General features: G+C 52.4%; 3 protein-coding genes across 3 annotated transcripts; 2 read left to right on the top strand and 1 right to left on the bottom strand.

Annotated features, from left to right (window-relative positions):
- Positions 1 to 20,087: 20,087 nt before the first annotated feature.
- On the bottom strand, positions 20,088 to 37,944 carry LOC132805503 (RNA-binding protein MEX3B-like). Its single transcript, XM_060820615.1, has 2 exons — positions 36,839 to 37,944; positions 20,088 to 22,538 (listed from the first exon to the last, which is right to left on the bottom strand). Exons 1-2 carry the CDS (start codon positions 37,239 to 37,241, stop codon positions 21,388 to 21,390), a joined length of 1,554 nt encoding a protein of 517 aa, XP_060676598.1. The 5' UTR covers positions 37,242 to 37,944; the 3' UTR covers positions 20,088 to 21,387.
- Positions 37,945 to 65,441: 27,497 nt separating this feature from the next.
- On the top strand, positions 65,442 to 72,729 carry lamtor2 (late endosomal/lysosomal adaptor, MAPK and MTOR activator 2). Its single transcript, XM_060820584.1, has 4 exons — positions 65,442 to 65,551; positions 66,326 to 66,488; positions 69,325 to 69,414; positions 71,626 to 72,729. Exons 1-4 carry the CDS (start codon positions 65,484 to 65,486, stop codon positions 71,680 to 71,682), a joined length of 378 nt encoding a protein of 125 aa, XP_060676567.1. The 5' UTR covers positions 65,442 to 65,483; the 3' UTR covers positions 71,683 to 72,729.
- Positions 72,730 to 98,738: 26,009 nt separating this feature from the next.
- On the top strand, positions 98,739 to 124,662 carry LOC132805482 (ras-related protein Rab-11A-like). Its single transcript, XM_060820583.1, has 5 exons — positions 98,739 to 98,908; positions 115,808 to 116,003; positions 120,178 to 120,371; positions 121,406 to 121,486; positions 124,379 to 124,662. The coding sequence occupies exons 1-5, from the start codon at positions 98,869 to 98,871 to the stop codon at positions 124,513 to 124,515; spliced, it is 648 nt and encodes a 215-aa protein (XP_060676566.1). The 5' UTR covers positions 98,739 to 98,868; the 3' UTR covers positions 124,516 to 124,662.
- Positions 124,663 to 125,615: the final 953 nt, after the last annotated feature.

Below are 125,615 nucleotides of genomic sequence, written 5' to 3'. Positions count from 1 at the left end.
TCCTCGTCTCTCCCCCCCGCCCCCTCACTGCCCTGTGAGCTCCCCCTGTGTAAAGGGGGGGGTGAGGAGTGATGGATACCCAGCAGAGGGGGTTGTTGTTGGGGGGTGGGTGGCCAGGGTCTCTCCATCACCTCCGCACTCCCTTGCGAGGAGACCAGGGTGTGAATGTATGTATCTGCCTCAGACAGGGTTTGGCGCGGACTGTGCCTTTTGTCCATGAGCCGGCTCTACCGGCCCAGAGCCACCCCGCTCACCGGCCCTGGTCCGGAATCTCCCATCTGGCTCCCAGCGGGAGAACAAGGAGAGAGCACAGCAAACCGCTCGATCGTCCTGGACTCTCGCCCCCATCGGCTGCTTCAGCAACCCCTCACAGGCCGCAGGGTTGGAGAAGGGGGGTCACTGAAGTAACGTTTACCCCCATTCCCCTCCCACTCCCGTCTTCTGCTCTGGTCATCACCAACATTTGCATTCTGTCAACACAGTCCAACTATGAACCTTGGAGAAAGCGGCCTTTCGGCTCTTCCTGCGCACATCGTCACCGACTACCCTTGTCCTCTCCCTGCCTAACGCTTCCATCCGAAAGGACCATCCCACGCCCCTCCCCCAACCCCCGCCATGTCTTCTACTCAACCTACCACCGCCAAGTTTCCAAACGGCGCCTACCAGACCCTAACTACTCGCGGCGTGAGAGTTTGTCTCTTCCTTGCGTCCGTCTTCCTCCCTCCGTGCCTCCCTGCTCCCCTCTCTCACGAGCAACATGTCCCTAATCCGCTGTGTCCGGCCCCCCCCCCCGGCTCCCCTGTTTGGAAAACCTCCATCGGTCTCCTCTCCAAGGAGAACAGTCCCATCCCCTCCCGTCTCCTCCCCCCCCAACTGCGAGCTTATTTCTCGCGTTTGGAGAAGATTTGTGGCTTGGATCGAGGTGCTGGAGGTAGGCTTGCTCGCTGAGGTGGAAGGTTCGTTATCAGACGTTGCGTCACCCTACTCGGTCACATCATCAGTGAGCCTCTGGTGAAGCGCTGGTGTTAGTGACCCGCTTTCTATTGGTGTGTTTAGGTTTCCTTGGGTTGGTGTCATTTCCTGTGCTGGTGATGTCATTTCCTGTTCTGGTTCTCCTCGTGCGTGTCTCTGTTTGCCTTGTTCACGAGTATTTCTAGAAGTATGGAATTCCAACCGGAACTCTGCCAACACACACACACACACTGTTTCGGATCCTGTCTATCACCCTCTGAGAATCAGCACAGGAAATGACATCACCAACGCAGGAAATGACATCACCAAACCAAGGAAGCCTAAACAAACGAGTGGAAAGCAGGCCATACCACCAAGTGCTTCACCCAGAGTCTCGGTGATGACGTTACCGAGTAGGGTGATGCAATGTCTGAACAACGAACCTTGCAGCTCAGTGAGCAAACCTACATCCACCTTTTGTCTCTTTTGCTGCCCCCTGTTCCTAATTGCCCCTTGAGTGTTCCTCAGAGGGCAGGTGAGAGCTGACCCCTTCGCGCTGGGTGTGTCTGTGTCTGTGTGTGTCTGTGTCTGGGCTCAGACCGAGTAAGATATCCCGTTTCCCCCCCTTACTGGTAAACTCAAGTCGGGTTTATAATCCCCCCGCCCATGTTGGTTTCACGGTCACTGCACTAAGTGAGGTGGTTCTGTCTCTCTGAAGTGATGGGCTGAAAGGCCTTTTTCCGTGCTGACCATCTCTGAGACTTGCTTCCAATTCCAGGTTCAATCCGTTTGGATTGCAGTCCCACCAGGGGTCAGCAGTGGGAATGGAACCTGAGTACTGCGCACACCCTCCCCCCTCCCCCCTCCACCCCCTCCAAACCTTTAGTCTCTGGGTGGCTAGTCTGGTTACAATCTCCTCCGACTGGCCCAGCACAGTGTGAGAATGGCTTTATTAAAAAGTCAATAAATATTATTTCTGATATTTGTCGGTGTGAAAGACGTCTGAGTTCTCTCACTCACTGCAAGCAGTGTTTCTGACCCAGTGGCTAATGGGGGAAGGTCATGTGACTCTTTCCACACTCGCCCACACACGTGTGTGTGCCCCTCTGCACACCAAGTGTGTGTGCCACACAGAGACAGACAGACAGACCCTCACACCCTCTCTCTCTCTCACTCACACACACACACACACACACACACACCCCCTCTCGCCCACACACACACCCCCTCTCGCCCACACACACACCCCCTCTCGCCCACACACACACCCCCTCTCGCCCACACACACACCCCCTCTCGCCCCCACACCCCCCTCAGCACTTGCCAAACAAAGAGATCTTGGAGTGCAGGTTCATAGCTCCTTGAATGTGGAGTTCGCAGGTGGATAGGATAGTGAAGAAGGTGTTTGGTATGCTTTCCTTTATTAGTCAGAGTATTGAGTACAGGCGCTGGGAGGTCAGGTTGCGGCTGTTCAGGACATTGGTTAGGCCACTGTTGGAATATTGCGTGCAATTCTGGTCTCCTTCCTATCGGAAAGATATTGTGAAACTTGAAAGGGTTCAGAAAAGATTTACAAGGATGTTGACAGGGTTGGAGGGTCTGAGCTACAGGGAGAGGCTGAACAGGGTGGGACTGTTTTCCCTGGAGCGTCGGAGGCTGAGGGGTGACCTTATAGAGGTTTACAAAATCATGAGGAGGCATGGATAGGGTAAATAGACAAAGTCTTTTCCCTGGGGTGGGGGGAGTCCAGAACTAGAGGGGAATGGGTTTAGGGTGAGAGGGGAAAGGGACCTGAGGGATGACTTCTTCACACAGAGGGTGGTACGTGTGTGGAATGAGCTGCCAGAGGAAGTGGTGGAGGCTGGGACAATGACAGCATTTAAAAGGTCCTGTAGTGTCCAGGGATGTGCAGGTTAGGGTGGAAAGGCCGTGCTAAATTGCCCCGTAATGTCCAGCATCCATGAATAGGAAGCTTTGAGAGGGATATGGACCAAGTGCTGGAAAACGGGACTACATTGATTTGGGGTCAGCACGGATGAGTCGGGCCGAAGGCTCTGTTTTGATGCTGTCCGAGTCTCTGATTTAAAAGTGGGTTATGCATGCAGTAACCGGCTGTGCCACCAGAGGGTGGCAGCGCTCCACGCCAGAAGCAGCTGGCCAGTGCCTTGCCCAGACCCATCCTGCTGTAGCTCCCTTCCTGTCCCTAATTGCCCCTGGACGAGTTGGTGAGCCGCTGCACAGACCCACTGCGGCCTGTGCAGTGTGGAGACCCCCACCGCTACCACCCAAACATAAGAAAACCCCAGTGCTGTTCAAATCCCTCCACACGGGAGATGGCCCTTCAGCCTCTTGGTGCCTATGCTGGCCCAGTGGAAGGGATGGACGCTGTGTTGAGAAATCTGAACCCTCACTGACGGGGGTGGGGCTCTCTGCATCCCACTCCGATGGGACTGCCCCCCTGCCCCCCCTCAGCACCATTTGGCTGCCAGTTATCAAATTTTCAGAGGACAGTTTTCAAGTGTTTGACCCCCACTTTCTCCCCAAGTCTTGTCAGGTGAGGCATGTGATACCTACTCAGCTTGTATTAATACCCGATACCTCGTGGATTTGCAAGCCTACCCTTTGGAGAATCTGCCAATCTACCTCGGTGGTTAGCAAAACGCTCTGCCTCAGGGACCAGTGAGCAATCCCAGCCTTGGGGCGACTGTGCGCGTTCCCCCTCCCTCTGTCTGCGTGGGTTTCCTCCGGGTGCTCTGGTTTCCTCCCACAGTCACAAAGATGTGCAGGTTAGGGTGGATTGGCCATGCTAAATAGTCCCATAGTGCCCAGGGATGTGCAGGTTAGGGTGGATTGGCCATGCTAAATTGTCCCATAGTGCCCAGGGATGTGCAGGTTAGGGTGGATTGGTCATGCTAAATAGTCCCATAGTGCCCAGGGATGTGCAGGTTAGGGTGGATTGGTCATGCTAAATTGTCCCATAGTGCCCAGGGATGTGCAGGTTGGGGTAGATTGTGGGGGGGGGAGGGCCGGCGGTGGTGGAGGGTGGTGCGAATACGATGGGCTGAATGGCTTGTCCCTGTAGTGATTCTGTGAATAACCTCCACGGTGATTTGTGATTTTGATGAGTTGGTAGAATCTGTGGGGCTGGAACCTAATGTAAAGCATGAAATGGGCAGAAGGCGCGATTTGTTGTGGATGTAGTGTAAGTAACTAATTACAGTGATATGGGATGGTCATGTGTAGCTAGAAGTAGCAGAAAACCTTGCAAAGAGCAGTTCATGTCCCTTGCTTTTGAGGATCACGGTTTAAAGGTCTTTTATACTGAACATTCAATTTCTCCCCTTCACACTCTGACTCTGCTCGGGGTGACGCAATAGAGGAGCAACAGGACTAAGAAATACTGATGTGACCTCAGAGAAACGACACACATTTCAACGCAATTACTCCAAACCAGAGTTTGGGATGTGTAGCTCCCTGCTCCCATTCCCCCCTGTGACAGAGACAGCAGTATTATTCATCTGCACTGGAGGATGGGTTATTATACAGTGTGGGCAGTGGGGAAAGGATGTTAGAAGGTGAGGGGGAGAGTGGGATTAGACTGGGTGGGATATTAAGGGGAGTGACGGGGGAGAGTGGAATTAGACTGGCTGGGATATTGAAGGGATAAGGGAGTGAGGTGCGGAGAGCGGGATTAGACTAGGTAGGATATTAAAGGGAGTGAGGGGAAGAGTGGGGTTAGACTGGGTGTGTTATTAAAGGGATTGTGGGGGTGAGTGGGATTAGACTGGGGGGTTATTAAAGGGAGCTGGGTGTGAGGCGGGGAGAGTGGTACTAGATTGGGTGGGATATTAAAGGGAGGTGGGGAGAGTGGTTTTTAGACTTCCGGGGATATTAAAGGGAGCGGTGGGAAGTCTAAAAACCACTCTCCCCACCTCCCTTTAATATCCCACCCAATCTAGTACCACTCTCCCCGCCTCACACCCAGCTCCCTTTAATAACCCCCCCAGTCTAATCCCACTCTCCCCCACAATCCCTTTAATAACCCCCCCAGTCTAATCCCACTCACCCCCACAATCCCTTTAATAACCCCCCCAGTCTAATCCCACTCTCCCCCACAATCCCTTTAATAACCCACCCAGTCTAATCCCACTCACCCCCACAATCCCTTTAATAACCCCCCCAGTCTAATCCCACTCTCCCCCACAATCCCTTTAATAACCCCCCCAGTCTAATCCCACTCACCCCCACAATCCCTTTAATAACCCACCCAGTCTAATCCCACTCACCCCCACAATCCCTTTAATATCCTACCCAGTCTAATCCCACTCTCCCCCTCACTTCCCACTCCCTGTAATATCTCACTGAGTCTAATCCCACTCTCCCGGGGATATTAAAGGGAGCGGTGGGGAGAGTGGGATTAGACTGGGTGGGATATTAAAGGGAGTGGGGAGTTGGGGGGAGAGTGGGATTAGACTGGGTAGGATATTAAAGGGAGTTAAGGGTATGAGTGGGATTAGACTGGGGGGGGTGGTAAAGTGTGTGGGGATGGGGAGTGGGATCTTCACTGCTGTCACCTTTAGGAGCATGTATTTACAACGTGGTATCATTCGAGAGCTGTGTTCAAGACGAGAAGACTCGGCAGACAGAAACCATCCAAATCCTTCTTCATATTGTACACTTTTAAGTAGATGGGGGAAAAAATAACTGTATCTGTCAACTTCACAATTCCCTTTGGGAGTACGTGGTGTTAAGTAAAATCTGAGGAAGTCAAGTAAGAGTTTAATTGCTGTCTTGATCATGTCGTTATTTCAACAAATATATTAAGAAGGGCGGTTTTCTTTATGGGGGCATACGGGTGGGGAGTGAAGGGTGTGGAGTTTCCCATGTGCTCAGCCATCTGTTTGGCTCTTCAGCGCTTGTAACGAATTAAGAGGATGTGTCGAAGGAGGACCACATCAGTCCAGGACCACCAGGTGGAGGAGGGAGACTGGAGTGCGTTGCCATTGCCCTCAGTAACCTGTGGGACGGGGAGGGGGTGCAGGGTGACAGATGTCCTCTGTACATGTCCCCAGTGTGTGCTTTGTCTGCTGGCCCCCTTTGATTATGCACTCCTGGGGCCTGCGTCAGCCAGCTCCCCTTCAGGTTTCGCAAATGGCCACACCACCACGGTCGCCCTGAATGCTTACCCCTTCCGTACGGCCTGCCAATGAAACACCAGCAGCTTACAGCGTGAGGTAAGATTCTCTCCCCCTGTGTCTGCGTGGGTTTCCTCCAGGTGTTCCAGTTTCCTCCCACAGTCCAAAGATGTGCAGGTTAGGGTGGATTGGACATGTTAAATTGCCCCATAGTACCCAGAGATCTGCAGGTTAGGGTGGATTGGACAATTTAGCATGGCCAATCCACCCTAACCTGCACATCCCTGGGCACTACGGGACAATTTAGCATGGCCAATCCACCCTAACCTGCACATCCCTGGGCACTATGGGATAATTTAGCATGGCCAATCCACCCTAACCTGTACATCCCTGGGCACTACGGGACAATTTAGCATGGCCAATCCACCCTAACCTGTACATCCCTGGGCACTACGGGACAATTTAGCATGGCCAATCCACCCTAACCTGCACATCCCTGGGCACTACGGGATAATTTAGCATGGCCAATCCACCCTAACCTGTACATCCCTGGGCACTACGGGACAATTTAGCATGGCCAATCCACCCTAACCTGTACATCCCTGGGCACTACGGGACAATTTAGCATGGCCAATCCACCCTAACCTGTACATCCCTGGGCACTACGGGACAATTTAGCATGGCCAATCCACCCTAACCTGTACATTCCTGGACACTATGGGACAATTTTGCATGGCCAATCCACCCTAACCTGCACATCCCTGGGCACTATGGGACAATTTTGCATGGCCAACCCACCCTAACCTGCACATCCCTGGGCACTATGGGACAATTTTGCATGGCCAACCCACCCTAACCTGTACATTCCTGGACACTACGGGACAATTTAGCATGGCCAATCCACCCTAACCTGTACATTCCTGGACACTATGGGACAATTTTGCATGGCCAATCCACCCTAACCTGTACATTCCTGGGCACTACGGGACAATTTAGCATGGCCAATCCACCCTAACCTGTACATCCCTGGGCACTACGGGACAATTTAGCATGGCCAATCCACCCTAACCTGTACATTCCTGGACACTATGGGACAATTTTGCATGGCCAATCCACCCTAACCTGCACATCCCTGGGCACTATGGGACAATTTTGCATGGCCAATCCACCATAACCTGCACATCCCTGGGCACTACGGGACAATTTAGCATGGCCAATCCACCCTAACCTGTACATCCCTGGGCACTACGGGACAATTTAGCATGGCCAATCCACCCTAACCTGTACATTCCTGGACACTATGGGACAATTTTGCATGGCCAATCCACCCTAACCTGCACATCCCTGGGCACTATGGGACAATTTTGCATGGCCAATCCACCCTAACCTGCACATCCCTGGGCACTACGGGACAATTTAGCATGGCCAACCCACCCTAACCTGTACATTCCTGGACACTATGGGACAATTTTGCATGGCCAATCCACCCTAACCTGCACATCCCTGGGCACTATGGGACAATTTTGCATGGCCAATCCACCATAACCTGCACATCCCTGGGCACTATGGGACAATTTTGCATGGCCAATCCACCCTAACCTGCACATCCCTGGGCACTATGGGACAATTTAGCATGGCCAATCCACCCTAACCTGGACATCCCTGGGCACTATGGGATAATTTAGCCAATCCATCCTAATCTACACGTCTTTGATTGTGGGAGGAAACCGGATCATCCGGAGGAAACCCACCCAGACACCCGGGGGGTGGGGGGGAGTGGGGGTGGGGAATATGCAAACTCCACACAGACAGTCGCCCTGAGGCTGAAATTGAACCCTTGTCCCTGACGCCGTGTGGATGTGGCACTTGCCAATGTGCTGCCTCTCTTATCTCCAGCAAATACAAGAACCGCCTGCCTTAGACTTTTCTCAATCCAACCCAATCCTTCTCGCTACTGACCTGATAAATAAATAAATAAAGTCCCAGTTGTCCCAGAGGACTGCTGTCTTTTACCATACAGAGATGACTGTGGTGGTGCAGGGTTAACCTGGGGATTGCTGGGCGAGAGGAGAGGGACCACCCTCAATCCCAACACATTCACGTCCTTCTGTAAGTACGGAGACCCGTCCTACATGCATCACTCTCGAATGGGTCTCACCGGATCTGAACCCTCACTCCCCCCAGTTTCCTTTCACAATAAACCCTGACATTCCTACTCGTTTTCCTGATTGCTGACTTGCCTCTCAACCTGAGCGCACACCTCCTTCGAGATAGCCACCCCACTTCCCCCATGATCGGCCAACCCTCCAGTGGACACCTCCCATCCACTGGGCCCCCTCTCATCCCCAGAAAGGAGCTGGGGCTCGGGTCACCCCAGGGTGCAGGTCAGAGTCCCCCTTGTCCTCACCTCCCGCCTCACCGGTCCCTGCATCCGACGCGTCGTCCTTACGCCAACTCCAACGAGAACCCACCACCAAGATCGTCTCTCCCTCCCTCCCCCCACCCTCCTCAAGGACCGTTCCCTTCGACAGTCCTTGGGTTGGTGCCTATCTCCCCACGGACCCTTCCCCCCCCACCCAAAACCCCCAGTACCTTCCCCAGCACCCGGAAAACCTGCCAGACCCCAAGCAATCCTTCCAGGTCAGAGAGATTCAGCAGCGGGTCCTCCAACCCGGTTTACTGCATCAGATGCTCCCAAGGTGGTCTTCTCTATCTGGGGAGACCGAACGTAAATTTAGGGGACAGCTCGCTGAGTATGTCAGCCAGGCCTGCAGGACCCAACCCTGATCTCCCAGTCACCGCCCCCCCCCCCCCACCCCCATTTTATTCCCCTTCCCCCTCCCTTTCCAACGTGACCATCCTCTATCACCGCAATGAACCACACGGCGAGTTGGAGGAGCAACACTTCACCTTGTACCTGGGCAGCCGACAGGACCCAACACCTGAGTTCTCCAATCCCAAAGAACCGCCCTCCCCATTCCTCCCCCCCCTCCCCAATTCCCAGCCCCTCCCCCTCCCTTCCACCCAACGGAATCCATTCCTCCCATTGACCAACCAGGTGGGATCCCTCTGCCCATCCCCACTTCACCACCCCAACCCCCTGCAGCTCCCTCCCTACATCTACATCCACCCGCCCAACACTCCCCACAGAGTCCTGAAGAAGGGTTACACCCGAAACGTTGACTTTTCCACCTCCTGATGCTGCCTGTGTTTTTCCAGCCTCCTCCGGTCTACCCCAGCATCAGTGGTTTTATCGAGGGGCTAGAACGGCCACACAAGTGAGACAGATCATTGTGGCGATGAGTTTGGGGGGGTGGTGGTGGTGGGTGCAGATTATTGACAGAGAAACCCACGTGCTTAGGGAGCCCCTTCGATGTAGCGACCCACCAGAAGCGACCCACAAATCATCCCGTCGGGCCCCCTGTCACCGCATCGAACGCACTCCCCAGTGAAACATGACAGCCCCGGCAGTTCAGAGCCTGTTTTGGAAAGCTGCACACCGGCTCCCTGGGAGTTTCCCTTCCTGCTCAGTTCCAGCCGTTACCTCATGGTCCAAGAATAGAGGCTGATGTCACAGCTGCCTTTTGTCACAGCCCTGGGTAATGAGGGCTGGCCCACAGCCATATACACACACTCACACACACTCACACACACCCCACACACACACACACACACACACACACTCACACACACACACTCACACACACACACACACCCTACACACACACCCCACACACACACCCCACACCCCACACACACACCCCACACACACACCCCACACACACACCCCCCCCCCACACACACACACACACACACACCACACACCCCACACACACACACACACACACACACCACACACACACACACACACACACCCTACACACACACCCCACACACACCCCACACACTCACACCCCACACACACACCCCACACCCCACACACACACACACCCACACACACACCCCACACCCCACACCCCACACACACACCCCACACACACACCCCACACACACACCCCACACACACACCCCACACCCCACACACACACCCCACACACACACACCCCAAACACACACCCCACACACACACACACTCACACACACACACACACACACCCACACACACCCACACACACCCTACACACACACCCTACACACACACCCCACACACACCCTACACACACACACCCCACACACACACCCACACACACACACACACACACCCCCTACACACACACACCCCACACACACACACCCCACACACACACACACACTCACGCACACACCTCACACACACACACCCCACACACACACACTCACACACCACACACACCCCACACACACACACACACCCACACGCACACACAAACACACACCTCACACACACACCCCACACACACACCTCACACACACCTCACACACACACACCCCACACACACACCCCCCCCCACACACACCCCCCCCACACACACACCCCACACTCACACACACACACCCCACACATACACACACACACACACACCCACATACACTCCCCACTCCCCCACACCCACACTCCCCACCCACCCCCACAACCACACTCCCCACACACCCCAACCCCTCACACCCACAAACACTCCCCCACTCCTCCACACCCACACCCACACTCCCCACCCACCCCAATCCCCCCACACCCACATACACACTCCGCAACCCCTCAACCCCCCCACACACCCACACCCACTCTCCCCACCCCCCCAACCTCCCCACACCCACACTCCCCACCCCCAACCTCCCCCACACCCACACCCACTCTCACCACCCCCCCCAACCTCCCCCACACCCACACCCACACTCCCCACCCCCCCAACCATCCCCACACCCACATCCACACTCCCCACCCCCCCAACCACACCCACACCCACACTCCCCACCCCCAACCACAACCACACCCACACTCCCCACCCCACAACCTCCCCCACACCCACACCCACATCCACACTCCCCACCCCCCCAAACAAACCCACACCCACACTCCCCACCACCCAACCCACCTCCACACCCACACCCACACTCCCCACCCCCCAACCATACCCACACCCACACTCCCACCCCCCCCCCAACCACCCCACACCCATATCCACACTCCCCACCCCCCAACCATCCCCACACCCACATCCACACACCCCACCCCCCCCCAACCACAACCACACCCACACCCACACTCCCCACCCCCCAACCACACCCACACCCACATTCCCCACCCCCCAACCCCCCACACACCCACACTCCCCACCCCCCAACCTCCCCCACACTCACATTCACACTCCCCACCCCCCAACCACCCCACACACCCACACCCACACTCCCCACCCCCCAACCCACCCCCATACCCACAACCACTCTCCCCACCCCCCCCAACCTCCCCACACCCACACTCCCCACCCCCCCAACCACACCCACACCCGCACTCCCCACCCCCAACCACACCCACACCCACACTCCCCACCCCCCAACCTCCGGCACACCCACACCCACATCCACACTCCCCACCCCCCCACACCCACATCCACACTCCCCACCCCCCAACCATCCCCACACCCACATCCACACTCCCCACCCCCCCAACCTCCCCACACCCACATCCACACCTCCCCACCCCCCAACCTCCCCACACCCACATCCACACTCCCCACCCCCCAACCATCCCCACACCCACATCCGCACTCCCCACCCCCCCAACCATCCCCACACCCCCAACCATCCCCACACCCACATCCACACTCCCCACCCCCCCCAACAACACCCACACCCACACTCCCCACACCCCCAACCATCCCCACACCCACATCCACACTCCCCACCCCCCCCAACAACACCCACACCCACACTCCCCACCCCCCCAACCATCCCCACACCCACATCCACACTCCCCACCCCCCACCCTCCCCACACCCACATCCACACTCCCCACCCCCCCAACCACCCCCACACACCCACATCCACACTCCCCACCCCCCCAACCACCCCCACACACCCACATCCACACTCCCCACCCCCCAACCACCCCCACACACCCACATCCACACTCCCCACCCCCCAACCATACCCACACCCACACTCCCCACCCCCCAACCTCCCCACACCCACATCCACACTCCCCACCCCCCAACCATCCCCACACCCACATCCACACTCCCCACCCCCCCACACCCACACCCACACCTCCCCACCCCCCCAACCTCCCCACACCCACATCCACACTCCCCACCCCCCCAACCTCCCCACACCCACACCCACACCTCCCCACCCCCCAACCTCCCCACACCCACATCCACACTCCCCACCCCCCAACCATCCCCACACCCACATCCGCACTCCCCACCCCCCCAACCATCCCCACACCCCCAACCATCCCCACACCCACATCCACACTCCCCACCCCCCCCAACAACACCCACACCCACACTCCCCACCCCCCAACCTCCCTGACACCCACACCCACACTCCCCACCACCCAACCCACCCCCACACCCACATCCACACTCCCCACCCCCCCAACCATCCCCACACCCACACTCCCCCCCACCCCCCAACCTCCCCACACCCACACCCCCCACCCCCCCAACCTCCCCACACCCACACCCCCCAACCTCCCCCACACCCACACCCCCCAACCTCCCCCACACCCACACCCCCAACCTCCCCCACACCCACACTCCCCATCCCCCCAACCTCCCCCACACCCACACTCCCCATCCCCCCACCCACACCCACACCCACACTCCCCACCCCCAACCACAACCACACCCACACTCCCCACCCCTCCAACCTCCCCCACACCCACACTCCCCACCCTCCCAACCACCCCCACACCCACACTCCCCACCCTCCCAACCACCCCCACACCCACACTCCCCACCCACAACCTCCCCCACACTCACACCCACACCCACACTCCCCACCCCCCAACCTCCCTCACACCCACACACACACTCCCCACCCCCCAACACCCCCCACACATGCACACTCCCCACCCCCCAACCCCCCTCACACACGCACACTCCCCACCCACCAACCTCCCTCACACCCACACACACTCCCCACCCACCCAACATCCCCACCTCCCCCACACCCACACATACACACTCCCCACCCCCCAACCTCCCTCACACACACACACTCCCCACCCCCCCAACTCACCCCCACACCCACATACTCTCCACCCACCCAACACCCCCCCACCTCCCTCACACCCACACACACACTGCCCAACCCCCCAACAGCCATACACACACTCCCCACCCCCAACACCCACACTCCCCAACCCCCAACACCCCCCACACCCTCCCCACTCCTCCACACACACACACACTCCACATACCCCCAACTTCCCCCACACCCACACTCCCCACCCACCCAATCCCCCCCACACCCACACTCCCCAACCCCCAAACACACACACTCCCCACCCCCCTAACACACACACATGCACACACATCCCTGGGCACTAGGGGACAATTTAGCATGGCCAATTCACCCTAACCTGTACATCTTTGGACTGTGGGAGGAAACCGGAGCACCCGGAGGAAACCCACGCAGACACGGGGAGAATGTGCAAACTCAGCCTGAGGCTGGAATTGAACCTGGCTCCCTGGCGCCGTGAGGCAGTGGTGCCAACGAGACAGAAAACTCAAGTCATGAGCGGCCCAGGGTGATGATGCCGTCGCTCCCCAATCCTCACCCCCTCCCCCAATACCCACCACGTATGCCCAGGGGTCCTCTACTGGAGAGCGGAGGGAGACCGTGAAAGAGGTGGCAGTCAGGAACAATGAGCCTCTCTATGACTCACTTGACATGGCCAGGATCCTGGGAACAGACCCACAAGATGGCCCTCTGACCTGCACCTCCTCCCCCCCCCAATCTCAACCCCCACAGATCAAGAACTGCACTTACCCCCTGAGCGGCTCTCTTCTGTCCCCCACCCCATCTCCCTCTGACTGCTACCACGGCTCGGAGGGGTGCGATTCCAATGTCCCGTCTTCCCCCAGACCCCCTCGTTGCAGTGGGAGTATCTCACGCTCTGGAGGAGCCGAGTGTTAGGACAAGACTCCTCTGTCCACAGAGTCGGCCTGGACTGTGAATAACCATGCCATCTCCTCCATCCACACCACCCCCACTATCGTCCACCGTTGCCATTTGGACCTGCTTCTGCAAACTCCCATCAAACTGTACGGAAGAGACACATTCTGCCGTGTATCAGTGGGTTGGACAAAGGATGATGACCTGGAAGTCTCCAGCCCCTCACAAGTTGATGCAGAGCTCACCTTTCTGAGGATATTCACCTGAAGGACACGTGTGTGTCTGTGTGCGTGGGTAATGCACTCTGCTGGCTGGTGAACCCACTGGAAGCTGCACACACAGACACACACACTCATACACAGGGAGACACACACTGCCACACACACACACGTAGACATATGGGCGCACGCGCGCGCACACATACACAGGGAGACACACACTCCCACACACAGACATGCGCAAAGACACACGATCACACATGGACACACACAGACACGAGTGCACACACGGACACACACTCCAACACACACAGGGACACGCACACACAAAGACACATGATCATACACACAGGGACACGGGTGCGCGCGCACACACACACATTCATACACAGGGAGACACATATGGACAGACATAGGGACACACTCGCATACACGGAGATGTGCACACAAAAACACACGGTCACAAACACAGACACATGGGCCTACACACACACAGGGACACACAGACATATGGGCCCACACACACACACATATTCATACAAAGGGGCACACACGGACACACATAGGGACATGCGTACACAAAAACACAATCACAAACACAGGGACACAGACACACAGGCGCGCACACTCCCACACACAGAGACACAAACACACACGCACACACACACACACACCAACCAGTCAGTCAGCAAGTTTCCTGCTGCCTAGCTTGTAATGTGCTTCACTGTGTTAAATATACGGGCCCAAGGAGTCAGACACAATAACAGACACGGGATAGCAACATGTACATGCAATAGTTAAAATACTTTATCATAAATGCTTATTTGGTCATTATAAACTTTTTTTTGTGTGTTTTTGTTTTACATTCAGTAATATAAAAAAAATCACAATCACATCATTGATTTAATATTTCTAATCTCCTTCGAACAGTCTTTTACCATTTTATTGTCATTTTATTTTGTTCTTAAAACAGTCACTGCACAAAACTGACATCAGCAGGTCCTACCTACCCTACTGAGATTTCTCATCTACAAAGTCACTAAGATGCTACAGATACATTAGTCAGTACAGAGTCCGCAGGAACTGGTCTGGGTGAGATGGTTTCTTTTGAAAGAGAGAGAGTGAGAGTGAGAAAGAGAGAGAGAGTGTGTGTGTGTGTGTGGTACGGGACTGGAGTGGGGAACAATGGACAAAGGTGGGGTGGGCAGAGAGAGAATGCCCACTTGGCATTGCCAGTATCTGAGGGTGGGTAACGTCAGTGGTCAACTGGGGTGGGGAGGGGGAGGGAGAGAGGAGGGGTGGGGGGGGGGGGGAGTAGAGAGAGAGGAGAAAGAGAGGGGAGAGAGAGAGAGAGAAGGGGGAGGGGGGAGAGAGAGAGGGTGAGAGAGAGGGGGGAGAGAGACAGAGAGGGGGAGAGAGAGAGAGAAAGAGAGAGGGGGGGAGAGAGAGAGAGAGGGGGAGAGAGAGAGGAGAAAGAGAGTGGAGAGAGAGAGAGGAGGGGAGGGAGAGAGAGAGAAGGGGGAGGGGGAGAGAGAGAGTGGGGGAGAGAGAGAGAAGGAAGGGAGACCATCCCTTGAGCCTGGAGAGATGGATTGGGAGGTAGGAGGGATTGGGCTGGGAGGGGGGGGAGGGAGGTGAAGGGATGGAAGGGGAGGGGGAAGCAGGAGTTAAACCGGGAGCTGACCAGGGATTCTGCCCCCCCCCCAACTCTCCCCACCAGCCCTGACGAATACAGTAACACGGTTCACCTCTCCCTGCCTCACATGGAGGACACGCTGAATTTTTACAACAAGGGCACAGAGGGGCACGATCCCTTCTGCTCAAGGGTTGCTCGCATTTAAAACCAAACAGACAAAAAAAACCGAGGAAATAAGAGCCGAGCTTGGCTGGAGGATGGTGGGTGGGATTGGGGGGGGGGGGGGGGGGGGGGGGAAGAGTTGAGGATCTAGGCTACAGACAGCACAGTGGGGGCCGGGACTTTTGTCCCCAACCTCCTGACGCCCGTCTGCGATCTGTGCAGGATCGATATTCTACCCCACCCCTCACCACTCCGGGCCTGTTCGGACATACTGCCGGATCCACCTGGTGCCCGGAGGTCAGGGATATTAGTAGCGCGCGCGCGTGACGTCCCTGGGACAATCGTGACAGGCTGGGGGTGGGGGCGCTACCACTGGTGGTGGGATACCAAAACCAAACATGACTGGGCCTCGGTTCAAGCTGAGATGGAGGATAAAGGCCTCAGATTCTTTGATGGTGGAGGTGGGGGGGGTGGGGAACAGGTCTAACTCTAAAGGTGACCCCCTCCCCCACCCTTCTCTCTCTCCTGGGATACCTCCTCCCCCCCCACACACACACATATAGCAACAGGTCAGGGGCTGGGCGTGGTGGGGGAGAGGGCAGAAGCAGGAGTGTAGGTGGGTATCCTCCATATTGAGGGGCACTGGAGGAAATGGGGGGGTGGGGAGGGGGTGTTTGGGGGGGGGGGGGGAGAATCAGACCGCAAAAACCCCAGGAAGGAAGCGGACGTTTCCTTCAGAGGAAACTGCACCCATCGGCGTTCCAAACAGGTGCCACCACCCCCCGCCAACCCCTTCTGTCTCCCCCTCACCCCGGGGTGAACCAAGCACGGCCCCTCCACTCTGAATTAAATTACACGGTCCCCGATCTCCGTGAGGACACCCTCCCCACCCCGGGGGGCTCATTGGGAGGGGAATTTTAACTTCCAAATCTCCACCATGACCTCATACCCCATAGAGGAGGGAGGTCTGGGGGGGGTCAGTGAAAGTTGGGGTTTCCTGGGCAGATCATCGATGCCTACAGCTCGTCCTCCCCCCTCACTGCACGACACCCCCTTCCCCTCACTCCTAAACGACAGGGTGGGGGCGTTGTACAAGACAGCGCAGCCGCCAATCCAAAGGCTCTCTCAACCAAGTATTTCCCCCTCTACTCTTGAGCCCTGGTGTCACACCCCGAAGTGAAATCTCTAACACCCACACCCTTTTGACTTTATTTCCCCAAATAATCATTGTCCCCCCCAACGCTCACAGCTGCCCCCACATCCAGAACCGAAAAGGTGATGAGCAGGTACTTACAGAGTTAAGTTCTTTTCTTAAAATAAAGAAAACACATAGGGATAGGGACATGGGTCTGGGAAGGATGGTGGAGGGTACTATGTCTGTCTTCGCTCATGTACGGGGCACGTTGCAAGGGCAGGTGAGGGGCACCGGGGTCAGTTTATTGTCTGCCCGCACCACCCCATCTGTTTACCTCCCCCCTTCCCCAACGCCAAGTGTACCACCTCGGAGGAATCTCACAGCGAAAATAACACAAAAAAATCGTTTTCTTAAAAAAAAACAAAACAGAATTCACGACTGCATCACCATCCACAGTAAAAAATAAACCCATCGGAACTTAATTACTCCATTTTGTACGTAAAATGTGTTTAAACAGTCACAAAAATAAAACTCTCAATCTTTGCAAATATCAGCATTTTGAACTTTTTTTTGATATCGCTTGGTTTAAAAATAAAATATACTATTTTTGTGTTTTTTTTTAATTCTGTTAAAACTTTGCTCCATAAAGTATTTTTAATGAAATAATTCGCCTACAAATATGATATATTTAACATATGATATTAAAATATTCACCAACTAGAAACAAAACCATTCTGTCAACATAATTATGGTTTATTACTAATTTGCCTGTCAGCAGATTATTATATTTATTTGTTGAGTTAGTTACCCTTAATTGGTTTGTTTAGAAGTTTGTATAAAATGTCCTACATTTCAGAATACAAAATATATTGGGAAACATACAAATAAAACAGTCTTTGTAAAGTACAAAGCCCCCTGTAGGTTTGATACTGCCAACAACACGGCCCCAGTAACAGAACAGGCTATTGCGTTCAGAAATAGCCAGCCAAATCCCACTGCTCAATGTGACAGAGAGAGGGGAAGACGAGCAACACAAGGTGGGTGAGAGAGAGAGAGAGGAGGGGATAAGAGAACGGAGTGGGACAGGAAGGGGGAGCAAGACGGTGAAGGGGTGCAAGATGAGAAGAGAGAGAGAGAGAGAGGGGGAGAGAGAGAGAGAGAGGGAGAGAGAGAGAGAGAGAGAGAGAGAGTGTGTGAGTGAGTGAGAGTGAGAGAGAGAGAGAGAGAGAGCGAGAGATAGAGATAGATAGAGAGAGACAGAGAGAGCGGGAGAGAGAAAGAGAGCAGGAGAGAAAGAGAGAGCGAGAGAGAGAGAGAGAGAGAGAGGAAGGAGCCAGAGAGACAGGGGTGAGATTGGGGAGGGGGAAGAGAGAGGAGAGAAAGATAACACATGAAAGTGTGCAAAGGACAGAGGGACAGACGAGGTAAGAAGGAGAGACTGAGAGTGAAGTAGAGAAAGGATCTGTGTGGGGGGGGGGGAAGAAATGAGATGAAGCAAGGTAAATAGGGAGGACAGAGAGATAGACAGAAGTCTGGCAGGGGGCAGAGAGAGACGTGGGGAGAGAAATAGATGAGCAATGGGAGAAAAGGGGGAAGAGAGTGAAGGAGGAAAAGAGATAGAGGAGAGAAATAGAGGAAAAAATGACTGAAGGAGGGCAAGGACTGGAGAAGCGAAGGCTGCAGATGGTTTATAACCAGCTCCAGACAGACCCTGATCACAGTGAGGGGCTGCAGCTCGGTAACACTGGGTTTGAGAAGCAGAGGATCCAGCCTCCAGGCAGCACAGTCATGTTTCAGTCTGCCCTCGGCATGTTACTCCATCGGCCGGTAATGATAAACACTGGCTCCTCCCGGACTACCCCAGCCAAACCACATCTGGGCTGACAGGTCACATATTACTGCCACTGCCACCAGAGAGATCCAGCTGTGAGCTGCTGAGAGTGAGGGGAGAGGCCGGGGAGGGTCTGCAGAGGAAACAGGGACCCCAGGCCTGACTCAATTACCCTTGACAATCCCACGGTGGTTCAAATTCAGGGGAGATGGTCGCTGGGCAGTTTGGGGGCTGAAAAGGGATTGTGTACTAAAATCTCTCAAAGAGCTCATCAAACATGGCAGTGCCCAGGGAGCCCTGCACTGGCAGAGAGTCAGTGCCCAGGGAGCCCTGCACTGGCAGAGGGTCAGTGCCCAGGGAGCCCTGCACTGGCAGAGGGTCAGTGCCCAGGGAGCCCTGCACTGCCAGAGGGCCAGTGCCCAGGGAGCCCTGCACTGGCAGAGGGTCAGTGCCCAGGGAACGCCGCACTGGCAGAGGGTCAGTGCCCAGGGAGCCCTGCACTGGCAGAGGGTCAGCGCCCAGGGAACGCCACACTTGCAGAGGGTCAGTGCCCAGGGAGCCCTGCACTGGCAGAGGGTCAGTGCCCAGGGAACGCCGCACTGGCAGAAGGTCAGCGCCCAGGGAGCCCTGCACTGGCAGAGGGTCAGTGCCTAGGGAGCCCTGCACTGCCAGAGGGCCAGTGCCCAGGGAGCCCTGCACTGCCAGAGGGTCAGTGCCCAGGGAATGCCGCACTGGCAGAGGGTCAGTGCCCAGGGAGCCCTGCACTGGCAGAGGGTCAGCGCCCAGGGAACGCCACACTTGCAGAGGGTCAGTGCCCAGGGAGCCCTGCACTGCCAGAGGGTCAGTGCCGCACTGGTGGAGGGTGAGTGCTGAGAGAGCGCTGCACTGGCAGAGCCAGAGCTCACGGTGCCCCCTGCAATCAGTAGTGGCGCTGGCAAAACAGTTTGGGCCACCCCTGGACCACGAGAGGTGCTACATCAATGCAGACTTCAATCGCTATAAATCCAGCTACATTCCCCCTGGAGAGATGCACGGGGTGGGGGGAGAGAGAGAAAGGCAGGCAGAGAGAGAGGGAGAGAATGGAGGAGTGGGGAAGAGAGGAAGAGGTTGTAGGGAGGTGAGAAGAATGAGAGAGAGAGAGAGAGAGACAGACAGACAGAGAGAGAGAGAGACAGAGAGAGAGAGAGAGAGACAGACAGAGAGAGAAAGACAGGCAGAGAAAGATGGAGAGAGAATCAGCTAGGAAAGAAGGGAAGGCTGTCTAAGAGAGAAAGGCAGGCAGAGAGAGTGAATGAAAAAGGCTGATCAAAAACGAAACACAGAATGGGAGAAAGGCAGAGAACGAGTGAAGGGAGAGCAGAGGGTAAGAATGTTGGTAAGGGAAGGGACTCTCTGCCTGGCAGCAGTATCAAACACTGGGAGAACAGTTTCGAAACGTACTTGTTAAATCTCATCCATCAGACTTTGACAGGACACAACATCTCATCACCGCATCTGCCTGTACATCCACTATCCAACAAGAACTAAACAGGGAAGAGAATTCAGCAGGGGCTCAGAGTCCTGGAAGTATCCGTCTGGTCACTGCAGCAGTAGCCAGCGAACAGCTCATCCCCTACGCCCCCCTCGGCGAGACACCGGTGCGAGAGGTAACAGAGTGCCAACAGTTCGCTGGCTGTTTCAGAATCGGGAAGGAGTCACAAGTGTTCTCTGCTGTTGGGGGAGGTGGGGTGGCGGCGTCGGTGTGGGGGTGGGGAAGGCAGCTGGATCCACGCAACCCCCTCACCCCCAGGTCAAATGTTCAAAAGTCGCCGCCCGACATCTGATTGGGGGGGAAGAGAGGGGGCCGGGGAGGCCCGTGATTCCGTCAGAGTCTCAGACAGAAAATCCAAACGGAAACCGTTTCCCCACCCACCACCCCCTCAAAAAAACCCAAAAACACGCCCGGGGCGTGAGAAAGTAGTTGGCCATTTTCTGTCGTTGCCGCCATCTGCTGGGGTTGGGGGGTGGGAGCTGGGGGGGTGCCTGAGAAACCGTGTTTGGGATCCCAGTAGGGTGGGGAGGGGTAAAGGAGGGGACGTGAGGGAGAGACGGGGATAAATCCTCCAGCAGACAGTGCGATCCTGGTGGGAGGGGGTAAACGAGGGGGCGTGAGGGAGAGACGGGGGTAAATCCTCCAGCAGACAGTGCGATCCCCCTTGCCCGTCCTGTGCCCTTCCCCGGGAGGTGGGGGCGGGAGGGTTCTGGCACGGGATGGGTGATCAGGAGAAGATGCGGATGGCCTGGGTGACGGAGCTGAGACATGCTGGGCAGTGGGGGTTGCTGCGTTGGCAGATGCGGTTGGCGCATTCCATGCAGAAGAGGTTGTGCCCACAGGGCACCAGGGCAGCCGTCACCTCGCTCTCGAAGCAGACCTGGCACTCCCGCCCCCCGGCCCCCTGGCGGGGGGAGTGGTGGGGTGGTGCCGCCGCCGAAGCCGCGGGGGAGGGAGGAGGGGGGCTGTCGGCTCCGCCGCTGGGAGGCTGGGGGGCAGGAGGGGTCGGGTGGGTGGCGCCGGGCAGGCCGCTCCCCCGCAAGGGATCACTGTGCGCCCGGCGGGCCAGCGGGTGGCAGACTTCGGGTGAGAGGCGGGGCAGGGCGACGGTTCCGCTGGCCCGGCGCTGGGCGGGGGGCTCCCAGAGGTGGGCGTCGGAGGGGCCCTCCCGCCCCTCGGCGCCGAAATAGGCCTCCCCGTAGGCGGCGCCGTTGGCGTAGCAGGCGTGGTGCTGGTGGTGGTGCTGATGGTGATGCGCGTCCGACGGCTTGCCGTAGTAGGGGTCCGGGCCGTTGCCGCGGAAACAGGCCAGGGGCTTGCGGCCGGCGGATAGCGCCAACTTGGCCCAGGGCCGGGGGGCCCGCCCGCCGCTGCCGCCACCGAATCCGGCCTCCGTCCCGTTGCAGTGGAAATCGTTCTCGTCGCCAAACTCCAGCATGCCGCCTGTCCGGACGGCGATGTGGGCCTCGATCTCCTCCCGGGCCCGGTCCACGTTGGCCGGCATTCCGGTCACCTCGAAGACCGGCTCCTTGTCCCGGCTCGGCGTCACGATGTAGGTGTGGGTCTGCTGCTGGATGCGTTTGATGGTGGCCCCCTTGGGCCCCACCACCAGCCCCACCACCCGGTACGGCACCCGCACTTGGATGGTGGTCTGGCCAGGCAGGTTGGGGGGCACCGGCACCGCCCCGGGCGCGGCCGGGCCGTCCTTGTTGCGGGAGGCGCGGATCAGGGAGAAGTGCTCAGCGGCGGAGATGATCTCCCGGCGCGCCATGGCCACGTCTTCGCGCCGGCCGGTCACCACGAAGACGGGCTCCTCGCCGCGCACTGGCGTCTTGATGTAGGTGTTGGTCTTGGCTCGTAGCGCTTTGATCTTGCAGCCTGCGGGCGTGGACAGAGAGAGAGAGAGAGAGCCGTAGGAATGGAGAGTACACACAGAGGCCATTCGGCCCATCTACAGCTTTGCTGAACTGAACTAGTCCCATTCACCCACGCACCCTTCGACAAGAATGGGGCGAGGTGGGGGGGAACAAGCTAAGAGTCCCTACAGTGTGGATACAGGTCTTTTGCCCATAACCAACACACCCAGGATCAGACTCCCACCCAATAACCATAACCTGGCATTTACCACATCCACTCCACACATCTCTGGGCGCTACGTGACAATTTAGCATGGCCAATTTCCCTAACCTGCACATCCCTGGGCACTATGGGACAATTTAGCATGGCCAATCCACCCTAACCTGCACATCCCTGGGCACTATGGGACAATTTAGCATGGCCAATCCACCCTAACCTGCACATCCCTGGGAACTATGGGACAATTTAGCATGGCCAATCCACCCGAACCTACACATCCCTGGGAACTACGGGACAATTTAGCATGGCCAATCCACCCTAACCTGCACATCTCTGGGAACTAAGGGACAATTTAGCATGGCCAATCCACCCTAACCTGCACATCCCTGGGCACTATGGGTAATTTAGCATGGCCAATCCATCCTAACCTGCACATCTCTGGGAACTATGGGTAATTTAGCATGGCCAATCCATCCTAACCTGCACATCTCTGGGAACTATGGGACAATTTAGCATGGCCAATCCACCCTAACCTGCACATCCCTGGGCACTATGGGTAATTTAACATGGCCAATCCACCCTAATCTGCATGCTTTCAGAGTGAGAGAGGAAAGTGGAGCACCTGGAGGAAACCCACACAGACACAGGGAGAATGCACAAACCCCACACAGTCACCTGAGGGGGGGAATCATGAAAATCGACAGCATGAAAGGGAACAGGGGGAGCGACAAACCTCTAATCGCACTTCAGGACACAGACACAAGAATGCCCAATCTCGGAAGCACGACAGATTACACCTCGTAAGAAACAGGGCTCTGATTCACCGGGTCAAACTAGAGCAGGGGTAGGCTGTTCGGTCCATCGAGCCTAGCCCACCACTCAATAAGATCACAGTTACGTCCGACTAGAATTGTAGAACTTTACAGGACAGTAGGAGGCCATTGTGCCAGTGACCAGCTCCTGACAGAGTTACCCAGCTCACCCCGCTCTCCAGCACACTTTTCCGCAGCGCTCCAACATCATCACAAATTTGCAATTCCACCCCCTCCCGCTCCCCCCTCCGATAATCTTTCAGCGAGAATGCCTTAAAAATTGGTTGAGGCACTGTTTCCGCCACTCTCACAAGGAGAGAGGTCCCGAAAGATCATGCCAGCCAGATAAAAACCTGCCTGATCTCGCTCCTTAACAGAGCGATCCCTTGCTTTTTAAGCTGGTGACTGGGCCAGGGAAGTGCTGTCCGGTGAACTGAAAAGGCGGAAGGCTGGGACTTGCGGGAGAGAGGGTTGGAACACTGGAACGCCAGCTGGGCCACGTGGAGAGAGCGGGGCGCAGTCCTGGAGTCTGTTATTTTCAGAGAGATGGGGGCAGTGGGAGATTCACCAGGATGCTGCCCTGTGGACCCGCGTCACAGAGGTACACAGCACTCAAACGGGCCCTTCCACCCAACTAGTCTCTGATGCCCAGCCATCCTAAACTAAACTAGTCCCACATGCCTGTGTTCGGCCCATATTCCACTAAACCTGTCCTCCCCACCTTACCTAGATGAGAATGGTGCTGGAAAAGCACAGCAGGTCAGGCAGCAGCCGAGGAGCAGGAGAATCGACGTTTCGGGCAGGAGCCCTTCATCAGACCATTCCTGATGAAGGGCTTCTGCCCGAAACGTCGATTCTCTTGCTCCTCGGCTGCTGCCTGACCTGCTGTGCTTTTCCAGCACCACTCTGATCTCGACACCGATCTCCAGCACCTGCAGCCCCTCACTTTCGCCTCCCTGTCTACCTGTCCAAATGCTGTAATTGTACCAGTCTCCACTACAACCTCTGGCAACCCAGCCGGCAGCCTTTGTGTGGAGCTGCAGGAGATGGGGGAAAGATACTAAACAAGTATTTTGCATCTTTGTTCACTGTGGAAGACTTGGAAGATAAAGAGTGTAGGGAAATAGATGATGACATCGTGAAAAACGGCCATGTAACAGATGAGGAAGTGCTTGAAACGCACAAAGGTGAATAAATCCCCAGGACCTGATCAGGCGTACCCTAGAACTCTGTGGGAAGCTAAGGAAGTGATTGCCTCTTGCTGAGATATTTTTACATTAGTTCGGCGCAGCATCGAAGACCGAAGAGTCTGTCCTGCGCTGTATCGTTCTATGTTCACCCCAGGGATGCGCCAACTTGTCCCATTTACCAGCACTTGGCCCATATCCCTCCAAACCCCTTCCTATTCACGTCCCCATCCAGCTGTCATTGTACCAGCCTCCACCACTGGCAACTCATTCCATACCCGTACCACCCTCTGTGTGATAAAGTTGCCCCTCTCTTTCCCCTCTCACCCTAAACCTATGCCCCTCTAGTTCTGGACTCCCCCACCCCAGGGAAAAGACCTTGACTATTCACCCTATCCATGCCCCCTCATGATTTCGTAAAGCTCTGTAAGGCCCCCCCTCAGCCTCCAACGCTCCAGGGAAAACAGCCCCAGAGTATCCAGTCTCTTCTGAGTCAAAGCTGGAGAGCTGGAGCGATGGAGAGTGACAAGCTGGGGCTTCTCTCTCTCAGAGCAGAGCAGAGGGAAATCGTGAGGGGAGATGGGAAGGAACTTTCCCCCCTTCCAAGTGCAGGGAGTGCAGATTGAAGGGAAGGGGAGGTGAGGGTAGACTGTCGCCCAGAGGGTGTTCGGGACTCTGGAACTTGCTGGCCCTGACGGTGGGAGAGGCAGAAAGCCCACCTCTCGTCACATGGCAGGGGAGGATTCAGACAGGCGATGCCTCGTGCTGGGAAATGGGGCCAGACCGTTATAACATAGAACAGGACAACACAGTACAGACCCTTCGGCCCATAATGCTGTGCCAAGCATTTAGCTTAATCTAACATCAACCTGACCTGCAGACCCCTCAATCTACAGGCGCCCATGTGCTTTTCCAGCAGTCACTTAAATGTCCCCAATGTTTCCGAGTCTGCTGACAGTGCATTCCATGCACCCACCACACTCTGTGTAACAGATCTACCCCAATACCTTCCTCCAGTCACCTTCAAACCATGACCCCTCCATGACAGCCACTTCTGCCCTGGGGAAGGGTCTCTGTCTATCTGCACCTCTCACTCCCTCGCATACTGATGTTTGTGTCAAACGTACTGACCAATCCTGACAAATCTGTAATAACTGCAAAGAGCACGGGTCCCAGAACAGATCCCTGCAGGACACCACTGTTCCAGGGCGGGAACACTTTCCATCCACTACCAGTCGCTTTCGGCCAGCCAATTCCGTATCCAGCCGGCCAGATTTCCCTCTATCCCACCCCCCCTAACTTTCTGAATGAGCCTGCCATAGGGAACCGTAAGTGGCTGTCCTTGATCAGTATGGAGGTGTGGGCCGAAGGGCTTCCCTCCGGGTCGTACAACTGTCCGCAGCAACACAGCCAGCCCTGCTGGAGCAGGGATGGGAGATCCGAGGGGGCAGGATTTGAGGAGGGAGAGTACCCCCAGGGTTGGGGCAGCGGAGTGACACTGAGCAAGTGCCCCGCTCCCGATAGCCATCAGTAACAGGACAGGACGAGCCGCCTCAGCCTCTGAACGGTTCTGCCAATGTCACAGGATCGGTGGACAGAGAGTCTGTCGAATGTGGTCTTTTAGTCATCTGGTACGTCACCTTCCCCAAAAATACAGCCACAAATCCTCTGCAACAATCTGGAACTGGGCGGGTCCAGTGGTTAGCCCCGCTGCCTCACGGTGCCAGGGACCCAGGTTCGATTCCAGCCTCAGGGCAACTGTCTGGGTGGAGTTTGCACGTTCTCCCCGTGTCTGCATGGGTTTCCTCCGGGTGCTACGGTTTCCTCCCACACAGTCCAAAGATGTGCAGGATAGGGCGGATTGGCCATGGGAAATGCAGGATTACAGGGAGAGGGAGGGGCAGGGTGCTACGACAGGGATGAAAGACAAGGAATGATCCTAATGGGTGTTTATGTCCCGAATGCAGCAGTGCTCTCAGTCGGGATTTTGACACCTAACAAGCTGCAGTCTCCAGGGTCCTGAACGGAATGGAAATACGCAGCAGCCTGGCTCAATGCAGACGTCTGCACTCACTCCCCAGGGATTACCCCCATTCCCTAGGGATTACCCCACCCCCCCCAGCCATCACCCCCGCTCCCCAGAGAGGAGCTGCGACCGTAAAAACACTGACTACAAAGAGTTAACACCAACAAGGCCTCACCAACGGAGGAGCCTGACCTGGTGACTGAAGGAAAGTGGAATGTTGAATGACTGGCAGAAAGAACAGCAAACACACTTACGGACAGATCAATGCGGCCTTAAACTGTACACTGTACTCGTAGGGGCAGGTCTGTCCCTGTATAACACTGGGGTACATTACTGGTGGGGACGGGTCTGTCCCTGTATAACACTGGGGTACAGTACTGGTGGGGACGGGTCTGTCCCTGTATAACACTGGGGTACAGTACTGGTGGGGACGGGTCTGTCCTTGTATAACACTGGGGTACAGTACTGGTGGGGACGGGTCTGTCCTTGTATAACACTGGGGTACAGTACTGGTGGGGACGGGTCTGTCCCTGTATAACACTGGGGTACAGTACTGGTGGGGACGGGTCTGTCCCTGTATAACACTGGGGTACAGTACTGGTGGGGACGGGTCTGTCCCTGTATAACACTGGGATACAGTACTGGTGGGGACAGGTCTGTCCCTGTATAACATTGGGGTACAGTCTGTCCCTGTATAACACTGGGGTACAGTCTGTCCCTGTATAACACTGGGGTACAGTATTGCTATATGTTCCCAGATAGATAGAGCTGGGAACTGAGCATAAATGAGACAAGGGACTGAGAGGGAGAGGGTTCCTGAAGCGATAGATACAGAACAGTTTCCTCGCTCAATGCTGAAATGTAAACATTTGAAATGGCAAAGATGCTGTCACTGAAGAGAAATTTGTTGGGCTCCTGGCTGCAATATTTTTCCAGCACTATGTCAGGTTTCGAAAACGCAAACGCAGAACTGTTCAAGGGAAAGCGCTCTGTTGGAGAAATCGGATTGAGTTCTTCACTGTCTTGTTGACCGTGAAGCGGTGGATGCTGTGTATATGGACTTCTGAAAGGGGATGTGGCCACTCCACTTTGTGAACTCGCCAACAGCAGATGGGAGTGTAGGGACAGCGCATCCAAACTCGGCCAGGGAATGGGAGTTATGCTGAATGTTGGATTTTCATATCTGAGGCAGGTCTACAGACATGGCCCTTAGGAACGCGATGAGAGCCAGTTAATGACCGGGACATGGCTGCATGTGGTATTATTTCGACGTGTACTGGTGGTAAGTTTACAAAACGCAAGATGGCAGAGAGCTGCTCCTGCAGCACTGATTTCTCAAGTCCAACTAGGCTCCGGCCCACATCCGACAACTGAGTCATATATAAACTGAAACCACCCTGCATTTGCTGAAAGCTACACATAATCACACTCTCAAAAAGAGCGGAGACCCCTTATTCAAAAGTCATTCTGTGATGCACTTTCCCTAGCAACTCCTTGATCATACAGTCATAGACTTGTACAGCACGGAAACAGACCTTTCAGTCCAACCCATCCATGCCAACCAGACTAATCTAGTCCCATTTGCCAGCACTTGGCCCATATCCCTCCAAACCCTTCTTATTCATGTCCTCATCCAGATGCCTTTTAAATGTTGTCATTGTACCAGCCTCCACCACTTCCTCTGGCAGCTCATTCCACACACGTACCACCCTCTGTGTGAAAAAGTTGCCCCTTAGGTCCCTTTTATATCTTTCCCCTCTCACCCTAAATCTATGCCTCTCTAGTTCTGGATTCCACTGACCCCAGGGAAAAGACTTTGTCTATATACCCCATCCATGCCCCTCATGATTTTGTAAACTTCTATAAGGTCACCCCTCAGCCTCTGACGCTCCAGGGAAAACAGCCCCAGCCTGTTCAGCCTCTCCCTGTAGCTCAGATCCTCCAACCCTGGCACCATCCTTGTAAATCTTTCCTGAACCCTTTCAAGTTTCACAACAAGGTTCCTATAGGAAGGAGACCAGAATTGCACGCAATACTCAAAAAGTGGCCAAACCAATGTCCTGTCCAGCCGCAACATGACCTCCCAACTCCTGTACTCAATACACTGACCAATAATGGAAAGCATAACAAACGCCGCCTTCAATATCCTATCTACCTGCGACTCCACGGTCAGTTCCCAATTAAATAAAACCTCCAAGGTTAAACTGCTCCCTGGTCCATGAGGGGAAAGGGAGGGACTGCAGAGATGCAGAGAGTCAAAATGTGTGGTGCTGGAAAGGCACAGCAAGTCAGGCAGCATCCGAGGGGCAGAAGAGTCAATGTTTCGGGCATGATGGCATTGACAATGAGGTCTACATATCAGCATTTCCTGGTGAACAATCAATCAGAGCCACCGTTGAGCCCTTTGGGATTTGGCACCCTTCCACAACCAACAGAAATTCACCCTCGCCTTCACAAACATCACCTACTGAGTCCGTTGGACCCGATCTGGTCTCTACGTCAGGGGAACAGGGCGCCAACTTGCAGATCTTTTCAGAGAACACCTAGACACCCAGCAACCCCACTGCCCTGTGGGGGGCACATTCAATTCCCCCTCCCCCTCCACCAAGGGCATGCAGGTCCTGGGCCTCCTTTGCCAAACCCTTACCACCTGGAGGAAGAACCTCATCTTCCGCCTTGGGACCCTGCGACCACACGGGATCAATGCGGATTTCACCAGATTCCCCATTTCCCGACATTACCTCAGTCCTAAATCTCCACCGCCCACCGGACTTGTCTGTGGTCTTTCCCTTCCCTCCGCTCTGACCTATAACCTCCTCCCCCATCTTCATCGCATTCCCAGCCCCACCCATCCACTCCCATTTATCTCTCAGCTCCCCTCCCCCACATCGGCAAGCCTCATTCCTGATGAAGGGCTTATGGCCGAAACGTCGATTCGGCTGCTCCTCGGAAGCCGCTGTGCTTTTCCAGCGCCACTCACTTGACTCTTGCCCTGAGGAGTGGAAGGCGAAAGAGGCAGCGATCAGGAGGTCACAAACTGGGCAGAGTGCCACATCCCAGTCTGTGGTTGGTGTGTCACGATACAGAGGAGATTTATTGGCGGGAGAGAGGAACAGCGTAAGCCACGCGGTGGCTTTCAACAGCTGGTCGGAACCAAGTCGGGTCGGGGCAGGGTGTTTCCGGGGATCGGGGGCTGCGTGGGAGCAGTTCGGACCAGAATCCGGGGAGTAGAGAAGGGAGGTCAAAGGATAGATTGAGTTGAGATGGTCCAAATTGTGTACAGAGGGGAGGCATCACTCGAGGGAACGTGGGAGGAAAGCGTTCCCACCGGCAGGGGGATCAGACACCGAAGTCCGAGGGGGAAGCTCAGAATTGTAACCGTGCACAACCAGGCCATTCAGCCCAGCGTGCCCGCACTGATTCTATCACCTTGTGCCGATTTCCAGCCGTCCCACCCCTCCCCAACCTGCACATGGCATTTCCATCCAAATTAGCATCCTTTGGAACGACACGGATCGAAGGGGGTCTGGAAAAGAACCGGGGAGGGGGCTGAGAATTTCAAATGCGGACAGGGCGCTGGGTCAACCACGGGGAGGTCGCTGCGACCGGAAAGCTCACAGGTCGACAGGGAAAAGATTCCGATCCGAGCGAGATTGGAATCAGGAATGCGACAATTCCTCATTCCTCCTAACAAGTCGGACAGGAGGAGGAGAACGGGGAGGGGGCAGGGTCTGGGTGACAGAAAGCACGCTTCCTCAGGCAAGGACCTGGTCAGCTCAGCTGGTATATATAAAAGTCTGAGAAATTGGGTGGCATGGTGACTCAGCGGTTAGCACCGCTGCCTCACAGCACCAGGGACCCAGACAACTGTCTGTGTGGAGTTTGCACGTTCTCCCCGTGTCTGTGTGGGTTTCCTCCGGGTGCTCTCGTTTCCTCCCACAGTCCAAAGATGTGCAGGTTAGGGTGGGTTGGCCATGCTAAATTGTCCCATAGTGCCCAGGGATGTGCAGGTTAGGGTGGGTTGGCCATGCTAAATTGTCCCGTAGTGCCCAGGGATGTGCAGTTTAGGGTGGATTGGCCATGCTAAAAATTGTCCAGTAGTGCCCAGGCTAGGTGAGTTAGTCATGGGAATTCAGAGGGACAGGGATAGGGTAGGGAGTTGGGTCTGGGTGGGAGGCTCTTTCGAGGGTGATAGAGTCATAGAGATGTACAGCATGGAAACAGACCCTTCTGTCCAACTCGTTTATGCTGACCAGATATCCTAAATCCTAAATGGATCTAGACCCATTTGCCAGGACTTGGCCCAAATCCCTCCAAACCCTTCCTATTCATGTCCCCATCCTTTTAAATGTTGTCATTGTACCAGCCTCCACCACTTCCTCTGGCAGCTCATTCCATACACGTACCACCCTCTGTGTGAAAAAGTTGCCCCTTAGGTCTCTTTAATATCTTTCCCCTCTCACCCTAAACTTATGCCCCTCTAGTTCTGGACTCCCCTACCCCAGGGAAAAGACCTTGTCTATTTATCCTATCCATGCCCCCTTCATGATTGTATAAACCTCTATAAGGTCACCCCCTCAGCCTCCGACGCCCAGCCTGTGTGGTGTGGACTCGATGGGCCAAATGGCCTGCTTCCACAGGGTAGGGATCCCACAATTCTCTGCAGCAAGGCTGAAATGAGTTGCCATTCTAGTCTGAGAGCTTCTCCCAGACCTGCACCGTTAACACACCTCTCACACAGGCTGCCTAAGCTGCTCAGTATTCCCACCACTTAGAGATTTCATCTTCAATTTCCACCTTGCACAGGGTTCTTTTCCCCCACCGCTCAAGTGTTAACGCTCTTAAAGGGACAGTCACTCAGATGGGCTGAACAAGCTTCAGAAGATGTGACAGTAACCCTGTACAGGGCCAGCTCGTGGATGGGCAGTCCAGGACAAGGAATAATATACAGAGAGCTTTATTCTGTATCTAACCCTGAAGGGAACAGTGTAGAAGGTGTTTTACTCTGTATCTAACCCTGTGCTGTCCCTGTCCCTGGGAGTGTTTGATGGGGACAGTGTAGAGGGAGCTTTACTTTGTATCTAACCCTGTGTTGTCCCTGTCCCTGGGAGTGATTGATGGGGGACAGTGTAGAGGGAGCTTGACTCTGTATCCAACCCTGTGTTGTCCCTGTCCCTGGGAGTGTTTGATGGAGGACAGTGCAGAGGAAGCTTTACTCTGTATCTAACCCTGGGCTGTCCCTGTCCCTGGGAGTGTTTGATGGAGACAGTATCTAACCCTGTGCTGTCCCTGTCCTGGGAGTGTTTGATGGAGGACAGTGCAGAGGAAGCTTTACTCTGTATCTAACCCTGGGCTGTCCCTGTCCCTGGGAGTGTTTGATGGAGACAGTATCTAACCCTGTGCTGTCCCTGTCCTGGGAGTGTTTGATGGAGGACAGTGCAGAGGAAGCTTTACTCTGTATCTAACCCTGAGCTGTCCCTGTCCCTGGGAGTGTTTGATGGAGACAGTATCTAACCCTGTGCTGTCCCTGTCCTGGGAGTGTTTGATGGAGGACAGTGCAGAGGAAGCTTTACTCTGTATCTAACCCTGTGCTGTCCCTGTCCTGGGAGTGTTTGATGGAGGACAGTGCAGAGGAAGCTTTACTCTGTATCTAACCCTGTGCTGTCCCTGTCCCTGGGAGTGTTTGATGGGGACAATCAGGTGGAATATTGCAAAGTTACCTACACAAAATGTTCAGAACACTTATTAAAATGAACAGGGTGAAGACGTGGGAACAAAACGTGATGGTGTCGCAGTCTCAGAGTGCGGACTGAATGACAGCAGGCACTGAAGAGAAGGGAAATGTTCCAACAAGGGAACTTACTAGAACTGTGTGAATGTGTGGCAGCAATCACAAGTGTCTGGTAAATGCCCCTCAGGGGTGGGGGTTGCCAGGGAAGACCCCCCACAGCACTCCCATCGATGACAACACCCACCACCTTCTCCGGCATCAAACACACTCCATCGGCCTTCTCCAGACACCCAGTCCCTGGAACAGACAGCAGCCGACAGACGCTGCTGGGCGCGGAAAGGAAATGTAATCTGAAAGGCTAACGCCACGCTGTCCTATACCGCAGGGTTTCAGCTGGACAGAGACCCAGCTCGATTCCCTCAGGGGGAAGCCAGGGTCAGTAATGCCTCCTGCCCCCTCAGGGAGATTATACAGTCATACAGTGCGGAAACAGACCCTTCAGCCCAACTCGTCCATGCCGAAGACATCCTAACCTAATCCAGTCCCATTTGCCAGCATTTAGCCCATATCCCTCCAAACCCTTCCTATTCATGTCCCCATCCTTTTAAATGCTGTAATTGTACCAGCCTCCACCACTTCCTCTGGCAGCCCATCCTGTACATACACCACCCTCAGTGTGAAAACGTTGCCCCTTAGGTCCCTTCTAAATCTTTCCCCTCTCACCTTAAGCCTAGTTCACGTTCCTGCTGTTACAATGATGGCGGCACTGCAGAGATGATGGTCCATTGGCTGTGATCAGTGCTAGGAGACATCCTGAGGTTGAGTGTGGGCTCTTCTATCCCTTATCCACGCCCCTCCTGATTTTATAAACCCCTATAAGATCATCTCCCAACCTCCTCAGATCCAGCTGGAAGGGGGAGGGGGTTGAGGGAGGGAGGAGACAGACCAGCTGTGGTCTGACTGGCTGGGACAGGTTTGAGGGGCTGAGCAATTCCATTCCCAGCCCCAACCACCCCTCCCCAACATTACCACTCCTTTTCCCATGGCAACACCACAGCCAATCAGAGTCGGCTTGCCGTACAATCAGCACCCTTCTCTCCCGGGGCTCCAGGTTGTTGTGACTGCCAGAGAGTTTTGCCATCTTGTCCTGATGGGTACAAAGCAGTCCAGAAGGGCCGATGCTCGGAAACAGCTTGCTCAAGCCCAGGTCAGTTCAGAGAAACCTCACTGGCCCCTTCCTTAGTCCATTCCCTCATGGATAAGTGTATCCCAGCAGGTCCAAGGGATCCAGGGACCAGCTGCGCTGGCATTCCTCTAGAGACTTAAACATTGTCAGGATGTCTCATAGCTCCTCTCATCGCCAACCGAGCACCTTTTCTGCAGGTGCAGACACACTTGGAATGGAAGGAACATGGCAGGCAATTTCCTGCAAGATCTCAAAGGCAGCGAAGAGCAGGGAATGGGGTCCAGTGGTGCTGGATTTGGGATAGATATCAGACACGTGGCCAGCACTCCCTCGGGGCCGCCCCTCCGACAGCGCCCACTCCCTTGGCAACAATCTTCCGATACCAACCGCTCCCTCAGCGCTGACCCTCCGACAGCGCCCACTCCCTCAGCGCTGACCCTCCGACAGCGCCCGCTCCCTCAGCGCTGACCCTCCGACAGCGCCCGCTCCCTCAGCGCTGACCCTCCGACAGCGCCCGCTCCCTCAGCGCTGACCCTCCGACAGCGCCCGCTCCCTCAGCGCTGACCCTCCGACAGCGCCCGCTCCCTCAGCGCTGACCCTCCGACAGCGCCCGCTCCCTCAGCGCTGACCCTCCGACAGCGCCCGCTCCCTCAGCGCTGACCCTCCGACAGCGCCCGCTCCCTCAGCGCTGACCCTCCAACAGCGCCCACTCCCTTGGCAACGACCCTCCGACAGTGCCCACTTCCTCAGTGCCGACCCTCCCTCAGTGCTGACTCTCCCTCAGTGCTGACTCTCCCTCAGTGCTGACCCTCCTTCAGTGCTTGCTCCCTCAGCACCAACCCTCTGACAGCACCTGCCCTCGGTGCCGACCCTCCGACAGCGCCCGCTCCCTCGGCGCCGACCCTCCGACAGCGCCCGCTCCCTCGGCGCCGACCCTCCGACAGCGCCCGCTCCCTCGGCGCCGACCCTCCGACAGCGCCCGCTCCCTCGGCGCCGACCCTCCGACAGCGCCCGCTCCCTCGGCGCCGACCCTCCGACAGCGCCCGCTCCCTCGGCGCCGACCCTCCGACAGCGCCCGCTCCCTCGGCGCCGACCCTCCGACAGCAACCGTTCCCTCAGTGCTGACCCTCCGACAGAGCCCGCTCCCTTGGCGCCAACCCTCTGACAGTGCCTGCTCCCTTGGCGCCAACCCTCCGACATGCCCACTTCCTCAGCGCCGACCCTCCCTCAGTGCCAACCCAAAAGCATCCATTCCTTTAGCACTGACCCTCCAACAGTGCCCACCACCTCAGTGCTGACTCTCCCTCAGTACTGACCCTCCCTCAGCACAGACACTCCCTTGGTGCCCACTCCTTCGGTACTGACCCACCCTCAGTGCCCGCTCCCTCAGTGCTGACCCACCCTGTGCCCACTCCCTCAGAGCTGACCCTCCCACAGCGCCCACTCCCTCAGTGCTGACCCTCCGACAGTGCCCACTCCCTCAGCGCCGACTCTCAGAGGATGGCAGGAGGAGTGCTGGCCTGGATTGTGGAGCTGGAGATTCAGGACAAAGGATTCACACCCACGTTGCCCTGATCCAGGACATGAGCGGCAGAGACCTGCTTGCACCACTGCTACAGAGCGGCCGCTCCGTCTAACTACGAACCGAGGAAACGTGCTGGCGAGTCCTTGTTGTGGCGTGTGCGAGACAGTGGCCTGCGTTTCGGGGTTGGACGTGAGCCTGGTCAGTCTCGAGGCGTGCACACCAACGGGGATCGATTCTGTCTGTCCTGAAGGATGGGAGCAGATGTGCCACATGGGCATCCAGGATGCCCACTGCACAGCACATACTTTTCAAAGACTTGCAGAAGACTTTTTGGTTTTGTTTGTCGATCTTGTGAAATGAAAAGGGAAATTGAGTTCCAACGCCCCGAAGGACAAACTGCAAGTGGCAGACATTAACGGGCTGGATGGTGAATTCCCTCTCTGACCGCGTGGGAATGTCGATGTCCTCACTACTTTGTTTTGGGAAGACTAATGCCATTTACACCGGTCTCTGTCACAAACTCCGCACGGTCGCTGACACATCTGTCCCTCTCGCTGCCTCCTGGAAGCTTCAACACCACAGGCTCCAATCGCAGGGAAACCATAAACATCAGCTAATCCCCAACTCCCTTCACCCATGTTCCTCCAGCTCCTATACCCCGTCCCTATCTCCGTCACCCCCTCCCCGTCCTCGTCACCCCCTCCAACCTCCACATCTCTGTCACCCCCTCCAGCCCCTAGACCCCCCTCCCTATCTCTGTCATCCCCTCCAGCCCCTAGACCCCCCTCCCTATCTCTGTCATCCCCTCCAGCCCCTAGACCCCCCCCTCCCTATCTCTGTCATCCCCTCCAGCCCCTAGACCCCCTCCCTATCTCTGTCATCCCCTCCAGCCCCTAGACCCCCGCCTCCCTATCTCTGTCATCCCCTCCAGCCCCTAGACCCCCCTCCCTATCTCTGTCATCCCCTCCCTATCTGTCACCTCCCCCCCAGTGCCCTACATCCCCTCCCTATCTCGGTCACCCCCTCCAGCCCCCTACACCCCCTCCCTATCTCTGTTACCTCCTCACAGGAAGTTGGAATTCCTTCCCTAACGCTCTCCCATCTCCCTGTCTCTCTTTAGCCCACAAGGCACACGGGCAGAAGTTCGGCCATTCAGCCCACCCTGCCATGTATCACAGCTGATAGGGTTCTCGACTCCTTTCTCCCTGTGCCTTTTCATCCCTTTGATACTCAAGGACCTATCTATCTCCATCTTTGACGCTCACGATGACCCCATCTCCACAGCCCTCTCAATTCCGTAGACCCACCACCCTCCGGCTGAAGAGGCTTCCAGCCCCATCTCCGTTCTCTTCCCTTCACTCTCAAGGCTTTGCCCCTAGTCTCTCCTGCCGAAGGAGCGTCCTCTCTGCCTGGGCTCCCTCCATCGTCGAGAGGACATCCCTCCTGACAGAGCCGGTCAGGTATTGGGGTTGGGGGGTGGTGGGCATGGCGTTCAATTTGGCCACCTCCCCCCCTCCTCGAAGCCGGAGTGTGCCATAATAAAGGAGGCGCTGGCCAGGGTGTTTCGCTCCCTCCCCCCCTCCCGATTCACAATGTCCTCCGATCCCGCCCACCCCAGCTCTGACACCCGCTCACCTTGCCTGCCCACGATCTCGGCCACGTGCTCCGAACTCGGCACTGGCACACACTCCGTGGTGTTGCAGCCCCTCTTCTTGGCTTCGCCGCCCTCGTACAGCGCGGCCAGGTAGCTCTCCCGGTGGTGGTGTGGGTGGTGGTGGTGGTGCTGGTGCTGGTGGTGGTGCTGGCCGATGGCGGCGGTGTTGTTGTTGTTGTTGTTGAGGTTCTCCTCCTCCTCCTCCTCCTCGCCCTCGGCCAACGGCTCCCGCTGCTCCTGCTCCTCGCCCAGCCCCAGCATGGAGAGCTGGTCCAGCGCCAACTGCAGTGCCCGCTGCTCGTCCTCCAGCATCCTGCCCATCTCCATCTCCACCACCAGCTCCAACGTGCTGCTTTGCTCCATCAACAACTCTGAACTAGGCATGGCTCAGAGAGAGAGAGAGAGAGAGAGAGACAGAGAGAGAGAGTGTGAAGAAATGGGGTCCTCACCTACCCACTCCACTATCCCACCTTCCCCCACACCCACTCTTTTGTCCTTTCTCTCCCTCCTTGAGTGGAGGGGGCTAGATGGGAGGGTAGAGTGTGTGTGGAGGGGGGGGTTGACCCCCCCAGCACCTCTGCTGCACGCTCCCTCCTCCTCCTCCCCCCTCCGGAAATGATGAGGTGGAGGAGGAGGAGGGGGTCGAGGGTGGAACCCCTCAGAGGAGAAAGGAGGCGACGGCGCAAGAGGGAGAGGCGAGGAGCGAGTGGGAGTCGAACACCCGCGGGAAGAAAGGGTGATGGGGCAGGGAGGGGAGGAACGAGATGGGAAGGAGAGGAGCTGAGGTGAGGTGAATGCACGGGGGGGGGGGGGGGAAGAGGGCAGAGCGGTAGAAGAGACGGATGGCGAGGAGGGGAGCGAGGGCAGAGGAGGGGATGAGGGAACGAGGTGATGAAGGGGATGGGCGGATGGAGGAAGCAGGAGCAATGGGACGGGGAAGACCAGGATAGAGGGGAGGGGATGAAATGGGATGGAAGGAGTGAGAAAGGGGGTGTGGGGAGATGTGCAAATGGAGGGGAGGGGGTGAGGATGGAGGGATGAGGGGATGGAGGGATGAGGTGAAGGGGGATGGAGGGAGGGAATGGAGGGATGGAGGGAGGAGGGGATGGGATGGAGGGAGGAGGGGATGGGATGGAGGGAGGAGGGGATGGGATGAAGGGAGGAGGGGATGGGGAAGGGAGGAGGGGCTGGGGAAGGGAGGAGGGGGGATGGAGGGAGGAGGGGAGGAGGGGGGATGGAGGGAGGAGGAGGGGATGGAGGGATGAGGGGATGGAGGGATGAGGGGAGGAGGGGGGTGAAGGGATGAGGGGAGAAGGAGGGGATGGAGGGAGGAGGGGAGGAGGAGGGGATGGAGGGAGGAGGGGATGGAGGGATGAGGGGAGGAGGAGGGGATGGAGGGAGGAGGGGAGGAGGAGGGGATGGAGGGATGAGGGGGGATGGAGGGATGAGGAGGAGGATAGTCCGGAAACAAAGGGAGCGGGGGAATGGAGCCCGGGCTGTATCCCTGTCCTTTCCTCAGGGAGTGAGCCCGGGGTCCCGGCTGTGTGTGAGGGAGGGGGTGGGGGTGGGGGTGGGGGTGGGGGTGAGGGTGGGGGGTATCCTAACCCCGGGCCCCCTCTCTCTCTCTCTGTCTCTCTCTCTCCGTCCGGCCCCCCCCTCGCTTCCTTCACTAAACTCTTTTGTTTTAAACCCCCCTGTCCCTCTCCCTCTCCCTCTCGCTGCTGCACCAGCTGACCCGGGGAGAGAGAGAGGGAGACACACACACACACACACACAAGGCAAACCCCCTCCCGTCAGCCAGGGGGAGGGAGGGAGAGAGGGGCGGAGCCTCGCCTCGCCGCGCCGCCTGCCGGGAGTTGGAGTCCACGCCCCCTCCTCCCCCTCGCCGACTCCCAGCCTACCGCCCACCAGCTCTGGACTACAACCCTGCCCGGCATGCCCCGCGCCCCCGCCAGCAGCGCGACGCCGCGCCCGCCGGGATTTGTAGGCACAGACTGGGCCCCCGCCCCCCTCCTCCCCCGCATGGGACTACAACTCCCAGCCCGCCCCGCGGCACAGCCCTCCTTTGTTCCACTGAATGGGAGCTGTCTCTCTGCCTCTTTCTTTCACACACTCCCTCTCTCCCTTCTTTGTTTTTCTTCTTTCTTTCCCTCCCTCCGTTCTTTATCCCTCTCCTTCCTTTCTTTGTTTCCTTACGGCCGTCTCTTATGTATTATTCATTTATTACTTATTCCTTCTTTTCCTCCTTCCTTTGTTCCCTCTCCTTCCCTCCCCCGTTTCTCTCCTGCTTTATCTCTCTCTCTCTCTCTCTCTCATTCTCTCTTTCCTTTCTTTCTTTGTTTCCTTATCTCCCTCCCTTCTTTCTCTCTTGGTTTACCTCTCCTTTTCATTTTGTTTGTTTACATCTCTCTTTCATTTTCTCTTTCCTTCTTCCACTCCTTTCTTCTTTCATTTACCTCTCCCCTTCATTCTCTCTTTCCCTCTTTTCTGCTTTGGTTTACATCTCTCTTTCATTCTCTTTCCTCCTTTCCCTCGTTTCTTCCTGTGTTTACCTCACCCTTTCATCCCCTCTTTCCTCCTTTCCCTCCTTTCTTCTTTCGTTTACCTCTCCCTTTTGTTCTCTTCCACCCTTCCTCTTTCGTTTACCTCTTCCTTTTGTTCTCTTCCACTCTTCCTCTTTCGTTTACCTCTCTCTTTCATAGAGTCATTGAGATGTACAGCACAGAAACAGACCCTTCAGTCTAACTCGTCCGTGCCAGCCAGATATCCCAACCCAATCTAGTCCCATTTGCCAGCACTTGGCCCATATCCCTCTAAACCCTTCCTATTCATATACCCATCCAGATACATTTTAAATGTTGTCATTGTACCAGCCTCCACCACGTCCTCTGGCAGCTCATTCCATACACGCACCACCATCTGCGTGAATGAGTTGCCCCTTAGGTCCCTTTTATATCTTTCCTCTCTCACCCTAAACCTATGCCCCTCTAGTTCTGGACTTCCCCACCCCAGGTAAAACACATTGTTTATTTACCCTATCCATGCCCCTCACGATTTTATAAACCTCCATAAGGTCACCCCTCAGCCTCCAAAGCTCCAGGGAAAACAGTCCCAGCCTATCCAGCCTCTCCCTATAGCTCAAATCTTCCAACCCTAGCACCATCCTTGTAAATCTTTTCTGAACCCTTTCAAGTTTCACAACATCTTTCCGATAGAAAGGAGACCAGAATTGCAGCCAATATTCCAAAAGTGGCCTAACCAATGTCCTGTACAGCTGCAACATGACCTCCCAACTCCTATACCTCATGCACTGTCCAATAATAAGAATACCAAACACCTTCTTCACTATCCTATCTACCTGCAGCCCTACTTTCAAGGAGCTATGAACCTGCACTCCAAGGTCTCTTTGTTCAACAACACTCCCTAGGACCTTACCATTAAGTGTATAAGTCCTGCTCTGATTTGCCTTTCTAAAAGGCAGCACCTCACCATTTATCTAAATTAACCTCCATCTGCCACTCATTGGCCCATTGGTCCATCTGATCAAGATCCCTTTGTAATCTGAGGTAACCTTCTTCGCTGTCCACTACACCTCCAATTCTGGTGTCATCTCCAAACTTAATAACTATATGTTCACATCCAAATTGTTTACATAAATGCCGAAAAGCAGTGCACCCAGCACCGATCCTTGTGGCACTCCACTGGTCACAGGCCTCCAGTCTGAAAAACAACCCTCCACCACCACCCTCTGTCTTCTACCTTTGAGCCAGTTCTGTATCCAAATGGCTAGTTCTCCCCGTATTCCGTGAGCTCTAATCTGGCCAATCAGTCTCCCATGGGGAACCTTGTCGAACGCCTTACTGAAATCTATATAGATCACATCTACCATTCTGCCCTCATCAATCCTCTTTGTCTTTCACTCTCTTTCCTCCTTTCCCACCTTTCTTTCCCTGTTTCCTTATCTCTCTCCTTTCTCTTGGATTTTCACTTATTCCTTTTGTCTTCCCTGTTGTCTATCCTGCTTTTTTTCTTGCTTCTCATCTTTTCTTATACCCCTCCCTTCTTTCTGGGTTTATCTGTACCTTTCATTCAGTCTTCTCTCTTGGTTTATTTTTGTCTCTTTCCTTCTCTCTGTCACACACTCGCCCTCCCTTTCAGTCTCTCTTTCTTCACTTCTCCCTCTCTTACCTCTCTCTCTCTCTCTCCCTTTTTGTTGCATCCTCTCTCTTTCTGTAGAGATGTACAGCACGGAAACAGACCCTTCGGCCCAACTTGTCCATGCTGACCAGATATCCTAACCTAATCTAGTCCCATTTGTCGGCACTTGGCCCTATTCATGTCCCCATCCAGATGCCTTTTAAATGTTATCATTGTACCAGCCTCCACCACTGCACAGGACATTGGTTTGGCCACTTTTGGAATATTGTTTGCAATTCTAGTGTCTCTCCAACAGGAAGGATGTTAGAATTAGAATTGGAATCCCTACAGGTCCACACCAACCCTCCAAAAAGTAACCCACCCAGACCCATTCCTTTACCCTACATTTACCCCTGACTAATAACCTACACTACGGGCAAATTAGTATGACCAATTCACCCTAACATGCATATCTTTGGATTGTGGGAGGAAACCGGAGCACGGGGAGGAAATCCAATGTTTTCATCTTTCTCCTCAAAAGACTGCTTCCACTCTAACACCTCTTCAGTAACTACCACACCCCTCCCTGTCCACTGTATTGTGCAGAGCACAGTTTACAAGTGTTTAGTGTGGCACATTCTATCTGGACTGTAGTGCAAGGTCTTCCCAGATTGATTCAAACATCAGAACCTCATTTTCAGGAGGCCCTGCTGTCTGCTGTTGTGAAACTTGAAAGGCTTCAGAAAAAATTTACAAAGATGTTGCCAGGGTTGGAGCTGAAAATGTGTTGCTGGAAAAGTGCAGCAGGTCAGGCAGCATCCAAGGAGCAGGAGAATCGACGTTTCGGGCATGAGCCCTTCTTCAGGAATGTTGTTGGGGGTTCAGGAATGTTGCCAGGGTTGGAGGGTTTGAGCTACAGGGAGAGGCTGAACAGGCTGGGGCTGTTTTCCTTGGAGCATCAGAGGCTGAGGGGTGACCTTATAGAGGTTTGTAAAATCATGAGGGGGCATGGATAGGGTAAATGGACAAGGTCTTTTCCCTGGGGTGGGGGAGTCCAAAACTAGAGGGGCATAGGTTTAGGGTGAGAGGGGAAAAATTCAAAAGGGACCCGAGGGGCAACGTTTTCACACAGGGTGGTACGTGTATGGAATGAGCTGCCAGAGGAAGTGGTGGAGGCTGGGACAATGACAGCATTTAAAAGGCATTTGCATGGATATATGAATAGGAAGGGCTTAGAGGGGATATGGACAAATGCTGGCAAATGGGACTAGATTAGGTTAGGCTATCTGGTCAGTATGGATGGGTTGGACTGAAGGGTCCGTTTCCATGCTGTATGGCTTTATGATTCTATGACTTCCTCTGGCAGCTCATTCCATGAAAAAGTTCCCTCCTGTCTTTACCCGTTTCCCTTTCTCTTTCTCACCTGCACTCACCCTTTCTGTCTCTATCTTGTTGTTTTGTCTTTCTCTCTCCTTTTCCTTCTTCTACCACTCTCTCTGTCTCTCTCTCTCCTCACCTTCCTCGGTTTGTCTTTCCTTCTGTACTCTTGTCTCTCTTCTGAATTTTTTTGCCCACCTAAGTTTCTCTCTGCTTTCTTGCGGCCTGTCCTTCTCTTTCTCCCCCACTCTGTCCGTCTTTCTCAATCGTTTACTTGCCTCACTAACGACTGGCGATCAGCAGTTTCTTCGTCCCTCTCAGTGCCTGCTGAATACCTTGCCTCTGCTCCATTCATAGAACATAGACGAATACAGCACAGAACAGGCCCTTTGGCCCATGATGTTTGTGCTGAGGGTTAACCCTAATATAAAACAAAATAACTTAACCTATGCACCCGTAAATTCACTGCTATCCATGTGCATGTCCAGCAGTCGCTTAAATGTCCCCAATGACTTCGCTTCCACCACCACAGCTGGCAACGCATTCCATGCACTCACAACTCGAATTGGCCATGCTAAATTGCCCGTAGTGTTAGGTAAGGAGTGGGTTGCGCTTCGGCAGGTCGGTGTGGACTTGTTGGGCCGAAGGGCCTGTTTTCACACTGTAAGTAATCTAATCTAATCTAAACTCTCTGTGTAAAGAACTTACTTCTGTCGTCTCCTTTATACCTTCCTCCTAATATCTTCAAACTCTGACTCCTTGTGCCAGTCACTCCTGCCCTGAGGAAATGTCTCTGGGTATTGAGTCTATTGAGAAATGACTCTATCCCTTCCTCTCATTATCTTGTATACCTCGGTCAGGTCACCTCTCTTACTCCTTCGCTCTGAGTTTAGTCAACCCCTCCTCATAAAGCAAGCCCTCCAATCCAGGCAGCATCCTGGTAAACCTTCTTTGCACCCTCTCCAAAGCCTCTATACCTTTCCTATAGTAGGGCGACCAGAACTGGACACAACTCTTCGGAGGGTCGGTGTGGACTTGTTGGGCCGAAGGGCCTGTTTCCACACTGGAGGGAATCTAATCTAATCTCAATATTCCAAGTGTGGTCTCACCAGGAACTTGTAGAGTTGTCACCAAACCTCGCGACTCTTAAACTCGATCCCCCTGCTAATGAAAGCCAAAACACCACATATCCTTTCTTAACAACCCTATTTACTTGGGTAGCAACTTTAAGGGATCTATGTACTTGAACCCCAAAATCCCTCTGTTCCTCCACACTGCCAAGAATCCTGTCTTTAATCCTATATTCAGCATTCGAGTTTGACCTTCCAAAATGCATCACTTCGTGTTTGTCCAGGTTGAACTCCATCTGCCATTTCTCAGCCCAGCTCTGCATCCTGTCTATGTCACCCTGCAGCCTGTAATGGCCCTTGATACTGTCAATGACACCTCCAGCCTTTGTGGTAAAGACAATGACTGAAGATGCTGGAAACCAGATTCTGGATTAGTGGTGCTGGAAGAGCACAGCAGTTCAGGCAGCATCCAAAGTGCAGCGAAATCGATGTTTCGGGCAAAAGCCCTTCATCAGGAATAAAGGGCCTTTATTCCTGATGAAGGGCTTTTGCCCGAAACGTCGATTTTGCTGCACTTTGGATGCTGCCTGAACTGCTGTGCTCTTCCAGTACCACTAATCCAGAACCTCCAACCTTTGTGTCATCTGCAAAATTACTAACCCGCCCCTCAACCTCCTCATCCAAGTCATTTATAAAAACTACAAAGAGCAGAGGCCCAAGTACAGAGCCCTGCAGGACCTCACTCAAGGACCTCCAGGCAGAATACTTTCCATCTGCAACCACTCTCTGCCAACCAATTCTGAATCCAGATAGCCAAATCTCTGTGTATCCCATACTTCCTGACTTTAAGAATGAGCCTACCATGGGTAACCGTATCAAATGCCTTGCTGAAGTCCACCACGTCCACTGCTCGACTTTCGTCGAACTGTCTTGTCACCTCCTCAGAGAACTCAATAAGATCTCTGAGGCATGACCTGCCCCTCACAAAGCCATGCTGACTGCCTTTAATGCTTTTCCAAATAGTAATAAATCCTCTCCCTCAGAATTCTTCCCAAAACTTTGCTGACCACAGACGTAAGAGTGACTTACCTGTGGCTTTACATTCTGTGAGACTCTTTGCTCTGGGCTCCAGCGCTTTCGAAACTTTCGATTGAATCCGCTCCCTGTGAGAGACTGCACAATGACTCACCAAAATTCTTTTCACTTTCCCATTATGGACCAGACCAAACCCCCTCAAAATACATTCATAAGATAGTCCAGACCTTAAATTTTTTTTTTCTTATTTTGAAGATGAGTAGAAGGTGTTGCGTCCCAGATGCAATTCGATTGGTCAAACTCCTCACCTTAAAGCAAAACGCACTTTATTCATAAACTACACAGTCAGTTCTGCTGTAATGTGCAATCACGTGTTATCAGAAAATAGCACCTCCATTTAAACTAATGGGGCTGGGATCGGGTTTTTAACCAGTACATGCTTTAAAAGTTCGCACTTTAGAAACAGTGTCCCCAACTCGCCAATCGTGCTGTAGCGAAGTTGCTTTAATGAAACACGCGTCATTGCAGAACGACCTCTAGTTAAAATACAACAAAAGGAAAAATTGGAGTAACTTGACACAATTGGAAAACTTAACATAGGTAGACTATTTGACTGCTAAACTGTAAATATAGCAAAATCCCACAAAACGTAATCTTGGCAAGTTCAGACAAATAGATTGTTTCACGTGCAATCCCAACAATGGGAAGAGAACCCCAGCTGAGACAGAGAGAGGAATTCAAGCATCGACATCCAACTTCAAGACCCCAGCAACTGGCACTGAAAAACTAAAACTAATAATCCTGGTGCTGGGGGAGCTTGACCCCACCCAGCCAGGCTGCTTCTATTGTTCCTACTTTTCAAAAAGAACTCGGGCCTCACAAGTGGTTTATTCTAGTGGCTCTGAGCAAACCACTCAGTACCTCAGTCTCAACCTTTCTTCATTTAATAAAATCCCCAGGATAAAATACACTTGTTAAAGCCATTATATCGTCACATCCTGTTGTCAATTGTCTTGAATGATAAGAATTAGAGGTGGGCAGAGGCCATTCTGCCCCTCAACTGCCACACCTCCTCCTCCCATGAGGGAGAGCACACTCTTGGCCTCCATTCTGTCGAGTCCACCCACCCTCAGGATCTGTTGTCTTTCAACAAGATCCCCTTGCGTTCTTCGAAGCTCTAATGAGGAAGGGGGTGGTCCACTCAACCTTTCCAACTCTGACAAGCCCTTTCATCTTAGGGATCAACCAACTGAACTTTCTCTGAACCATTTCCAGTGCCAGTAAGTCCATCCTTAACGTCAGAACCATCCTTAACACGGAACCAGTCTCTTCAGGCTAACCAATCAATGCTGACCATAAACCCAATCCTAAACTAGTCCCATCTGCCTGCACTTGGCCCATATCCCTCCAAATCTTTCCTACTTTTGTCATTATCCAATTGCCTTTTAAGTATGGTACCCACCACTTTCTCTGGAAGTTCATTCCATACTTGAACCAATCTCTGTGTAAAAATGTTGTCCCTCTTGTCCTGTTTAAATATTTCTCCTCTCACCTTAAAAGTATGCCCCCCCCCCACCCACAGTCTTGAAGTTCCCTCACCCTAGGGAAAACACACCTGCCATTCACCTTATCTACACCCCTCGTGATTTTATAAACCTCTATAAGGTCAACCCTCAACCTGTCACGCTCCAATGAAAATCGTCCCAACCCCAGAGGAAGTGCTGGATGTCTTGGATAAATCCCCAGGACCTGATCAGGTGGACCCTAGAACTCAGTGGGAAGCTAGAGAAGTGATTGCTGGGCCTCTTGCTGAGATAGTTGTATCATCGGTAGTCACCGGTGAGGTACCAGAAGACTGGAGGTTGGCAAACGTGGTGCCACTGTTTAAGAAGGGTGGTAAGGACAAGCCAGGGAACTATAGACCGGTGAGCCTGATGTCGGTGGTGGGCAAGTTGTTGGAGGGAATCCTGAGGGACAGGATGTACGTGTATTTGGGAAGGGAAGGACTGATTACGGATAGTCAACATGGTTTTGTGCGTGGGAAATCATGTCTCACAAACTTGATTGAGTTTTTTGAAGAAGTAACAAAGAGGATTGATGAGGGTAGAGCAGTAGATGTGATCCACGTGGACTTCAGTAAGGCGTTCGACAAGGTTCCCCATGGGAGACTGGTTAACAAGGTTAGATCTCGTGGAATACAGGGAGAACTAGCCATTTGGATACAGAACTGGCTCAAAGGTAGAAGACAGAGGGTGGTGGTGGAGGTTTGTTTTTCAGACTGGAGGCCTGTGACCAGTGGAGTGCCACAAGGATCGGTGCTGGGTCCTCTACTTTTTGTCATTTATACAAATGATTTGGATGCGAACATAAGAGGCTTAGTAAGTAAGTTTGAAGATGACACCAAAATTGGAGGCGTAATGGACAACGAAGAGGGTTACCTCAGATTACAACAGGATCTGGACCAGATGGGCCAATGGGCTGAGAAGTGGCAGATGGAGTTTAATTCAGATAAATGTGGAGTGTTACATTTTGTGAAAGCAAATCTTAGCAGGACTTATACACTTAATGGTAAGGTCCTAGGGAGTGTTGCTGAACAAAGAGACCTTGGAGTGCAGGTTCATAGCTCCTTGAAAGTGGAGTCGCAGGTAGATAGGATAGTGAAGAAGGCGTTTGGTATGGTTTCCTTTAATGGTCAGAGTATTGAGTACAGGAGTTGGGAGGTCATGTTGCGGCTGTACAGGACATTGGTTAGACCACTTTTGGAATATTGTGTACAATTCTGGTTTCCTTCCTATCGGAATGAAGTTGTGAAATTTGAAAAGGTTCAGAAAAGATTTACAAGGATGTTGCCAGGGTTGGAGGATTTGGGCTACAGGGAGAGGCTGAACAGGCTGGAGCAGTTTTCCCTGGAGCATCGGAGGCTGAGGGGTGACCTTATAGAGGTTTAAAAAATCATGATGGGCATGGATAGGGTAAATAGACAAAGTCTTTTCCCTGGGGTGGGGGAGTTCAGAACTAGAGGGCATAGGTTTTGGGTGAAAGGGAAAGATTTAAAAGGGACCTAAGGAGGGTGGTACGGGTATGGAATGAGCTGCCAGAGGAAGTAGTGGAAGCTGGTACAATGACAACATTTGAAAGGCATTTGGATGGGTATAGGAAGGGCTTGGAGGGATATGGGCCGGATGCTGGCAGGTGGGACTAGTTTGAATTTGGATACCTGGTCGGCACGGACGGGTTGGACCAAAGGGTCTGTTTCTATGCTGTACATCTCTATGTACTGTGCTCCTGTACTCAATACTCTGACCAATAAAGGAAAGCATACCAAATGCCGCCTTCACTATCCTATCTCCCTGCGACTCCACTTTCAAGGAGCTATGAACCTGCACTCCAAGGTCCCTTTGTTCAGCAACACTCCCTAGGACCTTACCATTAAGTGTATAAGTCCTGCTAAGATTTACTTTCTCAAAATGCAGCACCTCACATTTATCTGAATTAAACTCCATCTGCCACTTCTTAGCCCATTGGCCCATTTGGTCCAGATCCTGTTGTAATCTGAGGTAATCCTCTTCGCTGTCCACTACACCTCCAATTTTGGTGTCATCTGCAAATTTACTAACTGTACCTCTTATGCTCGCATCCAAATCATTTATGTAAATGACAAAAAGTAGAGGACCCAGCACCGATCCTTGTGGCACTCCACTGGTCACAGGCCTCCAGTCTGAAAAACAACCCTCCACCACCACCCTCTGTCTTCTACCTTTGAGCCAGTTGTGAAAAGACTTTGTCTATTTACCCTATCCATGCCCCTCATGATTTTATAAACCTCTATAAGGCCTCAGACACTCCAGGGAAAACAGCTCCAGCCTGTTCAGTCTCCCCTGTAGCTCAAACCCTCCAACCCCACAAACACCCTTGTAAATCTGGGCATGGATAGGGTGAATGCACTCAGGGCTGGGGAATCGAGGACTAGAGAAGATTGGTTTAAGGTGAGAGAGGAAAGAATAAAAGGGAACCAGAGGGGCAATGTTTTTACTCAGAGGGGGGTACGCATATGGAATGAGCTGCCAGCAGAAGTGGTTGAGGTAGGTACATGATTAACATTTAGGAGACATTTGGACAAATACATGGATAAGGAAGATTCAGAAGGGTATGGACCAAGTGTTGGGAAATGGGGTTAGCGTGGAAGACATTTTGGTTGGCATGGACAGTTTGGGTCAAAGGGCCTTTCTCTGTGCTGTGTTATGAAGGTGAAGGTGTGTATGTACCTTTAAGAGAGAGTGAAAGCAGTTCTGCACTGAGAGCTTACACCTATCTGTCTATATGACGAGATGGCAGTCCCGGAGAGCACTGGAAAATTGAAAATATATAACATTTGCCTGTGAAATGGATACTTGAGTTTTGGTTGCTGTTTTGACAACAATTCAAATTTAACCAATCAGTTTAAATTATGCCCTAGGATACTAAAACCCAATCGAGTTTGAGTTTATTGTTTTGCCAACATCGAACCAATCAGACGATCCGATGTTTGGGGGAGGGGGGTATAAAAATGTAGAAAATTGGAGAGGGAGCAACTGCCATTGAGACAGAAATGCCTGGAGATCTAACAACTCCAGGAAATTAGGAAACACTCTCTATTCTTTTCATATGAAAGATATTCGCAGTATAAAGAAAGAAGATAATCCAGGGAGATCTTCAGCCAGAAGAGTGAAGACACAGACGAAGACAGTGGTTGTATGGTTTTGAAATTAAGTTGATGTAATTTTTATAAGTGTTTTATTGGAACATCATATTGTTGTAGAGTTGGAGGCAGGTAATAAGCAGTTAAGAGAAGGGGGGGGGCTTAGAGTTGTGAATAGTTGTTGTTTAATGTCCACTTTTAGAATTAAAGAATAAATGGATTTTATTTTCTTTAAATAGTTGAATTTGGGGGTTTTCTGTCACCCATATATCAACAGATTTCGAGGCGAGGTGAATTTTTCTGCGTGTTTAGTTTAATTAACAGAGTGGTCTACCGTCATAATGCTATGATTCTAAATGTTACTTGTTAGCCCAAGCCTGGATACTGTCCGGATCTTGTTGTATTGGGACACAGACTGCTTCAGCATCTGAAGGGGTGGCGAATGGTGCTGAACATTGTACAGTCATTGGCAAACATCCCCACCTCTGACCTTAGGAAGGAGGGAAGGTCATGGATGAAGCAGCTGAACAGAGCTGGGCCTAGGGCACTACCCTGAGGAACTCCTGCAGAGATGTCCTGGTGCTGAGATTTCTGACCTCCAACAACCACGATCATCTTCCTATGTGTCCAGTATGATTCTGACCGGCGGACAGTTTTCTCTTGATTTGCAAGGACTCCAGCTAAATTAAACAATAGGTCAAGGGGTCAAAGGTTGAATGATAAGACCACAGGCCATAAACGCAGGAACAGAAGTAGGCCGTCCAGATCATCGAGTCTGCTCTACCACAAAATGGCGGATCTGATCATCCTCATCTCCACCTCCCTGCCTTTTCCCCATAACCCCTTGATTCCTTTCCTGATTAAAAATCTGTCTCTATCAGTGTGGGAAAAGATCTGCCACCTGGCCTACCCGCAGTAGGCCCACACGCAACACAGGAAAGCAAACTCGGTCAAACTATTTCAGAAATACCCAGAATGCCTCAGCAGGGACCAAACAGGCTGACAAGTGAAACCAGACAGCACTCACAGACCAGGGACTACACTTCCCGAAACATACTAACAATACCCGGGCAACACAGCTGTCCTGAAGCCTTGAGGAAAGTCTCATAACACAGCAATACCAAAGCCACACAAAGGACAGATCAGACAGAGAGGCACCACCAAGGACCTCGCTCCAGGACAGGAACAATGGAAGACGTTCTCACCGACCTTCAAAGAGAACTGGAATTTCCTGATCCCACTGATACTGTCTGGATGTTGCATTGTATCGACAAGCAATATTTGACCTTGGAGTGCCGGTTCATAGCTCCTTGAAAGTGGAGTCGCAGATAGATAGGATAGTGAAGGCGGCATTTGGTATGCTTTCCTTTATTGGTCAGGGTATTGAGTGCAGGAGTTGGGAGGTCATGTTGTGGCTGTACAGGACATTGGTTAGGCCACTGTTGGAATATCGCGTGCAATTCTGGTCTCCCTCCTATCGGAAAGATGTTGTGAAACTTGAAAGGGTTCAGAAAAGTTTTACAAGAATGTTGCCAGGGTTGAGCTATAGGGAGGGGCTGAACAGACAGGGGTTGTTTTCCCTGGAGTGTCAGAGGCTGAGGGGTGACCTTATAGAGGTTTATAAAATCATGAGGGGGCATGGAAAGGGTAAATAGACAAAGTCTTTTCCCTGGGGTGGGGGAGTCCAGAACTAGAGGGGCATAGATTTAGGGTGAGAGGGGAAAGATATAAAAGAGACCTAACTGGCAACTTTTTCACACAGAGGGTGGTGTGTGTGTGGAATGAGCTGCCAGAGGAAGTGGTGGAGGCTGGTACAATGGCAATATTTAAGAGGCATCTGGATGGGGACATGAATAGGAAGGATTTGGAGGGATATGGGCCGGGTGCTGGCAGGTGGGACTAGGTTGGGTTGGGATATCTGGTCGGCATGGACAAGTTGGACCGAAGGGTCTGTTTCCATGCTGTACATCTCTATGACTCTACAACCGTTTGTCAATGATCATCACCGTAACTAGATTACTCCATTTCCTAACACATTGTATCTTTCCCCATTTTAATTAACCTTCTTGTACCAGATTCCTACAAAACCTGGCTTCATCCTCAGCTTGAGGATTGAACCCTTGATCTACCTGGCCAGACTGTCAGTTCTGGGTCAGCCTGGTCAATTTCTCTTCCAGCGATATTGCTTGTAATAAACAACGTGTCAATTTCACCCGATCTGGTTAACATGGTCTCTGCTTTATTGGGCTAATTTCTCCGACATTCAGCCTTGAATGTACTTAATGACCCAGCCTCCACAGGCGTCGAGGGTAAAGAACTTCACTCCCCTCGGAGACAAGAAACACACCTCCCATTACAAACTAATCTTGGACGTTAGCTTTTCAAGATTCATGGACAAGGACTCTCAAATCCTTCAGTTCCGTAGCTTTCTACAGTCTTTCTCCATTGAAATAATATTCAGCCCCTCTATTCCTCCTGCAAAAGTGCCTAACCCTACATTACCTTTGAGTATAGGAGTTGAGACTTAATGTTGAGGTTGGACAGGACTTTGGTGAAGGCTCTTCTGTGTCCAGTACACCCCACTGCATAGTGGGACAGCACGGTGGCTCAGTGGTTAGCATCGCTGCCTCACAGCGCCAGGGACCCAGGTTCGATCCCAGCCCCGGGGCGACTGTCGGTGTGGAGTTTGCACATTCTCCCCTTGTCTGGTGTGGGTTTCCTCCCACAGTCCAAAGACGTGCAGGTTAGGTGAATTGTCCATCGTGTTAGGTGCATTAGCCAGGGGTAAATGTAGGGTAGGGTAAGGGTCAGTGTGGACTTGTTGGGCCGAAAGGCCTGTTTTCCACACTGCAAGAATTCTAATTCATTTACAGTTCTGGTCACCCTGCTACAGGAAGGATATTATTAAACTAGAGAGGGTTCAAAAGAGATTTACCAGGGTGTGGAGGTTTTGACTTATAAGGAGAGGCTGAGATCTTTTGCCCAGGGGCGTAGGAGGCTAACCTTTACAGAGGTCTTTTTTAAAAATCTTGAGGGATTTATATAAGGTGTCATTTCCATTGAGTGGGGGATTTCAAGATTAGGGGGCACATTTTGAAGGTGAGAGGTGAAAGTCTTGAAAAAGACAATGAGGAGCATTTTTTTTAACTCATGTGTGGAATGAACTTCCTGAGGAAGTGGTGGACGCGGGTACAATTAGTAACGGGTGGGACTAGATTGGGTTGGGATATCTGGTCGGCATGGACGGGTTGGACTGAAGGGTCTGTTTCTGTGCTGTACATCTCGATGACTCTAATAGGGAATGTTTAGAGGGATAAGGCCAAGCACATGCAGGCGGGACTAGTTTAGTTTGGGATTATGATCAGCATGGACTGGTTGGACCGATGGGTCTGTTTCTATGATCTAAGACTCTGTTTCCCCACATTCTGATCCAGATATGGGCCCATCAGAAAATAGATGTTACAAAACTAAAGGCTCTGCATCTGAATGTACCATACATTCACCATAAAATATATGAATTAATTGTATATATTAAGGTGAATAAATATGATTTAGGAGCCGTTACAGAGGCATAGCTGTGGGATTGGGTCCTGAGGGGTTTATTACATTCAACAATAGGAAATCAGACCAAAGTGTTGGGCTCTGACTGTTAATCTAAGAGGGAATCTGTACAGCCATAATCGTCAAGGTCTTTTCCCCAGAGTAGGGGAGTCCAAAACTAGGGGGCATAGGTTTAAGGCAAGAGGGGAAAGATTTAAAAGGGACCTAAGGGGCAACTTTTTCATGCAGTGAATGGTGCATGTATGGCATGTGCCAGAGGAAGGCTGGTACAATTATAACATACATGGGGACATGAATAGGAAGGGTTTAGAGGGATATGGGCCAAGTGCTGGCTAATGGGACTAGCTTAGTTTAGGATCTATCTGTCTGGGTGTATCACTACCTGGTATGGCAACTGTACCACTCAAGATCGGAGACGGTTACAGAGAGTGGGGAACTCGGCCTAGACAATCACAAACCTCCCATCTATAGAATCCATCTACCAGGCCCGCTGTCAGGGAAAGGCCGCCAGCATTCTCAAAGATCCATCCCACCCTGGCAATGTTTTTCTATAACCTCTACCATCGGGGAGAAGGTACAGAGGGCTGAACACACACCCACCAGCCGGTTTCGTAACAGTTTCGACCCTCCTGTTGTTGGAATACTGAACGGACTCACAAACTCTTAACATTCGCCTGTCCCTGTGTTTTTGTTTTTGCTGCTGTTTACCTATTATTTACTTCTCTATGCTACTTAACTCTGTGATCTGCCCGTATTGCTCGCATGACAAAGCTTTTCACTGTGTCTCGGTACACGGGACAGTAAATTCAATTCAGTTCGCTATCTGGTCAGCACTGTGTGAGTTGGCCCAAAGGGCGTGTTTCCGTGCTGTATATCCCTGTGACTCTGTGGTTAGAAATGACTTTAGTTCACGGGTTCTGGGCGGAGAATCGATTTTGGAAGGAGATGAAAAACAAGAGCTCACTTATGGGAGTCATCAACAGGTCCCTTTGTAGTAAGAGGAGGTGATGGTCTTGTGGTATTATCACTGGACTGCTAATCCAGATAATGTCCTGGGGAGTCAGGTTTGAATCCAGCTGCGGCAAACAGTGGAATTTGAACTCAATGAAGAAGCTGGAATTAAGAGTCTAATGACGACTGTGAATCCATTGTCGATTGATTAGATTAGATTACTTACAGTGTGGAAACAGGCCCTTCGGCCCAACAAGTCCACACCGACCCGCCACCCACCCATACCCCTACATTTACCCCTTACCTAACACTACGGGCAATTTAGCATGGCCAATTCACCTGACCCGCACATCTTTGTGACTGTGGGAGGAAACCGGAGCAAACCCACGCAGACCCGGGGAGAAGGTGCAAACTCCACACAGTCAGTCGCCTGAGTCAGGAATTGAACCCGGGTCTCAGGCGCTGTGAGGCAGCAGTGCTAACCACTGTGCCACCGTGCCGTCCATTGGAAACCCTAATCTGGGTCACTAATGTCCTTCAGGAAATGAAGCTGCTCCCATTACCTAGATGTGACTCCAGACCACACAGCAATGCCGTTGTCTCTTAACTGCCCTCTGGAGTGGGCAATAAATGCTGGCCCAGTCCATACCCTCATCCCATGAATGAATTTAAAAAAAAACACCAACTGTGCAAGAAAAAATATTGGGGGCCCGTGGTTAAAGATGTCAAGACGCATGGTTAACTTTAACCAACTTCAACCAATTTGTGGGCGGCACAGTGGTTAGCACCGCTGCCTCACAGCGCCAGAGACCCGGGTTCAATTCCCGACTCAGGCGACTGACTGTGTGGAGTTTGCACGTTCTCCCCGTGTCTGCGTGGGTTTCCTCCCACAGTCCAAAGATGTGCAGGTTAGGGTGGATTGGCCATGCTAAATTACACCTAGTGTTAGGTAAGGGGTAAATGTAGGGGAATGGGTGGGTTGCACTTCAGCGGGTCAGTGTGGACTTGTAGGGCTGAAGGGCCTGTTTCCACACTGTAAGTAATCTAATAAGTCCAAAGATGTGCAGGTCAGGTGAATTGTCCATGCTAGATTGCCCATAGCATTAGGTGCATTAGTCGGGGTAAATATAGGGTCGGGGAATGGGTCTGGATGGGTCGGTGTGGACTTGCTGGGCCGAAGGGCCAGTTTCCACACTGTTGGGAATCTAATCTAATCCACAAGCCTCCCCTATAATCTTTCCTCATGAGGATCTCTCTCTCTCTCTCTTTCTCTCAACCTGCCAATACCAATATATAGTTCCTTCTAAACTGAACACTGGTACACCAAATCCTTGTTACGAACTCTCGCAAACAACATAAAAATGCAGGTACCACAACAATGTAAATCTACTGCAAGGCAACATGCGTTCCCGAACCGAGCAGACATCGGGTTATTTTTAGGCTGAGTCATGCAATAGGATTGGGGTGAGGTAAATTCTAGACAGCAGCGAGCATAAAATGATTGAACTTTTCTCCGGTTTGGAAGGGAGAACAGTGGGTCTGAGACGAGAGTTTTAAACTTTAATAAGGGAACGTGAGTGCACATGAAAGGTGAGTCAGCAGATTAGTTATTCCCGAGAATACCCTGAATAATATTGCTTGCTTCATAAAAGGAAATATATATTGGCATTAGAGACAGTTTGAGAGAGAGAGAGAGATCCTCATGAGGAAAGATTATAGGGGAGGCTTGTAGGTTAGATTAGATTCCCTACAGTATGGAAACAGGCCCTTCGGCCCAGCAAGTGCACACCGACCCTCCGAAGAATAACCCACCCAGACCCACTCCCCTACCCTGTATTTACCCCGACTAATGCACCTAACACTATGGGCAATCTAACATGGCCAATTCACCTGACCTGCACATCTTTGGACTTATTGAAATTCAGAGAAATGAGAGAATATCTCACCAGGACATATGAGATCCAAAGGGGGTGTGATAGGACCGAGACTGCGGTGCTGTTTCCATTTGTGAGAGAGACTAGGACCAGAGCGTGGCAAAATCTCAGAATAAAGGGTCAGCCTGATCTCCAGCATCTGCAGTCCTCACTTTCTCCCTCTGCATCTAACTCTGTACTGTCCCTATCCTGGGAGTGATTAATGGGAACAGTATAGAAGGAACTTCACTCATTATGTGACCACATTCTGTACCTGTCCTGGGAATGTTTAATGTGGGACAGTGTAGAGGGAGCTTTACTCTGTATCTAACCCCGTGCTGTCCCTGTCCTGGGAGTGTTTGATGGCGACAGTGTAGAGAAAGCTTTACTCTGTATCTAACCCCATGCTGTCCCTGTCCTGGGATTGCTTGATGGGGGACAGTGTAGAGGGAGCTTTACTTTGTATCTAACCCCATACTGTCCCTGCCCTGAGAGTGTTCGATGGGGGGGGGGGGGAGGACAATGTAGAGTGAGCTTTACTCTATACCTAACTCTTGCAGTCCCTGTTCTTGGAATGTTTGATGGGGGACAGTGTAGAGGGAGCTTTACTCTGTATCTAACTCCATGCTGTCCCTGTCCTGGGAGTGCTTGATGGGGGAACAGTGTAGAGGGAGCTTCACTCTGTATCTAACCCCATGCTATCCCTCCTCTGGAAGTGTTAATGGGGACAGTGTAGAGGAAGCTTTACTCTGTATCTAACCCCGTGCTCTCCCTGTCCTGGAAGTGTTAGATGGGGGACAGTGTAGAGGGAGCTTTACTCTATATCTTACTCCATGCTGTCCCTGTCCCTGAGTGTTTGATGGGAGACAGTGTAGAGGGAGCTTTACTCTGTATCTAACACTGTGCTGTAAGTGAGGTTAAAGCACTCTCAGGGACGGTACGAATTGTAAAGATGGAGTGATTGCGTCATGGATATATTTTGAAAGTGTTCCATTGTCACAATCCCTCCTGTGCATTGCCCTTGCTCACTTGTTCACAGTGAAAGCAACATCTTTTATTAATGAGAGTGCTGTGCACAGCATGCTGTCAGTGCCCTGGGTGAGGAACCTAATTGAATTCAATTGGTACCACTCCCCGATGAGACAGAGCTAGTTCTGGGAGTCATTTATTTGAGTGCACCTTCCTGTAACCCACTCCCTGTGGTAAATCTGTAACTGCATTGCCATAGAGATAGATACAGCGCCCACTCCCTCAGCACTGACCCTCCAACAGCGCCCGTTCCCTCAGCACTGACCCTCCCACAGCGCCTGCTCTCTCAGCACTGACCCTCCGACAGCGCCCACTCCCTCAGCACTGACCCTCCCACAGCGCCTGCTCTCTCAGCACTGACCCCCCCGACAGTGCCCACTCCCTCAGCACTGACCCTCTGACAGCGCCCGCTCCCTCAGCACTGACCCCCCGACAGTGCCCACTCCCTCAGCACTGACCCTCTGACAGCGCCCGCTCCCTCAGCACTGACCCCCCGACAGTGCCCACTCCCTCAGCGCTGACCCTCCGACCTATGTTTCCAATTCTGATAGAATCATATCATACTCAAAACATTTAATTCCCCTGGGATGCTGCCAGACCTGCTGAGTTTCTGTTTTCCTATTTTCATTTCAGACTTCCAGCATCCGCAGTATCCTATTTTTATTCACCAGAATCTGGGATCTGAGGGTCAAACCAACGGGACAAAATTAAACACCGACTAGGTTTGGAATTCCTGTAATTTGGAAGGTCCAGGGTTCAACTTGACGGTCATTTGTGATATTTTGTCAGAAACTGCTGGGCTTGACAGATGAAAACAGTTTCCCAGGGTTAGGGATGTGGGTAGATGGCCTAAGAATTCCAGCCCAACGTCTTGGGAGTGAAATGAGAGAACACCTTCAAGGGCAAATTTGGGAGTACGTGCGGGTGAGAGTTTGGAACTCTCCTGCCAACAGAGATACAGGATCAACTGAGCTTTAATCTGGGAGAGCGGGAGGATTTCTTTAACCAGACAGCACAAGGTACGTGGATAAGGTCACGGATCAAGCGTGGTCTCGTTGAACAGCAGGGCAAGCAGACGGACGTGAATGGCCTCTTCCTGTGAATGAGGCTTGGGAGGCCGGGAAATGGCCTCTTTCTCTTCTTCCTATGTATCAAGCTCAAGAGGGGCTGAATGGCCTCCTGCTGTTCCTGTGTATCAGGGTTAGGAAGGGGCTGAATGGCCTCCTGCTGTTCCTGTGTATCAGGGTTAGGAAAGGGGCTGAAAGGCCTCCTGCTGTTCCTGTGTATCAGGGTTAGGAAAGGGGCTGAATGGCCTCCTGCTGTTCCTGTGTATCAGGGTTAGGAAGGGGCTGAATGGCCTCCTGCTGTTCCTGTGTATCAGGGTTAGGAAAGGGGCTGAATGGCCGCCTGCTGTTGCCGTGTATCAGGGTTAGGAAAGGGGCTGAATGGTCGCCTGCTGTTCCTGTGCATCAGGGTTAGGAAGGGGCTGAATGGCCTGCTGTTGTTGTGTATCAGGGTTAGGAAGGGGCTGAATGGCCTCCTACTGTTCCTGTGTATCAGGGTTAGGAAGGGGCTGAATGGCCTCCTGCTGTTCCTGTGTATCAGGGATAGGAAGGGGCTGAATGGCCTCCTACTGTTCCTGACAAGGTTGGCTGTCAGACTGATGGTGAGTGGATAGTTTTTGACCTGGATGAAGGATAGCTGTGGAGTTCCCCAGGGCCAGTGTTAAGACCCTCACAATTCCTTGGATATATAAATGACCTCAAACACGAGGCATGAACCACAATATAACAACTTGGAACTGATATGAAACCTGGAAAGTTGTGAGTTTTCAATTCTTTAAAAAGGAATTGAACAAATTATGGCACAGTAACAGACTCTGTCCACGTCGACCATAATCCCTAAACTAAACTAGTCCCAGCTGCCAGGACTTACCTCCAAATATTTCCTATTTATATACTTACCCAAATGTCTTTTAAACAGTGTAACTGTACCTGCATTCCCCCCCACTTCCTTTCGAAGTTTATTCCACATACAAACTACACTCCCTGTGTCCTTTCTAACTACCTTTCACCTCAAAAATATGCCCCCCAGTTTTGAGCTTTCCCACCCTAAAAGACATCTTGTCACTCACCTTATCTACTCCGGTGATTTTATAAACTCCAAAAGGTCACCCCTCAATCTCCTACGCCCCAGTGAAAAACGTCCCAGCCTTTCCTGTCTGCTTTTACATCTCAAACCGTCCATTCCTGGCGACATCCTGGTAAATCTGTTCTGAACCCTCCCCAGTTTAACAATATCGGTCTTATAACCAGAACAGGACGCTATACTCCAGAAGAGGCCTCACCAATGTGACATATAACCTCAACATGACATCCCAACTCCTATACTCAAAGGTCTGAAGGCAATCATGCTAAACACCCTAACCAACCTGTCTACTTATGACCCAAATTTCAAAGTATTATGTTCCTGAATCTCTAGGTCTCTCTGTCCTACAACATTACCCAGGGCTCTACTGTTAATTGAGGCTGACTTAATTTAATAGAGGGGAGTGTGGAATGATACTTTGGTCACACAGCTACAGCATGAACCTAGAAGGTAGAATTCTAAAACAGACTACGAGAATAGAGGCACATATGTGCACAGATCAGGAACGGTGCACAGAGAGAGGAGAATCAATCATTAAGGAAGTAATAGCAGAACATTAGGAACATCATAATCTAATCAAACAGAGTCTTATGAAAGGGAAATCGTGTCTGACTGATCAATTTATTAGAGTTTTTCAAGGATACATTAAGGACAATTAAGCGACTCTTGGATAGGCGCATGGAAGATAGTAAAATGAAGTGTACGTAGATTAGTTTGATCTTGGAAGTTGGCATAACATCGAGGGCTGAAGGGCCTGTACTGTGCTGTACTGTTCTATGTTCTAAATCCATGGCCCCTTGTTCAAGATTTCCTGACTAGTGAAATTTTTCTTTCATTATTTGTCCTCTTAAACCCCTTCAGAATTTGCTACACTCCAACAAGTTCACCCGTCATTATTCTAATGTTGCAGACATTGGTTCGGCCACTGTTGGAATATTGCGTGCAATTCTAGTCTCCTTGTGATGTTGTGAAACTTGAAAGGGTTCAGAAAAGATTTACAAGGATGTTGCCAGTGTTGGAGGATTTGAGCTACAGGGAGAGGCAAAACAGGCTGGGGCTGTTTTCCCTGGAGCGTCGGAGGCCGAGGGGTGACCTTATAAAGGTTTACAAAATTATGAGGGGCATGGATAAGGTAAATAGGCAAAGTTTTTTCCCCGGGGTGGGGGAGTCCAGAACTAGAGGGGCATAGGTTTAGGGTGAGAGGGGAAAGATATAAAAGAGACCTAAGGGGCAACTTTTTCACGCAGAGGGTGGTACGGGTATGGAATGAGCTGCCAGAGGAAGTGATGGAGGCTGGTACAATTGCAACATTTAAGAGGCATCTGGATGGGTATATGAATAGGAAGGGTTTGGAAGGATATGGGCTGGGTGCTGGCAGGTGGGACTAGATTGGGTTGGGATATCTGGTTGGCATGGACGGGTTGGACTGAAGGGTCTGTTTCTGTGCTGTACATCTCTATGACTCTAAGTGGCGGCATGGTGACTCAGTGGTTAGCACTGCTGCCTCACAGCGCCAGGGACCCAGGTTCGATTCCTGCCTCAGGCGACTGTCTGTGTGGAGTTTGCACGTTCTCCCCGAGTCTGCGTGGGTTTCCTCCCAGAGTCCAAAAAAATGCGCAGGCCAGGTGAATTGGTCATGCTAAATTGTCCATAGTGTTAGGTGCATTAGTCAGAGGGAGATAGGTCGGTGTGGGTGAAGGGTCAGTGTGGACTTGTTGGGCCAAATGGCCTGTTTCTATACCGTAGGGAATCTAATCTAAAAAAAAGCTCTCAACCAGAGTGGATAGAGGGGAACCAGTAGATGTGCTGTAATTGGGCTTCCAAAAGGAATTCAACAAGGTACCTCACAAAAGGTTAAGTCATAAGGAATGAGCCCATGATGTTGCAGGCAGTACCTTGGCATGGATAAAGAATTAGATCATGGGCAGGAAACAGGTTCTTTTTCAGGGTTGGCAATCTGTAATCATTGGGGTTCCACAGTGCTGGGACCACTGCTGTGTACAATATATAAACGGCTTGGAGTAAGAAAAGAAATGTATTGTTGCCAAATGTTCAGACAGCACATCAGTAGGGGGAAAGCACGTTTCAATGGTGGGGGAGTGTTGCTGAACAAAGAGACCTTGGGTTGCAGGTACGTAGCTCCTTGAAAGCGGTAGATAGGATAGTGAAGAAGGCATTTGGTACATTTACTTTTATTGGTCAGTGCAGCGAGTATAGGGGTTGGGAGGTCGTGTTGTGGCTATACAGGACATCAAGTAGACCACTTTTAGAGCACTAATTTCAGTTGTGATCTCCCCGCTGTCGTTCAATGTGAAAGGGTGCAGAAAAGATTGACAAGGATGTTGGAGGGTTTGAGCTACAGGGAGAGGCTGAACAGGCTGGGGCTGTTTTCCCTGGAGCGTCGGAGGCTGAGGGGTGACCTTTATAGAGGTTTATAAAATCATGAGGGGGCATGGATAGGGTGAATAGACAAGGTCTTTTTTCCCCAGGATAGGAGAGTTCAAAACTAGAGGGCATCAGGTTTAAGGTGAATAGGGAAAGACTGAAAAAGGATCTGAGGGGTAAATTTTTACACAGAGCGTGTGTGGAAGAAGCTGCCAGAGGAAGTGGTGGAGGCAGATACAATTACAACATTTAAAAGGCATCTGGATGGGGATATTCGTTCAGATAAATATGGGCCAAATGCTGGCTAATGGAACTAGATTAATTTGGGATATCTGGTTGGCATGGATGAGTTGGACCAAAGGGTCTGTTTCCTTGCTGTACAGTTTACAGAGAGATATTGATAAGTGAGTGGTCAAAAAGTTGGCAAATGGATTATAATGCGTGAAAACGTGAAGTTTGTTCATTTTGGAACAGAGAATCAAAGACGCAATATCAATCAAATAGAGATGAACTGCAGAAAGTTGCAACACGAGACGGCTTGGGCATGAAACACAGCGAGCTAGCACACAGAGGCAGCAGGTCATCGTGAAGGGTCATGGAATGTCGGCGCTTATTTCGAGAGGGTTGGTGGATGAGAGGAGGGAAGTCTTATCGCAACTGGGTAAGGTGCTGGGAAAACCAAATCTGGAGAGTCCTGAGCAGTTTTGGTCCCCTTAATTACCGAAAGGTAGTTTCACTGGAAGCTACTGAGAGAAATTTGGGATGATCCCTGGGATGGGGGGATTGTCTTCTGAAGCAAAGACTAGATTGGGACCCTACTCACTGGAGTTTCGAAAAATGAGAGACTAATTCATTGAAAGATAACAGATTCTTAAGAGGCTGGACCGGGTCAATGCAGAGAGGATATTTCCCCTCAGGGGTGAGTCTAGGACTATAGCGTACATATATCAGGCTCCTACTCATTGACTACAGCTTCGCCTCCAAATGCATAATTCCAACAAAACTAATCTCCAAACTCTAAGACCTATGCTCTGCCCTCTGCAACCGGATCCTCAATTTCCTGACCCACCTTCTGCAATCAGTAAAAAAAGACAATATCTCCTCCACGACAATCCTCAACACCAGCGCCCCTCAGCCCCTCCTGCGTTCCCTGTGGCCACATTTTGTCCTGACTCCATCTACAAGTTCACTGATGACGCCACTGTTGTAGGCCGGATCTCAAACAATGATGGGACAGAATACAGGAAAGAGATAGCGTACTCGGAGGTGTGGTGTAATGATAACAACCTCTCCCTCAACTAAACGAAAGAGCTGGAAGGCACACCTCTGTCTACATCAATGGAGCTGAAGTGGAGATTGGCGAGAACGTCAGGTCCCTCAGAGTGACGATCGCCAATGATCTGTCCCGGTTCACCCACATTAATGCGACGGTCAAGAAAGCACAACAACACCACTACTTCCTCAGGAGGCTAAGGAAATTCAGCACATCCACAAGGACTTTTACCTTGGGGCGGCATGGTGGCTCAGTGGTTAGCACTGCTGCCTCACAGCACCAGGGTCCCAGGTTTGATTCCAGCCCCGGGGGCAACTGCCTGTGTGGAGTTTGCACATTCTCCCCGTGTCTGCGTGGGTTTCCTCCCACAGTCCAAAGATGTACAGGTCAGGTGAATTGGCCGTGCTAAATTGTCCATAGTGTTAGATGCATTAACCAGAGGGAAGTGGGTTACTCTTCGGAGGGTCAGTCTGGACTGGTTGGGCAAAAGGACCTGTTTCCACACTGTAGAGAATCTAATCTATTTTTACAGATGCATCATAGAAAGCATCCTATCTGGATGCATCACGGCTTGGTACAGCAACTGCGCTGCCCAGGAGTGTAACAAACTACAGAGAGTTGTGAACAAAGCCCTGTCCATCATGCAAGCCAACCTTCCATCCATTGACTCCATCTACACTTCCTGCTGACTTGGGAAGTCAGCCAACATAATCAAAGACCCCTCCCATCATGGTAATAATCTCTTCCCCCCCACCCCCTTCTGTTGGGCAGAAGATATAAAAGCTTAAAAACATGTACCAACAGATTCAAGAACAGCTTCTTCCTCACTGTTATTGGACCTTTTTTTAAAGATTAGATTCCCGACAGTGTGGAAACAGGCCCTTTGGCCCAACCAGTCCACATCAACACTCTGAAGAGTGACCCACCCACACCCTGTATTTACCCCTGACTAAAGCACCTAACACTATGGGCAATTTAGCATGGCCAATTCACCTACCCTGCACACCCTTGTGACTGTGGGAGGAAACCGGAGCATCTGGAGTAAACCCACGCAGACACGAAGAATGTGCAAACTCCACATAGCCTGAGGCAGGAATCAAACTCAGGTCCCTGGTGCTGTGAGGTAGCAATGCTAACTACTGTGCACCCCCATTTGAAAAGCCCTCTCAAATTTTAAATTTAATGTTGACCTTGCTCTTTGTGCACTTCCTCTGCATCTGGAATATTGCATTCCTTGCTCTGAAATATCACCCTAATGCACTTTGTACGGTATGATCTACATATACTGCATGCAAAACAAACTTTTCACTGTCACTAGGTGTGTGTGACAATAATAATTCTTGATCTGTTAGGGAATCAAGGGCTACAGGGAAAAGACAGGAAAGAGGGAGGTCAGATTAGCCTTGATCCTATTGAATGGCGGGGCAGGCCTGAGGGGTCGAATGGCCTTCTCCTGTTCCTTTCCCTTATGGTCTTATTAAAGCATGCCCATTTATTAATAGAGACATTTGGTACAAAATTTCATTTAAGAAAGGGTTGGATAGAGCTCTCAAAGATAGTGGAATCAAGGATTATAGAGGTAAGGCAGGAAGAGGATACTGATTAGGAATGATCAGCCATGATCATATTGAATGGCAGTGCAGGCTCGAAGGGCTGAATGGCCTACTCCTGCACCAATTGTCTAAAATCAAGTTATGTTAAAATTGTATGGAATGCTAAGTTAGCCTCGGCTGAAACACTGTACAGTTGTGGAATGGTGTGCTAGGATGGCACGAGGGAGTGCAGGAAAGATTTACAGGATTGGTTCCAGCAATGAGGGATTTTGGTGATGTGAAGATCCTTGGACTGTTTTCTTGGAGGAGAGAAGGCGAGGAGGAGATTGGAAACCATGAGGGGGTCAGGAATGGAGCGGGGAGAGAGAGAGAGACAGAAACTGTTCCCATTAGCAGATAGATTGATTTCATGTCCCCCGTCCAATGAGAATTGGCTATTGGACAGATGGAGTTGGTCAACTATCAGAAATGGCAGAACATGCCGGGTCACAGGGAGAAGCTCGGCATAGGGTGCTACTCATTCAGAGATGTCACAGGCTGAATGGTCTCCTTTTGTGCTGCAACAATTCTGCAGGAAAGCAAGGTGCTATCGAAATGCAGGGCCATAGCCAAGCCTCTCCCACCTTTAACAGCTGTACAGGTTAGCACTGTGGTGCCTGTACTGTTCAGTTGCATGTTTAAAAGGTAAGGGTAAATCTTCTACTGGAGATGGTGATTATATTTTATTATTGAATAGATGGGATTTGAATCCGGGCCTCCCGATCCAGGGATGGGGACACTGCCACATGAGGTTGCATTGTCCTCGCGTTGGCGCATTCTCCTTTACAAACATGGTGGAAAATCAGCTTCGTCGACATCCAAGTGAAGAGGGTTGGCCTGTACCAACATGGCAACAGTACCCTCTCTCCCCGCAGTTTTTTCATTCTCCTTTACGAACATGGCGATTAAGAATATCTTCACCTCTATCTAAAACAATGGGAGCAGCTGGACGGTGCACCATTACCAAGATGGCGACGACAACACCAGCTGCCTACCACGAATCGTACATTCGCCTTTACGAAGATGGCGTCAATGTCGCGCTTGCGCAGTAGCTGGCGGCTTCACCTTTACAAATATGGCAAAGCGTGTCTTCAGTTGTATCCGAAACAATGGGAGCATCCAGATGGGTTCCTCTTTGCTAAGATGGCTGCGACAAGCAGGCTTCTTGTGCAGCTTCGACCCGATCTACCTTACCAACATGGCAACGGTATAGCGCTCATGTTCCCCTACCAAAATGGCGGCGCGAGGTTTTTTTTACGACATCGGCGACTATTTCCTTTGCCCAGAAATATTGCTCTCCGATTAAAACTCCCAGGGGAGGCGGTGGTGGTTAAAAACCGCGGAGCTGGGCTTTCTCCCTGGGAGAGGTTATCACGTGACGGCGAGGTCACGTGGATTGTAGGCGGGAGGAGGGAACTACAGCTCCCAGGGTGCAAGGCAGGTTCCGGTCACTGCGGACTTCCGGCGACTCCTGAAGATGTTGAGGCCCAAAGCCCTGACCCAGGTCCTTAGCCAGGCCAACACCGCGGGGGTCCAGAGCACCCTGTGAGTGAGTGAGTGAGTGAGCGAGGGAGGGACCCTGCATCCTGGACCCAATGAGGGAGAGGGAGAATGAGAATAGGAGATGTAGATAGACATGGGTGGGGGGCCCTTGTGAGTGAGGGGAGCGGGGAGAGACCCTGTGAGTGAGGAGGGGAGGGGGATGGTGAAGGAGGAAGAAGACAAGGTGGGGGGGGCCTTGTGAGGGAGGGGGCAGAGGGATGGGGGACCCCTGTGTGGGAGGGGGGGGAACCCTGGAGGGGGAGGGTACCCTGTGGGGATGGGGGCCGGGGGACCCTGTGAGGGAGGGGGGCAGAGGGATGAGAAACCCTGGAGGGGGGGGTAACCCTGTAGGGGATGGCGGACCCTGTGAGGGAGGGGGAGTGGGATGGAGCCCTGTGAGGGATGGGGGATTCTGTGGGGGGAGGGAATCTGAGTGGGGATTTGGGGTGTGGTTGGGGGGGGGGGAGGCTGGGAGGGGTTGACACCCTGTGAAGGAAAAGGGTATTGGTAATAGAACCTTCTGAGGGAGTGGTGCGTGGGGAAGGGGGGGGGGGGAAGAGAGAGAGATGCACAGTAAGGGAATGTGCACAGAGTGGGAATGAGGAGGGGAGGATGAACACGGTGGAAGAGTTTGAGCTGGTATTGTGAGGTGTTGGGCGTCTGGATGCCTGTGAGGGAGAGGTGGGTGTGTCAGTACCATCGTCCTTCCCGCTGCGTCTAGCGCCGGCTGTGTACCAGCTAACGATAGCCATCCTCGCTCCCTCTTCACCCCCACAGGCTGCTGAACAATGAGGGCTCGCTCCTCGCCTACTCTGGCTACGGGGACACGGATGCCCGGGTGACTGCAGCCATCGCCAGCAACATCTGGGCTGCCTATGCCAAGAATGGGCATCAGGCCTTCAACGAGGACAAGCTGCGATTCATCCTCATGGACTGCATGGTGCGGCTGGGGAGGGGAGAGTGGCGTGGCGAGCTGGGGAGGAGGAGGTGGAGGAGGAGGAGGTGGTGGTGGTGGTTCCCCTTTTGGGAGAGATGGAGACTGGGACATGACAGGGTAGGACAGCGTTGAGAGAATGGGGAAGCGGGAGTCAAGAAGGGGGGACTCTCCACCCAATTCCAAAGAACTACTCAGGAGTAGCGTGTTCACGTGTTGGAGGGTGTGAACGTGTTTCAGCTTGTCACCCACACTTATACAATTCGAAATAGCGCAGGAACATGCCCTTCAGCCCATCAAGCCTCTCCCAATTCCTGTTCTTTTTGTAGGCCTGCTACTTATTGCTCATACACTATTCTGTCCCTCTGTTCGCCCCCAGTTCATGTCTACCAAGGTATGCCTTAAACGTCGCTAATGTGCCTGCTTTCACCACCTCCACTGGCAGTGCATTCCAGGCCCCCACTACCCTCTGGATGTGAGAAATTTTCCCTGCACCTCTCCCTCGCTAAACTTCCCCCTCTCACCTTGACCCGTGCCCTCTTGTTGTTGACCTGTCCACCCTGTGGGGTGGAGGAAGCCCTACACTGTCCACCCTATCTATGCCTCCCACCATTTTGTAGACCTCTGTCAGGTCGCCCCTCAGCCTACAAAAAAACCAGTCCGCTTCTATCCGACCTCTCCTCGTAACTCGAGCCCTCCAGACCGGGCAACGTCCCGATGAACCCTCTCTGCACCCCCTCTAAAGCATCCACGTAACCAAAACTGCGTGCAATATTCCAAATGTGGGCTAACCAAACTCTTCCACAGATGTAACATAACTTGAGAACTTTTATATTCAGTGCCAATTCAAGACAAGAATCATAGAATTCCTACAGTGTAGAAACAGGCCCTTCAGCCCAACAAGGGAAGTGACTGCTGGGCCCCTTGCTAAGGTCTTTGTATCATTGATAGTCACAGGTGAGGTGCCGGAAGACTGGACATTGGCTAAGGTGGTACCACTGTTTAAGAAAGGTGGTAAGGACGAGCCAGGGAACTATAGACCAATGAGGCTGACATCATTAGTGGCTAAGTTGTTGAGGGACAGGATTTACACACATTTGGAAAGTCAAGGACTGATGAGGGATAGTCAACATGGCTATCGTGGGAAATCATGTCTCATGAACTTGATTGAGTTTTTTGAAGAAGTAACAAAGAGGATTGATGAGGGCAGAGCAGTAGATGTGATCTATATGGACTTTAGTAAGGCATTCACAAGATTCCTATGGGAGACTGGTTAGCAAAGTTAGAGAATTAGCCATTTGGTTACAGAACTGGCTCAAAGGTAGAAGACAGGGTGGTGATGGAGGGTTGTTTTTCAGACTGGAAACCTGTGACACAAGGTGCTGGGTCCACTATTTTTCGTCATTTACATAAATGATTTAGATGTGGACATAAGGGGTATAGTTAGTAAGTTTGCAGATGACGCAGAAATTGGAGGTGTAGTGGACAGCGAAGAAGATCCGAATACAACAGGATCTTGACCAGATGGGCCAATGGGCTGAGAAGTGGCAGATGGAGTTTAATTTAGATAAATGTGAGGTGCTGCATTTTGGGAAAGCAAATCTTAGCAAGTCTTATACACTTAATGGTAAGGTCCTAGGGAGTGTTGCTGAACAAAGAGACCTTGGAGTGCAGATTCATAGCTCCTTGAAAGTGGAGTCGCAGGTAGATAGGATAGTGAAGAAGGTGTTTGGTATGCATTCCTTTATTGGTCAGAGTATTGAGTACAGGAGTTGGGAGGTCAGGTTGCGGCTGTAAAGGATGTTGGTTAGGCCATTTTTGGAATATTGTGTGCAATTCTGGTCTCCTTCCTACCAGAAAGATGTTGTGAAACTTGTAAGGGTTCAGAAAAGATTTACAACGATGTTGCCAGGGTTGGAGGGTTTGAGCTACAGGGAGAAGCTGAACAGGCTGGGACTGTTTTCCCTGGAACGTTGGAGGCTGAGGGGTGACCTTATAGAGGTTTATAAAGTCATGAGGGGGATGGATAGGGTAAATAGACAAGGTCTTTTCCCTGGGGTGGGGGAGTCTAGAACTAGAGGGGCATAGGTTTAGGGTGAGAGGGGAAAGGGACCCGAGGGCAACCTTTTCACACAGAGGGTGGTACGTTTATGCCAGAGGAAGGGGTGGAGGCTGGTACAATTGCAACATTTAAAAGGCATCTGGATGGGTATATGAATAGGAAGGGTTTGGAGGGATATGGGCTGGGTGCTGGCAGGTGGGACTAGATTGGGTTGGGATATCTGGTCGGCATGGACGGGTTGGACCGAAGGGTCTGTTTCGGTGCTGGACATCTCTATGACTCTAAGTCCACACCGACCCTCTGAAGAGTAACTCTCCCAGACCCATTCCCCTATCCCATTAGTCTACGATTACCGCTGGCTAATGTACCTCACCTACGCATTCCTGAACACGACAGGAGAATTTAGCATGGCCAACCCACCCTAACCCCGGACATCTTTGGCCCATGGGAGGAATCCGGAGCACCTGGAGCAAACCCACGCAGACACGGGGGGAGGGAATATGCCAACTCCACACAGACAGTCACCCTGAGGCTGGAATTGAACCCAGGTCCCTGGTGCCGGGAGGCAGTGGTGCTAACCACAGCGCCACCGTGCCATGTGTTGCCTCATCCACCAATGTTGCCACTTTCGGGGATCCGTGGAAGTGTACGCCCAGATCCCTCTGTGTGTCAATGCTCAATCCCACTTGTTGGAGGAAGAGGGGTTGCTGGGTGTCCTGTGGATCAGTGAATGCGGGCAGTCCTCCCTGTCTGATCATCCCCCGTCCTGCTGTGTTTCAGGAGGGCAGAGTCGCTATCACCCGAGTAGCCAACCTGTTGCTGTGCATGTACGCCAAGGAGACAGTGGGATTCGGGATGCTGCAGGCTAAGGTGAGGGAGATGTGGGGCTGGGGTCGAGGAGGGGGATGGTGAGGGGAGATGCATGATGTCGGGCAGGTTGGGGCGATTGGGAGGGATGGGGGCGGCTGGTGGTGCTTGTGAGATCTCCTCTGTGTGGCCATACTTTCTCCTCCACCAACGTGACTTTGTGATATAGCAGCATCGAGACCACCCTGCCATTCCATGGCCAATCTGATCCTGATGAAAAATTTGTCCCTCTCAGTCTCAAGTATACTTAAGACAATCTAACCATCGCCCCCTTGATGGTCAATGGTGTTACCATCACTGAATCCCCCCACTATCAACATCCTGGGGGGGTCCCATTGAGAGAGAATCTAACCATCGCCCCCTTGACGTTCAATGGTGTTACCATCACTGAATCCCCCCACTATCAACATCCTGGGGGTTCCTGTTGCCTAGAAACTGAACTGGACCCAGCCCCATATAGACCCAGCCCCATATAAACCCAGCGGCTCCAAGAGCAGGTCAGAGGCTGGGAATCCTGCAGCGAGTAACTCCCCTCCTGATTCCCCCACCCTTCCCCACATAAACTTGCCCTGGGAAGGCATTCTGACAACTCTTAAGAAACTTCATACTGTCCAGGCACAAAGCAGCCCCTCCCTCTTAGCACTGCCCCCCCCCCAGACACAGCAGGGTGTACCATCTACAAGACCGACTGCAGTGAGGCTCCTTAGACAGCACCTTCCCAAACCCGTCACCTCTACCCCCCTGGAGGGTTGGGGAACAGGTACATGGGGAACACCAGCCCCCTGCACGTTCCCTTCCAAGACCCCCTCGCACCGTCCCAACTGGGAAATATATGGGGTGTACTTTCACTGTCGCTGGGTCCAAACCCTGGATTCGACCCACAGCGCCTGGACTGCAGTGGTTTGAGAAGGCAGCTCACCATCACCTTCTCGAGGGGTAACTGGGGACAGGCAATAAATACCCACATCCCATATGTGAATTAAAACTAAATGACCCAGTCTGGGACAGCTGTCTGCAGTAAAGAATTCCACAGATTCACTCCCCTCAGAGACAAGACAGACCCCTAACTCCTGAGAAGATGCCCCTCTGGGCCTAGACTCTTTTCCCCCCACACACAATGGGGAATTAACCTCTCCACATCTCCCCTGTGTCAGTGTCCCCCTCACAATCTTGTCCGTTTCAAATAAAGGCACCTCTCATTCATCTAAATTCCAATACCTATAACCCCAACTCTCCTCTCTACCCAGGATGGTAGGAATGCTGAGTAATAGGTTTAAGAAAAATAAACTTTTATCCAAGTCCTACTCCCCATTTATTGCCAAGATCGTACGTAAGGAAGATTAGGGGTTGAACCAGGGGATGTGGTCTGTGCTGGTGTATATAATGTGCCAACCCACCCCCCAAGTTGAATATGCCCACTGGCGCTCATTCATGGATCCTGGTCAGACCCGTGGTGACAGAGCCCAGTAAGAGGCAGGGGGCATGCCAGGGGGTGATATATCGGTCTTCAGGTGTGGGGGGGTGAGTGGTGGAAACTGGAAGGTGAAAGTGATTGTTGGGTGGGCATCCAGGGATTGTCTGTGGGAATCTCAAACTCTTGTCATGAGCATTACAAATGTAATCATCTCTCTCCCTCTCCCCCTCCCCCACCCCCCCCCCGCCTTGTCTTATCTCCCTGTCTTATCTCTTTCTCCCCCCTCATCTATCTGTGCCTGCCTGACTATCTGTCTCTCTCTCATTTCTCTCTCTTTCCCTGTCAATCTATCTCTCTCCCTCTCTCCCGGCCCCCCCCACCCCACCACCATCTATGCATGTTTCCCTTTCTCACTCTTCCTTGCTTCCCCCACATCTGTCTGTCTGTCTCTCTCTTGGCACCCCTCCGTGGCCCCCCCCCCATCCCATTCTATCTATCTGTCTGTGTGTGTGTCTCTCTCTCTCTCTCTCTGCCTCCCCTACCTATCTCTCTCTCTATCACTGTCTCCCCTGTCTATCTGTGACTCCCTACCTCTGCCTCCCCCATCGATCTCGATCTCTTTCTGTCTCCCCATCCACCTGACTCCTCCGTGTCTGTCTCTGTCTGTCTCTCTGTGTCTGTCTCTGTCTCTCTCTCTCTGTGTCACTGTGTGTGTGTCCCTCTCCCTCCCCATCCCCCCTCCTTCGTTTTTTTTTCTCTCTCTCTTTTCCTCTCCCTCTACCCCCCCCCCCCCCACCCAGGCTGAGGCCCTGGTCCAGTACTTGCAGGACCCCCTCACCCAGGTGGCTGCCTCCTAGCAGCCGGTGGTGTTGGGGGGGGGGGAAGCAGTCACGCTCCTGAAGGACCCAGCCTGAGACCGTTTGCTATTTTGCCTTTTGACGTCTGGAGCGAGGTTTGGAAATGGGCCCTCGCTGCTTTGGTTTGAAAAGAAAAGTGAAACGCAACAAGCTAGAGGGGGCTATGAGAGTGTGACGGACCGAGGCTTCTCTCTTTTTGGGATGGTGGGGTGGGGTGGGTGGGGTGCAGGGAGAGACAGCAGCTGGTGGGTTAGCGAAGCATCGCCTGGCATCAGAAAGGGGACAGTGCCAACCTTTCCACTAAAGGTCCTGGCCGCCACTGCATTGCTGTAGCCACTGTTGGGATCAAATGGGTCTTTGTTTCAGCAGGAATAAAACTTCTTACCTGGGCTTGTGGGGAGGAAAGGGTGAAAAAGACCCACTCTTGCCTCAGAGATGACGCGCACCCTCTTTGGGGGCACAACCCTGTTTTGAGAAAGTTCCGGAAACCTCCAGCCGGTGGGACTTTCTGGTCCAGGGACGACCTGGGCCCTCCCCTCAGTCACTCGAATTAGCCCTTGGTTAAATTTTTGTTTTCTTGGGTACAGATACCAATTTGGGTTCAGGCTATTTTCCTTCCCCGCCCTCTTCTCCACCAGACATTTCTAGAAGGTTCTAGAACATGGCTACCTCCCCCACCACCCCATTGCACGTTTCTAGAAGGTTCTGGAATGCCCCATGATTTATCTCCTGTCTGCTGGTCATTTCTAGAATGCACCAAAAGTTCTCTCCTCCCTGCCGGATGTTTCTAGAAGGTTCTAGAATGCAGTAGCCCACCCCCACTCCAATCAAAGTGGGAGCAATGCCCCGTGGCACCCCCCCCCCCCCCCAGCTTTTAAGTCTTGTTCCATGCAAATTTAAAAGTATGTATATTGAGGGTGAATTTTGATCTGCCCTTGGAGGGTGACTGAGAGTGTTGGTGGAGGAAACTGAGTGCTTTCTGACCTCTGCTGCCACCTTGCGTCTGCATATTGTAGCTGAACCTGTTAATAAAGATTCTTTTTGTCACGTGTGTCTCGAAGCTTACTTTCCCCTCTTACCCCCTTTCCTCGGTCAGGCTTAGCACAAACATTATTACAGCGTGATCCAGATCAGACACCCCCCCCCTTCCCCAGGCTCTTTCAAGATCATCTAGACCCTCACCTGTATATTTGTTTAGTATAAGGTGCTGCGTTCCAGACATAATTCAATCGCTCCACCACTAGGTTTGGAACAAATCACACTTCATTCTCACGCAATGCCAGGTTATGGTCCCAGCAAGTTTATTTGAAGACACAAGCTTTCACAGTGCTGCCCCTTCATTGGGTGAAGTCTCATCATGTTTTCAAATAAACCTGTTGGACTATATCCTGGGCAAAGAGATGTACAGCACAGACACAGACCCTTTGTTCCAACTCATCCGTGCTGACTAGATATCCTAATCTCATCTAGTCCCATTTGCCAGCATTTGGCCGATATCCCTCCAAACACTTCTTATTCATATACCTATCCAGATGCTATTTAATTGCAATTGTACAGCATGGCCAATCCACCCTAACCTGCACATCCCTGGGCACTATGGGACAATTTAGCATGGCCAATCCACCCTAACCTGTACATCCCTGGACACTATGGGACAACTTAGCCTGGCCAATCCACCCTAACCTGCTCATCCCTGGGCACTATGGGACAATTTAGCACGGCCAATCCACCCTAACTTGCACATCCCTGGGCACTACGGGTAAATCGGGGGGGAGAAAAGAATGACTGTATTCACCCCGAGGCTGGAATCGAACCCAGTTTCCTAGTGCCGTGAGGCAGCAGTGATAACCACTGAGCCATCGTGCTGTCCTTTGTAAACCTCTATAAGGTCACCCCTCAACTAGGTGTCATGTGACCTCTGACCTTGTCCACCCCAATCCAACACTAGCACCACTGAATTGTTCTTCCAATGCAGGTGAAATAGGCTGTTGGCTCAACCCGTTGAAATACTTGACAAGTTGATCAATTGTTTGACCACTAATAGTTAACTGTTCCAATTTTCGCCACCTGGATGTTGCTTGTTGGTTCTGAGGCACAGATGTCCTGTACCCAACCAACACAATTGGGCAGCACCTTGTGCCTGTATGATGCCAGGCACCTAGCCGTGGGCTGGCAGATGGTGTGTTTCTACTGTTGCCCGTGATGGCCTGGCCCTTTGCCACTGCATGACCATTGGATGCAACTTGCAGATCGGTCCTGTGTGTGCCCCTGGCTACCACTCTCAAGGGCCACTGTTTGAGCTCGCGCTCTCTCTTCACCGTGGGCATTCTGTGCTAGACAGCCGTGAGGTTTTGAAGGTGTGTCCCGCTCTGGGACTGATGGTTCCACCTTTGCCCTTGCTCTGACCTCAGCTGACTGTGTTTCCAACCTTACACAGGCCACAGCATACCCACGAGTCGTTCCTATGCACTGCCTCATGCAGTGGGAAAACCCTAAGAGGCGTTGTCCTCCATCCTTCCAGCTTCTTTGGTCGCTTTTGGAATGTTGCCTGCAATTCTGGAGGATGTTGTGAGGATTCAGAAAAGGAGGTTAGAGGGTTTGAGCTATAAGGAGAGACTGAATAGGCTGGGGCTGTTTTCCCTGGCGAAAGTGAGGACTGCAGATGCTGGAGGTCAGAGTCTAATAGGTTAGAGTGGTGCTGGAAAAGCATAGCAGCATCCGAGGAGCAGGAAATTCCTGGTGAAGGGCTTTTGCCTGAAATGTTGATTTTCCTGCTCCTCGGATTGCTGCCTGACCTGCTGTGCTTTTCCAGCACCACTCTAATCTGGGGCTGTTTTCCCTGGAGCGTCGGAGGCTGAGGGGTGACCTTTTATAGAGGTTTATAAAATCATGAGGGGCATGGATAGGGTAAATAGAGAAGGTCTTTTCCCTGATGTAACAGAGTCCAGAACTAGAGGGCATAGGTTTAGGGTGAGAGAGGAAAGATTTAAAAGGGACATAAGGAGCACGTTTTTCATACAAAGGGTATGGAATGAGCTGCCAGAGGAAGGAGTGGAGGCTGGTACAATGCCAACATTTAAAAGGCATCTGGATGGGTATATGAATAGGAAGGGTTTGGAGGGATATGGGCCGGGTCTAGATTGGCAGGTGGGACTAGATTGGGTTGGAATATCTGGTCGGTATGGACGGGTTGGATGGAAGGATCTGTTTCTGTGCTGTACATCTCTATGACTCCTTTAGCCCTGAGATCTGTTCAAGGTTTCCGTGAAGGTTTGTAGCTCAGGATCCAGTTACCTTGGTTGTGGGTATGTTCACTGAGCTGGGAGGCTGGTTTACAGACGTTTTGTCCCTCTGTCTAGGTGACATCTTCAGGTTCCGTTTCGGTCCCAGTGTCCGTCGGAGTGGCCGGCCTCTGTGTCTCTGCAATCTGTATCTGACTCCTTCTCTCAAACATTCAATGACTCTGCTTTTCTGTGGCAGAGAATCCCACAGTCTCTCCCCACTCTGTGGGTGAAGACATTTCTCCTCATCTCTGTCCCAATCTGAGGATGGTGTCTCAGTGGTTAGCACCGCTGCCTCACAGCGCCAAGGACCCAGGTTTGATTCCAGTCTTGGGGCGAATGTGTGTAGAGTTTGCATGCTCCCCAGTGACTGCGTGGGTTTCTGCTCACAGTTCCTTTTTTTTAAAACCCCCACACTAACGCCTAACTGTGGTTCTGCTCACAGTTCAAAGATGTGCAGGTTAGGGTGGATTGGCCATACTGAATTGTCCCATAGTGTCCAGGGACATGCAGGTTAGGGTGGATTGGCCATGCTAAATTGTCCCATAGTGTCCAGGGATGTGCAGGTTAGGGTGGATTGGCCATGCTAAATTGTCCCATAGTGCCCAGGGATGTGTACGTTAGGGTGGATTGGCCATGCTAAATTGTCCCATAGTGTCCAGGGATGTGTAGGTTAGATGCATTAGTCAGGAATGGGTCTGGGTGGGATGTTCTTTGGAGGGTCGGTGAGGACCTGTTAGGTTGAATGACCTATTTCCACACTGTAGGCAGTCTATGATTCTTTAGCCTGTGACCCCCAGGTCATCGGGAACATCCCCGAACTGATCTAGTGGGGAGGCGAATGGCCTAGTGGTATTATTTCTCGACTGTTAATCCAGAGACTCAAATAGGAACCTGGGGTCAAATCCAGCTGTGGCAGAGGGTGGAATTTGAATTCTATTTGTTTTTTAAAAAAAATTCTGGAATTAAGAACTTAGGGATGACTGTGAATCCATTGTCGATTGTCAGAAAGCTCCACTAATGTCGTTGAGGGCAGGAAATTGCCATCCTTACCTGGTCTGGCCTACGCATGTCTCCAGACCCTCTGCGCAATAAATGCTGGTCTAGCCAGTGCCCAGTTTTCACAATTAATCTGGTCAAATTTGCCCATGTGTTTTGTCCGCATCCCTCCGTATCTATCCATCCATGTCCCCATCCAAATGTTTCTTCAATGACAAAATTGTAACTCCCCTCCACCTCTGGCAGCCTATTCCAGACACTCACCACCCTCTGTTCTCCAGTTTCAGACTCCCCTACTATCTACCTTATTCATGCCCCTGGTAGTTTTATAGATCCCAATAAGGTCACCCCTCAGTCCCCTACACACCAAGGGGGAAGACATCCCAGCTTATCCAGCAGTGACTCAAACTCACCCTGTGAATGAATTATGAAAATCTAACAGGACTATATCTTTTTCGGTTTCTGAGTTGCCCCTGTTCATTCTCCGGAATTCCCAGTGAATATGGTCCTAAGCGATTCAGTCCCCATAAGTCAAGTCCTGCCATCCCAGTCCGATTATTCAATATTGGGAGACCGTGAGGACTGCAGAGGCTGGAGATCAGAGTCGAGAGTGTGGCGCTGGAAAAGCACAGCAGCTCAGGCAGCATCCGAGGAGCAGGACAATCGATGTTTCGGGCAGAAAGACTTTTGTTGGGACTGAGATTGAAACATTGATAGTCCTGCTCCATGGATGCTGCCTGGCCTGCTGTGCTTTTCCAGCGCCATGCTCTGGATGATAGCCAACATGAGCTCGGCAGGATTTTATTTCAATCTCTGGAGCGGGAACGTCGATGCGAGTTTTGAGAAGATTTGTAGTTTGGGTTGTACATTCATTCGCTGAGCTGGCAGGTTTCGTCACCCTGCGCGGTGACATCGTCAGTGAGCCTAGTGTTCTGTCCGTGCTTTCTATTTGTGTGTCTTGGCGGGTGATCTCATTTCCAGTTCGTTTTTTTTGCTATTGGAATGCTGGTGTTTGCCACCCCCTCGTGCCCGGTTTCCTGCCAGTCTCGCTGCGCAATCACCACGCTGGGCACCTCCACTGCACCACTGTTGGCAAGTCGCCAACCCCAGAACAGGATCGACCGGGTATGGAGGGAGCCAGGGCTGTGTGCCCAAGCGCTCAGATCCAAACACAGGGCGGGGGTCTCCCCAGTTCCCGATGGAAAAACCCTTCCAGCAGGCGAAAGTTGGTTTGGGAAGCTGCCTGGATCCTGCTCTGAGGTTGGTATGGATGGAGCGGGGAGATGTACAGGAAACCGATTGGCAGGGGTCTGTCCATCCCACTCCTCCAGTCCGTTTCCTGGTGACCCTACTATATCATCTTTTCCTTTTGCAGTTCCACCTGGTTCCCTTTTCGAAAGCCCCGATGGATTCTCTCCTGTCCCTCACTCGCTCGTCATGAGTCATGCTCAACAGGAATGCCCTTTGGTTCGGTGCTTTCTTGCTCCTAAACTCCCCCCATTCTGGCTCCTAACCCCCTTCCCCCCCCCTTCCTTCACCATTCCAGCTCCTAAAACCTCCACCCACCCCAGATCAGTGATAACGCTTCCCCCTTCTGTCTCCCTTGCCTCTACCAGCAATCGTCTTCAGTCTGTCTCCCTCTGGCTCTCCATCCCCTCTGCCAAGAGGGAACCTTTCTCCATCTCTCCCCTTCTTTCTCCCCACACCCAACCTCACCCCCTCCAACCCTTTCCCTTCCCTCTCCTCCATCTCTACCCCCCCCCTTCCCCTCTCTACCACCTCCCTTTCTGCCCTCCCCCCTTTCTCCACAGCCCCTTCCCCCATCTGGGAGGTTTCCTCTGGCAGATTTTGGGTATTCCAGCAGTCTGGCATGGAGATCTTGTGTTGGCATGGCTGGGCAGTCTGGTCTCGGTCCGGTACCCCCGAACCCAGGAGCCGTTATTCAAACTGTGATGCAATTTCTTTTTTATCCATTCTGTCATTAATTTAGATGTGGTTCTGTAAAAGCTACCAACTGTAGGTTTTTGTAAAAACACCCGTGACAATAAATTGCGATTCCGTTCCATTCCATTCCCAGGTACAGTGCTTCAGCAAGTTGCTTTCAGGACCATTTCTGTGTGTCCCTTTCCCCCTCAGGGAAACAGTTAATTTTCAGGCACAGTCCTTGCTGTTTGACGAACTGAACAGCCGGTGAAGTTATGAAGATCTGAAGTTTGTAATAACGCAAGTTTCTCGTGAGTCTCTTCTAAGAAGGGGTCACCATCTCATCTCTTCCTGTGTTTGTTTGTCCCTATTTGTAAATCCCGGCATCCCGTTTGCTTAACTGAACTCTTCGAGGAGAAAGTGAGGAGTGTAGAAGCTGGAGATCAGAGCTGAAAATGTGTTGCTGGAAAAGTGCAGCAGGTCAGGCAGCATCCAAGGAACAGGAGATTCGACGTTTTCCTGAAGAAGGGCTTATGCCCGAAATGTCGATTTCACTGCTCCTTGGAGGCTGCCTGAACTGCTGTGCTCTTCCAGCACCACTAATCCAGAATCTTCTCAACCTACCCTGCCCTCTTTCACCTCATCCCTCTGGCAGCTCATTCCATACACACACCACCCTCTGCGTGAAAAAGTAACCCCCCCCCCCCACCTCCTTGGTCCCTTTTAAATCTTTCCCTTCTCATCCTAAACCTATGCCCTTCGAGTTATGGACTCCCTCACCCCAGGGGAAAAAAAACCTTGCCTATTTACCCTGTCCGTAAGGGTAACCTCGATAAGGTCACCCCTCAGTCTCCGACGCTCCAGGGAAAACAGCCCCAGTCTATTCAGCCACTCCCTGCAGCTCAAACCCTGCAATTCTGAAACTCTTTTCTGAATTTTGTCAAGTTTGACAATAGCCTTTCTAAAGCAGGAAGACCACAATTGCCACGCCGAATCCAGGAGATGGTGAGGACTGCAGATGCTGGAGAAGTCGTGTGTTGATAAAGTGTCATGATTTGGGACGTGCTGGTGTTGGGCTGGGGTGGACAAAGTTAAAAATCACACGCCACCAGGTTATAGTCCAACATGGCCATCCTGGTTTATTTGGAAGCACTAGCTTTCATGACCTGATGAAGGAGCAGCGTTCCGAAAGCTAGTGCTTCCAAATAAACCTGTTGGGCTATAACCTGGTGTTGTGTGATTTTTAACTTGATAGAAGTGTGCTGCAGAAAAAAGCCCAACAGGTCAGGCAGCATCTGAGGAACAAGACAACGCTTCACTGGGACTGGGGGGAGGGGGAAGGGGATGGAAAATAAATGGGGGCAGGGAAATGTAGGTGGATGCAGGCAGGAGCTGATTGTGATGGGTTGGTGGGGTGGGTGGGTGGGCAGGAAGATGGTCAAGAGGGCAGAACTGAGTCGGATGGTTACATCCGGGATAGGGACTGGGGAGATTTTGGAACTGAATTCCACCTTGAGGCCGTGGGGTAGCAGCTTGTCGACGTGGAAGGTGAGGTGGTATTCCCGAAAGCAGCCTCACCAACTTCCTGAGCAGCCTCAACATGACCTCTCACCCCCCTGTAACCACTGGTCTGAGCAATGAAGGCTAGCATGCCAAACGCTGCCTTCACTCTGTCAACCCGCGGTGCTGCTGGCAAGGAATTAAGTACCTGCATTCATAGGTCTCTCTGTTCGCCAATGTGCGAACACGATCATCACCTGTCTACCATCCATGTTCCAGGGGGAGAGGAAGTTCCAGCGTCTCTTTCATAACTCAAAGCCTTCAGTCCCCTCATTGACTCCCAGGCTGGTCTCCCTTTCTCTACAATCCTTCGCTGTCTTCCGTTTCCCGTCTCTTTGTTTTTGCCGCCAATCCTGTAGTTCCACCAACTTCATAGAATTCCCTACAGCATGGAAACAGGCCATTAGGCCCGACAAATCCACAATGACCCTCTGAAGGATAACCCACCCAAACTCATATGCTATTACTCTACATTACCCCTGACTAATGCGCCTAACTTACACATCCCTGGGCACTATGGAACAATTTAGCATGGCCAACCCACCCTAACCTGCACATCGCTGGGCACTACGGAACAATTTAGCATGGCCAATCCACCCTAACCTGCACATCCCTGGGCACTATGGGACAATTTAGCATGGCCAACCCACCCTAACCTGCACATCCCTGGGCACTATGGGACAATTTAGCATGGCCAATCCACCCTAACCTGCACATCCCTGGGCACTATGGGACAATTTAGCATGGCCAACCCACCCTAACCTGCACATCGCTGGGCACTATGGGACAATTTAGCATGGCCAATCCACCCTAACCTGCACATCGCTGGCCACTATGGGACAATTTAGCATGGCCAATCCACCCTATTCTGCACATCCCTGGGCACTACTGGACAATTTAGCATGGCCAATCCACCCTAACCTGCACATCCCTGGCACTATGGGACAATTTAGCATGGCCAATCCACCCTAACCTGCACATCCCTGGGCACTATGGGACAATTTAGCATGGCCAACCCACCCTAAACTGCACATCCCTGGGCACTATGGGACAATTTAGCATGGCCAATCCACCCTAACCTGCACATCCCTGGGCACTATGGGACAATTTAGCATGGCCAATCCACCCTAACCTGCACATCCCTGGGCACTATGGGACAATTTAGCATGGCCAATCCACCATAACCTACATATTTTTGGACTTTGGGAGGAAACCAGAAACCCACACAGAAACGAGGAGAACATGCAAACTCCACACAGACAGTCGCCCTGTGTTGGGAATCGAACCCGGGTCACTGGCACCGTGCTACCCTGAGCTCCAGCAGAACTCTCTCTGAAAACACCGAGAGTTTATCTTACACGGAGAGTACACCTTGCTCCAAGTGTGGTGAAGCTGCCTCTGAAAGGTGTCCCCATACACTCCAGAGCTGATTAATGATAACATTACGGTGCTGAGACTGAGGCTGGAGCGGAGCAATGTACCTAGATGGCAGAACCTATTCAAGAGCAGCTAACAAACAGTAGAAGAGCATTTACACCACGGGATGCATTGGGCAAGTCAATGGGGGGTGGCTCAAATAGTGCTGGGGCGGGGGTGGGTGGGAAGAGGTTGATTTCGCCCCATTATTGACTGCCCCACTGCAAATGGCTGAGATTCTGGTCAGACAGTCTCAAAAGCACAAATACATTTCTGGCTGGTATGGTCGAACATCCCAATTCCCAACCTGCACACCAGCCCACCACCCCAGTGTCCAGGGGAGGGGAGTACAGGTGAGGGGTGTCTGGGTGAGGGGTCTACAGTTGAGCAGTGTCCAAGTGAGGGATGTACAGGTGAGGGGTGTCTGGGTGAGGGGTGTACAGGTGGGGGGGAGTACAGGTGAGCAGTGCCCAGGTGAGTGGAATACAGGTGAGCAGTGTCCAGGCGGAAGGTGTACAGGTGAGCAGTGTCCAGGTGAGGGATGTACACATGAGGGGTGTCTGGGTGAGGAGTGCACAGGTGAGCAGTGCGCAGGTGAGGGGTGTACAGGTGAGCAGTGACCAGGTGAGGGGTGTACAGGTGAGCAGTGACCAGGCGAGGGAGGTACAGGTGAGCAATGTCCAAGTAGGGGGAGTACAGGTGAGCAGTGTACCGTGAGGAGTGTACAGGTGAGGAGTGCCCGGCGGGGGAAGTACAGGTGAACAGTGTCCAGGTGAGGGGAGAACAGGTGAGCAGTGTCCAGGTGAGGGGTATACAGGTGAGCAGTGTCCAGGTGAGGGGAGTACAGGTGAGCAGTGTCCAGGTGAGGGGTATACAGGTGAGCAGTGTTCAGGTGAGGGGAGTACAGGTGAGCAGTGTCCAGGTGAGGGGTATACAGGTGAGCAGTGTCCAGGTGAAGGGAGTACAGGTGAGCAATGTCCAGGTGAGGGGTGTACACTGAGGTGAGTACAGGTGACCAGTGTCCAGGTGAGGGGTGTACAGGTGAGGGGAGTACAAGAGAGCAGTGTCCAGGTGAGCAGAGTACAGGCGAGGAGTGCCCATGCGGGGGCAGTACAGGTGAACAGTGCCAAGGTGAGGAGAGTACAGGTGAGCTGTGCCCAGGTGAGGGGTGTACAGGTGAGCAGTGGCCAGGTGGTGGGTGTACAGGTGACCAGTGGCCAGGTGAGGGGGGTGTACAGATGAGCTGTGTCCAAGTGAGGGGAGTACAGGTGAGCAATGCCGAGGTGGTGGGTGGACAGGTGAGCAGTGTCCAGGTGAGAGAAATACAGGTGAGCAGTGTCCAGGTGAGGTGAGTACAGGTGAACAGTGTCCAGGTAAAGAGTGCACAGGTGAGCAGTGTCCAGGTGGGGAGAGCACAGGTGAGCAGTGTCCAGGTGAGGGGTATACAGGTGAGCAGTGTCCAGGTGAGGGGAGTACAGGTGAGCAGTGTCCAGGTGGGGGGTGTACAAGTGAGCAGTGTCCAGGTGGGGGGAGTACAGGTGAGCAGTGTCCAGGTGAGCAGTGTCCAGGTGAGGGGAGTACAGGTGAGCAATGTCCAGGTGAGGGGTGTACACTGAGGTGAGTACAGGTGACCAGTGTCCAGGTGAGGGGTGTACAGGTGAGGGGAGTACAAGAGAGCAGTGTCCAGGTGAGCAGAGTACAGGCGAGGAGTGCTCAGGCGGGGGCAGTACAGGTGAACAGTGCCAAGGTGAGGAGAGTACAGGTGAGCTGTGCCCAGGTGAGGGGTGTACAGGTGAGCAGTGGCCAGGTGGTGGGTGTACAGGTGACCAGTGGCCAGGTGAGGGGGGTGTACAGATGAGCTGTGTCCAAGTGAGGGGAGTACAGGTGAGCAATGCCGAGGTGGTGGGTGGACAGGTGAGCAGTGTCCAGGTGAGGGAAATACAGGTGAGCAGTGTCCAGGTGAGGTGAGTACAGGTGAACAGTGTCCAGGTAAAGAGTGCACAGGTGAGCAGTGTCCAGGTGGGGAGAGCACAGGTGAGCAGTGTCCAGGTGAGGGGTATACAGGTGAGCAGTGTCCAGGTGAGGTGAGTACAGGTGAACAGTGTCCAGGTAAAGAGTGCACAGGTGAGCAGTGTCCAGGTGGGGAGAGCACAGGTGAGCAGTCTCCAGGTGAGGGGTGTACAGGTGAGCAGTGTCCAGATGGGAGGTGTGCAGGTGGGCAGTGTCCAGCTGAGGGGGGTACAGGTGAGTGGTGTCCAGGTGAGGGGCATACAGGTGAGGAGTGCCCAGGCGGGGGGAGTACAGGTGAGCAGTGTCCAGGTGTGCAGGTGAGCAGTGTCCAGGTGAGGGGAGTACAGGTGAGCAGCGGCCAGGTGAGGGTGTACAGGTGAGGAGTCCCCAGGCGGGGGGAGTACAGGTGAGCAGTGTCCAGGTGGGGGGAGTACAGGTGAGCTGTATCCAGGTGAGGGATGTATAGGTGAGCAGTGTCCAGGCAGGGGGAGTACCGGTGAGCAGTGTCCAGACGAGGGAAGTACAGGTGAGGAGTGTCCAGATGAGGGGAGTACAGGTGAGGAGCGCCCAGGTGTGCGTGTACAGGTGAACAGTGCCCAGGTGATGGGTGTACAGGTGAGTAGTGTTCAGGTGGGCAGAGTACAGGTGAGCACTGCCCAGGCGAGGGTTGTACAGTGAGCAGTGCCCATGCGAGGGAGGTACAGGTGAGGAATGTTCAGGTGAGGGGTGTACAGGTGAGCAGTGTCCAGGTGAGGGAAGTACAGGTGAGGAGTGCTCAGGCGGCAGGAGTATGGGTGAGCAATGCCCAGGTGAGGGGAGTACAGGTGAGCAGTGTCTAGGTAGGAGGTGTACAGGTGAACAGTGCCTAGGTGGGGGATGTACGGGGGAGCAGTGTCCAGGTGAGGGAAGTACAGGTGAGCAGTGTCCGGATGAGGGACGTACAGGTGAGCAGTGCCCAGGTGAGGGGAATACAGGTGTGCAGTGTCCAAGTGAGGGGAGTACAGATGAGCAGTGTCCAGGCGGGAGGCATACAGGAGTGTCCAGGTGAGGGGAGTGCAGGTGAGCAATGCCCAGGTGAGGGGAGTACAGGTGAGGAGTGCCCAGGTGGGTGGTATACAGATGAGCAGTGCCCAGGCGGGTGTGTACAGGTTAGCAGTGCCCAGGTGAGGGGAGTACAGGTGAGGAGTGCCCAGTTGGGGGGAGTACAGGTGAACAGTGTCCAGGTGAGGGGTGGACAGGTGAGCAGTGTCCAAGCGAGGGGAGTACAAGCAAGGAGTGGCTAAGCGGGTGTGTACAGGTGAGCAGTGTCCAGGCAGGGGGAGTACTGATGAACAGTGTCCAGGTGAGGGGAGTACAGGTGAGCTGAGTCCAGGCAAGGGGAGTACAGGTGAGCAGTGTCCAGGTGAGGGGTGTACAAGTGAGCAGTGTCCAGGTGAGCGGAGTACAGGTGAGGAGTGCCCAGGCGGCAGGAGTATGGGTGAGCAATGCCCAGGTGAGGGGAGTACAGGTGAGCAGTGTCTAGGTAGGTGTACAGGTGAACAGTGCCTAGGTGGGGGATGTACGGGGGAGCAGAGTCCAGGCAAGGGGAGTACAGGTGAGCAGTGTCCAGGTGAGTGGAGTACTGATGAACAGTGTCCAGGTGAGGGGAGTACAGGTGAGCTGAGTCCAGGCAAGGGGAGTACAGGTGAGCAGTGTCCAGGTGAGGGGTGTACAAGTGAGCAGTGTCCAGGTGAGCGGAGTACAGGTGAGGAGTGCCCAGGCGGCAGGAGTATGGGTGAGCAATGCCCAGGTGAGGGGAGTACAGGTGAACAGTGCCTAGGTGGGGGATGTACGGGGGAGCAGAGTCCAGGCAAGGGGAGTACAGGTGAGCAGTGTCCAGGTGAGTGGAGTACAAGTGAGCAGTGTCCAGGTGAGGGGTGTACGAGTGAGCAGTGTCCAGGTGAGCGGAGTACAGGTGAGGAGTGCCCAGGCGGGGGCAGTACAGGTGAACAGTGCTCAGGTGAGGAGTGTACAGGTGAGCAGTGCTCAGGTGAGGGGTGTACTGGTGAGCAGTGCCCAGGTGAGGGGTGTACAGGTGAGCAGTGTCCAGGCGAGGGGTTTACAGGTGAGCAGTGTCCAGAAGGGGGGGGGGGTGTACAGGTGAGCAGTGTCCAGGTGAGGACAGTACAGGTAAGCAGTGTCCAGGTGAGAGGAGTACAGTGAACAGTGCACAGGCGGCAGGAGGTACAGGTGAGCAGTGTCCAGGTGAGGGGAGTACATGTGAACAGTGTCCAGGTGAGGGGTGTACAGGTGAGCAGTGTCCAGGTGAGGGATGTACAGGTGAGCAGTGTCCTGCTGAGGGGATTACAGGTGAGCAGTGTCCAGGCAAGGGGAGTACAGGTGAGCAGTATCCAAACGGGGGGAGTGCAGATGAGCAGTGTCCAGGTGGGTGATGTACATGTGAGCAGCGTCCAGGTGAGAGGAGTACAGGTGAGCAATGTCCAAGTGAGGGGAGTACAGGTGAGCAGTGTCCAGGTGAGGGGAGTACATGTGAGCAGTGTCCAGGTGAGGGATGTACAGGTGAGCAGTGTCCAAGTGAGGGGAGTACAGGTGAGCAGTGCCCAGGCGAGGGGAGTACAGGTGAGAAGTGCGCAGGCGTGGGGAGTATAGGTGAGGGAGGTACAGGTGAGCAGTGCCCAGGCGAGGGGAGTACATCTGAGCAGAACCCAGGTGAGAGGAGTACAGGTAAGCAGTGCACAGGCAGCGGGAGTTAAGGTGTCCAGGCGAGGGGAGTAAATGTGAGCAGTGTTCAGGTGAGGAAAGTACAGGTAAGCAGTGTCTAGGTAAGGGGAGTATCGTAAACAGTGCACAGGCAGGAGGTACAGGTGAGCAGTGTCCAGGTGAGAGGAGTACATGTGAACAGTGTCCAGGTGAGGGGAGGACAGGTGAGGAGTGCCCAGGCGGCAGGAGCACAGGTGAGCAGTGCCAGGTGGGTGGAGTACAGGTGAGCAGTGTCCAGGTGAGGGGAGTACATGTGAAGTGTCCCAGTGAGGGGAGGACAGGTGAGGAGTGCCCAGGCGGCAGGAGCACTGGTGAGCAGTGTCCAGGTGGGTGGAGTACAGGTGAGCGTGCCCAGGTGAGGGGAGTACAGGTGAGGAGTGCCCAGGTGGGGGGTGTACAGGTGAGCAGTGTCCAGGTGTAGAGGTGTACAGGGGAGCAGTGTCGAGGTGAGAGGAGTACAGGTGAGCAGTGTCCAGGTGAGGTGTGTCCAGGTGAGCAGTGTCCAGGTGAGGGGGGTACAGGTGAGCAGTGTCCAAGCGGGGGAATGTACAAGTGAGCAGTGTCCAGGTGGATGATGTACATGTGAGCAGTGTCCAGGTGAGGGGAGTACATGTGAGCAATGTCCAGGTGAGTGATGTACGTGTGAGCAGTGTCCAGGTGAGGGGAGTACAGGTGAGCAGTGTTCAGGTGAAGGGTGTACAGGTGAGCAGTGTTCAGGCAAGGGGAGTACAGGTGAGCAGTGTCCAAGCTGGGGGTGTACAGGTGAACAGTGTCCAGGTGAATAATGTACATGTGAGCAGTGTACAGGCGAGGGGAGTACAGGTGAGCAGTGTCCAGATGAGGGGAGTACAGGAGAGTAGTGACCTAGCTGGGGGAGTACAGATGAGCTGTGTCCTGGTGAGGGGAGTACGGGTGAGCAGTGCCCAGGTGTGTACAGAGAGTAGTGTCCAGGCGAGGGAGGTACAGGTGAGCAGTGCCCAGGCCGGAGGAGTACAGGTGAGCAGTGTCCAGGTGAGGGATGTAAAGGTGACCTGTCTCCAGGCAAGGGGAGTAAGGTGAGCAGTGTCCAGGCGGGAAATGTACGGGTGAACAGGGTCTAGGTGAATGATGTACAGGTGAGCAGTGTCCAGATGAGGGATGTACAGGTGAGCAGTGTCCTGGTGAGGGGTGCACAGGTGAGCAGTGTTCAGGCAAGGAGAGTACAGGTGAGCAGTGTCCAGGAGAGGGGTGTACAGGTGAGCAGTGTCCAGTGGGGGGTGTAGAGGTGAGCCGTGTCCAGGTGAGGGGAGTAAAGGTGAACAGTGTACAGATGGGGGGTGTACAGGTGAGCAGTGTACAGATGGGGGGTGTACAGGTGAGCAGTGTACAGGTGAGGGGTGTACATGTGAGCAGTGTCCAGGTGAGGGATGTACAGGTGAGCAGTGTCCTGGTGAGGGGATTACAGCTGTGCAGTGTCCAGGCAAGGGGAGTACAGGTGAGCAGTGTCCAAACAGGGGGAGTGCAGGTGAGCAGTGTCCAGGTGAGGGAAGTACAGATGAGCAGTGTCCAGGTGGGTGATGTACATGTGAGCAGTGTCCAGGTGAGGGGTGTACAGGTGAGCAATGTCCAGGTGAGGGGAGTACAGGTGAGCAATGTCCAGACAAAGGGAGTACAGGTGAGCAGTGTCCAAGTGGGGGGAGTACATGTGAGCATTGTCCAGGTGAGTGATGTACATGTGGGCAGTGTCCAGGTGAGGGGAGTACAGGTGAGCAGTATTCAGGTGAAGGGTGTACAGGTGAGCAGTGTTCAGGCAAGGGAAGTACAGGTGAGCAGTGTCCAGGTGAGTGATGTACATGTGAGCAGTGTCCAGGTGAGGGGAGTACAGGTGAGCAGTGTTCAGGTGAAGGGTGTACAGGTGAGCAGTGTTCAGGCAAGGGGAGTACAGGTGAGCAGTGTCCAAGCTGGGGGTGTACAGGTGAACAGTGTCTAGGTGAATAATGTACATGTGAGCAGTGTACAGGTGAGGGGAGTACAGGTGAGCAGTGTCCAGACGAGGGGAGTACAGCAGAGTATTGACCTAGCTGGGGGAGTACAGATGAGCTGTGTCCTGGTGAGGGGAGTACAGGTGAGCAGTGCCCAGGTGAGGGGTGTACAGAGTAGTGTCCAGGCGAGGGAGGTACAGGTGAGCAGTGCCCAGGCCGGGGGAGTACAGGTGAGCAGTGTCCAGGTCAGGGGTGTACAGGTGACCTGTCTCCAGGCAAGAGGAGTAAGGTGAGCAGGGTCCAGGCGGGAAATGTACGGGTGAACAGTGTCTAGGTGAAAGATGTACAGGTGAGCAGTGTCCAGGTGAGGGGATTACACATGAGCAGTGTCCAGATGAGGGGTGTACAGGTGAGCAGTGTCCAGGAGAGGGGTGTACAGGTGAGAAGTGTCCAGGAGAGGGGATTACAGGTGAGCAGTGTCCAGGAGAGGGGTGTACAGGTGAGCAGTGTCCAGGCAAGGAGAGTACAGGTGAGCAGTGTTCAGGCAAGGAGAGTACAGGTGAGCAGTGTCCAGGAGAGGGGTGTACAGGTGAGCAGTGTCCAGGTGGGGGTGTACAGGTGAGCAGTGTCAAGGTATGGAGGTGTCCAGGTGAGCGATGTCCAGGTGAGGGGAGTACAGGTGAGCAGTGTCCAGGAGGGGAGAGCACAGGCAGGATGAGTTCGAGCGAGGTGAGTCCAGGTGAGCAGTGTCCAGGTAAGGGGAGTACAGATGAGCAGTATACAGGTGAGCAGTGACCAGGTGAGGGGTGTACACATGAGCAGTTCCCAGGTGAGATGTGTACAGGTGATCAACGCCCAGGTGAGGGGAGTAAAGGTGAGAAGTGTTCAAGTGAGGGGTGTACAGGTGAGCAGTGTCCAGGTGAGGGGAGTGCAGACGAGCAGTGTCCAGGCGTGGGGAGTACAGGTAAGCAGCGTCCAGGCGAGGTGTGTACAGTGAGCAGCGTCCTGGTGAGGGGAGTACAGGTGAGCAGTGTCCAGGTTTTGGCATGCCAGGTGAGCAAGCCCAGGCGAGGGATGTACAGTTGAGCAGTTTGTAGGCGAGGGGAGTACAGGTGAGTAGTGTCCGGGTGAGGAGAGTACAGGTGAGCAGTGTCCGGGAGAGGGATGAACAGCTAAACAGTGTCCAAGTGAGGGGGGTACCAGTGAGCGATGTCCAGGTGAGGGGAGTACAGGTGAGCAGTGTCCAGGTAAGGGGAGTACAGATGAGCAGTATACAGGTGAGCAGTGTCCAGGAGGGGAGAGCACAGGCAGGATGTGTTCAAGCGAGGTGAGTCCAGGTGAGCAGTGTCCAGGTAAAGGGAGTACAGATGAGCAGTATACAGGTGAGCAGTGTCCAGGTGAGGGGAGTACAGGTGAGCAATGCCCAGGCGTGGGGAGTCCAGGTGAGGGAGGTACAGGTGAGCAGTGCCCAGGCGAGGGGAGTACATGTGAGCAGAGCCCAGGTGAGGGGAGGATAGGTAGGCAGTGCACAGGCGGGGGGAGTACAGGTGAGCAGTGTCCAGGCGAGGGGAGTAAAGGTGAGCAGTGTTCAGGTGAGGGGTGTACAGGTGAGCAGTGTCCAGGTGAGGGGATTACAAGTGAGCAGTGCCCATGTTAGGGGTGTTCACATGAGCACGCTCCAGGCGGAGGGAGTTCAGGTGAGCAGTGTCCAAGCAGGGGTAGTCCAGGTGAGCATTGTCCAGGCAGGTGGGGTTGGGGGTGTACAGATGAGCAGTGTCCAGGTGAGGGGAGTAAAGTTGAGCAGTGCCCAGGTGAGGGGTGTACAGGTGAGCAGTGTCCGGGTGAAGGGTTTACAGGAGAACAGTGCACAGGTGAGGGGTTGACAGGAGAGCAGTGCCCAGGTGAGGGGTGTACAGGTGAGCTGTGTCCAGGTGAGGGTAGTACAGGTGAGCAGTGCCCAGGTGAGGGGAGTACAGGTGAGCAGTGTCCAGGGGGAGAGAGGACAGGCGATATATGTCAAGACAAGGTCTGTCCAGGCGAGCAGTGTCCAGGTGAGGTGTGTACAGGTGAACAATGCCAGGCAAGGGGAGTACAGGTGAGCAGTGCCCAGGTGAGGGGTGTACAGGTGAGCAGTGTCCGGGTGAGGGGTTACAGGTGAGCAGTGTCCAGGCGGGGGGTGTACTGGTTAACAGGGCCCAGGTGAGGGGTGCACAGGTGAGCAGTGTACAGGTGAGCAGTGCCCAGGTGAGGGGTGTACAAGTGAGCAGTGTCCAGGTGAGGATGTACAAGTGAGCAGTACCAGGTGAGGGGTGTACACATGAGCAGGCTCCAGGCGGAGGGAGTCCAGGTGAGCAGTGTCCAAGCGGGGGTAATCCAGGTGAGCATTGTCCAGGCAGGTGGGGTTGGGGGTGTACAGATGAGCAGTGTCCAGGTGAGGGTAGTACAGGTGAGCAGTATCCAGGTAACAGGAGTACAGGTAAGCTGTGTCCAGGTGAGGGTAGTACAGGTGAGCAGTGCCCAGGTGAGGGGAGTACAGGTGAGCAGTGACCAGGTGAGGGGTATACAGGTGAGCAGTGACCAGGTGAGGGGTGCACACATGAGCAGGCTCCAGGCAGAGGGAGTCCAGGTGAGCAGTGTCCAAGCGGGGGTAGTCCAGGTGAGCATTGTCCAGGCAGGTGGGGTTGGGGGTGTACAAATGAGCAGTGTCCAGGTGAGGGTAGTATAGGTCAGCAGTGCCCAGGTTGAGGGGTGTACAGGAGAGCAGTGTCCAGGGGGAGAGAGTGAAGGCGAGGTATGTCCAGGCGAGGTCTGTTCAGGCGAGCAGTGTCCAGGTGAGGGGAGTACAATTGAGCAGTGCCCAGGTGAGGTGTGTACAGGTGAGCACTATCCGGGTGAGGGGTTTACAAGTGAGCAGTGCCCAGGCGGGGGGTGTACTGGTTAACAGTGCCAAGGCGAGGGGAATACAGGTGAGCAGTGCCCAGGTGAGGGGAGTCCAGGTGAGCTGTGCCCAGGTGGGGGGTGTACAGGTGAGCAGTGTCCAGGTGAGGTGTGTCCAAGTGAGCAGTGTCCAGGTGATGGGAGTACAGGTGAGCAGTGTCCAGGTGAGGTGTGTCCAAGTGAGCAGTATCCAGGCCGGGGTAGTACAGGCGTGCAGTGTCCACGCGGGGGATTATAGGTGAGCAGTGTTCACGTGAGGGGTGTACAGGTGAGCAGTGACCAGGTGAGGGGTGTACTTTTGAGCAGTGTCCAGGTGAGGGGAGTATAGTTGAGCAGTTCCCAGGTGAGGTGTGTACAGGTGAGCAATGCCCAGGCGAGGGGTGTACAGATGAGCAGTGTCCAGGTGAGGTGTGTACAGGTGAGCAGTGTCAAGGTGAGTGGAGTACAGACGAGCAGTGTCCAGGCGTGGGGAGTACAGGTGAGCAGTGTCCAGGTTTTGGCATGCCAGGTGAGCAGTGTCCAGGCAGGGGGTGTACAGGTGAGCAGTGCCCAGGCAAGGGACGTACAGATGAGCAGTGTGCAGGCAAGGGGAGTACAGGTGAGCAGTGCCCAGGCGAGGGACGTACAGATGAGCAGTGTCCGGGTGAGGGGAGTACAGGTGAGCAGTGTCCTGGAGAGGGATGAACAGCTGAACAGTGTCAAAGTGAGGTGTGTACCAGTGAGCGATGTCCAGGTGAGGGGAGTACAGGTGAGCAGTGTCCAGGAGGGGAGAGCACAGGCAGGATGTGTTCAAGCGAGGTGAGTCCAGGTGAGCAGTGTCCAGGTAAGGGGAGTACAGATGAGCAGTATACAGGTAAGCAGTGTCCAGGTGAGGGGAATACAGGTGAGCAATGCCCAGGCATGGGGAGTCCAGGTGAGGGAGGTACAGGTAAGCAGTGCCCAGGCGAGGGGAGTACATGTGAGCAGAGCCCAGGTGAGGGGAGTACAGGTAAGCAGTGCACAGACGGGGGAGTACAGGTGAGCAGTGTCCAGGCGAGGGGAGTAAAGGTGAGCAGTGTTCAGGTGAGGGGTGTACAGGTGAGCAGTGACCAGGTGAGGGGTGTACAGGTGAGCAGTGCCCAGGCGAGGGGAGTTCAGGTGAGCAGAGCCCAGGTGAGGGGAGTACAGGTAAGCAGTGCACAGGCAGGGGGGAGTACAGGTGAGCATTGTCTAGGCGAGGGGAGTACTGGTGAGCAGTGCCCAGGTGAGGGGAGTACAGGTGAGCAGTACCCAGGTGAGGGGAGTAAAGGTGAGCAATGCCCAGGTGGGGGGGTGTACAGGTGAGCAGAATCCAGGTGAGGGGAGTACAGGTGAGCAGTGTCCAGGCGAGGTGTATCCATGTGAGCAGTGTCCAGGCGAGGTGTGTCCAAGTGAGCAGTATCCAGGCCGGGGGAGTACAGGCGAGCAGAGTATACGCGGGGGATTATAGGTGAGCAGTGACCAGGCAAGGGGTGTACTTTTGAGCAGTGTCCAGGTGAGGGAAGTAAAGGTGAGCAGTGTTCAGGTGAGTGGAGTACAGGTGAGCTGTGTACAGGTGAGCAATGTCCAGGTGATCAGTGTCCAGGCGAGGTGTGTCCAGGTGAGCAGTGTCCAGGCGAGATGTGTACAGGTGAGCAGTGTCCAGGTGAGGGGAGTCCAGATGAGCAGTGCCCAGGTGGGGGTGTACAGGTGTGCAGTGCCCAGGCGACGGACGTACAGATGTGCAGTGTCCAGGTGAGGGGAGTACAGGTGAGCAGTGTCCGGGAGAGGGACGAACAGTTGAACAGTGTCCAGGTGAGGGGAGTACAGGTGACCAGTGTTCAGGCGAGGTGTCTCCAGGCAAGTAGTGTCCAGGCGGGGGGAGTACAGATGAGCAGTGTCCAGGTAAGGGGAGTACAGGTGAGCAGTGTCCAGGTGAGGGGTGTACAGGTGAGCAGTGCCCAGGCGAGGGGAGTACATGTGAGCAGAGCCCAGGTGAGGGGAGTACAGGTAAGCAGTGCACAGGCGGGGGGAATACAGGTGAGCAGTGTCCAGGCAAGGGGAGTAAAGATGAGCAGTGTTCAGGTGAGCAGTGCAGGCGGGGGGAGTACAGCGGCACGGTGGCACAGTGGTTAGCACTGCTGCCTCACAGCGCCAGGGACCTGGGTTCAATTCCCGCCTCAGGTGACTGACTGTGTGGAGTTTGCACGTTCTCCCGTGTCTGCGTGGGTTTCCTCCGGGTGCTCCGGTTTCCTCCCACAGTCCAAAGATGTGTGGGTCAGGTGAATTGGCTATGCTAAATTGCCCGTAGCGTTAGGTAAGGGGTATATGTAGGGGTATGGGTGGGTTGCGCTTCGGCGGGTCGGTGTGGACTTGTTGGGCCGAAGGGCCTGTTTCCACACTGTAAGTAATCTAATCTAAAGGTGAGCAGTGTCCAGGCGAGGGGAGTAAAGGTGAGCAGTGTTCAGGTGAGGGGTGTACAAATGAGCAGTGCCCATGTTAGGGGTGTTCACATGAGCAGGCTCCAGGTGGAGGGAGTCCAGGTGAGCAGTGTCCAAGCGGGGGTAGTCCAGGTGAGCATTGTCCAGGCAGGAGGGGTTGGGGGTGTACAGATGAGCAGTGTCCAGGTGAGGGTAGTACAGGTGAGCAGTGCCCAGGTGAGGGGTGTACAGGTGAGCAGTGTCCGGGTGAGGGGTGTACAGGTGAGCAGTGTCCAGGTGAGGTGTGTACATGTGAGCAGTGCCCAGGTGAGGGGTGTACAGGTGAGCAGTGTCCAGGCGAGGTGTGTCCAAGTGAGCAGTATCCAGGCCGGAGGAGTACAGGCAAGCAGTGTCCACACGGGGGATTATAAGTGAGCAGTGACCAGGTGAGGGGTGTACTTTTGAGCAGTGTACAGGTGAGGGGAGTACAGGTGAGCGGTGTCCAGGTGAGCGGAGTGCAGGTGATCAGTGTCCAGGTGAGGTGTGTCCAGGCGAGCAGTGCTCAGTAGAGGGGTGTACAGGTGAGCAGTGTCCAGATGAGGGGAGTACAGATGAGTAATGCCCAGGTGAGCTGTATCCAGGTGAGCAGTGTCCAGGTGGGTGGTGTACAGGTGTGCTGTGTCCAGGCAAGGTGTGTACAAGTGAGCTGTGTCCAGGTGAGCAGTGTCCAGGCGAGATGTGTACAGGTGAGCAGTGTCCAGGTGAGAGAGTACAGGTGAGCAGTGTCAAGCTGAGGGGAATACAGATGAGAGCAGTGTCCAGGCGTGGGGAGTATAGGTGAGCAGTGTCCAGGTGGGGGGAGTCCAGATGAGCAGTGCCCAGGTGGGGATGTACAGGTGAGCAGTGCCCAGGCGACGGACATACAGATGTGCAGTGTCTAGTTGAGGGGAGTACAGGTGAGCAGTGTCCAGGTGAGGTGTGTACAAGTGAGCAGTGTCCAGGTGAGGGGTGTACAGGTGAGCAGTGCCCAAGTGAGGGGTTTACAGGTGAGCAGTGTCCAGGCAGGGGATGTATCTGGTGAGCAGTACCCAGGCAAGGAGAGTACAGGTGAGCAGTGCCCAGGTGAGGGGATTACAGGTGAGCAGTGTCCAGGTGAGGGGCATACAGATGAGCAGAGTCCAGGTGAGGTACTTACAGGTGAGCAGTGCCCAGGTGAGGGGAGCACAGGTGAGGGGTATACAGGTGAGCATTGCCGAGGCGAGGGAGGTACAGGTGAGCATTGCCAAGGCGAGGGAGGTACAGGTGAGCAATGTCTAGGTGAGGGGATTACAGCTGAGCAGTGTCCACGTGAGGGGTGTACAGTTGAGTTGTGTCCAGGCAGGAGGTGTACAGGTGAGCAGGGTCCAGGTGAGGGGCGTACAGATGAGCATTGTCCAGGTGAGGTGCTTACAGGTGAGTAGTGCCCGGGTGAGAGGAGCACAGGTGAGGGGTGTACAGGTGAGTTGTATCCAGGCAAGGGCAGTACAGGTGAGCAGTGTCCAGGCAGGAGGTGTACAGGTGAAAAGTGCCCAGGCGAGGGATGTACAGGTGAGCGGACTACAGGTGAGAAATGACCAGGGAGAGTTGTACTGGTGAGCAGTGTCCAGGTGAGTGGAGTACATGGTGCGCACCAGGCAAGGGGAGTACAGGTGAGCAGTGTCCAGGCAGGGGGAGTACAGGTGAGCAGTGTCAAGGTGAGGGGTGTACAGGTGAATAGTGCCCAGGTGAGGGTAGTACAGGTGAGCAGTGTCCGGGTGAGCGGAGTACAGGTGAGCAGTGTCCGGGAGAGGGATGAACAAGTGAACACTGTCCAAGTAAGGGGTGTATAGGTGGGCAGTGTTCAGGTGAGGTGTCTCCAGGATAGCAGTGTCCAGGTGAGGGGAGTACAGGTGAACAGTGTCCAGGCGAGGTGTCTCCAGGAGAGCAGTGTCCAGGTGAGGGGAGTACAGGTGAATAGTGTCCAGGCGAGGTGTGTACAAGTGAGCAGTATCGGGGGAAGTGTGTCCAGGCGAGCAGTGCCCAGTAGAGGAGTATACAGGTGATCAGTGTCCAGGTGAGGGGAGTACAGGTGAGCATTGTCCAGGTGAGGTGAGTACAGTGAGCAATGCTCAGGTGTGGGGTGGACAGTGAGCAATGCCCAGGCAAGGGAGGTACAGGTGAGCAGAGTCCAGGTGAAGGGAGTACAGGTGAGCAGTGACCAGGCGTGAGGAGTACAGGTGAGAAATGACCAGGCAGTGGTGTACAGCTGAGCAGTGTCCAGGTGAGGGAAGTACAGGTGAGCAGTGTCCAGGCCGGGGGAGTACCAGTGAGCAGTGCCCAGGCGAAGGACGTACAGCTGAGCAGTGTCCAGGTGAGGGGAGTACAGTGAGCAGTGCCCAGGTGAGGGATGTACAGTAAGCAGCGCCCAGGCGAGGAGTGTACAAGTGAGCAGTGTCCAGGTGAGGGGTGTGCAGGTGAGTAGTCCCTAGGTGAGGGGAGTACCGGTGAGCAGTTCACAGGTGGGCAGAGTATAGGTGAGCAGTGCCCAGGCACGGGGTGTATAGGTGAGTAGTGTCCAGGTGAGGGGAGTACAGGGGAGCAGTGTCCAGGTGAGGTGTGTCCAGGTGAGGGGAGTCCAGATAAGCAGTAGCCAGGTGAGGGGCATACAGGTGAGCAGTGTCCAGGTGAGCAGAGTACAGGTGTGCAGTGTCCAGGCGTCAGGAATACAGGTGAGCTGTGTCCAGGCGAGGGGAGTACAGGTGAGTAGTGTTCAGGTGGGTGATGTACATGTGAGCAGTGTCTAGGTGAGGGGAGTACAAGTGAGCAGTGTTTAAGTGAGGGGAATACAGGTGAGCAGTCCCCAGGTGAGTGGTGTACAGGTGAGCAGCGTCCAAGCGTGGGGAATACAGGTGAGCAGTCCCCAGGTGAGGGGAGTACAGGTGAGCAGTGCACAGGTGGGCGGAGTATAGGTGAGGAGTGCCCAGGCGCGGGGTGTATAGGTGAGTAGTGTCCAGGTAAGGGTCGTACAGTTGAGCAGTGTCCAGGTGAGGGGAGTACAGGTGAGCAGTGCACAGGTGGGCGGAGTATAGGTGAGCAGTGTCCAGGTGAGGGGAGTACAGGTGAGCAGTGCACAGGTGAGTGGAGTACACGGTGAGCACCAGGCAAGGGGAGTATAGGTGAACAGTGTCCAAGCGGGGGGTGTACAGATGAGCAGTGTCCAAGTGACGGGAGTACAGGTGGGCGGTGTCCAGGCAGGGGGATGTACATGTGAGCAGCGTTCAGGTGAGCAGTGTTGAGTTGAAGGGTGTACAGGTGAACAGCGCCAAGGCGAGGGGTGTACAGGTGTGCAGTACCCGGGCAAGGGGAGTACAGGTGAGCAGTGTCCGGGTGAGGGGAGAACAGGTGAGCAGTGCCCAGGCGATGGGTGTACAAGTGAGCAATGCCCAGATGAGGGGTTTACAAGTGAGCAGTGTCCAGGCGGAGGGGGGGGTACGGGTGATCAGTGCCCAGGCGAGGTGACTAGTGGTGAGCAGTGCACAGGCGGGGGGAGTACAGGTGTGCAGTGCCCGGGTAAGGGGAGTACATGGTGAGCACCAGGCAAGGGGAGTACAGGTGAGCAGTGTCCAAGTGGGGGGTGTACAGGTGAGCAGTGTCCAAGTGGGGGGTGTACAGATGAGCAGTGTCCAAGTGACGGGAGTACAGGTGAACAGTGCCCAGGGGAGAGGAGTACAGGTGAGCAGTGTTGAGTTGAAGGAAGTACAGGTGAACAGCGCCAAGGCGAGGGGAGTACAGGTGTGCAGTGCCTGGGTAAGGGGAGTACAGGTGTGCAGAGTCCGGGAGAGGGACGAACAGGTGAGCAGTGTCCAGGTGAGTGGTGTACAGGTGAGCAGTGCACAGGCGGGGGGAGTACAGATGAGCAGTATCCAGGTAACAGGAGTACAGGTAAGCTGTGTCCAGGTGAGGGGAGTATAGGTGAGCAGTGTCCAGGTGAGGGGAGTACAGTGAGCAGTGTCCAGGCGGAGGGAGTACAGGTGAGCAGTGTCCAGGCGGGGGGAGTACAGGTGAGCAGTGTCCAGCCGAGGTGAGTACAGTTGAGCAATGTCCAAGCGAGATGTATACAGGTGAGCAGTGTCCAGGTGAGGTGTGTCCAGGCGAGGGTTGTACAGGCGAGCACTGTCTAAGCGAGGTGTGTAAAGGTGAGCAGTGTCCAAGTGAGGGGAGCACAGTTGAGGAGTGCCCAGGTGAGGGGTGTACATGTGAGCAGTGCCCAGGCAAGGGTAGTACAGGTGAGCAGGGTCTGGGGAGGGGAGTACAGGTGAGCAGTGTCCAGGCAGGGGGAGTCCAGGTGAGCAGGGTCTGGGGAGGGGAGTCCAGGTGAGCAGTGTCCAGGCAGGGGGAGTCCAGGTGAGCAGGGTCTGGGGAGGGGAGTACAGGTGAGCAGTGTCCAGCAGAGGCGAGTACAGTTGAGCAGTATCCAGGCGGGGGAGTCCAGGTAAGCAGTGTCCAGGCAAGGTTTGTCCAGGCGAGCAGTGTCCAGGTGAAAGGAGTACAGGTGAGTTGTGTCCAGGTGGGGGGAGTACAGGTGAGCAGTGTGCAGGCGAGGTGTGTCCAGGTGAGGGGAGTACAGGTCAGCAGTGTCCAGGCAAGGTGTGTACAGGTGAGCAGTGTCTAAGTGAGGGGAGCACAGTTGAGCAGTGCCCAGGTGAGGGGTGTATCCGTGAGCAGTGCCCAGGCAAGGGGAGTACAGGTGAGCAGTGTCCAGGCAGGGGGAGTCCAGGTGAGCAGTGTCCAGGCAAGGTTTGTCCAGGTGGGGGGGGAGTACAGGTGAGGGGAGTACAGGTGAGCAGTGTCCAGGTGAGGTGTGTCCAAGCGAGGTGTGTCCAGGCTAGGGGAGTACAGGTGAGGGGAGTACAGGTGAGCAGAGACCAGGCGAAGTGTGTCCAGGTGAGGGGAGTACAGGTGAGCAGTGTCCAAGCGAAGTGTGTCCAGGTGAGGGGAGTACAGGTAACCAGTGTCCAGGCAGGGGGAGTCCAGGTGAGCAGTGTCCAAGCAAGGTTTGTCCAGGTGGGGGGAGTACAGGTGAGGGGAGTACAGGTGAGCAGTGTCCAGGCGAGGTGTGTCCAGGCGAGGGGAGTACAGGTGAGGGGAGTACAGGTGAGCAGTGCCCAGGCCGGGGGAGTACAGGTGAGCAGTGTCCAGGCGGGGGGAGTACAGGTGAGCAGTGCCCAGGCCGGGGGAGTACAGGTGAGCAGTGCCCAGGCAGGGGGAGTACAGGTGAGCAGTGTCCAGGCGGGGGGAGTACAGGTGAGCAGTGCCCAGGCAGAGGGAGTACAGGTGAACAGTGTCCAGGCGGGGGTGTCCAGGTGAGCAGTGTCCAGGTGAGGGGTGTACAGATGAGCAGTGTCCAGGTGAGTGGAGTACAGGTGAGCAGTATCCAGGTGAGTGGAGTACAGGTGGGCAGTGTCCAGGTGAGTGGAGTACAGGTGGGCAGTGTCCAGGTGAGGGGTGTACAACTGAGCAGTGTCCAGGCGAGGGGTGTACAGGTGAGCAATGTCCAGGTGAGGGGTGTACAGCTGAGCAATGTCCAGGCGAGGGGTGTACAGCTGAGCAATGTCCAGGCGAGGGGTGTACCGGTGAGCAATGTCCAGGTAAGGGGAGTACAGGCGAGCTGGGTGTGTTCACTGTCTCTAGCTCGCTGCGTATGAAGGAAACCGGTCTGACCTGTGGTTTCAGTGCAACACACACCCACAAACCCCGCCCTGAAACCAGGAAGATCAGGTGCCAAGCACAGAGAGAGAGAGAGAGAGAGAGAGACAGAGAGGTAAACAGCTCCCCGAGGAAGCAGCGTGGACGGCCTGGGGAAGACAGTCAGTACCAGGGCACAGCCGCTTCCTTCACCACACAATGACCTCCTCCGATGATGATTACAGCTTCGTGTTTAAAGGTGGGTGACTGGGAAGGAGAGACACTGATCGAGAGACTGGCAACGTGTAGCTACTCTAGGATTAACCCCTGATTAACCCTAACCCCCCTCAATCTTCACCCTCCCCTTGCCTGCTTCCTGATCCTGGATCCCTACAGTACTGCCCATGTGGGAGGCCTGATTTCCGTGCTCTGGGTTCTGCTGTCTACCTGAGACCCTGATCCCTCCCATTACCCCACCCCCCAATAACATCTGAATCCTGGCCTCCAAAAGCAGACCCTATCAACCTCCTACCAACTAGAGAGAGAGAGAGACAGAGCCCCTCTTCCACAACCACCAATCCCAAAGGAAACTCGATAAGCTCAAATGGTCTAGCAGGAATGTCTCTGCATTACATGTCCAGAGGCTAATGCTCTGAGAGAGGGGGAGGGAATCCCAGTGTGGCACCCCCCTTCCGCTCCCACGTGGAATTTAAATTCGATGGATTGAATCTGGAATTGTCTCAGGTGACTGTCATCGATGACAGTCTTCATAAAAGACCTCTGTCGGGTTAACTCACGAGGGAAGGAAATCGGCTATCTTTACGCCGGTTTAGACCTACATGTGACTCCAGACATCAACACAGCAGTGGCTTTAACTCTTAACCACCCTCTGAAATGGCCCTGAGCGGAGACAGTCAGTTCAAGGGGCAATTAGGGGCTGGGAGGATTGGTGTCAACAAATGCCAACCTTGCCCCCAGACTCATATAGGGTCGACATTGGTCACAGCCAATGACGACGAGCTCAAAAAGATTGAGGGCATGGTATGTGCACTGTGGGCCCAGTCTCCAAGGGAACCTTGCGATCAAGGTGGGAAAAGACCAAGGATGGCCTACGGGCACCTAGCTCCTCTTCCTGCTTTACACAAGCGAGGGGCCAAGCCTGCAGTCAAGACAAGATGGCCGAGCACTCACTGGAGCTCAGGAGGCAGGATGGAAACATGCCTGAGGAAAAACACAAAGTAAAGAGGAGATCCAGGGCCAGAGACCTGTCCCAAATCATGCATGCTTTGCGAATCTATTTTTGCAACAGCGCCACTGACCTCTGACAGGGGACCCTACCAAACACTGCAGGGATGAGCACTTTCATCATTTCACCCTGACCTCCAGCCTTTGTCTTGTCTGAATCTTGACCCTATCCATGAACCTCTGTTGACTTTTAACCCTAGCCACCATCGCTTAAACTTAACCCTGACAATTGCCCGCCTTCCTGACCCCCAACAACAATCCTAATCTAACTTAAGCACTCAAGCCTTGAATTCTACCCCTTAGCCATAAACCTGTAACATTTGCATCCACGTATTTAATCCCGAATACCCCAACACCAGGTCCCAACATAAATCCCAAATAACCTTTATCCCATTCTCAAACTTTTTGATCCCTTCCTTACACCCTGTATTGGTCTTATGATTAGTTCCCTGCTTGCTCCACACCCCTCCCCTACCAATTGCAGAAGGAGAGGATGACAGCTCCTTCCTCAAACTGCCCAGTCAATAAAGAAATAAATCAGAACCAGAAGACCCCAAATCTCGAGATGGAGAAGAGTAGAGGCCTGAAGTAGACTTTGAATGTCTCCTACAGGTGGAACAGAGCCATGGCCTGGAGTAGGCCTTAAGCCTCTCCTGTAGGAGGAGCAGTGTGAAGGCCTGGAGCAGGTCTCAGGCCTCTCCTGCGAGAGGAGCAGAACAGAAGCCTAGAATAGGCCCGAAGCTTCTCCTGCAAGTAGAACATAGCTGAGGCCTGGAGTAAGCCTGAACTTTCTCCTGTGGGTAGAGCACATTTGAGGCCAGGCTTCTCCTGCGGGTAGAGCGGAGTTGAGGCCTGGAGTACGCCTTGGATGTCTCCTGTGGTTAGAGCGGACTTGAGGCCTGGTGGAGGCTACAGGTTTCCTTGAGAGATGGAAAAGGAAGGAGAGGGAGCTTAATTCTTGAACAAGGAGAACCACACGGTGAGATAGGCCTGCAGAAGCAGGCTTTCAACACTGTGACAGGGCAGGGTGAGGAGGCGATAGAACGGGGGGTGATTTATGTCTAGAAAAGGAGGATTTCAATCAGGTGAGGCCTTTTGCAATGTATCCACCGAGTCGGGCTACTTGCTGGCTGAACGATTTGTTGTAATTGTAAATCAGCAGCGATGGGTGTAACCTAGCATTCAGCAGCAGCCTGAGTCATTGGGGAGTGTCGATTAACCAACTCGGCTCCATACCGATAGATTTAAAGAGATAAAGACTGAGACAGGGAAACTCATGGATTGATTCCATGGGAATGTCAGAACACACACTGAGGCCTCTACAAAGCAGCAAAGGCAAACATCATTCTCTCAGCCACATGACAACAGGACAGGGGCACAGCAGTAAAACAAAACCTGATACTATCAATTAGATTCCAGGCTGTAACTCCCTCCCGGGGATCTGTTATTCTGTATATAACCCACCCCGAACCCCTCGATTAGATTCCAGTCTGTAACTCCCTCCCGGGTGTCTGTTATTCTGTATATAACCCACCCCGAACCCCTCGATTAGATTCCAGTCTGTAACTCCCTCCCGGGTGTCTGTTGTTCTGTATATAACCCACCCCGAACCCCTCGATTAGATTCCAGTCTGTAACTCCCTCCCGGGTGTCTGTTGTTCTGTATATAACCCACCCCGAACCCCTCGATTAGATTCCAGTCTGTAACTCCCTCCCGGGTGTCTGTTGTTCTGTATATAACCCACCCCGAACCCCTCGATTAGATTCCAGTCTGTAACTCCCTCCCGGGTGTCTGTTGTTCTGTATATAACCCACCCCGAACCCCTCGATTAGATTCCAGTCTGTAACTCCCTCCCGGGTATCTGTTATTCTGTATATAACCCACCCCGAACCCCTCGATTAGATTCCAGTCTGTAACTCCCTCCCGGGTGTCTGTTGTTCTGTATATAACCCACCCCGAACCCCTCGATTAGATTCCAGTCTGTAACTCCCTCCCGGGTGTCTGTTGTTCTGTATATAACCCACCCCGAACCCCTCGATTAGATTCCAGTCTGTAACTCCCTCCCGGGTATCTGTTATTCTGTATATAACCCACCCCGAACCCCTCGATTAGATTCCAGTCTGTAACTCCCTCCCGGGTGTCTGTTATTCTGTATATAACCCACCCCGAACCCCTCGATTAGATTCCAGTCTGTAACTCCCTCCCGGGTGTCTGTTATTCTGTATATAACCCACCCCGAACCCCTCGATTAGATTCCAGTCTGTAACTCCCTCCCGGGTGTCTGTTATTCTGTATATAACCCACCCCGAACCCCTCGATTAGATTCCAGTCTGTAACTCCCTCCCGGGTGTCTGTTATTCTGTATATAACCCACCCCGAACCCCTCGATTAGATTCCAGTCTGTAACTCCCTCCCGGGTGTCTGTTATTCTGTATATAACCCACCCCGAACCCCTCGATTAGATTCCAGTCTGTAACTCCCTCCCGGGTGTCTGTTATTCTGTATATAACCCACCCCGAACCCCTCGATTAGATTCCAGTCTGTAACTCCCTCCCGGGTGTCTGTTGTTCTGTATATAACCCACCCCGAACCCCTCGATTAGATTCCAGTCTGTAACTCCCTCCCGGGTATCTGTTATTCTGTATATAACCCACCCCGAACCCCTCGATTAGATTCCAGTCTGTAACTCCCTCCCGGGTGTCTGTTATTCTGTATATAACCCACCCCGAACCCCTTGATTAGATTCCAGTCTGTAACTCCCTCCCGGGTGTCTGTTATTCTGTATATAACCCACCCCAAACCCCTCGATTAGATTCCAGTCTGTAACTCCCTCCCGGGTGTCTGTTATTCTGTATATAACCCACCCCGAACCCCTCGATTAGATTCCAGTCTGTAACTCCCTCCCGGGTATCTGTTATTCTGTATACAACCACCCCAAACCCCTCGATTAGATTTCAGTCTGTAACTCCCTCCCAGGTATCTTTATAAAAACTTTATTAAAGATTTTATAAAAAATCTTAAAGTAGGGGAACACTTAGGAAGCAGCGATCATAATATGGTAGAGTTCAGTCTGCAGTTTGAAAGAGAGAAGACAAAATCAGATGTAATGGTGTTACAGTTAAATAAAGGTAATTATGAGGGCATGAGAGAGGAACTAACGAAAATAGACTGGAAGCAGAGCCTAGTGGGGAAGACAGTAGAGCAAAAATGGCAGGAGCTTATGGGTATAATTGAGGACACTGTACAGAGGTTCATCCCCAAGAAAAGAAGGATTATCCAGAGAAGAATTAGATAGCCATGGCTGACAAAGGAAGTCAGGAAATGTATCAAAGCAAAAGAGAGATCCTATAAAGTGGCCAAGAGCACTGGGAAATCAGAAGATTGGGAAGGCTTCAAAAACAAACAAAGGATAACAAAGAGAGAAATAAGGAAGGAGAGGATCAAATATGAAGGTACGCTAGCCAGTAATATTAGAAATGATAGTAAAAGTTTCTTTTAATACATAAGAAGCAAACGACAGGCAAAAGTAGACATTGGGCCACTTCAAACTGATGCTGGAAGCCTAGTGATGGGAGATAAGGAAATAGCTGGAGAACTTAATAAGTAATTTGCATTAGTCTTCACAGTGGAAGACATGAGTAATAACCCAACAATTAAAGGGAGTCAGGGGGCTGAGTTGAGTATGGTTGCCATTACAAAAGAGAAAGTGCTAGAAAAGCTAAAAGGTCTTAAAATTGATAAATCTCCTGGCCCCGATGGGCTACATCCTAGAGTTCTGAGGGAGGTGGCTGAGGAAATAGCAGAGGCGTTGGTTGAGATCTTTCAAAAGTCACTGGAATCAGGGAAAGTCCCGGATGATTGGGAGATCGCTGTTGTAACCCCCTTGTTCAAGAAAGGATCAAGACAAAAGATAGAAAATTATAGGCCAATTAGCCTAACCTCGGTTTGTTGGTAAAATTCTAAAATCCATCATTAAGGATGAGGTTTCTAAATTCTTGGAAGAGCAGGGTCGGATTAGAACAAGTCAACATGGATTTAGTAAGGGGAGGTCGTGCCTGTCAAACCTGTTTGAATTCTTTGAAGAGGTGACAAGTAGGTTAGATCAGGGAAACCCAGTGGATGTGGTCTATCTAGACTTCCTTTGATAAGGTGCCACACGGGAGGTTGCTGAGTAAGGTGAGGGCCCATGGTGTTCAAGGTAAGCTACTGGTATGGATTGAGGATTGGCTGTCTGACAGAAGGCAGAGAGTTGGGATAAAAGGTTCTTTTTCGGAATGGCAGCCGGTGACAAGCGGTGTCCCGCAGGGTTCAGTGTTGGGGCTGCAGCTGTTCACATTATATATTAATGATCTGGATGAAGGGACTGGGGGCATTCTAGCGAAGTTTGCCGATGATACGAAGTTAGGTGGACAGGCAGGTAGTACTGAGGAAGTGGGGAGGCTGCAGAAGGATCTAGACAGTTTGGGAGAATGGTCCAGGAAATGGCTGATGGAATTCAACATGAGCAAATGCGAGGTCTTGCACTTTGGAAAAAAGAATAAAAGCATAGACTACTTTCTAAACGGTGAGAAAATTCATAAAGCCAAAGTACAAAGGGATCTGGGAGTGCTACTCGAGGATTCTCTAAAGGTAAACATGCAGGTTGAATCTGTGATTAAGTAAGCGAATGCGATGTTGTCATTTATCTCATGAGGGTTGGAATATAAAAGCACCGATATGCTACTGAGACTTTATAAAGCTCTGGTTAGGCCCCATTTGGAGTACTGTGTCCAGTTTTGGTCCCCACATCTCAGGAAGGACATACTGACACTGGAGCATGTCCAGAGGAGATTCGCACGGATGATCCCTGGAATGGTAGGTCTAACATATGAGGAACGGCTGAGGATCCTGGGATTGTGTTCATTGGACTTTAGAAGATTAAGGGGAGATCAAATAGAAACTTACAAGATAATACATGGCTTGGAAAGGGTGGACGCTAGGAAATTGTTTCCGTTAGGCGAGGAGACTAGGACCCGTGGACATAGCCTTAGAATTAGAGGAGGGAAATTCAGAACAGAAATGCGGAGATGTTTCTTCAGCCAGAGAGTGGTAGGCCTGTGGAATCCATTGCCGCGGAGTGCAGTGGAGGCCGGGACGCTAAATGTCTTCAAGGCAGAGATTGATAAATTCTTGATGTCACAAGGAATTAAGGGCTACGGGGAGAATGCGGGTAAGTGGAGTTGAAATGCCCATCAGCCATGATTGAATGGTGGAGTGGACTCGATGGGCCGAATGGCCTTACTTCCACTCCTATGTCTTATGGTCTTATCAATTATTCTGCAAATAAACCCGCCCAAACACCTCAATTAGATGCCAGTCGGTAACTCCCTCTCGGGTGTCTGTTATTCTGTATATAAACCATCCCGAATCCTCAATTAGATTCCAGTCTGTAACTCACTCCCAATATCTGTTATTCTGTATATAATCCACCCCAAACCCCTCGAGTAGATTCTAGTCTGTAATTCACTCCTGGGTATCTGTTATTCTATATATAAACCATCCCGAACGCCTCGATTAGATTCCAGTCTGCACCTCACTCCCGGATATCTGTTATTCTACATTATAAACCCCCCACGAACACCTCGATTAGATTCCATGATATAACTCCCTCCCAGGTATCAGTTATTCTATACATAAACCACCAAACTCCTAAATTAGATTCCAGTCTGTAACTCCCTACAAGTATCTGTTATTCTGTATATAACCCACCCTGAACCCCTCGATTAGATTCCAGTCTGTAACTCATTCCTGGTTATGTTATTCTGTATACAAAACATCCCAAACGCCTCAATTAGATTCCAGTCTACTCCTCACTCCCGGGTATCTGTTATTCTACATTATAAACCCCCCACGAAACCCTCGATTAGATTCTACACTTTTACTCCCTCCCGGGTATCTGTTATTCTGTATATAACCCACCCCAAACCCCTCAATTAGATTCCAGTCTGTAACTCCTTCCCGGGGATCTGTTATTCTGTATATAACCCACCCCGAACTCCTCAATTAGATTCCAGTCTGTAACTCCCTCCCGGGTATCTGTTATTCTGTATATAACCCACCCCGAACCCCTCAATTAGATTCCAGTCTGTAACTCCCTCCTGGGTATCTGTTATTCTGTATATAACCCACCCGGAACCCCTCGATTAGATTCCAGTCTGTAACTCCCTCCCGGGTATTTGTTATTCTGTATATAACCCACCCCGAACTCCTCAATTAGATTCCAGTCTGTAACTCGCTCCTGGGTATCTGTTATTCTGTGTATAACCCATCCCGAACCCCTTGGTTAGATTCCAGTCTGTAACTCCCTACCGGGTATCTGTTATTCTGTATATAACCCACCCGGAACCCCTCGATTAGATTCCAGTCGGTAACTCCCTCCCGGGTATCTGTTATTCTGTATACAAACCACCCCGAACTCCTCGATTAGATTCCAGTCTGTAACTCACTCCCAGTATCTGTTATTCTGTATATAACCCACCCCAAACTCCTCGAGTAGATTCTAGTCTGTAATTCACTCCTGGGTATCTGTTATTCTATATATAAACCATCCCGAACGCCTCGATTAGATTCCAGTCTGCACCTCACTCCCAGGTATCTGTTATTTTACATTATAAACGCACACGAACCACTCGATTAGATTCCAGTCGATAACTCCCTCCCAGATATCTGTTATTCTGTACATAAACCACCGAACCCCTAAATTAGATTTCAGTCTGTAACTCCCTCCTGGGTATCTGTTATTCTATATATATAACCCACCCCGAACGCCTCGATTAGATTCCCATCTGTAACTCCCTCCCGGGTATCTGTTATTCTGTATATAAACCACCTCAAACCCCTCGATTAGATTCCAGTCTCCAAGGTTTGGGAGAATATTTGTAGCTCGGGTGCTCGTTGTTGTGATTTTGTTTGCCGAGCTGGTAATTTCTGTTGCAAACATTTCGTCCCCTGTCTAGGTGACATCCTCAGTGGTTGGGAGCCTCCTGTGAAGCGCTTCTGTGATGTTTCCTCTGGCATTTATAGTGGTTTGTCTCTGCCGCTTCCAGTTGTCAGTTCCAGCTGTCCGCTGCAGTGGCCGGTATATTGGGTCCAGGTGGATGTGTTTGTTGATAGAATCTGTGGATGAGTGCCATGCTTCTAGGAATTCCCTGGCTGTTCTCTGTTTGGCTTGCCCTATAATAGTGGTGTTGTCCCAGTCGAATTCATGTTGCTTGTCATCTGCGTGTGTGGCTAGTAAGGATAGCTGGTTGTGTCATTTCGTGGCTAGTTGGTGTTCATGGATGCGGATCGTTAGCTGTCTTCCTGTTTGTCCTATGTAGTGTTTTGTGCAGTCCTTGCATGGGATTTTGAACACTACATTGGTTTTGCTCATGCTGGGTATCGGGTCCTTTGTCCTGGTGAGTTGTTGTCTGAGAGTGGCTGTTGGTTTGTGTGCTGTCATGAGTCCTAGTGGTTGCAGTAGTCTGGCTGTCAGTTCGGAAATGCTCCTGATGTATCGTAGTGTGGCTAGTCCTTTGGGTTGTGGCATGTCCTCGTTCCGTTGTCTTTCCCTTAGGCATCTCTTGATGAAATTGCGCGGATATCCGTTTTTGGCGAATACATTGTATAGGTGTTCTTCTTCCTCTTTTTGCAGTTCTGGTGTACTACAGTGTGTTGTGGCCCTTTTGAATAGTGTCTTGATGCAACTTCTTTTGTGTGTGTTGGGGTGATTGCTTTCATAGTTCAGGACTTGGTCTGTGTGTGTGGCTTTCCTGTACACCTTTGTGCTGAATTCTCCGTTCGGTGTTCTCTGTACTATCACATCTAGGAATGGGAGTTGGTTGTCCTTTTCTTCCTCTCTCGTGAATCGGATTCCTGTGAGTGTGGCGTTGATGATCCGGTGTGTGTTCTCTATTTCTGTGTTTTTAATGATTACAAAGGTGTCATCCACGTATCTGACCCAGAGTTTGGGTTGAATTTGCAGTAAGACTGTTTGTTCTAACCTTTACGTTACTGCTTCTGCTATGAGTCCAGAGATGGGTGAGGCCATGGGTGTGTCGTTGATTTGTTCGTATATCTGGTTGTTGAATGTGAAGTGTGTTGTGAGGCACAGGTCCAGTAGTTTAAGTATGCTGTCTTTGTTGATAGGTTCAACATCCTGTTGTCTGTTCTGTACGTCCAGCAGGTTGGCTATTGTTTCTCTGGCTAGAGTTTTGTCGGTAGAGATGAACAGTGCCGTTACATCGAATGAGACCATGGTTTCTTCCTTGTCTATGTGTATATTTCTGATGATGTCCAAGAATTCCTGTGTTGATTGTATAGAGTGTCTGGATCCGCTGATCAGGTGTTTCAGTTTCTGCTGTAGCTCTTTAGCCAGTTTGTGTGATGGTGTCCCTGGTAGTGATACTATGGGTCTGAGTGGGATGTCTGGTTTGTGTACTTTAGGTAGTCCATAAAATCTGGGGGTGTTGCTTTTAGGTTTCATTCTTTGTAGGTCAGACCTGGTTATCTGTCCGTTTTTTTTGTAGATTCCTCACTTTGTTGTTTATCCTATTGGTGAGCTGTGGGATGGGGTCATGCTCCCTCTTTTGGTAGGTGTTGGTATCTGCAAGTAGTTGTTGTGCTTTTTGGATGTACTCTGCTTTGTCCAGGATGACTGTCATTCTGCCTTTGTCTGCTGGTAGTATGATTACATTCTTATCGTTTCTTCGTGATTTTAGTGCTTCCCTCTCCTTGGTGTTGACGTTATGTGTTTGTCTTTTCTTTGTTATCAGAGGTACGATATTTTGTCTCACTGTTTGTTGTGTTCTTCTGACAGTCCATTGCTCCTGAGTGTGCATTCTAGTGCTGCTAGGAAGTCTGCTGTCTTGGCGTCCCTATGTTTGTAGTTGAGTCCCTTGGCCAGTATTGTTCTTTCCGTGTCTGTGAGCTGTCTGTGGGAGAGGTTTTTAACCCAGGTGTGTGTTGTGGTGTCCTCTGTTGTGTGTTAGTTTGGGTAAAAAATGAGGTCTGCAGATGCTGGAGATCACAGCTGCAAATGTGTTGCTGGTCAAAGCACAGCAGGCCAGGCAGCATCTCAGGAATAGAGAATTCGACGTTTCGAGCATAAGCCCTTCATCAGGAATAAGAGAGAGAGAGCCAAGCAGGCTGAGATAAAAGGTAGGGAGGAGGGACTAGGGGGAGGGGCGATGGAGGTGGGATAGGTGGAAGGAGGTCAAGGTGAGGGTGATAGGCCGGAGTGGGGTGGGGGCGGAGAGGTCAGGAAGAGGATTGCAGGTTAGGAGGGCGGTGCTGAGTTGAGGGAAACGACTGAGACAAGGTGGGGGGAGGGGAAATGAGGAAGCTGGAGAAATCTGAATTCATACCTTGTGGTTGGAGGGTTCCCAGGCGGAAGATGAGGCGCTCCTCCTCCAGCCGTCGTGTAGTTGTGTTCTGCCGGTGGAGGAGTCCAAGGACTTGCATGTCCTCGGTGGAGTGGGAGGGGGAGTTAAAGTGTTGAGCCACGGGGTGATTGGGTTGGTTGGTTCGGGCGGCCCAGAGGTGTTCTCTGAAGCGTTCCGCAAGTAAGCGGCCTGTCTCCCCAATATAGAGGAGGCCACATCGGGTGCAGCGGATGCAATAGATTTTCCTTGTAGAGGGAGGAAGAGAGCTTCTTCAAGGAAGGCATCCTTGTAAGATTTCCTTGTAGAGGGAGGAAGAGAGCTTCTTCAAGGAAGGCATCCTTGTAAGAAGGCATCCTTGTGTGTGTTAGTTTGGCCATTTTTTCTACTAGTGCTGTTTTTTTTGCGGTGTGTGGTCCTGTTCTGTCCTATGGTGACAGCCTGTTCTATGGTCCAGGTCCATTCCTGATTGGTGGTTTTTGAAATTAACGATTTTTGGCGCGTAATTTCTTGACTGTATTTGTGAAGTCTGTTGTGAGCGTCTGTAATCATTACCTGGATCATCCTGAATCTGTTCTGTCTGGCTGTGTCCCTGGCTTGTGGATTGTTGACTGGTGGTCTGTATCTGACACAAGGTGGAAGGATTCGATTCTTTCGGCATTCATGCAGGAACCGAAGTTGTTCGTATGTGGCGCTTAGGGGGTTGGCACAGGATTCCCATTTCCTGGCTTGTCTTAGCGTCTCTCGCTCGTAGGTGTTCAAAGTATGGGAGAAGATTTGTAGCTTGGGTGCTCATTGTTGTGGTTCTGTTCACCGAGCTGAGAATTTGTGTTGCAAACATTTCGTCCCCTGTCTAGGTGACATCTGGGTCAGATATGTGGATGACACCTTTGTAATCATTAAAAACACAGAAATAGAGAACACATACCGGATCATCAACACCACACTCACAGGAATCCGATTCACGAGAGAGGAAGAAAAGGACAACCAACTCCCATTCCTAGATGTGATGGTACAGGGAACACCGAACGGAGAATTCAGCACAAAGGTGTACAGGAAAGCAACTCACACAGACCAAGTCCTGAACTATGAAAGCAACCACCCCAACACATACAAAAGAAGTTGCATCAAGACACTATTCAAAAGGGCCACAACACACTGTAGTACACCAGAACTGCAAAAAGAGGAAGAAGAACACCTATACAATGTATTCGCCAAAAACGGATATCCGCGCAATTTCATCAAGAGACGCCTAAGGGAAAGAAACGGAATGAGGACATGCCACAACCCAAAGGACTAGCCACACTACGATACATCAGGAGCATTTCCGAACTGACAGCCAGACTACTGTAACCACTAGGACTCATAACAGCACACAAACCAACAGCCACTCTCAGACAACAACTCACCAGAACGAATCACCCGATACCCAGCATGAGCAAAACCAATGTAGTGTACAAAATCCCATGCAAGGACTGCACAAAACACTACATAGGACAAACAGGAAGACAGCTAACGATCCGCATCCATGAACACCAACTAGCCACGAAATGACATGACCAGCTATCCTTACTAGCCACACACGCAGATGACAAGCAACATGAATTCGACTGGGACAACACTACTATTATAGGGCAAGCCAAACAGAGAACAGCCAGGGAATTCCTAGAGGCATGGCACTCATCCACAGATTCTATCAACAAACACATTCACCTGGACCCAATATACCGGCCACTGCAGCGGACAGCTGGAACTGACAACTGGAAGCGGCAGATACAAACCACTATAAATGCCAGAGGAAACATCACAGAAGCGCTTCACAGGAGGCTCCCAAGCACTGAGGATGTCACCTAGGCAGGGGACGAAACGTTTGCAACACAAATTCCCAGCTCGGCGAACAGAACGACAACATTATAAACCCCACACGAAGCCCTCGAATAGATTCCATGATATGACTCCCTCCCTGGTATCTGTTATTCTATACATAAACCACCAAACCCCTAAATTAGATTTCAGTCTGTAACTCCCTCCGGGTATCTGTTATTCTGTATATAACCCACCCCAAACCCCTCGATTAGATTCCCGTCTGTAACTCATTCCTGGGTATCTGTTATTCTGTATATAAACCATCCCGACCGCCTCGATTAGATTCCAGTCTCTAACTCAATCCCAGGAATCTGTTATTCTGTACATAACCTACCCCAAAGCCTCAATGAGATCGTACACTTTTACTCACTCCCGGGGAACTGTTATTCTGTATATAAACCACACCGAACCCCTCAATTAGATTCCAGACTGCACCTCACTCCCAGGTATGTTATTCTACACTCTCAACCCCCCGTGAACCCCTCGATTAGGTTCCATGATATAACTCCCTCCCAGGTATCTGTTATTCTATACATAAACTATCGAACCCCTGAATTAGATTTCAGTCTGTAACTCCCTACAGGTATCTGTTATTCTGTATATAACCCACCCTGAACCTCTTGAATAGATTCCAGTCTGTAACTCACTTCCGGGTGTCTGTTATTCTGTAGATAACCCACCCTGGACCCCTCGAATAGATTCCAGTTTGTAACTCCCTACGGGTATCTGTTATTCTGTATATAAGTCAATCCGAACCCCTCGATTAGTTTTCAGTCTGTAACTCACTCCCAGGTATCCATTGTTCTAGATATAACCCACCCCAAACACCTCGATTAGATTCCAGTCTGTAACTCACTCCTGGGTGTCAGTTATTCTGTATATAACCCACCCCGAACCCCACGATTAGATTCCAGTCTGTAACTTCCTCCCAGGTATCTGTTATTCTGTACCTAAACCATCCCAGACCCCTTGATTAGATTCCAGTCTGTAACTCCCTTCCGGATGTCTGTTATTCTGTACATAAACCATCCCGAATCCTCAATTAGATTCCAGTCTGTAACTCACTCCCAGTAACTGTTACTCTGTATATAACCCATCCCAAACCGCTCGAGTAGATTCTAGTGTGTAACTCACTCCTGGGTATCGGTTATTCTGTATATAAACCATCCCGAATGCCTCGATTAGATTCCAGTCTGTAACTCCCTCCCGGGTATCTGTATATATACCACCCCGAACCCCTCGATTAGATTCCAGTCTGTAACTCCCTCCCGGGCATCTGTTATTCTATACATAAACCAACCCAAACCCTCGATTAGATTCCAATCTGTAACTCCCTCCCGGATATCTGATACTCTGTGTATAAACCACCCCGAACCCCTCGATTAGATTCCAGTCTGTAACTCCCTCCCGGGAATTTGCTATTCTGTATCTAACCCACTCCGAAACCCTCGATTCGATTCCAGTCTGTAACTCCCTCCTGGATATCTGTTATTCTGTAATTAAACCACCCTGAACCCCTCGATTAGATTCCAGGATGTGACTCACTCCTGGGTATCTGTTATTCTGTATCTAACCCACCCGAACCCCACGATTAGGTTCCAGTATGTAACTCCCTCCCAGGTATCTGTCATTCTGTATATAAACCACCCCGAACCCCTCGATTTAATTCCACTCTGTGACTCCCTCCTGGATATCTGATATTCTGTACACAAACCAATCCAAACCCCTCGATTAGATTCCAGTCTGTAACTGCCTCCCAGGTATCAGTTATTCTGGACATAAACCACTCCAAACAACCTCGATTAGATTCCAGTCTGTAACTCACTGCTCGGTGTCAGTTAGTATGTATATAAACCACCTCAAACCCCTTGATTAGATTCCAGTCTGTAACTCACTCCCAGGAATCTGTTATTCTGTACATTACCCACCCTGAAGCCTCAATTAGATTCTACACATTTACTCACTCCCTGGGATCTGTTATTCTGCATATAAACCACACCGAAACCCTCAATTAGATTCCAGTCTGCACCTCACTCCCAGGTATCTGTTATTCTATAGTATAAACTCCCCATGAATCCCTCAATTAGATTCCAGTCTATAACTCCCTCCCGGGTATCTGTTATTCTTTACATAAACCACCGAACCCCTAAATTAGATTTCAGTCTGTAACTCCCTATGGGTATCTGTTATTCTGTATATAACCCAGCCCACCCTCTCGATTAGATTCCAGTCTGTAACTCCCTCCCAGGTATCTGTTATTCTACACATAAACCACCCCAAACCCCTTGATTAGATTCCAGTCTGTAACTCCCTCCCGGGCATCTGTTATTCTGTATATAACACAACCCAAACCCCTCGAATAGATTCCAGTTTGTAACTCCATCCCGGATATCTGTTATTCTGTATTTAAACCACCCCGAACCCCTCGAATAGATTCCAGTCTGTAACTTCCTCCCAGGTATCTGTTATTCTGTATATAACCCACCCCGAACCTCTCGATTAGATTCCAATCTGTAACTCCCTCCCGGGCATCTGTTATTCTATACATAAACCAACCCAAACCCTCGATTAGATTCCAATCTGTAACTCCCTCCCGGATATCTGATACTCTGTGTATAAACCACCCCGAACCCCTCGACTAGATTCCAGTCTGTAACTCCCTCCCGGGAATTTGTTATTCTGTATCTAACCCACTCCGAAACCCTCGATTAGATTCCAGTCTGTAACTCACTCCTGGGTATCTGTTATTCTGTCTGTATACCCACACCGAACCCCTCGATTCGATTCCAGTCTGTAACTCCTTCCTGGATATCTGTTATTCTGTAATTAAACCACCCTGAACCCCTCGATTAGATTCCAGGATGTGACTCACTCCTGGGTATCTGTTATTCTGTATCTAACCCACCCGAACCCCACGATTAGGTTCCAGTATGTAACTCCCTCCCAGGTATCTGTCATTCTGTATATAAACCACCCCGAACCCCTCGATTTAATTCCACTCTGTGACTCCCTCCTGGATATCTGTTATTCTGTACACAAACCAATCCAAACCCCTCAATTAGATTCCAGTCTGTAACTGCCTCCCAGGTATCAGTTATTCTGGACATAAACCACTCCAAACAACCTCGATTAGATTCCAGTCTGTAACTCACTGCTCGGTGTCAGTTAGTATGTATATAAACCACCTCAAACCCCTTGATTAGATTCCAGTCTGTAACTCACTCCCAGGAATCTGTTATTCTGTACATTACCCACCCTGAAGCCTCAATTAGATTCTACACATTTACTCACTCCCTGGGATCTGTTATTCTGCATATAAACCACACCGAAACCCTCAATTAGATTCCAGTCTGCACCTCACTCCCAGGTATCTGTTATTCTATAGTATAAACTCCCCATGAATCCCTCAATTAGATTCCAGTCTATAACTCCCTCCCGGGTATCTGTTATTCTTTACATAAACCACCGAACTCCTAAATTAGATTTCAGTCTGTAACTCCCTATGGGTATCTGTTATTCTGTATATAACCCAGCCCACCCTCTCGATTAGATTCCAGTCTGTAACTCCCTCCCAGGTATCTGTTATTCTACACATAAACCACCCCAAACCCCTTGATTAGATTCCAGTCTGTAACTCCCTCCCGGGCATCTGTTATTCTGTATATAACACAACCCAAACCCCTCGAATAGATTCCAGTTTGTAACTCCATCCCGGATATCTGTTATTCCGTATTTAAACCACCCCGAACCCCTCGAATAGATTCCAGTCTGTAACTCCCTCCCGGGTATCTGTTATTCTGTATATAACCCACCCCGAACCCCTCGATTAGATTCCAGTCTGTAACTCCCTCCCGGGTATCTGTTATTCTGTATATAACCCACCCCGAACTCCTCGATTAGATTCCAGTCTGTAACTCCCTCCTGGGTATCTGTTATTCTGTATATAACCCACCCCAAACCCCTTGATTAGATTCCAGTCTGTAACTCCCTCCCGGGTATCTGTTATTCTGTATATAACCCACCCCGAACTCCTCGATTAGATTCCAGTCTGTAACTCCCTCCTGGGTATCTGTTATTCTGTATATAACCCACCCCAAACCCCTCGATTAGGTTTCAGTCTGTAATTCACTCCCAGGTATCTGTTATTCTGTATATAAACCACCCTGAACCCCTCGATTAGATTCTCATCTGTAATTCCCTCCGGGTATCTGTTATTCTGTATATAAGCCACCCCAAACACCTCGATTAGGTTCCTGTCTGTTATTCTGTATATAACCCACCCCAAACCTCTTGATTAGATTCCAGTCTGTAACTCCCTCCCGGGTATCTGTTATTCTGTATACACACCACCCTGACCCCTCAATTTGATTCCAGTCTGTAACTCCTTCCCAAGTATCTGTTTTTCTGTACATAAACCATCCCCGAACATCTCGGTTAGATTCCAGTCTGTAACTCCCTCCTGGGTATCTGTTATTCTGTATATAACCCACCTCAAACCCCTCAATTAGATTCCAGTCTGTAACTCCCTCCCGGGTATCTGTTACTCTGTATATAAACCACCCTGAACCGCTCAATTACATTCCAGCCTGTAACTCACCCCTGCGGGAATCTGTTTTGATCTGTTTGTCTCTCTCTGTTTCCATTCGCAGTGGTCCTAATCGGGGAGTCTGGGGTCGGAAAGAGCAACCTCCTTTCCCGCTTCACCCGCAATGAATTTAATCATGACAGCCGCACCACCATCGGGGTAGAGTTCTCCACACGGAGCGTGCTGGTCAATGGCGTGACGGTGAAGACACAGATTTGGGACACGGCTGGTCTGGAACGTTATAGAGCAATCACTTCGGCGTATGTACTTCCCCACCCACACCGTGCTGCGCGGGGAGGGAGGGAAAAGCACATGATTGGAATGAGGGTGTCAATCTCAAGGTGATAGGTCGGCCATCTTGGAATGTTACAAACCGGGCCTACTTTCAGAACTCCCACATCGCCTGTGAATCCCAGATGGAGACAGAGGCATTTCCAGAGATTACAGTTCCCGGGGGTTGACAGGGAACCGGGAGGAAATGTACCTTTGGGAGAAAATCCAGGCCACGGAGGGATAGCAGGCCTGAGGGGTACCTGAGTAGTTTCATGTTTTCCTCAGGCGTGGATTAGTCGCCACCAAAGTGGGGGCTGAATGGCCCTCCTCCTGACCTGTGACCCCATGGGCTGCCCCGTAATTGGTCAGGAATGAATGAACCGACAGTTGGGATTGGGTTGCTGTGCAATCCCAAAGTCCAGGGTTGCTGCATCGACAAGGCTATGTCAGGCAAAATGTTCAAAACTTAGGGGCAGGGAATAGGCCATTTGGCCCACCCCACTGTTCTATCAGACCCTGCATGCTGCATTGCCGCTCCCTTTCCCCTTATTCTCCTCAATGCGTTCAAAATCGAAGCCAACCTGGTTCTCGACTCCCCCTAACCCAGGGGGAAACACTCCCTGAATCTAATCTGTCCAGTCCTGTCAGACATCGCAATCAGATCTTCTCCTACAGTGAACGCAGGCCCCATTCAAACCGATTTCTCCTCATACGGCATCTCTAATCCCAACCAAGTGAACTTCCACTGCGCTCCCTCTGTGGCAAATGATTCCTCCCTCAGGTAAGAGGACTCAGACAGCACACTATCCTCCAGATAGGCAGGATTTATACAGTGAATGGGAATCGTTATCAATAAGAGAGACCGAGACATGCAGGTAAATAGTTCCTTGAAAGTAGAGTCGTAGGTAGACAGGACAGTGAAGAAGGCATTTTGCATGCTTGTTTTCATTGGTCAGAACATTGAGTACAATGTTGTACAGGATATTGGTTAAGCCACTGTTGGAATATTGCGTTCAATTCTGGTCTCCCTGCTATAGGAAGGATGGTGTGAAACTTAACAGGGTTCAGAAAAGGTTTACAAGGATGTTGGAGGCTTTGGGCTAGAGGAAGAGGCTTAACAGTCTGGGGCTGTTTTCCCTGGAGTGTCGGAGGCTGAGGGGTGACCTTATAGAGGTTTATAAAATCAGGAGGGGCATGGATAGGATAAATAGACAAGGTCTTTTCCCTGATGTGGGGGAGTCCAGAACTAGAGGGTAAAGGTTTAGGGTGAGAGGTGAAAGATATAAAAGAGACGTAAGGGGCAACTTTTTCACACAGAGGGTGGAATGAGCTGCCAAAGGAAGTGATGGAGGCTGGTACAATTACAACATTTAAGAGGCATCTGGATGGGTATATGAATAAGAAGGGTTGAGAGGGAATATAGACCAAGTGCTGGCAAGTGGGGCCAGTTCAGTTTAGGATATCTGGTCAGCTTGGATGGGTTGGCCATAAGGGTGTATTTCTGTGCTGTATGACTGCACAGTGGCAAGTGGTTAGCACCGCTGCCTCACGGGTCCATTGAACCAGGGACCCGGGTTCAATCCCATTCTCCTCCATGTCTGCGTGGGTTTCCTCCGGGTGCTCCGGTTTCCTCCCACAGTCCAACGATGTGCAGGTTAGGGTGGATTGGCCATTGGAAATTGTCCCATAGTGCCCAGGGATAGAACATAGAACAGTACAGCACAGAACAGGCCTTTCAGCCCACGATGTTGTGCCGACCACTGATCTTCATGTCTGCACCCTCAAATTTCTGTGACCATATGCATGTCCAGGAGTCCCTTAAATGTCTCCACTGACCCTGCCTCCACAATTGCTGCTGGCAATGCATTCCACGCTCTCACAACTCTCTGTGTAAAGAACCCATCTCTGACATCCCCTCTATACTTTCCTCCAACCAGCTTAAAACTATGACCCCTTGTGTTAGTCATTTCTGCCCTGGGAAATAGTCTCTGGCTATCGACTCCATCAATGCCTCTCAGTATGTGCAGGTTAGGGCGGATTGACCATGCTAAATTGTCCCATAGTACCCAGGGATGTGCACGTTAGGGTGGATTGGCCATGCTAAATTGTCCCATAGTGCCCTGGGATGTGCAGGTTAGGGTGGATTGGCCGTGCTAAATTGTCCCATAGTGACCAGGGATGTGCAGGTTAGGGTGGATTGGCAATGCTAAATTGTCCCATAGTGCCCAGGGATGTGCAGGTTAGGGTGGATTGGCCATGCTAAATTGTTCCGTAGTGCCCAGGGATGTGCAGGTTAGGGTGGATTGGCCACGCTAAAGTGTCCCATAGTATCCAGGGATATGTAGATTAGGGTGGATTGGCCGTGGGAAATACAGGGCTACAGGGATAGGATGGGGAAGGGTAGGTCTGGGTCAGACGCTCTTTGGGGGGGTCAGTGTTGACTTGCTGGGCCGAATGGCCTGATCCCATATGCTGGGGGGAATTCTGTGACATCAAGGCTTGATGTACCTAAAGGAATAGACATTATCACATGATGCATATTCAATGGAAAACTCAGTCACGTTTCACCATGTGGGCCGTGCGTTTGTCCATCCACTCAGCCTGACCTTTTCTTACAATCCTGTCAGCAAACTCGGAAATGTTGCATCAGATTCCCTTGCCCCGACCACAGATCGCAGCTCGCTCCCAGTCTGGAAGCTGAAGGGTCAGATCTGCCCCACCCCGAGGCCTCTCATGGTTGGTGCTATGAGAGAGCAGGAGCTTTGAGAGCCCTGGTCCATAAAGGGGGTGGCACTACCCTTGAGAGGGCGAACCAATGGTGGGTGACTTACTCATACAGTCATAGAGTCATGCTGTATGGAAACCGACCCTTCGGCCCAACTCATCTGTGCTGACTAGATATCCTAAATTAATCTAGGCCCATTTGCCAGCCTTTGGCCCACATCCCTCTAAATCCTTCCTATTCATATACCCATCCAGATGACTTTTAAATGTTGTCGTTATAACAGCCTCCATCACTTCCTCTGGCAGTTCATTCCATACACATACCGCCCTCTGAAAGAATTGCCCTTTAGGTCCCTTTCCCCTCTCACCCTAAACCTATGCCCCTCTAGTTCTGGACTCCCCCCACCCCAGGGAAAAAGACCTTGTCTATTTACCCTATCCATGGCCCCTCATGATTTTATAAACCTCTATAAGGTCACCCCTCAGCCTCCAACGCTCCAGGGAAAACAGCCCCAGCCTGTTCAGCCTCTCCCTGTAGTTCAAACCCTCCAACATCCTTGTAAATCTTTTCTGAACCCTTTCAAGTTTCATAACATCCTTCCTGTAAGAGGGAGACCCGAACTGAATGCAATATTCCAAATATGGCCAAACCTATGTCCTGTACAGCTGCAACATGACCTCCCAACTCCTGTACTCAATGCTCTGACCAATAAAGGGTGGCAGCTTTGACCTTTGCCCTCCCACACTACCTAATCCAGCACACCAACACAGTCTAAAGGGGATGGGGTGGGACTGAGATGGGGAGAAATGTCTTCACCCAGAGAGTGGGGGAGCCTGTGGATCTCGCTAGCGCAGAAAGCATTCAGGGCCAGAACTTGAATGTTCAGTTGGGGGAGATGGAATTCAGTGATGGTAACACCATTCAACGTCAAGGGGGCAATCGTTAGATTCTCTCTCAATGTTAACCCCCAGGATGTTGATAGTGGGGAGGATTCAATGACGGTAACGCCATTGAACGTCAAGGAAACGATGGTTAGATTCTCTCTCAATGGTCATCCCCAGGATGTTCATAGTTGGGGGGGATTCAGTGACAGTAACACCATTGAATGTCAAGAGGGTGATGATTACAATTTCTCTCAATGTTGATATGGGGGGGGGGGGGGGGAATGGATTCAGTGATGGTAACACCATTGAACGTCAAGGGGGTGATGGTTAGATTCTCTCTCAAGGGTAACCCCCAGGATGTTGATAGTGGGGGGGATTCAGTGATGGTAACACCATTGAACGTCAAGGGGGGGGTGTGGGCGATGGTTCGAATCTCTCTTGCTGGAGGCGGAATATAACTCAGGGAATCGCCAATTCGGTGATGGCGGTTGAGGAGGGTGCGGCTGGGCTGAGGTGATTGGATTTGGCATGACAGATCTCCACTTGCTGCAGGTATTACCGTGGCGCAGTTGGAGCCCTCCTAGTCTACGACATCTCCAAGCATTTGACCTACGAGAAGGTGGAGTGCTGGCTGAAGGAGCTCCTGGATCATGCCGACAACAACCTGGTGGTCATGTTGGTGGGCAACAAGTCCGACCTCGCTGACATCCGAGCTGTTCCCGTTGAGGAGGCCAAGTCATTCGCAGGTTCCGTTCCCAGTGGCGGGGTGAAGGAGGGGTCACGGGGGGGGGGCCTGATAGTGCACAGGGACAGAACTGACCCCTCACCTCTGAGCGGGATTGGGCTGGGGGCGTAGTCTAGGGGAGCGCTGGAGGTGAAAGGTCACTGGGACCGTGGACGTCAACCCTCGTGTCCCGACCCATAGAGATGGTGGGTGTAATGAGGGGCGGAGACGGAGCGGGAGGAGGTGGGCCTAGAGGTTTCAGAGGGAGTTGGGACTGGGTGGGAGTATTGGACAGAGTGGCCTGATTGTCCCTTCCCCGCGCACTCTCGGCCATCCCCCAACCCCATTGCCCACCACCCCGTATCGCCGAGGTCCCTTGGCCTCCCCTCCCAAACCTGAGGCCTAAGGCTTTCCTTCCATCATTAACTGAGGTGGAGGTAAGGGAAGGGGCTGTGGGTGAGGGGGGAGGTCAGAGACGGGAAACGAGGCCCACGGGGTGTGGGCAAATCCCCTTCCTAATTGCCCCCTTGCACCAAACATGTTGCTCGGAGTCATTTCAGAGGGCGAACATGAGGCAATCCCATTGCTGTGTGGACAGGCATGGGGTTACGTGTAGGCCCAGGCTCTGGGTGGGGAGGTGAGGGACAGATGGCAGGTTCCTTTCCCTCATTAGTGACATCCCCCGATATGGGCTTTTTTTAACCACAATCGATGACTGTCCCACTGACCTAGCTCCAGATTCTGGATTCGATTTGTGGAATTTTATTCCACCCGGGGTGGAGGGGGAGCGACAGTGGGATTCAATTATGTTTCCCCTTTGGCCAAGTGTCTCCGCGTGTGTGTGTGTGTGTGTGTGTGTTTGTGTGTGTGTGTGTGTGTGTGTGTGTGTGTGCACGCGCGCGCACGCGCGTGTTGGGCTGACGGGGGAGGTCAGAGATCGTGAGGTTACAGTTCAGTTAGAGGGGATCAGTGGGGATAGTAGAGGCCCCTAATGGGGGCCGAACGGCCTGCCCTTGTTCCTGAGAGACAGTGGCCACCTTTCTTTTCTACCGACAGAGAAACACGACATGCTTTTCATGGAGACATCCGCTCTTGACTCGACCAATGTGGAGCCAGCGTTCCAGGAGGTGATCTCAGGTCAGTACCGCCCTGCGCCAACCTGAGAGAAGGTACTTTCAGGACTCCTGCTGCCCCCTACTGCCCTTGCGGGCAACACTTGCCGGATCCCAATGACTATTGGAAGGATGTTGTGAAACTTGAAACGATTCAGAAGGATTTACAAGGATGTTGGAGGGTTTGATCTACAGGGAGAGGTTGAAGAGGCTGGGGCTGTTTTCCTGGAGCGTTGAGGGCTGAGGGATGACCTTACAGAGGTTTATAAAATCATGAGGGGGCATGGAAAGGGTAAATAGACAAACAAGTTCTTTTCCCTGGGGTAGGGAAGTCCAGAACTAGAGGAGTATAGGTTTAGGGAGAGAAGGGAAAGGGACCTGAGGGGCAACTTTTTCACACAGAGGGTGGTATATGTATGGAATGAGCTGCCAGAGGAAGTGGTGGAGGCTGGTACAATGACAGCATTTAAAATGCACCTAGATGGGTATATGAATAGGAAGGGTTTGGAGGGATATGGGCCAAGTGCTGGCCAATGGGACTAGATTAGGTTGGGATATCTGATCAGATATCTGTGTTGGACCGAAGGCTGTACATCTCTATGGCTCTATGACATGTGGAATCCACAAACAAATTCCCTTCCCTCTCCACCCACACTCCAATAGTTTCCCGATTCTCTTCAATCTATGATCCCCCCCACCACCCCTCTCCCAAGTGGGTGGACATCCTTCCTAAAGAGCCAAAATTGGAGGGAAGTGAGGAGGAGAGATGGTGGGAGAGCTGAAAATGTGTTGCAGATTAGGCAGCATCCAAGGAACAGGAAATTCGACGTTTCGGGCATAAGCCCTTCATCAGGAAAAGATGGTGGGAGAGCCCAGAATTGGACAGGATCTTTCAACTGAAGCCTAACCAAGGATCAAAGTTGATTGTCAGTTGTCAGACAAATCCATCTTATCTGGGAGAAGACATCTGCCATCTTTTTTTTGCAAGGTCTGACATCTAGGAGGTGGGGATGGGGGTGTTAGTGCCAAAACTGGGAGAGCTGGTCGTTAGACAGTCTGACTCACAATGTCCCAGAGACCACCCTCACCATCCCTGGATATGTCCTGTCTCACCGTCAGGACAGAACCCAGTAGAGGTGGTGACACAGTGTCATTCAGGATGGAGTTGGCCCCTGGCACTCCTCAACATTGACTCCGGACCCCATGAAGTCTCATGGCTTCAGGTTAAATATGGGCAAGGAAACCTCCCGGGGGTCACCAAGTACTGTCCTCCCTCGGCCAATAAATCAGTGCTCCTCTATGTTGAATAACATCATCTCTGAAGCCTCCATTATCATCATCCTGGGGGCTGCCATTGCGAGAGAATCTAACCATCAGCCCCTTGACAATCACTGGCGTTACCATCACTGAATCCACCCCCCCATCCCCCCTCCCCAACATTATCAACATCCTGAGGGGGGGTTACCATTGACAGAGAGTCTAACCATCTTGACATTTAATGGTGTTACCATCACCGAATCCCCCCACTACCAACATTCTAGGGGTCACCATTGACTGAGAGAATCTAACCATTACCCCTTGACGTTTAATGGTGTTACAATCTCTGAATTCCATTCCTCCACCCCCCACCCCCCAAAACCCATTATCAACAACCTTGGGGGTGGGGGGTCCCATTGACCAGAAACTGAACTGGACCCAGCCCCATATAAATACAGCGGCACCAAGAGCAGGTCAGAGGCTGGGAATCCTGCAACGAGTAATTCCCCCCCCTGACTCCGACACCCCACCCCCAAGCCTGTCCCACCATCAACAAGGCACAAGTCAGGAGGGTGAGGGAATATTGCCCACTCGCCCTGGACTGGGGTGGGGGGCAGCTCCAACAACACTTGAGAAAGTCTACACTGTCTAGGGACAAAGCAGCCCCCTCCTGCTCGATTGGCCCCACACCCACTCCCTCCATCCCCCGACCCTCATTCGCAGCAGGGTGTACCATCTACAAGACCCACTGCAACGAGGCTCCTTAGACAGCACCTTCCCAAACCCGTCACCTCTGAAGGGATGGGAGGGGTGAGAGGCAGCAGATACATGGGGAACACCAGACCCCTGCAAGTTCCTGTCCAAACTTCCCCCTCCCCAACCTCCACCTACGTCCTGGAATATATCGGCCATTCCTTCGGGGTCAGAATCCTGGGACTCCCTCCTTAACGGGGCACTGTGTCCCTACACCACATTGAGGGGTGGGGGGTGGGGGAAACTGCAGTAGTTCAAGATGGTGGCTCATGCCCCAGCTTCTCAAGGGAGGGCAAGTAATTAATGATGGTTGAGTAAATAAATATTGGTCCAGCCAACCACGATGCCCACAACTCATGAATGAGTAAACCCCACCCCCCCCACCTCCGAGGGAGTACACCTCTCAGCCAGCACCCTACCAAAGGACGCCCCATTCAGGATCCTATCTGTTCCAATTAGATCGCTTCTCGTCCTCTAAGCTCCAATGGGCCAACCTCTCCTTATACGACATGTGCCCCTTCACCCCAGGAATCAGCCAAGTGAACCTTCTCTGACCTGGCTTCCCTTTGACCCACTTTCTGCCAATGATTGGCTCTTGAACTCATCAGGTTACCTTCCAGTCCGTTGGGTTCCTTTGCCAAAACCCAGTCATTGAGCAAGGAGGACATCTTCTGCCATAGAGGTGTACAACATGGAAACAGACCCTTTGGTCCAACTTGTTTATGCCGACCAGATATCCTCACCAACCATTTGCCAGCATTTGGCCCATATGTTTGATCTGACAGGGCAGGGCAGCTGAGTGTGGGGTGGGGAGAGCATGGTAGGTGAGTACATGGTGGGTCTTTGATGGAGGGGGTTAGTGATCTAGAGGGGATCCACTCTGACCTGTCTCTGATTCTATCCCCAGAGATCTTTCACCGACGCTCCCAGAACCGCAGCAACAAGCAGGTGATCAACAGCGTCGCCCTCAGTGCCACTAGTGTCACCAACGAGGGAGCCTTGGTGGATGGCACAGCCAAGAAACCATGCTGTCAAAACATCTGACCCGTGCGCGGGTTGGGGCACGGGACGGGGAGAGAGCACGCCGCCCCCTGTCTGGATCCCCCGTCAAACCCACACCTCCCCTGAAAATCCCACCCTTACTCGCCCCGACACCCACTTTCAGATACCATTCCTCCCCCAACCCTCTCCTCTGGGGTAATGGTCAAGGCCGGAGGAAACTTGGTGCCGACCCCTCGCCCGCCAGTGAGTGAAACAAAATGGCTGCCCAAGCCTTTGGGAGGGAACAGCCCAATGGCCTCACCATCAGATAGTTTTGGGATTCTCCCAGCAGAGCGAGGTGTGTCTCAGGGCTGGTAGGGATGGGAGGGTTCCAGGATGAAGGGTTGGCTGGGAACTGTAGTGAGGCAAAGGCAATTCTAAGGGGTCCAGCGCTAGTATCGGCAAAGAGGGGTGAAGGGTCTCCCTCGTGGGTGGCCGTGAGGAAAACTTTCAATCCAGACCCTCGTCCCGGGTGTGTTTGATTGGGACAGTGTGTAGGGAACTTTACCCTGTATCTAACCCTGTGCTGTCCCTGACCTGGAAGTGTTTGATGAGGATAGTGTAGAGGGAGATTTAGAGCAGAAAATGTGTTGCTGGAAAAGCGCAGCAGGTCAGGCAGCATCCAAAGAGCAAGAGAATCGATGTTTCGGGCATGAGTCCTTCTTCAAGAATCTGAAGAAGGGCTCATGCCCGAAACGTCGATTCTCCTGCTCTTTGGATGCTGCCTGACCTGCTGCGCTTTTCCTGCAACACATTTTCAGCTCTGATCTCCAGCATCTGCAGTCCTCACTTTCTCCTAGAAGGAGATTTACCCTATATCTAACCCAGTGCTGTCCCTGTCCTGGGAGCATTGTTTGGGATAGTGTGGAGGAAGCTTTACTCTGGATCTAACCCCGTGCTGTCCCTGTCCTGGAATGGGAGGGGATCAGTGTAAAGAGAGCTTTACTCTGTATCTAACCTCCGTGCTGTCCCTGTCCTGGGAGTGTTTGAGGGTGGGGAGACAGTGTCGAGCGTGCTTTACTCTGTATCTAGTGCTGTCCCTGTCCTGGGAGTGTTTGATTGGGATGGTGTAGAGGGAGCTTTACTCTGGACCTAATCTCATG

Source organism: Hemiscyllium ocellatum, chromosome 50, assembly GCF_020745735.1.
Source record: "Hemiscyllium ocellatum isolate sHemOce1 chromosome 50, sHemOce1.pat.X.cur, whole genome shotgun sequence".
NCBI classification, from domain to species: domain Eukaryota; kingdom Metazoa; phylum Chordata; class Chondrichthyes; order Orectolobiformes; family Hemiscylliidae; genus Hemiscyllium; species Hemiscyllium ocellatum.
The sequence above is the reverse complement of the archived record's forward strand: the minus strand, read 5'-3'. Positions and strand labels throughout refer to the sequence as shown.

Excerpts from the sequence above, each read along its gene's own strand:
- LOC132805503 (XM_060820615.1), bottom strand. The coding sequence starts at position 37,241 with ATGCCTAGTTCAGAGTTGTTGATGGAGCAAAGCAGCACGTTGGAGCTG. Across the intron at positions 22,539-36,838 it reads CGAGATCGTGGGCAGGCAAG|GCTGCAAGATCAAAGCGCTA; the intron begins GTGAGCGGGTGT and ends CCACGCCCGCAG.
- lamtor2 (XM_060820584.1), top strand. The coding sequence starts at position 65,484 with ATGTTGAGGCCCAAAGCCCTGACCCAGGTCCTTAGCCAGGCCAACACC. Across the intron at positions 66,489-69,324 it reads TCATCCTCATGGACTGCATG|GAGGGCAGAGTCGCTATCAC; the intron begins GTGCGGCTGGGG and ends GCTGTGTTTCAG. Across the intron at positions 69,415-71,625 it reads TCGGGATGCTGCAGGCTAAG|GCTGAGGCCCTGGTCCAGTA; the intron begins GTGAGGGAGATG and ends CCCCCCACCCAG.
- LOC132805482 (XM_060820583.1), top strand. The coding sequence starts at position 98,869 with ATGACCTCCTCCGATGATGATTACAGCTTCGTGTTTAAAG. Across the intron at positions 116,004-120,177 it reads TATAGAGCAATCACTTCGGC|GTATTACCGTGGCGCAGTTG; the intron begins GTATGTACTTCC and ends CACTTGCTGCAG. Across the intron at positions 121,487-124,378 it reads GTTCCAGGAGGTGATCTCAG|AGATCTTTCACCGACGCTCC; the intron begins GTCAGTACCGCC and ends TTCTATCCCCAG.